The sequence below is a fragment of the Pollachius pollachius genome, assembly GCF_949987615.1.
Source record: "Pollachius pollachius genome assembly, chromosome: 8".
NCBI classification, from domain to species: Eukaryota; Metazoa; Chordata; class Actinopteri; order Gadiformes; family Gadidae; genus Pollachius; species Pollachius pollachius.
In genome coordinates this window covers 25,492,388-25,610,236 of record NC_136941.1, presented here as the reverse complement: position 1 = coordinate 25,610,236, position 117,849 = coordinate 25,492,388, and the positions used below count along the sequence as shown (strand labels likewise).

Below are 117,849 nucleotides of genomic sequence, written 5' to 3'. Positions count from 1 at the left end.
GTTTTATCCTGTGCTCATTGTATTTGTCTCTTTTCTGCAGACAATTTATTAAAGACAAGGGGCTGGGGGGGAAGATATCCGTCCAGCAGGTGAAGAGGAAGTTGGAAAACCTCTCTGCAAAATACAAAGTATGTTTTTGTGCTTCTACACCAAAGATCATGCTAAGTGTGTTAGGACTGCTTAATTTTAGGAAGATATCATGCTTCTTGGTAATGTTTCATAGGACTTGCGCAAGCCCCAGTCGGGGGCTGGCACTTGGGACGGGAAGGCCACAGCGGCGTCATGGAAGCGGTACGGTGAGATGGACGGTATTCTTGGACAGAAACCGTCCATCTCACCCCCGGTAGTGATCTCTTCCTCCGGCCAGGGCGCCGCTGTGGCCATCCCGTCCTCGGTGCCAAGCACCCCAGCAGATGACACCATCACCCCGGCACCAAAGAAAAGGCGCTCGTCAGGTGCAGGTACGGGGTTGAATGAGTTTATGGAGCTGATGGAGAGGAGGGAACGGCAGGACCTGGAGAGAGAGAGAGAGAAAGAGAGAGAGAGAGAGAGAGAGGCTAGAGAGCAGGAGGAGAGGCGATGGCGACAGCTGGTGGAGGGATGAGCAAAGAGACAGAGAGAGACGTGAGGCAGAGGAGAGGAGCAGGCGAGAGAGATGGAGGAAAGGAGGGACAGGGAGGCGAGAGAGAGGGACGAAAGATTCCTCCTCCTAAATGAATAATCTTTATGAGAATTTTTCAGTGTATGTGTTGATATTTTGATGGATTTTTTTAAAAATAATCATTTACTAACTAAGCACTCAGATTACATGCATGGGGCACAGAGATAACATTTGCATGACGAACAAACACAAGTAGGCAAGACCTGTTTAGTCGAAAGCCCACTCACCAGGTCAAGGTACAGGCCATGAGTGAGATGACAGACAAGACGTGAGACAATGTTAGTGATGGTTTTGTTTTTTTTAAACATTTACTTAAACATGGAGCTGACAAGGACATACAAACATCACGAGGACATGCACACAAAATCATTGGTAATAGAGAACACATTTACACATAGACCTATTTATGGAATTTAGCTTCCAATTTATCCAAAGAAAGAAAAGGCCAAGAAGCGCAGCAGCAGCACTAACCTACCAGGCGGCTGGAGACAGCTTCGAGTCACACTTGGGATCCGTGAAGGCCATCCTACAAGTAAAACATACCATGACTGCAGCCCATGTTAAATCTGGATAACAATGCAAGAATAGCGAACCCCCGACCTGAGTAAAGAATATGTTTTTTTGTGCATTAGCAAGTGATGACTTGGTATGCAATGAATAGATTACGCCGTATAGGCTCGCAATCCAGCAAAGCACACCCCAAACACATTAGCCAACTAAACGAAACGACTGGTATGCAATGAATAGAAAAACACACACATAAATATATAAACAAAGTAGACAAGACATATACTGAATTAACAAACTACCAGGTGGCAGGTTTGCAGCCAGCATGTCTATCTTGGTAAAGAAAAAGGCATGAAAAGGTCAAGTTAAAAACTATTGTTATTATTAACTATTATTACAAAGCAAGTTAAAAACTATAATTGAAGCAACAGTAAACACAACATCGACAACATAACTGCTCCAATGGCTAGAACTGATTGAGAACTGATTGAGAACAATTGAAAATAATTAATCACTGGCTTTTTATCTTCCAGATAGTAATGCCCCTGAGTGCTCCCACATGAGGCTCCGCAGCAACGGCAGCAGCCAGGATCCTCCCTGCATCATCCCCTCGCCTTGTCACAATGACCCTCTCACCTGCAGGACCATCATCGCCATTGCCACGCCCATGGTCATCCTCAACAATGTCTGGCTCAACAAGGTCCCCGTTGGCAATGCAGAGATTGTGAAGGATGGCACAACATGTGACAATGTATGGGACAAAAAGTGGGGCTGACCTCCAGTGCCTTAATGAAATTAGACCGCCACCTCGCCTTCATCATACCGAATGCCCTCTCAATAACGTTTCTCGCCCCGTGCGTGCCTTCGATTATATAGTATACAGGGTCTCGAACTGGTTCTCTGTAAGGGGTCATTATGCAAATAGGCCTCGACAAACATGGATACCCACCATCCCCAAGGATGCACCGGCCCTCAGGTCAAGGCCTCAAAGTAGACCGGACTGTTCCTCAGCACCCTAGAATCATGGACAGAACCTGTGTAACCAACAAATTCTTCCATTCTGTCCAGGCCTGCATCTGGACAGAATGGAAGAGCTTGCGGGTGAAATAGCAGGTTCCATCTGCTGCCGGGGGTTTTACACGAATGTGGCAGCCGTCTATGGCCCCCACTGCCATATTGAAAGCTTGCGAACCAGCCGATGCCGCAAAGCCATTAACACCTTCTTCCAGGTCCTGGGGATGTACAACTAACCTCCGGTGAATGCCCACAATATCCATACATATCCGGTGTACCATGTCACAGGCCGTGGACCGTGGGATGTCGAAAGCCCTCAACACCACTGGATAAGTGGTATCATGGGCAAGCCAATAAACAAATACCAATACCTCTATCTCTATTGGCCAACCATGGTCCGAGTCAGACCCCAGCACTGCAATTAGGGCTGTGATGGTCTCCCGAGACAAGCGGAGATCTCGCTTGAGGTCCCCACCATCATAGTAGAGGCGAAGGATTGGCACGTGTACATTAACCTGACAATAAGATGTGGGATTTGCAGCTAGAGCCTGTGGATAGACAGACAGGAGTTGCCAGTACTGACGAGCAGCGGCAATGGAATAGCGGGACCCAAAGGAACATCACACCGAAGCTGCTAGCTGAAATTTCCTTTACCCACCATAGGGCCAGTGATGCTTTCAAAGCACCTAACGTAAGGCCCCACTTTCTACCTCTGCCTCCCACCCCTCTTTTCCAGACCCAAGAGGCTCTCCGTGATGGACTGAAACATTTGAATCTGCCCATGTCTAGTCTGTTACACAAGTGTGTTAATGCTAAAACACCGGCCACGCACCTTCAGGGGGGCCTGCCCGTAATTCCGACACCTCATTGTTCCGACGTCTCAATGGTCCAAAATATTTCCCATTAGATCGACATGCCACTATGCCGATGGTTCAATGTTACGAAAACGGAACCCATTGTTCCGAAGGGCCGTTTGTCCGACTTTTCAAAAAGGAGGCGCATTAGGCCGACGGTTCAATATGCCGAATAGGCCTACATATAAAGAGTTTTATACCCCGCTCGCGCTCTCTCTCTCTCCCTTTCTCTCTCTCTCTCTATATATATAAATATATATATATATATTTATTTAGTAGCTGTGTGTGGGCCTGTATGTGTTGTTTACTGTGTTTGCAGTGGGCTTTTAGCCTAAATAATTTCGCTGGTATTGATTTAGTCAAACTTAGGCCTATACTTCATACCGTCTACTTAGTCTATTGTGTGTGTGTGTGTGTGTGTGTGTGTGTGTGTGTGTGTGTACGTGCCCGTGTTGAGAATTAGACCTCCGCTCTCTGTCCATGGTGCTGAAACACCGTGTCGAAATGAAGTGAAGCGTTTTCACTTTGCTCTCCAATATTCATCGTGAACGTGATATGTAGGCCCAGGGTGTATTTTGGTGCTTAGTGTGAGAGAGAAAGAGAGAGAGAGGGAGAGAGAGAGAGAGAGAGAGAGAGAGAGAGAGAGAGAGGGAGAGAGAGAGTGCGAGGTATAAAACTCTTTATATGTAGGCCTATTCGGCATATTGAACCGCCGGCCTAATGCGCCTCTTGTTTGACTTATCGGACAAACGGCCCTTCGGAACAATGGGTTCCGTTTTCGTAACATTGAACCGTCGGCATAGTGGCATGCATCATTGCATTATCTCGGCCATGGTTGAGAATGAATGGGCATGAAGCACAGGTGCACAGACCGAGGCACACCCTCTGCATCAGCATTTTGTTGCCAATGCAAGAGGCTGGCTTTACGCTGCTCACCAAACCATTTATTGTCCACCATTGTTTCCAAGGCCTCACCTGTTAGTTTCACGGTTTAACCGTCAGTGCGTGGGCACACATGTATGGGTGTTTCAGGACCAGAAAAAGATTTCTCAACTGCAAACACACCATTGGCCCTATTTTAATGGTCTGAATCGAAGTGAGAAGCGCAAAACAGAAGTAGCTTTGTGGGTGGGTCTCTGCCGCTGTTGCTATTATACGGATAAATGGCTCTTGTGCCCGACGCAAATCTAAAAAGGGTTGCCCTGAAGTAGCCTAATTATCCGTAGGTGTGGTTTGGGCGTAACGTGCAATAAGCCAATGAGAGTGCCGTCTCCCATCCCATTTAAGAGCAATGAGCGCATTTGAACCTGACGAGTTGATATTTTGACGCGTTTGCATTCTCCGATGAGACATATGCCTGACCACATTAATTGCAAACTTCAAATGGCTTAGTTTATGGCCAATTAATATGGCCTAATTCACACATGGAATAGCATTTTCTTCTACAACTTCCGAACTTCCGAGTCGTCATGTAAATTTCGTCAAAGAAAACTTAACACACAAATGATAAGCGGACGGTAACGACAGGCCCGCCGCTCCCTATACCCAGAGTACGCAGAGTGCGTAGGGCACCAAGTACCTGGGGGGGGGGCACCAAAATAATGGTTTGTAAAAAAATAAAAATAATTATTACATTATTGAATTAAAAAATATATATAAATTAGTTATGAAGAGGCCCACCGTTGTTTTTTCTTAATTGCATAACCTATCACTCAATTTCGCCCCCCCCCCCCCCCCCCCCCGCTCGCGTAGGGCACCGAAATGGCCAGCAGCGGCCCTGGGTAACGATATTACTTTTTTGGGTAACGAAGTAAAGTAACACATTACATTTAAAATATCGGCAACTACCAGAGATTGGACAAAGTCACTGTTTGGCAAGTCCCAAGTAAGTCCCAAGTCTTAGCAGTCAAGTCCGAGTCGAGTCCCAAGTCAAGACAGGGAAAGCCAAGTCGAGTCCAAGTCAAAGTCACACCAAAGCCAAGTCGAGTCCAAGTCAAAGTCACACCAAAGCCAAGTCGAGTCCAAGTCAAAGTCACACCAAAGCCAAGTCAAAGTCACACCAAAGCCAAGTCGAGTCCAAGTCAAAGTCACACCAAAGCCAAGTCGAGTCCAAGTCAAAGTCACACCAAAGCCAAGTCGAGTCCAAGTCAAAGTCACACCAGAGCCAAGTCGAGTCCAAGTCAAAGTCACACCAAAGCCAAGTCGAGTCCAAGTCAAAGTCACACCAGAGCCAAGTCGAGTCCAAGTCAAAGTCACACCAAAGCCAAGTCGAGTCCAAGTCCAAGTCACACCAAAGCCAAGTCGAGTCCAAGTCAAAGTCACACCAAAGCCAAGTCGAGTCCAAGTCCAAGTCACACCAAAGCCAAGTCGAGTCCAAGTCCAAGTCACACCAAAGCCAAGTCGAGTCCAAGTCAAAGTCACACCAAAGCCAAGTCGAGTCCAAGTCCAAGTCACACCAAAGCCAAGTCGAGTCCAAGTCAAAGTCACACCAGAGCCAAGTCGAGTCCAAGTCCAAGTCACACCAAAGCCAAGTCGAGTCCAAGTCCAAGTCACACCAAAGCCAAGTCGAGTCCAAGTCCAAGTCACACCAAAGCCAAGTCGAGTCCAAGTCAAAGTCACACCAGAGCCAAGTCGAGTCCAAGTCAACGTCACACCAAAGCCAAGTCGAGTCCAAGTCAAAGTCACACCAAAGCCAAGTGGAGTCCAAGTCAAAGTCACACCAAAGCCAAGTGGAGTCCAAGTCAAAGTCACACCAGAGCCAAGTGGAGTCCAAGTCAAAGTCACACCAAAGCCAAGTCGAGTCCAAGTCAAAGTCACACCAAAGCCAAGTGGAGTCCAAGTCAAAGTCACACCAAAGCCAAGTGGAGTCCAAGTCAAAGTCACACCAAAGCCAAGTGGAGTCCAAGTCAAAGTCACACCAAAGCCAAGTGGAGTCCAAGTCAAAGTCACACCAAAGCCAAGTCGAGTCCAAGTCAAAGTCACACCAAAGCCAAGTCGAGTCCAAGTCAAAGTCACACCAAAGCCAAGTCGAGTCCAAGTCCAAGTCCCAAACTTTTTCAAGTCCTGAACATCATGAGTCACCATGTATTTTTACTTAATAATGTCATTATTAGGCTATTGATCATAATTTCAACATGTCACTCTAATGTACAGTCATTTCTTATCATTACAGTTATAATATGTTCATTGTTTCTGTCTTCAAATGTGTTATGATATGCGCATGCGCCGAAATCCTATGTCGTCTCAGAGAAGTGAGAGTGAACGGTGGGTTTGAATTGTATTAGTAGGCTACGGAGGGCACCACTGTGACCCTAAGGTTGGTAAAGCTGTGCCTTGACTAGTGTGGCACATGAGCTATGTATGGATGTCTGAAAGGACTGCTGAGTGGATGTCAGTTACAGTATGCCACAGTTTTCCTTAAGGAAATTTTCATTACCACCTGCCTGTGTCTTCAGTAGTAGAAGCTGAAGTAGTAGTAGTAGTAGTAGCTGTGTAGTAGTAGTAGTAGTAGTAGTAGTAGCAGTAGTAGCTGAAGAAGTAGTAGCTGAAGTAGTACTAGTAATAGATGAAGCAGTAGCTGAAGTAGTAGTAGTAATAGCTGAAGTAGTAGTAGTAGCTGAATTTGTAGTACTAATGGTAGTAGTAGTAATGGTCAAGGGCGTAGGAACCGGGGGGGACGGAGGGGACGTGTCCCCTCCAATATCGGAGACAGGCGCATTTGTCCCACCTAAAAATTATACCGGATCTGTCAGGTTTCCGATATGTGTCCCCCCCAATGTTAAACTCATTCCTACGCCCCTGGTAATGGTAGTTATGGTATTCTCTTTAAGAGAATAGCGTAGCTGATGCGTGATTAAAAGTAGCCCAATAGGGTGTGAAAAAACGCCCAATCTGGCAACACTGCCTGAACGTCCTCAAAATGTAGCCCAATAGGGTGGGAAAAACCGCCCAATCTGGCAACAGAACGTACCGTGCCGAACGTCCTCACGCTCCAGCGTCAACGTAAGCGAAGCCGATATGAAACTTAAACTGTGATTCTGAAGAAAGCGTAAATGATATCGAATTTCCCTTTAGATATTATTGAAGATACGAGTGTGTAGATTTGTTAAATTTTTTGAACAAAGGTTGAAAAATGATTTAGTTACGTCTTAAGTGTCAGAGGCTGGCCAGACGGCCTCAATGGGACCAACTCAAAACGCAGCCAATATGAAACTAAAACTGTGATTCTGAATAAAGTATAAATTATATCGATATTTCGTTTTGATGTTATTGAAGTGTAGATTTGTCTTCGCCTGCTGTTCTTTTTTTTCATCTTCACGGAAGTGAATGCGTCTTGGGCAGGGGTGGACTGGGACAAAAATCTGTCCCAGGACTTTCGGATGGAGAGGCCTTTCTTGAGACCGCGAGAATAGCATGTGTTGAATTTTGCCACTGTGTAAAATAATAGAAAGTACTCCTCAACCGTGGATTTCTGCATTGCAAATACATGTCAATGTTGGAATGTGCGTGTGGTTAGAATTGTGTGAGTATCACATGCAAATATTTTATAAGCAAATAAGCAACCCTCGGTAAAGCAAGGGTGAAAAGGTTCCAGATAGTGCAGATGGCTTTGCACAGGCAAAACATACTGAGCAGAACAGAGAGTTGTCTTTCTTACAGCATGTGAGTCACTTTCTGTTTATACCGTCATTGGTTTCATAGATACACATACCTTTCCAGGGGGGTTGTTGAGGGTGGAAGAAAATACAAATCAATACAATGAAATCCCTCATCTCGGTGTACTGCTAGCTCAGCTTCCCCTTTGCTGGACCCTGAATCTGCCTGTGTTGACGGTAGAGCTACATTTGCATGAAAATGACAAGTAACAAATAATTCTAATTTAGCAGGCCACTACATTAAAGGGAATAGTGGATATTCTCTTAATTTATGTTTTTTTTTAATCATTTAGGAGGAACAGTTACCCTTTAAATACAAAGAAAATAACAAAATGAAAGACAAAGAAATAAAATACATTTAATGTAAGGCTAATATTAATGAGTGTAGGAGTTTAAGCCATTATTATATTGCCAAACATGCCCACTAGTGCACCTGTCATGCTGCTGTGTCCTGCCCTTTCTGTGACTTCAGAGGGAGGTTAACGGGAAGTGAGTGACCCGGGCCGTGTGTCAGGCTGAGCCAATCAGATTTGACAGAACGCGGAGCAGTCTGATTTGGGAGGGCCGTTCGGCCGCTCGCTTTGCCCCGATACACTATGTGTAAAAGTGGTACCACCTCTAAATTGAGGTTATCGTTTCGCACTGTTTGCAAATATCCAGCAGGCCAGCCCAAGTCGCTTTCATATTTTTTTATTTTCTTAAAATAATAATAATAAAAAAAGGACAAATGCAGCCGGCCGGCTCGGCCTGAAACCGTCCGGCCGCTCGGGAAATCTCCCGAACCTCCCGATGGCCAGTCCGCCCCTGGTCTTGGGTGTCTAGACTAGCCCTCCAGGTGGGAAATATGTTAACTATCTAAAACAATAAATGTTTTTGACTTTTTTTTTTGTCTCAGAAGCGGGTGACACAGAAAGACCGGCTGGTTGCAGGGTTCATTGTAGAAGACATGCTTCCCCTGTCGACTATTGAATCGCCCAGATTTAGAAAAATACTAGATAAAATACCCGCGACTCGCAAGCCAACATCCGACAGGAAAACATTTTCCCATTACCTGAACAAGTGTTATACCGACATGGAATCGAAGCTCAAAATAATTGTCCTCCCTGGATCATGTGTCCACCACCGCAGACATTTGGTCCGCCAACAACAAAAGTTACTTAGGAATGACGGTGCACTGGATAGACAGCATTACTTTAAAACTTGAGAAGGCTGCTCTTGCCTGCAAGAGGGTGAGAGGAAGACACACTTACGATGTCATAGCTTGCGAAATAGATCCGGCTCATTCAGCCTTTGGACCACATAAAGTAACAGCATGTGTCACTGCTGCTTAAGTGCATTTCTGTTTTATTTGTATGGGATAAAGTGACCCTTTTATATTTTTCATTGACCACTTAATTTTTGTTCCCATGTTTCCCAAAGCCTTTGTTTTGAAACGTATGTGTTGCTACTGATTGACCTCGCCATAGCGTACTTTATCCTGTTGTTTGTGGATTTTACAGTGAGGCATTTCTTTGTGCAGACAGGGATATTGTTCTTTCATATGGTTTTATATGCTATTTTGTATAGATTTATACAATTAACACAAGTGATGATAGGGCTATGATGTTTGTCCATCTAACTACAGTAAATTAAGAAACGGGAAAGTAAAGTAATAAGTAGTGAAGTTACTGTTCAAATGCAGTAACTAGTAAAGTAATCTTGTAGTGGGTTCAAGAAATATACAGAGGCAGAATTGTCGTCCCTCAGCGGGAGCTCGTTTATTGTCCTTCACGAGTGGAACACAACAACTCGGTTGTGCTCCGGTGCGCTCCCAACCTGCCCATACTCCCCATGCAGGCCAGACGTTACACGTCCCCCCACAATCCCACTCATGAATTTTGAAGCTTTTGTGTGTTTTTAAAAAGGCGGTGTTTTTGACAATGAGCTAGGACCGTGCGAGCGCCACATGTGTGTGTGTGAATGCACACACTGTAACGCAAGTGTTCTTTGTTATTTGGATAACCTTTCTGCTGTTCTGTGTTATGGCGCATAACACGCAACACAATAACGCAAGCTTGCATAAAGCTCCCATTTGGTGAAAAGACTAGGCTGCGTCGGGTTGGTTTAAGAAGGAATTGGGAACCGCGAGGGCGGGGCTCAGACGGACATTCCTGGGCAACAATCCTTTCCTCCTCCTTGTCACGGTTCCCAATTCCTTCTCAACCAACCCGATGCAGACAACCCCGGGCAACAATCCCTTTCTCCACCATTTCGCGGTTCAGTCTGTGCTTAATATTGACATGGAAGTGGAAGAACCAGAGGCGTCTGAGAACCCGACGCAGTCGTTTGAGATTCATAATATCATCCGGAGGCTCAAACAGCTTTTGACCATGATAATATATTATATTATATAGATATCTAATTATTATTAAATATAATATTATTTAGATGTAGAGCTCAAGGACTCCCGCCGGAGCGACCGGCGTGTTCAGTGTTCCACTGTAAACACTAGCGCATGGTACCGTGGCTCAGGGCCACACCCCCACCCTCCATCTGGACCCGCCTCTCTCCTCCTCATTAGCATTTAAAGGGACAGACACAGAAACTGCACTTTTGTGGAGCGCTCATTGTGGGACTGGTTCGTAGTGGCTGTAACTCTGCACCAAGGCATGAACGTCTTCAAGTACTGTATTAGGGCCCCACTAACACTTATATTAAAGCATCCATAAAATAGCATGCCATGGGACCTTTAATGTCTATAGATTGTATCAGTGTGTATATACACATTGTTTTGATTTCTATCATGGAAAAACATGCATGTAAATGGTTTAACTGTTGAATTTAAGAACCCAAAGATGATGACATATCCTACCTCTTTCTTCTGTTCAGGATCAAAGTCACCTGTCACATCAGCAGCACCTGCAACTAACTAGTTCAAGTGAACTAACAAATGCCAAATTGAGGCTGTTCGTGAATAATGTATGTTCCATCCATTTGTTTTATTTCCCTCCTAAAGTAGGTCTAGGCCTAAAACCCAAGAGAATGCTCCATTTGGGAAAACAAATCAACAAACTCCCTGAAGTATTCCATAATAATGTTGAAAATAGTGGCATCATTTTGGCAAAACCTGTAGTTACTAAATTCAACATGATATGCGACTTAAAATAATAATGGCCATAAATGGTCAATGCAAAAACCGTCATACTTGGAGATATATTATTGAAATCTATCGGTCTGTTATGGGATTATTTAAGATTATTTGATGTCATCTTGGATTTCTATAACTGATGATGATGTCATCGGTTATATATGAATCTGTAGATTCACTCATAATATCGGGGAAAGGCTGCTTTGAATATTTAGAATAACATGGATCCATAATTCTTGTTATGAAGTGAAATTAAATGTGAGAGGATCATTATATAATCTGGGTTCAACTCACCACCTCACAATCTGCATCGCCAGTTTCTCTTGTCTCCAAAATGAACACAAGCATGGATCAGAGTTTGTGTGGACGACCACACTTTCTCCCGTCAAGTCCCGTCCCATTTGTTTTTATAAATCACATTTTTTGTGTGAGAAATGGCCTACGCAACGTTTATAAATGAGACCCCTTATGTTTCTGCATGTTGACTACAAGATGCACTGACACAGCAGAGGTTTAAAGGAATGCAGTAATCGTGACTTTTCAGTCACTATATATCGTACATAAAACAAAGTTTATATGTATTCATCTAAGCTTGTAGTAATTACTGCATGCAGCCCTTAACTTGTTGCTGAAAATGAAATGGCCTCTTTAAATTTCAAAATAAACTGACCAATAAAGAACTGAAGAACTACCTATAAAGATAAGATGACAGCGTGGAAAGTAAGATAGATGGCTTAATACTATTCTTTGGTCCGCTTGATGCAAGGCTCATTTCTCACAAGTTTTTCAGTTTAGCTTTGAGAATTATTTTTCAGCATAATATTCTACACAACTACTTACTACAATCCTCATTTATACAAACTCTTTATCTCACCTTTCTCACCTGTGCATTCAAAGCTGCCACCATTGGTTGCAAAACCTGGGCCGACATCCTGTAAGTTCGAATGACAGTCAGTCAAACTTCTAGGTCCAACATTAGAAAATTCATGATTCAGTCTGATAAAATATAGTGATGCCACGGTTTCAGTTTTTTTCTAATTTATTCATATTAACATGGTAGAGCATGTGTTTTTTTTTCAGCCACAGTGCACTGAGTGACCTCTACTTGGTAGCATTTTTTGCAACATTTGGGGGGGGGGGGGGGGGGGGTGTGGGGTTGCCGTTGGTTACGGGTTTCAGTGACCTGGTTTGTAACATTAAAGTTCCTTCAAATACTCATGACTGGACATCGTTATGTCACCGGCGAGGTCATTACAATATAAAGACTTCTCTATCCAGAATGCAACATATTACCGTGTGAATTGACGTGCATAGAGCCCTCCAAATGGGCTTAACCTTACCATTTCGAAAATGTTAGCGTGGATTAATAGTGCGAAAAGAAAGCGGTTGTCGCCGGACAGTTAATACTGATGCAACTGCAAATACAGAAAATGCTGTGTTAGAAATTTTGTCTGACAGGGAGCCTTCTCTTGTCGATCCTCCTGCTCCAAGTTCAGTAGCTCCCACAGAGCCTTCTCCCCCGCTAACGTTAGCTGCTGCTGGCGCAACTGTCACCAGTTACGCCAGGGTAAAGCGATGCACCTGACTGCTGGACAAGGGACCAGTTGGAATATTTTTGCAAGACCAATGAATGGCTCGTTGTTAAAGACAAAAAGCTGGGATGTCGGATATGAAAAGAGGTAAAATCTTTGGGAATACAAGCACTTAAACTCGCGATTGAATGGGGTGGGTGCAGTGTCTCACTTCGGTAGTGACAAGTGCAAACAACAGACTGGCCTGAGAAAACAAATCAAAGAACACAAAGAATCACAAGCCAATGTAAAAGCTGCTGACATACTTGGCTGGGCATACAGTTGTATGCATGACGCAATAAAAATTGTATTCATTCATATTAAACCAAACATAATGATAGCCTGCTAACGCTCATTTCGACACTCTACTTTAGAGCACGTGGATTAGCTAAAACTCTTGCTAGTTAAGTCTATTGCTCTGTTACAATATCCATACTTCCATGAGTACACTTAACCATAGTACACTACCCGCACTCACTAAGTGTGCTAATTTTCAGATGTCAATGTTGATCCAAAGCAACTCCGTGGGGCACTAACCGGAAATTACGATCACGACTGCCGCCGCGGCTCCTTCCCCGCAATAAAATAAATATAGCATAACCTCCGACCGATATTTTTTACCTGAAATTTCTCAACAATGAGATTCCTAACATTTGGAAATCTGCATATGTCCTGCCTCTGTTGAAAGGAGGTGATCCTACAGTGTTAAACAATTACAGGCCAATTTCTAAACTATGTATTTTAGCTAAAGTCCTTGAAAAGTGTGTCAGTGACCAACTTAAAGAATTTCTTGAAATGAGTAATATTTTATCCCAACACCAATCAGGTTTTAGAAAAAGACATAGCACAATTACTGCAGCCTTAAAAGTTGTTAACAATATCATTGAATCACTGGGCTGTAAGAAGTATTGTGCTGCTGTTTTTATTGATCCCTCCAAGGCATTTGATACGGTTGACCATGTCACCTTGGCAGATAGACTACACAAAATTGGTTTATCCAGGCAGGCTGTAAACTGGTTTTCAAATTATTTGTCAGTGCAAACACAATGTGTCCAGTTTGCTGGGTCTTCGTCCTCCTTTCTACCTCTTTCAAATGGGGTGCTCCAGGGTTCCATACTAGGACTATTGTTGTTCTCAATATATATAAACAATCTTTGTGACTAAACATCCTATTCTGCCTGTCATTTCTACACAGATGATACTGCTATTTATTGTTCATCCCCTTCAATGGTAGAAACGTTTTATTTCCTGCAGTCTTCTTTTGATGTTTTACAGTCACAGCTCTCAAAATTGAAATTGGTTTTAAATACAGATAAAACAAAATTAATGCTTTTTTCAAACGGTAAAGAGCTACCAACAAATATGCCAAAGCTTTTAACAACCCACAAGGTCGAATTGTGAGGGTCAATTTGTACAAATACCTGGGTTTTATTATTGAGGATAAATTGTCTTTTAAACTACATATTGAAAAACTTGTCTCCAGATTGAAAATTAAATTAGGTTTCTTTTTTAGAAATAAATCTTGCTTCACAATGCAGGACAGGAAACATTAGTTCACTGCAACCTTTCTACCATTGTTGATTACGGTGACCTGCTATTTATGAACGCACCAGAACAATACCTCAAATTGGATACTGTCTACCACTGTGCTCTGCGATTGTTAACTCGCTGTGGAAATCGTGCCCATCATTGTACCCTATATGCCACTGCAAAATATCCATCGCTCTCTTTACGCAGGATCTGACACTGGTTGTTTTTTATTCATAAGTGGCTCATTGGACTGGTCCCCTCCTATTTGTGTGTATAAATGTCTGCAAACAAAGGTAATTATGGTTTGCGCTCTAGAGATATTACAGATGTTGTTACTCTGGGCTAGAACTGAGTTAGGGAAAAAGGCATTAAATATGCTGCGCCCTCTGCCTGGAACACTGTACAAAAGATCCTGAAGCTGTCACATTAGGAGAATTCAAAGCAATGCTAAAGGACAGGGAAGATAGTACTCTTGGAAAATGTAACTGCTTGTAAATATATATATATATATATATATGTTGTTTTTTTAAATTATTATTATTATTCGAGACTATTCGGGGTTCGAGACTCGGCACCCTTGTCCCACACTGGGTCACGATGCACATACTCAAATTTCAGCCTTCTGGCTAAAAGCGTTTATGAAATATTAAAGAAAAGCGTTTCTCCCTCAATTTCTGAAATTCAAATGGGAGCACTTCAGTTCATTTTCGTCCACTTTTTGTACAAGTGTCTTTTCAGGTGTCGCGTGGCTCCCTGTGACCCTAGAGACCCCAATTTCGGCAGAGGATGTGATGGGGCCCCCATAAAAGAATATGAAGCAATAAACCCCCCAAGTGTTTTAATTTTCTTAACTGGCTGTTTCAGAAACTCAAAGTCAAGAGCCTGTCAGGCCTATATACTCTGACACCCTCTGACAGAAGGGTTGTATTTGTTTATTTTGTTTTACTTAACTATATTTAAGATTCATAATTTCTTTATAGTCATTTCTCAGCACTCACATTCATTGAAACAAAAAATCGATGCACAATGCCTGAACACCCAACCTCATGGGGACTGCAGTACCACTATGATACCACTAGAGGCGCAGAGATATACAGACACAGATTTTTGTCAAGATTTGTCCACATGTGGACTTTTTTAGAAAACTGCATGGGCCATGTTCAAATACTGTTTTGGAGCCATTTTTGGGGACCTAATTTTTTGTCCCCATGGTGACATGAGACCCCATGGGTCTTTGTGCATTCAGGTCAAAGTCCCCACAGGTATAGAGGAACAAGAACACACACACACACACACACACATACACACACACACACACACACACACACACACACACACACACACACACACATGGATCCAGCCTGCGAGGGAATATTTACTGGCCCTTTTAGTGGAAACCTATAGGTAAAAAAAAAAGGTTGGGGGATATTGTAAAACAGTCTATGTTTAACGGATTTCCCTTCTATGGGCATAAACTGTTGGTTTATTTTTATTGATCACCTTAGAGAATTTTATGTTGAAAGGGGTGGGTCTAGGGCAGGCTATATCCTCGCATTTCTCCTTTGTAAAGCGCATTGTATTGCCTTTGGGCCGATATGAAGTTAACTGCGCCTATTCCTTGATTCGTTTTGCCGCGGCACTCCAAACAATCAATTTCGTTCCAATGTTCGTCCAATCCACTCCAATAGTGGTCCTGCATTGAGTTTAAATCCAACTCTAACGAATAAATGGTCCAGTTTTAAGTTTCATAGAATATTTATACATTCCCAGGGCATGTTAAATAAGTGCACGCCCCGCGCTCTTAACACACTTGTAAAATTTATGGAATGGGTTATTTCATACATCATCCCAACCAAAATTTGGAATTAATCATATAAATTACAGATAAATAATACTGAAATGGCTACTTTTTGGTTGAACACATTTGAACGAAATATTTATGATCCCCGAATGCTGACCTGAAGTCGGCGCCACTGATTGATAGACTGTCGGAATGGCGGTACTAAAAGGTGTCGGAATGGCGGCATGTCGGAATGGCAGCATGTAACCATCAGGGGAAGGCATAGGTTAAGAAAGATAAGAAATCAAAGAAAACAATAATAGTAACAATGATGTATTTCCTAATAATTAGAGTAACGTCAAAATTACTTACCAGTTCATTTCTATTTTCAGGGGTTGTTTGCCAGCTTGTTCTGATGTTGCTCGTTACCCTCAGCGGTCTGAACCTGCTCTATCTCTCTGTGCTCCTTATTCTTATTAATTAAAAAAATATTCAATAAAGTTGAATAAAGAATTTCTTCTAACCCTAACCCTTTTTCTTGTTACCCTTTTTACAAAAGTGACGTACTCTTCAATACACATTGATGTTTCATTTAAAAGAAACTGTTGTTGAATTCTGGGTCATTGTCCTTAATAAGAATGTATTATTTAGTTATAATCAGAGGTGGGTAGAGTAGCCAAAAAATGTACTCAAGTAAAAGTACTGTTACTTTAAGACTATAAATACTCAAATAGAAGTAAAAGTATTCATAAAAATAATTACTCAAGAGTAAATATGTAGTCAAAAGACTACTCAAGTACTCAAGAGTACTGAGTTTCTCCAGATTTATTTTTGAAATATACAGAGCAACACAAACGGTACAAAATAGACACGAAAAAGATATAAAACAGCAATGGTCAAATAAAAATGTTTAATTTAAATAAAATTGAAATTTAAATAAAACCATGAATGTCTTAAAAACCAATACATTTATAACACTGTTGCAATTATTTTTCACATAGACATTTTTAAACCAATTCCTAGGTTACAATATGTCACAGGCCCTGACAAAATTATCTGGGTTGTGTTCAGCCCAAAAAATGTAAAACACAAAAACTTGAAATTAAATACACATCAAAACCTAATTGCAAACTCAAATAACGAAACTACAGAGGCTGGAAAAAGAGACCACTCAGACTCTCACACATAGACTCAGGGCATGCAAAGTGAGTACAGGGAGTATAGGAATAGTGTGTCACAGAAGAACAATGTCTGTGATTGTGAGTTTGTGTCAATGTGATTGTGAGTGTGTGATTGTTAGTGTTTGAGTTTGTGTGATTGAGAGATTGTCTGATTGTGAGTGTGTGTGAGTTTGTTTGATTGTTACTGTGTGAGAAGTTGTGATTCTCTCTTATAGTTTCAGAATCAGCGGTTTCTTCCATTTTCTCATCTAGCCCAGATAGTCGCTAAAATCTTCGTGTTCTGCTCCTGTGAACATAGCCCGGCCACGGCCACAACATTAGCGTGGAACAGGAGCCATTAAAAAAGTGCGCGACACTGTTGAGCCACATGACAACACTTGTCATCTGACTCAAGTCGCTGCATTTGATTGGCAGGATCATTTTATCAGGTTTTTATTGGTTAAAATAGTCACGTGATAGAAAAAGTTACTCAAGTATTTGTAACGGAGTAAATGTAGCGCGTTACTACCCACCTCTGGTTATAATATGTCATACTTACCTTTATGTTGATGAGTAACGCCCCAAAAATAACAATGAGGTATTTCTTACTGTAAAACAACATAATTCTTATCTGAAGAGTAACAATGAGGTATTTCTTACTGTAAAATAACATGATTCTTATTTAGAGTGTAAGACAGCGGTTAGTCTTACCGTTAAAGTAATAGTGGTGTATTTCTTGGAGAAATAACATACTTATTTGTGCGTACGATTTCTGTATTTCTAAAGTAAAAACGCTTCCCCACCATCTTCCTCTTTGGTATGACTTACGTATATCTTACGATTGCCTTTCTCGATAGAAGACTAGGCTTTCCTCCTCGAGGCCCGCAGAGTCGGAGCCGGGGGGTGGAGGTCTTCGTAAGAATTGCGGTAGACTTACGTAAGTCTTATTAGTGACTCCTCTCATCGGTGACTCCAAGTCACCTGGAGATGACAGAATTGTTATGAACACATACGTAAGAGTTATCCGGACTGGCGCAACCCACGTCTCCTCCGGGGGCCTCGGGCGCAGAGTCGGAGTCCGAGCCCGAGTTGGAGGTCTCGGTAAGACTTACGTAATTCTTATGGAACACACAACCCGGGCGCCGACATAGGGTTTTATTGACCCCCCTCTTGCAGCTAGGGGGTGCCAAATTCGTGCAAGAGCATGTTTGCCTAACCAGCAACCAGCCTACCAAGTCTATAGTCTGTAGCATTTTGGGAAGGGGGTGTTTTGGGCTTCAAACCATTTTTTGGGTCTACTGAGTGAAAAGTAAAAAGTGTACTTTGGAGGACTTCACTTGAAGCTAGGGAGTCCAAATTTATGTCAGAGGATGCCTTCCTCCCCAGCATCCACCGCATCAAAGCACAAGTCAGCTGTTTGGGATGTTGGTCAAAGGAGAAAAAATCCAATTTACGACCTATTAGGTGGGGGCTGTATGGTGTGCTCAGCTAGGGTGACCACATTTGTGTCAGAGCACAGTTGCCTAACCAGCAACCAGCCTTTGCTTGTATGCTTTGCTCCCCATTTTCTGTCAGAGGATGCTGGGGATACGTAATTCTTACTAACGGCTCACCGGCCGTGTCCTCCCAGGGCTTTGGTGCACCCGAGACCTGCAAGAGTCGGCGGCACGCTAGGTATAAGTTCTTAGTAAGAAGTACGTAAGTCCAACTAGTAAATACGTTTCCTACTAGTAAGTGTGTCTTACTTTGAGTTGAAGTAAGAATTAAGCATGTCCTAGTATGACTTACGTGTTTCTTACTCCGGGAACGGTTCTAAGTAACAATTACGTCTTCTTTAGTAAGATATACGTATGTCTAGGGTTGGTATCGTGATTCTTACTAAAAAATACATAATTATTACGTAAGAAAATAACGCATACGTAAGTCTTATGTCGAGGACGACCTGCAATTCTTATAAATCTCACTTTATACACCTGGTGGACGTTTTTGCCATTACATTTCCGCTTACGTCTTTCTTATGGAACCGTCACCAACCTGCAACCTAAATTCCTAGATGCGTAATTACTATTTAGGACCCGGATTTGAATGGGATTTTCCCATAGGAAATAAGAAATCAGTTATGTTAATGACCCTTTTACCCATCGAAAGGTAAGTTCCCCATTGACGTAATGTTAAATCCAAATAAGAATTTCGTAGGTGTTAGTAAGAATTGCCTCAGTTCCCCTAACCTTAAGCCGTAAACCTTGCCATAACCCTAACCAAAACCTTACCCCGTACGCCTTACCATAACCCTAACCTTAACCCGTAAACCTTACCATAACCCTTACCTTAACCTGTTAACCTTACCATAACCCCTGAACCTTAACCCGTAAACCTTAACCCTAACCTTAACCCGTAAACCTTACCATAACCATAATCCTCACCGAAAGTTAAATCCATAAACCTTACCATAACCATAATCCTAAACCTTAACAAAACCTTAACCCATAAACCCTACCATAACCCCAAACTTAGCCAAAACCTTAACCAGTAAACCTTACCATAGACATAACCCTAATCTTAACCCCTAAACCTGACCATAACCTTAACCAAAAACTTAACCCGTAAAGCTTACCATAACCATAACCCTAACCTTAACCCCTATTCCTTACCATAACCCTGACCCATAAACCTTATCCTAACCATAACCTTAACCCATAAACCTTACCCTAACGGGCATTCACAAACCTGTCCTTAAAACACCCCTAAACGTTTGTTTTCAGAAATGTGAAACTCATCGAGTGGTGAGTGGTGTTTGTTGATTTTCCTCATCAAGTATCGTAGCGTAATACAGTTTCTGTCGTGTTTTATTTGGCATTTTGTAAATGAAACGGAAAATGGACCGGAACCGGAAGGGGAAACGGAAAGGGGGGGTGGTTGTAGTCTTTTCACTCGGTTCTTCGTATCAACAGTAGGGCTCGGAGACAGGACCAATATTCAAAATGTCGGTGTTAACCACTCTATTTCATCCTAGACAAACCAGAAAGGGGGCTCGATGTTCAAAATACCTGAATTGTCCTCTAACCCGTAAACCTTACGATAACCCATTAACCTTAACCCGTAAACCTTACCATAAAACTAACCTTAATCAGTAAACCTTACCCTAACACTATCCTTAAACCGTAAACCTAACCATAACCCGTTAACCCTAACCGTAACCCGTAAACCTTACCATAACCCAAACCCGTAAACCTTACAATAACCCTAACTGGTAAACCTTACCATAACCCTAACATTAACCCGTAAACCTAACCTTAACTTGGTTGATTGGCTACAAGGATGCAATGTGGCTTTGCAGTGAGCACCACATGGAAACAAGACATATGACTATTTCAAATATTATTATTTATTTATTGTTTGTGGGTAACGGTGGCCAATTTAAAAATAAAAAGATGGTTGCATTGGCTACCATTTTAGTATCCATCTGTAACATCTCCTCTGCTGCTTGGGTTTATGTTTAGTTGCCACTATGCAATACAATGGTTAAATAACAGTGTCCTTGCATTTGCACGTAGGTAGGATAATAATTGCCGATTTGTTTGGTGTATTTGACAAACTGAATGAAAATAATTTCATTACAAGTTTAAAACCCACAAGCAATTTGTCGCTGAATGATCAAATGTCATGTGTTTCATGAAAACCTGTATCAAAAATAAAGATGTAACATGAAGTATGATCTGTGAATGGCCGTCTCTGCTCCAAGTGCATAGCGAACCCATTGCATAAGGTGAGTTTAACTTAGTAAACACATTCTGTCATTACTATCTAAGCATCATGATAATAAAATAAAAACTATAATATTTTGTATGTGAGGCTATTGTTTTTTGTACCAGAGAGCATTGAAACTTTAAATAGTTTCCATGCTTCCACTACCACCGGGGATATTTTGGGAAGTGAGTCTCTGACACGTTTATCCTAAGAAATGTGTCACTTAGTTCAATGATTAACAGGCTGAGGTGAATCACCATCAGCGCTTATATGTCCTCTCCCCCTATCAACACCTTTCCCGCTATCCTACACCTCTCCCCCTATATATGGAGCACATGATATGCTCAATATGTCAATTTCCAGAGGCACAAGTATAGGATAATAAAATAGAGTTAAAAGAAAAATGTATTGTAATTGTAATGTTTAAACACAATTAATGATTGTTTGATAAAATTTATAAACTGATTATTTTGCCTTTCAAGAACCCTCCCCATCATTGAACTGCCATTGGCTACACTACTTAAAATTTGATTAAAAGGAGAAACTCTGTTACTATGTTCTAAATATATATAGGCTAGAATTTTTTGAGAGGAAAGTAGGGGTACAAACTCATCCCCACTAGATGAGGTTGAGGTAATTGTCACTGGCAGAAATCTTATTGGATATCAATACAAAATAATCTATTTCCTAGCTTTTTTCATTTGTTTATTCTTTATGCGTCTGATCTAAAGGGAACTTAAAAGTAACAAAGCCTGGTCCTTGAAACTAATTAGAAAAATGGAGGCAATCCACCTTAAAATGTGTGCTGAGGTTGGTGTCAATAGGTCAAGAAATCACAAAATCGATGTAAAATAATGCTATGCTGAGCTCTAATGCTCAAAATTACACCTTAACGACATTTGCTCTTCAACCATGATCGATTAACAAATAGCTTGGTACGCTTATATCAGCGCCCCAAAGGGATCCTGAGAAAATGACATTGATTCATACAATAACTTTGTGTCACATTGAGAGATGTGTGCAAAATAAATCCCCAAATCTTCTAAGAAACCACATGTTCTAATGACACTAAATGTGGTATACATGCTATACGGAGTGCCTGACTCAAACTCTTGTACAGATTCTTCTAAAAAAAAAACGATGAGTTAATATTTAAATGAGCAAACATCTTCGATAAATCACAAGTCTGCTCAAGAAGGGTTCGGGGCCTTGGCATATGTAGGCACATATATGGCACCCCCTTGAGAGGTGTGCTGAATGAAGCGCCACAAATGTCACAGGGTGAATTTTCATATTTTCTCTTTTTTTAAAGGGGGCACAAACTAACATAAACAGCATCTACTCTTAAACCATGACCGGGATTCACTACAAATTGCCACATAGGACTTCAGTGTGGGTGTGGGATTAAAGCAGCTTTAATTATATTATATTACATGACTTGTGATTTACGAACTAAACTGAGTTATTGTTTTAGCTTACCCTTTTTATCTGACTCTTTCCAGTAGGTTTCGTACTGTAATGCATTCACTTGATAAAATTAATTTTGCTTGTTTTACTGAATCAACAACATAATTATCTCAGAACTCTGTGATAAGGCTTTATGGAATCACAATTCTGGGTAACGCTTTATATTAAGGTCCTTGTAATAAGCCTTAGTTAATAGCTAATAAGACCCTTGTTATATGCGTATTAACATTAATTGGTGTTAATAATAACATAGTAACATGTTTATTGTGAGATTATAATACTTTTACGTGCTAACTATTTATTGATTGCTTAATAACATTAATAATATTCTTGAGTTTCTTATAGTTGTTAATAAAGCATTTACCCATTTATTGAGTCTTACTACCGCACATGTTTAGTGAGTGTGATCTGTTTGGTGCCGCATATCAGCTCCTTTAAAGGCTTTTATTTTGAAGGTTGTGAAACCGGAAGTTCGGTTTATGCACGTGGCTGATGACTTGGCGCCTATGCTTGACGAAGTGTTTGACGCACATTTGGAAAACATGTCGGAATCATCAGCACCCAAAACCAACAACTGACGGACAAAAGATAGGCACAAGCAAAGAAAACTTGGATAAGAGGAAGAGGTCCGAACTGGACGATGACTATCTGGTAAATTTAAGAATGTATTGCTATAGCAACGTTAGCTGGTTCTAGCTAGCTAGCTGTTTGCTAGCAAACTTTTTTTGGCTGACATTACTTTCTTTCAGAGGCTTTGGTGTGCTTATGTTGAGCTAACGTTTAGCTTAAGCTATCATAAGGTAACTAAACGTATCTAATTCTAACAGTTGTGTCATGAATCCATGTCTAAACGGCTTAATTGCTTATTGTAACCTGTCTGCTAACTGTCTAAAAAATAAAAAATGGAGATGTCGGACTGGGATTCATCTGAGTCTGTTTTATTGAAATGTTGATGTTTAAGAATATTTTTCATTAAAGTTCTGAAGTTTTTCAAATTATTATTGTTTTTCTTTCAAAAGAGCTGTCTTAAAGTGTGTTTTTGTGCTTCACCGCCATAACATTGTATTAACAGTATGTCGTTTCTCTCTTTTATCAACCCTGACAACATATAGTACTCATTAACTGATAATACGTGTATATTAAAGGACTTAACCTTAATAAGCATTGTTCCTGCTTTAGATCCTGTACCTGCAAAATGCATAATTAACTGTTTAATAAAGGACTTATTGACCTCAATAAGCATTGTTCCAGCTTTAGATCCCGTACCTGCAAAATGCATAATTAGCAGTTTAATAAAGGATTTATTAACCTTCATAAACATTGTTAAACCGTAGTAAAGATTTAACAATGACATAATAGGTAAGTTAGTAAGACTCAATAAATGGGTTTTTAATGTTATAAGAAACTCATAAGACTATTATTAATGCTATTAAACAATCAATAAATAGTTAACAAGTTTCTCATAAGTGCTTATAAAAGTCTCATAATTTCACAATTAACATGATTATTATGTTATTATTAACACTTAGTCTTATTAACAGAAATTAATGTTAGTAAGTGTTTAATATTAGTATTACTAATTAGTATTAGTATTAGTAGTAATAAGGGTCTTATTACCTATTAACTAAGACTTATTACAAGGACCTTAATATAAAGCATTACCCATCTCGGCTCTGTTTTTCTGAATTAATGAGTTACCTCAGAATCCCAAGAGAAGCTCTCATTATCTTAAAGAGCCCACTGTTTCAGATGGAAATAAAACACTGATTTAAAACAATGCGTTTAGGGCTTATAGATTTAAGAAAGGGGGCCATGTTATCCCCATAGTTATGACACACGCCAACTTTATGCTTTTTTACTACCTTCGTTGTTATGAGCATATAATAAACAATGTTGCATGGAAATCCGCCACACATCGTAGCGTTGTACTATATGTGAAGGGGAAGCCTAACCTTCACCCAGACGTGGATATTAAACACATCGCTACTAAGACAGCTTCACCCTCCTGGATCCTGGACAAATGCTGCAATGTCATCAGATCAGAACATCCCATTAGAACATCAGATCAGAACATCAGAACAGAACATCCGAACATCAGATCAGAACATCAGAACAGACTTTCCGTCTGAACAACCACGAAGTCCTGAGGTGCTCCAAGTCGACAATATAATAACAATGCCATCAATATTACTAAAGGACACGAATATCTCCCAATATCACAAACATAAACCAAAATCAAACTGGATTTAACTTAACAGGCGGGACATGTTTGCTTCTATGAAATAGAGCTTCTCTTGGGATTTTGAGGTACCGCGTAAATTCAGAAAAACAGCAAAATATTTTTTTGTAATGAAACTTATCTCAGAACTGAGATAATTTAATTGTTTGTTCAGAAAAACAGCATATAATTTTTTGCCATTGAAACTTCTAAGAATTCTGAAATAATTTACTCTCAGAAATTCAGAAAAACAGCTGCAAATTTAATTTTGCCATTAAAACTGATCTCAAAGTTCAGAGATAATTAGCTGATTAATTCAGAATAACAGCAGAATTTTTATTCCATAAAATCTCAGAATCCTGAGATAATTAGCTAATTAATTCCAAAAAACTGAGCAGAATTGATTTTTATTATATTATTATATTGTTCATATTTATAAGTGAATGCATTAAGCTTCTGTAGTTTCTCAACAAATTAACCTGATAAATACTGGTTTTGGTGGACAAACAATATTTTGGATACACACATTGGACTTCAAGTAATTAATCCAATTCATAAAGTGAACAGTAGTGCAAACTTTTGCAGCAGATAATAAGCATTAGGATTCATTCAGCATTATCTCCTCATGGTAAACAAGGGTTAAACAAATACAGAACAACATATAAATTAATATAGACTGACATAGTTGGTCTTCAGGGTGTTTAGAAATTATTTCCTGATGACTGCTGAGCTGACATATGAGCTGATATGGAGGAAGTTGCAGATCATTATACTTATAATTGATTATTACACTATCACACTATCATATTGCAATAGATTCTTTCTATTTTAATAAAGCTGCATTTACACTCCTTATACCCACATTCACATAAGATCAAACACAACCCATTATTTACAATAAAAGCATTTGCTTACAACCACCAAATAGTACACTAACAACACGTGCGCTGTTTCCAATTATGGATGTGAACAAAAACAGCAATTCCCAAGTTGAAGGGCTAAATTTATAATTTCAGTGACTTACTTTGACTAACTCTCATAAGGTTGGCTTAAAAGACACATCCACAGTGACAGATAAATGACACTAGAACAGCAGTAAGGTTGCAGTTAATATACAGCACAGGGTTAGGGGTTAAATCCTATGTTTTAATGCATTCAGTTGTGGATTAACATTTCAAACTAAGCTAGCACACTACTGGACAAGCATCTGTTTGGTTAACAGACCTATTGGTGCTATCTAGTAAAGCTGCGCAGATGTTTACATTTTGCCTTCTATGAATGTCAATACATAATGCCATTTGGGTTAAAACAGTATCAGTAATGCGTTCAAGCTTCACGTTGTATGGCACAAATTGGAACATTTAATTAAGTGCCAACTACAATCTGTAATTTGGTAACATTACCATCTCCCTCCCAAAGCTCGAAGCCATAACAATGGGTAGACTCTCATAGATGAGAAATATATCAATAAATCCTATATAATGTATTGCAAACTGGTTGTTTTTTATGCTTGTCTTTTTACAACTGAAGAAGCTTCATATGAGTTAAGACTTTAGGAACTTAAGTTAAGAACCGGTAATTAGAGTATAAGAGTAATATAATAAGAGTATTTATCTGAGAAAAAGAACCCTTATGGCATAGCTTGATTCCCTTCAAAATAATTCATTATTATGTTACTCAACTAGCCACAACAAAAATATATAATATTTTTCGATGTTCAGGGTGATTTTTCTATTAAGCCTTTCACATCAAAGATTCATTCAGATAACCTAACTGATTCATTATTATCTGTACTCCTGTAATTTGCTGAATCAGACATGATATATTTTTGGGAGGGTAGTTTATCCTGCTACAGCTGGGTTCCTATAGTATTTTAGATGCTTTTAGGTGCTCTTCTCTCATATTTGCGTTCCCCCAAGATCCCCCCCGCCTGCAGGGTAGTGTCTCAGGCCGCCTCCCCGGCGCAGTGAGTGTAAGGCTACAGTGCAGCATCCGCGCAGCAGTGATCCGATGTGATACATTGGCTGTCCATTGCGGACAGGGCCACGGCAGAGCCACGCCACCGTTGGGACCATCGGTACAGCCACCGCAAGGAGGTCTACAAGAAAATGGCGGCTCCAGTAGCTTTTCTGAACTGTACCAGAGTCTGGCGCAGGTTCTGGTTCTACATTACCACCTATGGCTCCCTGTTTTTCAGAATCAAGTTCTGCACTGTCTTCAATGTGGCTCCTCTCTCTGGTGAAGCCCACTATCTGTTCTTGGGTGGTACATCTCTTTGGCTGGGAAGTATGAGGCATTTCTACACCTGGTGACATCCCTGGGTTACTTGGATTGTCCGGTGTTGCCTCTCTTTGTGGGCATACCCTTAATTCCTCCAACTCCAGCCGTGTCTCACTACAACTACTAGGGATTCCCTCCCTAATCTCTCCTGGCTGGACTTCTCTAGTGCATCCTCCTAATTCGAGACTACCCTCACACCCTACTTTTGGTAAATCTCCCTCTACCGCGTCCATATATTTCTTCTCTTCAGAGTAGGTGTTTCCCTGCCGAGATTGCACATAGGTGTTTTCATCCAACCTTTCTGGTTCTAAATCTATTCCTTTCTCAGAAGCTTCGGACAACCTCTCCACAAACTCTGTTGGTTTTTCTAATATACATGTTTCCTTCTCTTTTTCGTCATTTTCCTGTTTTGCCTCTTCTTCAACTTCTCCCTTGCCGTAATGAGGAATCTCAATGGAGCAGGACATCATGGACGACTGCGGTAAGGCTGAAGGCAGAAGAGTTTTGGAGACAGTGATTGGTTCATTGGCTGCGGTCATTGTGGTAATGGAGTCCATTTCTTCTTCACCCTCATCTGACATCCAGGTGGAAGTGGGACTGCAGGCCTGTGAGTGGAAAGTGCGTTGCTCTGTGATGGTGTCCAGGTCAGAAGGGTTACCAGTTGTGGTGGGAACAGGGCAGCTTTCTGTCTGGATGCCCATCTCTCGCAGGTGGTGCAAGTAGAGGTGGTGGTGGTGCAAGCAAGGGTGGTTAACACTGCTCAATCCGTCCACGGCACGATGGAATGGGGACAGTCGGTCCCCTGTGCACAGCTTCTCATAGGTGGAAGAGTGGGGCATGGTGTGGGCAAGGTTGTGGGGTAAAGTGTGAGGCAGAGTGTGGGAATAGCCTTCAGGAAGGGATGGGGTTAAGGAATGGGGAAAGGTCTGGGAGTAGGAGTTGAGTAATGAGGCCGTCTCCTCTGACAGAAAGGCAGCCTCCAGCAGCAAGTCAGCTCGGCTCGGGATGCTGCTTTCCCCGCAGCACACAAATTCACTGTCCTGAGTGCCCTCCCCGGACATGCAACGAAGCCCTGATCCCTTTCTTCTTCGTTCTGCAAATACTTGTTCGCTCAGCTTGTTGTATGTGGAGCTCCGTTTCAGCGAGTTGGCAGGAGACACATCACATGAACACACTGCCCTTCCTCCAAATGGGGGTCTTGGAATGGCTCCGGGACTCTCCCCTGATACAGAAGCAGGGGCTGAACCACCGACTCTGGCGCGGCATACAGGCACACCCTCCCCCTCCTTGGCCATGCTAGTCTGGGCTATCTCCATGTTGAGCAGCAGGTTCTCCAGCTTGTGGTTCTGGGCATTAATTTCCATGAAGAACTTCTGGACCCCTTCATCCCCACTAAGCCCCCCGGCGTCACTCAGGCTATTGTGAACGGTGTCAACAACATCCTTGAGCTGCTGGATCTCGTGCCGTGCGTCTTTCAGGGCCAACTGGGCCTCCACCCTGTGACACTCTTCCTCGATCCAGTCCTCCTGCATTCTTGAAAGCTGGCCTCTAAGCTCATCGATCTCTGTGTCTCTGAGGGGGAGGGAGTGAGGGAAGGGATGGAGAAGGAGGAAGGTTATTAAAAGCTGTAGATAAGTTTCAAGAGTTGTAAAGAGAGAGCAAAAGAGAGCAACAAACAACCAGAAAACAACAAACCTCTGCTCCCTCCCTCCCAATTTTTGTCTGCCAATGAGATTTGTTGCATTTCACGCACCTGTAATTGACAGGAAAGTTGGATCCCTGAACCAATCAGAGTAGAGATGCCCTGATTGGTAAACCATTTGACGGGATAGGTGTCTAAATGTGTGAATACAGAGTAAGTTGTGCCAGTCTCAAAACTAGCCAGCAAAACATGGGGAGGGGGGAGGGGGGAGGACTAGAGGGGCCGACATAGGTAACCACTAGGAGGGGGAGACACAATTTAACACAGGGAACTGTCATTCATTGAAGTATTTCTTTATGCTCAATAAAATGGCAATTTGTTAATCTCCCAGACCGGAAGTCTCAGAAGCAGAGAGCAGGGCAAACTAACTTGTAAGTAACCATGAACAAGTGACTGACAGAAAACAGAGAAATATCTGATCTGAACAAGGGACAGCCCTCTCTGGCTTCTTTTCCAGCTCCTCAGAAATTAAGAAAACATCTAATTTTGTTGGTTGGCTGAATCGACAAAAACGTTTCATTCTTTTCTTTCTACAATTTGGGGACCCGTGTAGGAGCTTTTGTCACGAGTGATAAGCCCTTTGTATCGGGCCTTGCTAGCGATTTGCTGTCACTATTCTTCTTTGGACGGTAACGCTTTATATTAAGGTCCTTGTAATAAGCCTTAGTTAATAGATAATAAGACCCTATTATATGCTTATTAACATTAATTGGTATTAATAAGACTATAAGTATCTACAAGAAGTGTCCAGATTGAACCGCGACATGGAGGAGAAAGGGAGATTTTGTGGACCAGCAGAGGAGCGCTGGGCGGAGATGTTTGCGCATTTCAGAAGCAGATGGACTCTCTGAAGTCCAGATTGAATCGCGACAAGGAGCTCCCCCTCCTCCGGCGGGGGAGCTCCGGCGGGAGACCTGCAGCTCAGATCCGGGAGTACAATCCCTTTATCCTGCATGTCGCGGTTCAAACTGGACTTCGGAGAATCTCCCTGCTTCTGAAATGCGCAAACATCTCCGCCCCAGCGCTCCTCCGCTGGTCCACAAAATCGTATTTATGCTCTGATAGGAGGAGGGTGTGGAAGTTGGTGGTAATATTCAAATTTAACTGCTGCCTACGTAGGAGTCCGAAACTGACTCGCTCGTTTGGTAACTGTAGGCGGGGTACTTTCAGAAATGCATATATCACTCAAAAAATCATGTGCAGACTTATTTCAAAGTTGGGGGCACCAGAGACTCAGAATAACACCCAAAATCCAAGGAAAATTGTTGTTTTCATTATATGTTCCTTTTAAAGTGTGTTTTTGTGCTTCACCGCAATAACATTGTATTTACAGTATATGTATTTTTTTCACATTTTATCAACCTTGACAACATATAGTTCTCATTAACTGTTAATACGTGTATATTAAAGGACTTATTAAGCTTAATAAGCATTGTTCCCGCTTTAGATCTCGTACCTGCAAAATGCATAATTAACTGTTTAATAAAGGACTTATTAACCTTAATAAGCGTTGCTAACGCTTTAGATCCTGTACCTGCAAATGCATAATTAGCAGTTTAAAAAAGGACCTGTGGAAATTGCATTAAAACTCAGGAGACAGTTTCTCAACAAACATCGAGGGGTGAATTATGTAAGTAACATTCCCTACACACGTCTCCCCAGAATTCACCATATCAGAAGAAAATAAACTGTCACCGAGGTGGTGGGCGTATTAACCGGCCACACTTAGCAGGCACAACGGCTGTGCCATACAGGAGGTCGAGGAGACACAACTGTGGCACGGATGTGGGGAGTCCCAGGTGTCCCAGGGACAAAATCCCCTGGGACCCGCAGCAAGCTCTAAACAAGCTCTGCAGAAGAGGACTATAGTTCTTCCTTTGGTGCCCAGCATCACCCATGGGAGCTTCTCGACCCAGTTGCTGTCTTAGAGGCTGGCATGAATAGCAGCCTTTATCAATCGTTCACAGAGTCAGTTAATCTGCGGGTGATATGCGGTCGTGCGGTGGAGTTTCACTCCGAGGCTCTGTGCGACAGCGTTCCACAGCTCAGACATACTGTGCGGTCAGAGAATATTTCCGAAGAAGTGCCGAAACAGGCAACCCAGGTGCCGATAAATGCTTGTGTCATCTCGACAGATGCCAACAAGTCAGTAGCACAGCCTCGGGCCAAGGGGTGGTCCTGTCAACCATGGTCAACAGGTAGGTAAAACTGCGAGTGCAGGGCAGAGGGCCGACCAGAGAACAACCTGATCCTCAACGCGGCGAAAACAAAGGAGATGATCCTGGACTTCAGGAGGAAGGCGAAGCCCTTCGTCCATCACCCTATCACCATCGACGGCGAGATAGTGGAGGTTGTGCAGAACATCAGGTACCTCAGGGTCAACATCAGCCACGACCTGATTTGGACCGTCAACATCACTGCAACTACCAAGAAAGGACTTCAAAAGGCTTCACTTACTGAGGTGCTTGAAGAGGGCATGTCTCCCACAAAAGCTGCTGGTGAGCTTCTACAGGTCAGCCATTGAGTCAGTTCTCACATACTGCATCAACGTATGGTACTCTGGCTGCACCACAGGCAACAGGAAAGCTCTCCAGCGCATCATTAAGACTGCTGAGAGGATCACCGGCACCCAGCTCGCCAGACTGGAGGACACATACCAGACCCGCTGTATTCGGAGGGTCAAGGGCATCCTTAGAGACAGCACAAACCCTGGACACTGCCTCTTCACCCTCCTGCCCTCAGGAAGACGTTACAGGACACTGAGCGCCCGCACAACAAGACTGTAAAACAGCTTCTACCATAGAGCTGTGACACTACTGAACTCTACTCCCACTCTACTGCCACACTGATACTCCCCATCTCATACACACATGATGCACTTGAGGACATCGACACTTAAGGACTTGGACTTTTGAAAACATTTTATTTATATATATTTTTTATTCATATACTGTATATATATTGCCGTTATTGTTGATATTGTTTTTTATATAACTGCAACTGGAGGACTGCTCCAACAAAATGTTGTTGTCTTGTGCAATGACAATAAAGGTTATTCTATCCAGATCCACGTTTACATGGTCAAACCGGCACCAGGAACAACTCTAACAGGGCTTTAGTGTGGCGGTGTACTTTGACCCTCTAGCACTCAAGGCAGGTGTTAGCCCAGCTCCTGATGTCCTTGTTGAGGTCATGCCAAACAAACTTTGCTGCAACCAGTCTCTGTGACGCTTTCGAACCTGGGTGGGAGAGAACATGGATGGCATCAAAAACCTTGTCCTCTCCATCCCGTGGGAATGCCTGTGGAGATGTCACACAGGAGATTGGTGCCGTCATCGCCAATTCAATTCAATTCAAAGTGTTTATTGTCATATGCACAATAAGAAAAGTGAGGTCGTCGCTGATGTGGACGCCGAGGTTCTTGAAGCTGCTCACCCTCTCTACTTCAAGCTCCCTGATGAACAGTGGCCGATGAGGACTCCTTTTCTTCCTCATGTCCACTATCATCTCCTTGGTCTTGTCCTTGTTGAGGGAGAGGTTATTGTCCTCACACCAGACTGGCCACCTCCCTCCTGTAGGCCGCTTCATCCCCGCCCGTGATGCCTCCTATCACTGCGGTGTCGTCCGCAAACTTCAGGATGGTGTTGTCTACGTGGGAGGCGACCCAGTCATGAGTGAACAGGGTGTAGAGGATGGGGCTGAGCACGCAGCCCTGTGGCGTGCCAATGTTTGTGATAATGCTGGCTTAAGTCCTATTTCCAATACTGACAGACTGGCGCCTGCCAGTCAGAAAGTCCACATCCTGGGTCTGTGGTCTGGTCCGCTGCCATGTGGTTGTAATCCAAGCCAAGATGGACTTCTCCTGCCACAGCCCGTGACAGGCAGTCCGCCACCTGGTTGTCCTTACCGGCAACGTGCTGTAAATCCGTGGTGAACTCTGAAATGTAGGATAGATGACGTTGCTGGCGGGCGGACCAAGGCTCAGCCACCTTGGCCATGGCGAAAGTCAGCTGCTTGTTGTCAACAAAAGCGGTGAATTGCATTCTTCGAGCAGGGAACGAAATTGTCACATGGCGAGACCAAGAAGCTCCCGGTCGAATGTGCTGTACTTCCGCTCGCTGTGGCGCAACTGACAGCTGAAGAAGGGATGTGGCTGCCTGCCTACCAACTGCTCATAGACGGCACCATCAGCATAGTCCGACGCATCTGAGGTGATGGCGATGGAGGCTTGGGGTGAAGGATGTGCCACTGTGGTGGCGTTCGCCAGGGCTGCCTTAGTGGCAACAAAGGCCTTGTCCCTGCTCTCAGTCCAGTCCACAGCGTGCTTGGGCTTACCTTTCAAGGCCTCATGCAACGGCGGCATGAGCTGGGCGGCTCGAGGGATGAAACAGTGGTAAAAATTCACCATGCCGTGCAACACCTGCAGGGACTTGACAGTGAGCGGGCGTGGGAACTGTGCGACCGCCTCCACCTTTAATGGGAGGGGGCTGCACCATCCTTGTGACTCTGTGTCCCAGGAAATTGATGATGACACAATAAAAAAAAGGCAGTTCCTGTAAAACAGAGTCCATGAGGCGTTGAAAAGATTGAGCTGCGTTTTTAAGGCCGAACTGCATTCGCAGGCATTCAAACAGACCAAACGGCGTGAGCACTGCCATTTTGGGAATGTCCAGTGGGTGTAGAAGCACCTGATGATAACTCCGGACGAGGTCCATCTTAAAAAAAATCACCATACAGGCCAGGTGTGCTGAAAAATTTGCCTTTGCAATGGCAAGCTTGGTCGGGTCGAGGCGCCGAGCACGGGCGTAGACGGGTGGACCAGTAGTGGCGAGATGGTGCTCCACACCATGCTTCACGGCAGAAACAGAGAAAGTGGGCCGAGTGAAGGCTGGGAAACTGGCAAATAGACGGTGGAAGTCATCTGAGGCAGAGAGCATGCTAGACATTCGTATGGAGTCAGCCCCGCTGAGCGTGCATGTATAAGAACAAACGTGACGCCGTCAATAGAACGACGGTTCTTTACATCCACCAACATTCCATGTGCACACAAAGAATCGGCACTGAGAAGGGGAATGGAGACCTTTGCTGTAACAAAGTCCCAGCCAAACCAATGCCCTCCGAAACACAACTCAATGTACCTTGTTCCATATGTGCAGATGGGGCTACCATTAGCAGCTTTCATAGGGGGGCCGTGGCTGTCGGTCACCATGTCCAAATGGGATGCAGGCAGGATGCTCCTCAGTCCACAGGAAACTTTGTCCGGAGATGCTGTCGCGGATGAAAAGCAGCCTGCCCACATGACCAACGCTCATGGCCACTACAGAGCGCCGGCCCTGGCGTTCCCAAACCCACCGAAACTGCATGGCAAACAGCATTTAGGAGCCTTTAGTACAAACTTCTCATGGTAAAAACACAGGCCTGAAGACTGCTGGGTGCCAGAAGACTGCTGCCGACGAGAAGTGGTTGCAGCGATTGAAACCTTGGACGATTCCACACAGGAGTGTGGAGTCGTCCAGTGTCACAGGAGCGATGTGCGTGCGAAAAAAGCAGACTTTCACTGCACCCTGCACATTCCACAGTCAACGGCAGGAGGCGTTGGTGTGGGGAGGGGGGGGGAATCCTGCTTGGCCTGTTGCTTTTGTCTCCCCCTACCTGTTACAGTTTTGGACTTTTTTTTTGTGTTCTGTGAATGTAAATTTCAATACCTCCAAAAGTTATTCTGATCTGCGCTTGATCACGTTCTGAGTCGGGACAATATGTCTTAAGGAAGCCATCAATAATCGGAATATAATGGTAGCACAGCCAAGAGGTAGCCATGAGTGGGGTGCTGAGATACAAACAATGAATGCTGTTAAGATGCCATGGTTCATGAGTTTATCTTGGGTCCCTAATATTAGGGGCAAGGCATTGCATATAGCAAGTGGCGGGCGAAAGTAGAGACCTTTCTTTGGGCACATTGACTGAACCTTAGACAGACAGTTTACTTTGTTGCATATGCACTGGAAGGAAAAGATCAAAGGCAAAGGTCAAAGGTTTCTTTCCCCCACCAAGAGACAGACGGTTGTTACAATTCGGACGGAGTTAAACAAATGATACGAGGGACACTAGCATGACAGCCAGCCTTTGGGCTGACTCCTCAGACTGTAAACAAGAGGCGGGGGAGGGGGAGGAGCCTTTCATTCAGCGACTTTGAGTTCTTCTCAAGGTGGCAGAGGAATGACCCCAACATCTCTTGCCCCAGGGACGAGGTCCGGAATGATCAATTCGTCAAGGGTCTTGGAGAAGGCCCAACAAAAAATTAGGCAGCAAGAAAGAGAGCTTGGGCCCGTCAGGCTTACGTTGCCCCCAACGTGGAACGGTAAAATAATTATTTCCGTGCTGAACTGAAGCAAGAGATACTAGACCAGTTGACGCTCCTAGGGAGGACACTTGTAGAGGAGATTTGCAGTCAGCTCCCCAGGCAGCAGGAACTTGCCCCTGCCCCTCAACAAAACTATCAGCCATCCCGCTCAAGACAACAGGCTCTCGAGAGTCCCAAGCCTTTCAATGGCATGGAACTCTGGGGGGAACTCTGTTCCGTTATTTTACCCAAAGCTTTCCAACTTGCTCGGACCCAGGCATCATCCCCTGTTTAACTTTTAGGGCAGCCAACAGGCTCTGGATCCCTTACGTTGGGTATCCAGTCTTAGATTTTACCGTTGGGGGTAAATCTGGTTACCAACAAGGGGGTGGTTGATAGTCAAAGACAGCTGTATGGGCATCAAATACATCCTAATGAATGTGATCACAGATTGCTGGGATTGCACCAGGGCAGTTCAACACCATATCCCCATTGGCACACTACCCCCAATCTGTGAAAGGTATTGGTCAAATAGCAACCGGAACGTAGATTAAAGCGCTGTTCTCGCACAGACATCGATAAGAACAACATATTTCCCGATACGGTGTCCTCAACATACTACACCCGTGATGTAGTGAAAATCCGATTGCATGTTAAATCAAAACCGCATATCCGTTGAATATCAAACCGGCTTCTAACTTTTACCTGCTGAGGCAGTCTGCTCCGGTAGAGCTGGTCTTTATCACGCGCTAACCGGAGCTAATAGAGCCTGTCTCCTCCCGTCCTATTAACTGTATTTATAGGACAGAGACCGATTAAATCTGGATAATTTAGTAAGTTGGGTGTTATAGTTCAAGTTTGAAACTACATGTCTGAGTTGTTTGAATCACAGAAGCTCCGCTAGCTCGATGCCAAAGCATCAATATGACCAAATACAATGGCCAGAGGACCAACATCCTTTCTTAACCGTGCAAACAAAATAATCTTTGAGTTTTACTTGTTCTAGAAATGTTCATTATTTGAGGGTCTTAATGTTTATTTTCTTCTACTTTATCACAGTATTGAAGGGGAGATTTGGAGGTACCTGGTCAGGGCTTGGTCAGCCTACAAATCCCAGCTGTGGAGACTGCGGAGAAACTGCACAGAGCGGACACTAACCCCCTGCACGATGTGACGTGGGAGTGCGTCTTTTCTGTGTCATTATTGGACGTAAAATTTCGGTCCACTGAAGGGGTTGTTTTGTCCGTGGGACCTCTGCGTATGGGCTGTTTATGGTCCAAATGTGGCCGTTTATGGACGTCTTTCATTTTTTCAACAATTTGTCAATCTGGGGTTAATTGATGTTTCAAAGACCTTTGTTGTCTCACCTGTCCTGCAGTCTGTCGATGGTCTCTTTTAGCCTGGCCCGCAGGTGTCGTATACACACCTCCTTCTGTTGCAGGGGGGTCAGGTACTGCTCTGGGGGTGGAGGTCGGAGTCCATGGTTATCCGTGCATGATGTGTACTTCTGGTGACGTCTGGGACACGGTATGAGGATATTTTCAGTAGCAGACATTTATTTTCTCTGACAATCTGTATCTTAATTCAGTTTAGATAACCCATGCTATGCTAACCCTAAATGACTGATTAGTAAATATTTACCAGCTACATTATATGTTCTGATGCATAGTACTGCTTGATAAAAAAAAAGGATTTGCGGAAATATATTAAACCATACAGAACATCTGGAAGAAGAGTTAAGTAGTTGTTGGAGGAAATAGGCACCTGACTTAATCCAAAAGCTATTCTAATCTAATTATATCCATAAAGCTTCTACCCTCGGTCCATTCCTCATGAAATACTAATGGTAATTCTTAAAAAGTACTATTTGACATTATTAAGAACATGGAGGCTATACAACCATATCTAACAATATCTAAGTGATATTATATAATTGTTAAGTCAAAGTGAAAAACTTTAAGTCAATTCATTTTTTTCTTTAACTTGAAGGCCCAAGTTGAAGTGTGGCCCAGATGGGTATCTTACCCCTTGGTAGGGCTGCAGTCACTGCCCTTACATGAGCCACTGCTGCTACTGTGGGTGGCATTGACAAACGGATCTCTATTACTGGCCGGAGCTGTTGGCCGCCTGTTCAAAGGGGAGAGGATAAAAAAGGAATCTGTTGCTAATGGACATCACTACGAGTTAATAACACACTTCTAGACAGTATAACAACAATGAAAGAATTGGATGCAGATCAAACGAATCTAGATAATGTGAACATGCTCCAGCAAAGTATTTGCTATGCCAATTGAACTTAGACTTGAAGAAAAAAATAAGAAAATGTTTGACAGAGGCCACACAACATCACAAGTCAACACCAGAGATTGGATATGTGCCATGCACACTGCCAAATATAGTTGTGTTAGTGATGCCAAGTACAAAACCGACCCCTGGAAAAAAACAGAAGGAAAAAAGCTGTATTCGTCAGAACAATAACAAAATAGTATGAATGAAATCCCTGCGACTGTAAGGTGGGGCGCTGGGACTGAACATGCCATATTTACTAATGTATTAATTTCACCAATGATCTTATCAAGTCCATATATTCCCACAATGACAGAGACGTCCTCTTTGAACATTCCAATGACAGTTGAAGATGTATTTAGCCTGTAGAACACATGCTTTGTTGGCTCATGGTTTAAAAAATAGAAGATGAGGAACGGCGTCAACAAACCGCTTCCGGGGAGTTGATGGAGCTTTTTCCGAATGACTGTGGTGCTCTGGAGACCTGGATGCATAGCCTTTAGACGGCGACTTGGTGGCATCATAGTCTTTGGATGGTGGCTTGCTGGACCCATGACCTTTAGATGGTGACTTGGTGGAGGCATAGCTTTTAGAGGGGGTCTTTGAAGATGCATAGCCTTTTGTTGGCCGCATAGAGACCATGTAACCCGTCTCCATCGGGACGTAGTCTAGCTCAATGAACTTGCAGTAGTCGAACCTGCCCATGCAGAGACAACAGGATGTTACATGGCTGTAGATCGAATGTCATCTTAAACAAGAATGGTTAATATTCCAAAAATAGTAGTGATCAGTGAGGACAAGCATTAACCTAAGGTGGTAGATCCTCGCAGCCAAACACACCAAGGTCAAGAAAGCGAAGCCAACGTAGGACTGGATTTACGTCATCGTTCAAGAAATTATAGAAGTGATAGGCAAACCCTTCCAAATGTGTTTGTATATTAAATACCCGGGATGTGATTATGGAATATGAAGGGTTTGGTTTCCGTTTGTAGTATTGACCAATCCCGTTTGAGCTTGCTTTTGTTGAGTGGGGAGCAACAGTCTCGGAACCCATCCGTCATGCCTGATTTGGCTTTAATTTATATTTTAAGTGTCTGTTTGCAGAGATAAGCCTCAATGTATTCTGGATGGGTAACATAGACAAAAAATATCAAAAACAATGACTGGCAGGGATGAGGCAGTCCTGGCCCGGCTATCTGCTTTCCCCCAGAACCACAGAAATATAGCCTGTTGTCCCAAGTGGTCAATCATGGCAAGACAATAGCCCATGGTTTCCGAGATTGCTAATATTATCTTGCCACGGTTTGCTGTGCATTTCATGTACAATATCGCTCATTATCATGCTCATTATGCTTGCTTAGTACTGTCTAACCCAGAGACAGTACTAAAGAAGTATCACAAAGTGGTCGTGGGTCGTAACCATCCTGATAACCCCTTCTTCCTAGTCGTCTCAGCCCAGAACACGTTCTCTCTAGTTTGTCTGTCCTGGGCGCCACTAGAATCATGACGGTGCCATATGGCAGTCTCCGTGGGATAGGACCTTCTCTCTGGGTAGATATAAAGGGCTCAATATAAATTGACCAGATTAAACACTATTATACACAAACATAACTATGTATATTATATTCCATTCATGGCATGCCTGATACGCTAGATTCCACTTCATTTTACACAGTACACCTTGAACTACAACTAAAAGGTAATAATGTAGTGACATTCAGAGCAGCCTGAGTACAAAACATGACTAATGATACGAAAAATAGACATACTAGGGAGATTCCAGTAAACGGTAAATGGAGCAGTGGAATATAAATGTGACCCCACAAGTTGATCTAAAGCCAGCCTACAGACAGTTCAGTGTGTTTTATCCATAAAACCATAGAATCATATACAAGGTTTCTAAATAAAACCATTGGTGCTTTGATTTTGGTTTTAGAACATCAAACCAAACAGTATGTATGAGCTTCAAGTGGGTTAACATAACCAAGGTCGAAGTTGAATCAGTTTGAACTTGTGGGTAGAGAGTTGGGCTTAGATGCTCATCTACAAGAATACAGTGGAAAGGCTGGCAATGCTCGTCAAGTGTTGGCCGATCAAATCTCAAATCGCATTGCCTTACGCCTTTTAGGCATTGCCCTATCAAACCATGCTCTCATATGCAGACACTACAGCCCGATGTAAAGACAAAGTAAAGGGACATTTCCTTTTGATTAATATAATAATCAAATGCAGGCCCTTAAAGAACTGTCAGTGTGCTGCTGTGCAGGGTTTTTGCAAAAGACAAAAATACTCTCCTACTGGAGTAGGAGAGGGGGGAAACTGATGGCCAACACCACAAATTCAACCAATTTGAAGCTACTTAAAACAACTGCCATGTTATTGACAGAGTAAAAGATAACCAAAAGAGTTAACAGATGTCAATGAGCTTTGTTGTTGATATATTGGGTTGCCTACTTACTCACAGAATAAGTTCCTGATAACCCATAAGCCCCTGAAGTGCTCTCTGACCACTGTCAGTGTTTTGTGTTTTAGCATCTATGGAACTACAGCTAATAGTGGTGTGACTGCAATGCGTCTCACGCAGGTTGAGCGGGCACAGGAGTATCAACTGGCGCTGTGGTCGCTGTCGACTTCTTGACTGACACCGGCACGGACACAGACACCGGCATTTGCTGCCAGCTGCGTTTGCGTTGCATCTTCAGAGGGTGGAATCTGAGAAACATAAATTAAAGAGAGCAGGTTCCCTGAAGACTCGGCCCCCAGAATAGGAATTGCCTGTAGCCACACTATGGTGAAATAACTTCCAAGGAAACTATAGGCATTGATTTTTCAAATCCTGATTTCCATAAATACAACTGTTATTAAATTGTAACTTACAACCAGTAAATATAATATATCTCAACAATTATAACCTTCCTAATTTATCATCACATATAACCTGATTCACAAACCATAAACTAAAAACATAATCTAAATCATAACTCATTCAATGCAAAAATGTATCTGAAAAGTAAATTGCTATAAATGTTGGGTACTAAATTGACAATTTGAACAAAAAAAAGAAAGTTATCCTACATCAGCATTGCGTTAGGAGACCTCTGCGCCATTTAAGGCCAGATGAATCCTTGTAGTAGCCAAAGGGAATGGGCTGTTGTCTATGTAAGGTTGACTCATCGTGCGATGTTACCCCGCTGCTTGGAGAATAGCAAATGACGCATTGAAGCTGGCTAGTGCTACAACACACAGCCAGCCTTTCGTTCATACCTGTCCGGCTGGAACCATCTAACTACTTATTAGACAAGTTAAAAACAAATCACGCCTTTCTTTTGCCCCTACACATGCACATTTGGCCAAGGCAGGCAGAGGGATCATGTGTGGACCTGCGTCCACTAAAAACACGAGGGAACGCCTCGTAGAGATGGGAGCCTGGGAATTACACTCAAAGACAGTGATATCCAGGGTAGTTACAGAGATCTGTAGCCGGAACAAGCAATATAATGGATTATTGTATTCTGAATTGTATATCGCCTTCACTCATCACGTGTCACTGGTCTATTCTGAATATCTTTCAAGTCGTGTGTATGGCTCATACGTCAACCGTTGTCAGACAATATGTAATGCAAGGTGTGGGGGGAGGGTGTAATGTATTTTAAACATATGATTCCTAGTCATTGCTATTATTGTTTAACATCATCATTCATCCCCCCCCCCCCCTACTGAGATAGCCAGTGTGTGGTTAGCGTTCTGGTGTATACTGGCTGCTGTGCATCAACCAGGGGGGTGTGGATAAGGTGTCGTACTCCCCCCCCCCCGCTAAACTAAGACACAAACACACACACACACACACACACGCACACACACACACAGGCAGTGGTTGGGTTGTCCCGAAAAGCATATAAATGTAATTCATTATTATGTTTTATTTTATATAATTATTTCACCTTGACCAGGCTGCAGGGAAGACTTCAACTGGTCCCCTTCAGTATCCCGGTGTCGTGATCACAACCTCTCCTCAATGGCTCACCTGTGTGGGCCTGCAGCAGACCTCCGATTGGCTGGAACAGCAGCAGGGGCAGACGCAGACATGAGGCCCGACGTTTTCCCACGTTCTCTCCTGCTCCTTTGTTTCTCTCCTGACTTCCCTCTCTCCACGGCTTCAGGTCCGGAACGATCGCCAGCCTAACGTACAACAGAATGATGGACATTAAGTGGCTGTCAGCCACACACGAGAGACACAACAGAAAGGTAAAGAAAGAGAGGAAGAAGCAGAAGGCGAAAGAGAAGGCAAAGAAATGTGAACGATGCAAAGGCACCGACACAAGCCACGGCACAAGACTAGTAGAATAGATTTGCCGACCCAGGCCCTGGCACCAAAGGGCGTTAGTTTGCCTATGGATGCCTAAGCATTTGACCACAATGCTCAGTCAAACTGACTCTTCTGGCACAGAGACATAATCCAAATCAACAGAAAGAAGAGCAATAATCAGTGACATGTGTATTAATCACTAATCAAGTTCCAACTGACAACTGGAAGTGCACAGGCAGATTTATGACCATAACGTAGGATTATTTATTATAACACAGTAACAACAGCACGTAGTAGGAATACCAAGAGAGCCCCCTGGTGGCGATTCAACCTTATATACTTTTCAGGAACAGCCAATAGACAACCTCCACCTTACGTTATTAAGTACCAATCACATTGATCTGTGCACAAAATGGATAAAACCTTACTGGTTAATATTCTGTGTTGGTAGGACCACAGTCAGAATTGAACATGCATCTCATCCCTCTGGAATAACTAACAGACATTTCCCAACTGCAGAATATGAAGAATATATTGGTTGAGAATGCAGCTTAATCATTATATTTTCTAGTAACTTGGAAGTTAAAAGGTGCTGTTGGTTGATTCAAGAGTTGTAAAGAGAGACAGCAGAAAAGAGCAAAAGAGACTAAGATTTTTCGAACTAAACAAGCAGAAAAAGTCTCATCCCTCTGTGCTCCCTCACTACGTTTCTCTGCCATTGAGAAGTTTTGCAATTGACCCACCTGGTATTGACAAGCAAATTTGATTATCCGAGCGGGCCTGATTGGTCAGAAATGACAAGTCAGCGGTCTAAAATGTAAATTGGCTCATACAATGGCAGAATTTGTGAGAGTAAAACTCTCAAATCTTACCTATAGCACCTTAAATGTTAAAGTTAAACATTACTTTTAAATATTGATTAGTATTAAGGTAGAAGTAGCTAAACTGTTGCGGCTGAATGTGTGAATGTGTGTGTGTGTGTGTTTATAAAGCTGCGTGCCATTTACCAATGCTTTTTGTTACACAACAGTTTGCGTTATATCTATAAGCTGTACGTGCACTGTGTTAGAGTGGATCAGATAACCCTTCATTCAATCAATCAATCAAGGATTGATTATGGCTCAATCTGTTGTACACCATAAATAGCATCCCTATGATAGCAGGGCCCTGAGCCTCTGATGACATCAAACTTTGAGGTGTGTCCTCGGTTACTTTGGCAATGCATCTTGATTAGTCGCGACACAGCCTCATTGCTCGTGGAGCAACAGGTCATTCCTTAACGCAAAGATATCTGCCAAAAATATGTGAATGATTGACAATCAAGGCTGGTGGTATAAATGTGGTTGTTTGAAGTTTTTTTTTGTGAATGCAACTACTTTTCTAAAAGTAAAGACAGAAAGCAATAAACCAGGAACCAGGTCTCACTCACGGACAGTGAAATAAACGCATACACACTAGCAGCGGTTGTGTATGTGGTGTAGAGTTTGAGTCACTAGAAGCTATGTTGAAATGCTTTAGCACCCTATGCAGTCTACATCCCTCATCCCAAATGACATCAACAATGAGCGCAAGTTATTCAAGCTGTTTCTGTCCTTTTCCAAGCCTGTCACGGGTGCCCGGTATTTTTGAAACAGGGTATATTACTGCTGTCTCGGGCAGCAAGTTCAGTAAAAGTTCTCTCAATAATAATGTTGATGCATGGATGTGTTAGTTGCTCGGATGTGAATTGTAATTAAGTGAAAGTCTTTTTTTTTTTACTTCAGTCTGATCCGCAGGCCTCACGTCAAAGTTCACCACTCGCCCCTGCCTTGCATACAGATTGCTTCAAAGCATAATTCAAACTGTGTAGAGCGCGTTGTTCAGTGAGATACAGTCACCCATAATGCTGCAGCGAATCGAAGAGCAGCTTAACTTAAAGCAAACAAAGAAGGCTTATGGAATAACCCTAACCCCATAACCAAGCAATCCCTCAATAACAGAACTCAGGTCAGGTTTTTAAAAGGAAGAGCTGAATGAATGTGGGTGAAGAGTGGAGAGGAGGAAAGAAAAGGGATGGATGAGGATGAGTGAAGCAGAGAGGCATTTTAGAGGCATAAGAGTTCAAAGTAAAACAGTCTTTGTCCCGCTGGAAAACGACAATGATGCCATTTATTTCCGAGCTGTTGTGCACATCGCTCCAGTTACCGGAGGACCTTGATGTGCGCGTCGAGAGAGCGCACCGGGTGCCTACAATGAGACCAAAACATGCTTCCGCCCCACGGGGATCGATCATCGTCCGGTTCCTGGACTAAGGACGCTGTACTTCAACAGGCATGGAGGCAAAGAGGAGTTGCATTTGAGGGGGTGAAAAATCTTCTTCGACCAGGATTACACCGCAGGCACCCGGCAGAAGTGCAGACAGGTGAGGGAGGTGACCAAGCAACTTACAGAGAAGAAAATAAAGGCCCAATCTCCATCCCCTGCTCAGCTGAGACCTGGAATCAGGAGTAAAGGTGTTCACTACACTCACAGACGCCACGCCTACACTCGAGGACATGGGGATTCACGTCAAGGTAGACAACAGAGGGAAACTGCAGAAGTAGTTGATGCAAGAATGCTGGTCCAGAGCTTCGAGGAGACCAGAGAAGGCACCAACTCCAATGACAGATGCAGACTTACAAGCTTTTGTTCAAGGAAAAGACGAGATGGAAGAACAGACTGACATGGTAAATGAAGGGTGTATAGCAGATGGCTGATGAATCATTTTTATTCATTCATTTTGTTGAAGTAAGTGGGCTACTATGTGTATTAAGCTAGTTTTTGTTATTAACATATAGGATAAGAAAAATGAATGAATAGTTGTGATTGAACTGTGTTTTCATCCCGGAGTGAATTAGTCACTACTCTCCGCCCTTTTGAAGAGGGACAGTTTTATACTTCGGTTAGGTTGTTCGTCTACATAGTCTTATGTAATGTATATTCAAGGGAATCTTTTGGATGCATTGCAAGGGCCAATCAATCTAGATCTGGTAAGAAAAGAAGAGTCCACCCTAATATAACTCATGAATAATTTAAATATAATAACTTACAATGTCCGTGGAAGGAAGGAAGGAAGAAGATATTTAGTCAGCTAAAGAAGCTACAATGCTCGATTGCTCTATTACAAGAAACTCATCTAGTTAAAAAGATAAGAAATTTAAATGAGAATGGGTTGATCAAGTATTCAGGGCATTATGTGGCAAAAAAGGGGAGTTGCAATTTTAATCAACAAAAAAGTTTTTCCCCCGAAAAAAATCATACAAGACAAAAAGGGAAGGTATGTAATGGCGGTGGGTTCTATAGGAGAAACTGAGTTATATATACTACATCTTAATGCCCAAAATGAGGATGATTATGGGTTCTTTAAAGAAATTGCAAATGTTGTAGCCAATATTGCCAAGGGGATGATAATAGTGGGTGGGGACTTTAATACTGTGCAAGATGGGATAAGAGATAGACTACCATTAGAAAAGGCCCCGCAATCTAAGAAATCCAAAACATTGAATAGCATGATTACTGAACTGGGACTAGTTGACACTTGGAGGAGTTATAACCCTAAGAGAAAGGATTTCCGTTTATTTTCGAATGTCCATGGCAGTTATTCTTGAATTGACTTTATTTGTCTCTCACATCAATTCATATATAAAATAGTTGAATGCCATATTGAACCTATCAACAAACTATTTCAAGGAATATTTTGACATAAACGACAATGGGAAGGTAATACCATCAACCCTATGGGATGGTGCTAAATCAGTGATCAGGGGAAACATTATACAAATCTCATCTAGGATAAAAGAGCACGGTTGGAAAAACAGAATTGGAAAACACAATTCAACAATTAGAAACAGATCATAAAAGAACGGGTGATGAGAACACTGAAGGGGAACGGAAGGGGGTTAGAAAGAATTTAGACCAGATTTTGGGGGCTTGTCGCGTTGTCCTTCCTACTACAGTGAGGGTTTCAGTGCGCCCTAACGATGAATCCCCCGCCCCTCCCTTGTCCGTTCAATTTGGGAACATGTGTGGTTTCATTTGCTTGCTTCGTATAATTTAATTTATTAATTAAGGGCGCCAACAGAGGGCGCCCCCGACACATTTGCCGCCCTAGGCGATTGCCCAGGTCCTTTTTTTTCTTCCTCCATGGGCCCCTGACGGCGTCTGGGCCCCGGTGCACTCGATATTTACGCCACTGGTTATGTCTTAAACAGTTGAAGTACCAGGAGTACTGGTAACCCATTGACTCCCATGTTAAAAGTATAATATCTTAAAAAGTATAAAATATTTAAGAAATCTGAAAAGAAGCGCGCGATTCCAAGCTATTCTGAAAAAAATTGAATGGAGTCTCTAGGTAAAAAATTTAGGATGGAGATAGGTCCCAAAGTTTGTAGAGAATAATAAAGAAAGAAAGAAAGAAAGAAAGAAATTTATGAAGAACAATAGTTGAGCGCTGCATGCAGCACTCACCTAATTTGAAAAATAATAAATCACCAGGGACCGATGGACTCCCAGGATACTTCTACAAATGTTTTGTTGAGAAACTCACACCAATGTTAGTTAAAGTGTTTAATTACGCACTCAGGTGATCCACCAAAAACATGGTCGGAGGCCATTATTTCTTTTGTAAATTGTGAGGGATATCGATCAGTCTACTGTGTAATGATCAAAAACTATCGAGCAGTATCCTAGCAAAAAGAATGTGAAAAATTATAGCAAAATTTATAAATCCAGAGCAAACGGGCTTCATCCCCAGTAAACAAGGAGTCAATAATATTAGAAGAACGCTCAAAATCATATCATGTGCCAAAAAAAACACACAACAATTCAATGCTAATTAGTTTTGATGCACAAAAGGCCTTCAACCAGGTTAATTGGTGCTTTCTCTATTAGCCTCTGGCAGCTATGGGCTTTCATTCAGGGTTCATAGATTGGATAAAAGTATTATATATTGAACCAAAATCACAAGTTAGAGTCAATGGATGTTGCTCTGATTTTTTCGGGTTTGAAAGGGGTTAGACAGTGTGATTGCCTTAGCCCCTTGCTATATGCGATAAATATTAAACCGCTTGCAGAAGACAAAATCAATTAATTAAAGGAATAAGAGACGAGGGTGAATTGGAACGAACAATATCCCTTTTCGGGGACGATATTTTAACATGTATAAGTGATCCAATCTCATCAGTCCCAATCTTGATGGAGTGTTTGAAGGAATATGGGGAAATATCAGGACACCAAATTAATGAATTTAAGTCAATTGCCATGATGTTATTAGGGGATCAGCCGCCACAATAAAAGTATGTGGTCAATTTTCGCTGGACGGATCAAGGTTTTAGATATTTAGGAATCATTATTACCCCTAACACACCACAGCTTTTCAAAGCTAACAATGGGAAGTTAATGAAAGAAATCAAAGCAGACCTTACAAGATGGGATGTCCTTCCTCTTTCTTTAGTAGGAAGGATAGAAACTATAAGAATCAATGTATTGCCAAGGTTGCTTTTTCTGTTCCAGTCTCTGCCCTTAGAGGTCCCTATTTCCACATTCAAAACACTAGACAATTGGCTCTCTAAGTTTATCTGGCAAAACAAAAGACCAAGAATGAGACTTCAGAGCCAAACGAAGAAAAGTGCTTTAAACCAGCCTAATATGAAAAAGTACTATTGGGCAGCTCAGCTAGACCACTAGTTGCTTGGATAACTCAGGACAGGGATACAATATGGGTGAGAATGGAACAACACTCATGCCCAGATGTACTTCTGGAATCATTGCCATTTTTAAGTCAAGAGTTCTGAAAAAAGAAAAGAAAAAGAAAATTAGTAATAAATCGATAAAAGTTACTCTGAAAGTGTGGTCAACAATAAGGAAAAAGTTGATTCTTCCTACTTCAATTTCAAGAGCCATGAAGATAGCACTGAATGTAGATGTTGTACCTTCTAGACTAGATGCTGGATTTAAGAAGTAGGCTGAAAAAGGACGATAGATAAACTGTTTGAGCGAGGAGTTCTGAAATCCTTTTACCAACTCCTAAAAACCTTGACCTTCACACATATGACTTCTACAGTTATTTGCAATTAAGAAATGATCTACAGAAGCATAAAGATTGGGAAAATTAAAGGAAAGCCGATCAAAATCTTCGGAAATCTTCTTCATATTGATGAAGGAAGGCCTGACTAAAAAGAAGGTTATATCAAACATTTATAAAATACCTCAAGAGGAGAGAAAACAGTTTGGATATTAAACATAATTGGGAACTACAAATTAATACAATTATTTCCAAAGAAAAATGGGAACAGGCATGTAGAGATGGACATAAATTGACCAATAGTCCAGTGTGGAAAGAGTTTGAATGGAAGTTTAATATTAGATGTTTCAACTCCTCTTATCATTTCAAAATTCAGCAACACTTCCAACATGTGCTGGTGGGGCTGTGGCTTGGTGGGAGACCATACACATATATTTTGGGACTGTCCAAAATGATCGACATATTGGCTTGAAATACAAAAAAGAAATTGATAATAGGGCTACATTCACCCCTTGACCCAACACACTTCATTCCAGGAGTTCTACCGATGACCTGTGGGATAAAAACCTAATTTATTTATTAAAAGTCCTTCTTCTGATACCCAAAAAGATGATCACGGTCTCCTGGCTAAAGCCGCAGCCACCGTCACTGAGCCAATGGAGAGAAGGGTCTGGCGAACACAGAGCTTGTGTGTTGTTGACGGATGTCACAAGCTCTGCTCTTTAAGTCTTAAAGACAAGATGGCGTCGACGGGTGAACTACGGATGGTATTGTGTGTATAAAATGTCATTTTTTAATTAACAATCCGTACACTTACAAAGCTATCAATGCCTCGTTCTATATGTTAAGACCCTTATTATACTACCAAAGAAGTGTCGGTCTACTTCTAGCCTTGTAAGTGGTTTAAAATAGCGTTTTAGTTTTTACCATGAGACATGCCCCTATCGTTCCAGGTTTATAGCACTTTGGTAGAATCAACTCAAAACAGCATATAAAAGAATGCGTCTATATGCCCTTTGATCTCAAGCTCAGCTTCCTTTAAATTCTCCACTGATAAATTTCACCCCGTGAAGCCAGTCTTGAAGCTCTTCATGGCCTTAAGATCTTCAGACTGAGTAAGAGAAGACTTCAACTAGTTCCTCTTGAAACGCAAACACATCAAATGCTTCTTAACTTGAGGTTCATGCGATTGCCCTCATTAGACAGAACCAAGAAGAAACGTACTCCAGGAACTGATGAATTATATCAGACTGCTCTGTGGCTGAGGTAGCGCGGAACACAGTCTTCCAAACCTCTGGGTCCTCCGTAGTTAGGGTGGTCCGTATTCTCTGGCCATTCATCCACTGACCCGATGAGAAAATCAAGCCCCTGTACCCAAGTCTTGTTGCTCATTAACAAATCCATCTTAAGTTCTAGTCAGCAGGGATGGACAGAATGCCTCTTCTGGTGGGTGGTTGGTCTTAAACTTGAAGTTATCAGACTGGATAGAACACTGGACTCTGAAGGCGCTCTTGGCTGGTCTGAGTCCAAGTCTAGGTCTTCAACCTCTTTCAACATCAACCTCTTCCTGTTTGGCTGTTGCCCACCGATTTGGTGACCCAGAATCCTCCTGTTTCAAGTATTTCTCTCAAGTCGGGGTACAGAGACATAGCCACCTAATTTGAGCTGACTGGCGCCAAGCAGTAATCAAAATAGAAATCAAGCAGAACTTTGTTGATTATTGTGGCTTCAAATTGGTCTCTGCTGTCCTCTGCATACTTAAAAGGAGCTAGGCTGGCACATCTGGAAGACAAAGTTGCTCCAAACAGATGTACTGCCATTCTGTATTCTACCAAGTCAAGGCTGATGTCACCGGATGGCCACCAGAGAAACCTGAGAAGGGTGGCATCTTCGTCCTGTACCTTAACCTGGTGGAACGTCGATTCCTCATCGGCCATGATGGCCACCTCTTCTTGCCTGATCCTGGTAATGACGCCGAGCACAGGACACTACGAACCTTCACTAAATTGACTTTTGCAATGATGTCTTCCATGAGCACAGATTTGAACTGAGTATTCTAAATAAACCTCTGCCTTGAGTTGAGAACACGCTGTTCAGCTACTCTTTGGTTGTAAGTCATCTTCATGACTTTGTTCCTTAATGTTAGACTGATATTGTGAAGTCTCTCAAGGAGTCTAGCAGACTGCAAGACCATTTCCATAAACTGTATGTTGTTCAGTCTCTACCTATGACGCAGCATCGAGAGGAATAGGGTTACCTGCCTGCGAGCTGGGGGTTCAAAGGGCTTAGCAGCCGGAAAGGTGCTCTAGATAACACTTGAAGACCCTTAAACTCATCTAGTACCCTGAATTTAGCATATGAGGCTGCTGAAGCGGTTTGTAACTCTAGATCTTCTCTCTGTAACTTCAGCTTGATTTCATGTTCGTATATCACTTGTCACGCAGCTCATGCAGATGAAGACAAATTTGAATGGTCTGAGGTTGACTCTCTAGCCCCTTGTTTTGGATACGTGACAGACACAGCAGTTATGCCATCTGAAGGCTCAACCTCTTCATTGTTCTTCTTAGCCTCAGCAATACGTAGTTGAGCCTCTTTCATCTGTGCTTCAAAATGTTCACCTGAGGCTCAAACCATCTATCCTGATCCCCATCGTTCTCATCATCTAAAGTCTCCGGAAGTAACCCTAAACTGAGATGTTAAGCTCGCCAATCTCTCCAAATAGCTTATGCAACTCCACAACCAACCTTGTCTGAACACTTTGAAGGTTACTGTCATTGTTGTCATCCATTAACTGACGCATCTGGTTCATTTTGCTCATAAGCTGACCTAGCTTAACACAGTTTAACAATCTTTGATCAATAGTCTTTGTAGTGACTTTAATTGGTCTAGCCCCAGCCGCTAAGATGGAATCTGAATTATTCATCTTGACTTTAAGAACATTGCAAAGCAGTCTTTATCATTAAATGTTTTAAATACCTTAGAGCTTTAACATTAGCTCCCTTAGCTTGATAACCGTTAAGTCTCCAACAAGGAAAAGGAAGAACAATTGTGCCTACTTTAAATTTTTAGTCACGGCGAAGTCCTTAATTGCTTTCTTTCCTTCCTGGACTCCAATATTTAATTAATTCTTATTCCAAAAGGAGCGTATTCTTCTTCCTCATATTGAGGCACACTGCCTTTCAATTGGTAGTTTAAACAGGTAGTTCTCACATCTGCCGTACCCAGCAGATGCTCTTCTCTGTCTCCCCCCCTTGGGCAAGACAATCCCTTGTTTTCCCCGGCTCTACACCTGTTGGATTTGCACACCTGCCATCTATCTCCAGTCATCATCCTGCCCTATTTAAATCCCGATTCTTCACCCACTTATCGCCAGACCGCTGTTTCAACCACAATGGTAGATAACCAGTCCCAGCATACTGAATTTTGTATTTTTTTAAATAGATTTTATGTTTCATGTTACTTTCTGCTCTTAATCTCTGTGTTCTCCTTGCCCCAGGTTCACCAACCCCGTTCCTGCCTGCCATCCATCCGGTGTGGTCATCTACCTGCCAGTAGCACTGCCTTCCTGTCTTCCACCCTTGCCTGTCCAACAGGCAAATCCATCCTTGCCTGTTTATTCCTTACCTCTCACATCCTCCCTACAATAAACCTCTGGTTTAATTCAACCTCCTTTGTCTGCATCTTCGCTTGGGTTCCCCGCGTTCGATCATAACACAAGTCATTTTTTTGTATATTGCTATTTTTTCCATAAGACTCCTGTATAAAAGTTATGAATTAAAAAGATTTGCATTCAAAGTTACACAGGTAATAAAATATGTCCACAACAAAATCCTCTTTTAAAAGAGTAAATCCAAAGTTTAAGTCATCTCCTAAATCACGTTACTGCAACTACGATAAGAAAACTGTGTTACGAAACACTGCAGACTAACCGGCAAATGGCTTCATTTGCTTGTCTAGTGTAAACAACATTACAAAAAACAGCTTTTAACCTGTGTCATCCACATAAATATAATTGATACTGAAATAACTAATCATCTAATAACTGTATATTGTAATATACTATTCCTCTCCTTATAATGTGAATGTAAACAACAATTGCATGTATAAATAACAAACATCTACGCAACTTACAAGTTTATAGCTGTTCAAATTATGCTGTATTGCATTGTTCCTTGTAAAGCCTGATAATGGAATGATAAAAGGCTATTTCCAAAGTTGAATGTGTCTGTTTTTCTTTATTTTGCATATTAATGAAACTATCCTAGGCTAGCATATGTTTCTATGTAGTGTCATCCGAATATCCCTGACACAAATAATATTATCTGACTGCATAAAGAAATGCCCTCATTTGCCTGCTTGTAATTCTAAGAAGGCTAGATTTTAGTAGTTTTTTTATGAATTGTGCCTATTTCAAAGTTAATGATAGTTTTGCCATTTGACAGTCATCATTTAGCCTGTCACAGATTATGACTCCAATTCGCTTAACCTACCACTGTACGGAGTGAACCCCATGGCATGTTAACAGTTTCATATCCTTGGCTTTTGGGTTAAGCAGTAAATGGAACAACAAATCATTTCAATCTTGACGGCTGTCTATTTGTTGTCTCCGCTTTCTATAACAAAGAGAAGATTAAAAACATCTCTTTAAACTCTGTGTCATTATCAAGGTGTAACTATGTTTCTCTTTTCATAAGTTGCATTGACAATATTGCCACTGTGTCTGAAATAATTACAAGTGTTCAACAATAAAGTTGATAATTAATAAGGGCATTGAAGGATTGAAGGATAGGCCTACTTGTTAGGTAGGCTATATGTAAGAAATATCTTGCTAAGTCCGGTTAGTTGGGTCAGAAATAGTCCTATATTTCTAAGTCTAAGTCAATATAGCCTAGGCCTACAAATAAAGAAAGAATGAGATAAGGGTTTCAAGATTCGATTCAAAGTTTTTACATGAGTAGTTGTAAAGATCAAAATGATTGACAGATTACATCAAAATAAATGGATCCAAACATCGCACTCCAATGTGAGATATGCAGCAGCAAGCTATCCACATCCTAGGCAGGCTAGATATTTGAATAGCATAAATACCATGTGACTATCAAGGTCTGGACCCGCTGATGGGACACCGTACCACGGAATAAGCCTTGATTATGTTGCCTTAAGCAAATCAGGGTGATATTGCAAGGTCAAACACCCAGGCACCCTGTCACGACTCAGATCAAGCTCTCGTTCAGCCAACAGTATAATTGGTACCCGCTGTCCTGTCATTTTTGGATGATTGTAATGATAGTAGGTCCTCTGATACACATCCGGATCAAAATAAACCAGGTTTCTTCTTGTTATGGTGATGAACATACATCTGCACGCTGAATGACAAGGCAGGCAGTTAACCTGCTGAGCATCGCGGATCCACCATATTAAAGATAAAGACCAGTACGAAAACCAGCATATAAACCGCAGCCTCTTTAGCACCTATTGCTCATTCCTCTGTTAAATGATATATTATATTGTTATATTCCAGTCGTCCCCAGTCCTTCACACGCCCTACACACATCCTTGCAGTTTCAGCTCTTATTATGATGCTGCGGCAAACCACCGCAATGCTCATTTAGGGAAAGATGAGACATGCTTACCTGCAGCTCTTCAGTTGCAGTCTATGTCCAATAATGACATTTTTTATTATTTTTGGTTTATTCGACTTTCATCGGCAAGGACTCCGCAGAGCGGTGATCCTCGCTCGGCGCCCAGAAGGAGGACGGCGATGTGCTACCGGGATACAAGAGCACTGAAGAAGCTGCGTGATGTAAAACAGGATTTAAAGGGACACGCCACTCCACTTAGGAGTGGGATTTGTTGTCTGTGGACGAGGCTGAGGATAATGAATAAGATGATGACGGTGGCGCCCCCAAGGGTTAGCCCTGCAGACATTATGCAGATACATGTCTCCTGAAACAATCCAGCCCCCCCAATAAAAAAACAATGTAATTCGCAGCCCCATTCAATGTTTAGTGAGTTAAAAAGAATTCACCCCTTCAAATGAAAGCTGTATATTTATATTATTAAGGGAAAATTCATGCATCATATTTGTATAACACGGCCTAAAACATGTTAATAGAGATAACACATTAAAAAGGATTGTTGTGGAACTCAATTATACTGTACCGGTATTAGTCCAACATTAAATGTAAAATTAGGAACCAAAGTATATCAGTACATGATTCCTTAACTCTTATTGATATAGTTTTCAATTAGCCTGTTTACTACAACAGCAGAATAGAATTCCTGAAATGTCATGTTTTTTGGTTTTGGTGTGCCACCCCAAGATTAGTGGCCCCATATAGCCACCCCTATGAAACATCTCTGGGGGCATCACTAGCTAACGATCAAGGATGTGTGTCACGCAAATGCTCTCCTCTCTGAACTATTTATGTAAATATATAAGTAGCCAACATTTTCTGATCGTATGATCTTTCAATCATACAGAGACAGCGCCCGCAGAAGAAGTTGCCATGAAGTGTAGAAAACACAAAGAGGAGAGAGTAATAGATCTCTTAATGGAGACAAGATTATACAATATAATTTGGTAATTGTATGATTATAGAATAATGTCAACTAGATTTTGTTCTATATACTCTGGTACGGTAAGTGGTGGTATACAATTGACAGCATGGTGATGAAAGCTCAGAGCCCAGAAGGATTTCAAGACTCATAATTAACAATAAATAAATGGGTAAAATACATGCAAACATGTTGTTGGCCTCGTTGTTGAGCTTGTAGTCAAACGCCCAGCATTGGACCTGCCAGTCTGCAGCCGGCAGAAGCTGAGCCAATCCCAACTGAGGCTCATGATGCCGGACCAGCAATGGAACGCCGATATCCATTAAGTGTTCCTTAACCTTGTTTTGCTTGTGTACCCCTTGAGCCGTTTGGCCATACCAGTAGTACCCCATGACTCATGCGTATTGATCCCATCCAACATTTTATCAACCCTGTCTGTGGTTGACCATTGTCCATGGGTTAAATAAATTGGATTATGTGTAAATTATATATATTATACCAATATTGTACACTCAACGGCGTCCCTGCCGTGGTGCAGGGTCTGGGCGTTCCCGTAGGGACCCACCCCACCGAGCTCTGGACGATCTGGACAACAGCAGACATATTTCCCTCAAGATTACCTCCTAGGCGTAAAGTTCACAGTTTTGACCGATAAAAAAAACCCCTCTGTTATCTGCAGACGGCCATATTAGATGCTGTAGAGCAACGCTGGGCGGCACAGCTGGCTCTCTTCAATTTCAAGATTGAGTACCGCCAAGGTGCGTGTTACAAAAACGCAGACGCATTGTCTCGCTTGCCTGCATTCCCCGCTCCGGACTCCATAGACGCGGTGGCACCGGGAATCTCTGTCCCTAATGAGATCTGAAGTGTTTTGACAACCCACCTTTCCGGGCCGGTTTACATCCAGGCCATAGATGCCTCCCAGTAAGGACTAGGGCTGATCTCCAACTCCTTCATTCAGAGGAGCCGGGGCTAAGCGCCTTTTACTGGAAGAGAGGGCAACCTCCCACAGCATTGGAAAGAGCCAAAGAGTTCCCTGCTGTGGTAGAACTTGCGCGTCAGTGGGATAACATACAGGAACATGGTGGTGGTGCATATGTTTGTTACTTTAAAACATTTTGCAAAAAAGCAGAAACGATTGATGGGGTGCAAAATTCCACCACCCAGACAGCATCCTGTCCAACCCCCGCCTCCAGCAGGCTCCTCACCAGTGCCAGGGTCTCTTCTGCCTGATGCTGCTGCTCTAACCCCTCCACATCGCCGGCGGTCTGGACGTCCGCCAGCGTCTGGGACACGTGGCCCTGCTCCTCCTGCCACAGGCCGTAACGGCACTCCAGCACAGGTCAGCCAGGAGAGCCCATCGGTGATACCATCTTGTGGACCTTGTTCTCCGCCGCCTGATGTTTGGCAAGGGCCAATTGATAAGGCCGCAGGCTGATTGGCCAGGCGGAACAGGTGTCAACGGCAGTGGCGGTTTTAGCAATTTGGGGGCCCAAGCGAAGGTATGTATGGGGCCCACCTCGTCCGATCTTTAAAAGAGAACGGAGAAAAATAATTACTGACTGAATGGTGGATAGGCAGGTAAAGTTAATCTACGCGGAAGTAAAGGTTGGAGATGAGAAAAAATACCTTCCCCTTTAAACCCTGCACACACTTCTTTAATCCAAAATGAAGATGGAAAGCAGAGAACACACAAAGTGTAGCACTACACAGACTAATAGTCAAAATGGAACCCAAAAGAGAATAAGGTTTCAGATAACACCTGTCTTTGCCAAAATGCCAGGAAAATTAGCACTGTTTATTCTTTTTTTTAAGATCAAATTAATATCGATATAACCAGCAAGACAAGTAGTTAGGGTAAAGCCCCACCAACAGTCATAAACTTAGCAAAACATCACAAACAGCCATATACACAAAAAATGCCAAGATGAGAGAAAAGATCAATTGTTCTCCACATCACACGCTTCTGACACAGAGTCGTACTTATGGACGTCTTCTCACAGGTCTTCAGCTAGCTGCTGCTGCTGCTGTAGCTTCATGTTCAACGCTTTAGACGTTGTTGTTCCTGTCTGTATCCCCAACAGTAGCCGTAAAAAGTGTGTCATCTTTGGCAGCGTTGCCAAATACTTGCCTGCGTCTTTTATCTTTTTTATTTTATTTGAGCCGCTTGGGTAACTTTATTTCCTAACCCTTAATTTTATTTTCGCGTGTAGACTCGTATTGCTTTGTCTCTGTTTGTGTATATATCTATCTTTTTTTGAGGATGCTTGGGGACCCCCCTACTATGGGGGCCCCAAGCGGCCCCGGCCTATGCCTCTATTGTAAGACCACCACTGGTCAATGGCGTGCTGAACCAACCTCGTCCGCCTGCAGTCCTCATCCCTGGCAATGAAGATGTCCCCGTAGCCGTCGACCCAACTGCGCATCCGCAGCGCATGGGCAGCCTGGGCCATCTCGGTGGAGGGAAAGGTGGCAGTCGAAGGGCTGCCGGTGATGTGCGGCCTGGTTGGTGGCCAGGGCTGCTGGGGTGCTACCTTGTGAATACTTTGCGGGTTGCCCCATTTCCGTCCCCTGCCCGGACTTGAGTGCCACAGTCCAGCCACCGCTTCCTCCCCCTGAGTCCGGCCTCCTCTCCGGTAACCATCGTAAGATGATCGTTGGTTGGCCCACCATGCCCCAGGGAGGGCGCCGGAGGTGTCCGGGAAGATGCGAGGAAGTGCCAGGGCGATGATCGACCCTGTGTCTTCCAGGGCCCGGCAGGACGGCCCAATCGAGACTGCGGTCAAGATATAGGCCCCTAATGCAGCCCGTAAAATCAACCGGGGCAACCTGACCATGGAGAGGCTGAGTGGTGGTCCTCTCACTGGACCCCTTCAAAGTGGTATTGTTTTCTGTGTTTAGGATGCAGTCAAATCACCAACTCACGCATTGATCCGTATCAGATGACACATTCCTCTTTGCAGAGGTATTTCAAGGAATGACTTTGGCTTTCGTTCCACACTTGGCAGCGGGCTTCAGATCGCCCCAGCGTCACACCAAACGTAGGCAAAGGGACCTCGGATCGCCCCAAATTGGTGCCTTAATAAATTGGGCTCCTTAACCCACTACAATTACCCTTACGCTGCATTTAAATCCGGCCAATTCACTGCAATCACACACACACTTCACATACAGGCATTAGTTCATTGTTTATTTCATACTGCAGTAAAAATGATTATTACTGCATTATAACAAAAACATAAATAAAAGATAAGAAACCCCCCTCCCCTCACACCTTGATATTAAGAAGGAATTATATGGCAGAACTGGGTGATTTAGCCACATGTTACGTACAATATATAATAACTGATATATATATATATATATATATATATATATATATATATATATATATATATTTACACACACACACACACACACACACAAAATAAATGAAATAAGACAATGTTCCACCATTTTCCAGGCTAATAAACATTTTCAAAACTAACTATTGCATAACTTGGCAGGGGACAAAAGCTTATCTTCAACCTGGGGTCCCTAAAACATGGAAATATGTCCAGTACTGTCATGAACTATCATCAATGTTGTAAAGTTCGCTAGCTAGCAAGTTCGCTCACTACCGGTTAGCGCAATCTAGCGATTTTGGTGGTTGTGCTTGTTATAAAGACAATATTTATACTATATTGAAACTCCATAATGATAATGCGATGGTCAGCATCATTTATTTAATGATTATTAACAAAGAAAACACTTACATTTATGGAGTTCGACCCTGTGGTATCTTTCGCCGCCATCATGCCTAGTATTTTTCTTGATTTTCCATTTTCTCGCAACGTATTGCTGGAGCAATCTCACAACCCTCGTTTGCAAGTCTGCCCGTCTAAAATCTTACTTCAAAGGGGTAGTTAGCCCTCCCCTTTACCCCCTACCCCTCAATAAAATGACAATTGGGACACCCCTACTCTGCGCATGAACATGCAAAAGGGTTTGGGTGAAGGGGGGAATTTGGATCGGCCCCAAGTCTTATTTCCTTTTCAAATTTTTCAGACAGCAAAATATATTTGAAACCCACACAAGAAAAATAACCACAGCTGAAACCGGTATTGTGAAATGAATATTATGCACTATTATGCATTACACTACATGTCTTCTGTACTTACTGACCTCAAATTTCAAGTTTAAGTCGTACATTATTCATATTTTCTCAATTATAAGTTGCCGTTCAAATCTGTCAAGGTAATACATTTCATAAATTTTTTGGGGGGAATACCTCTCCCGGCTTACTTTATACCATCGTCCCCATGAGGAATCATTTGATGGCGTCTAATTGCCAATTGGGTTGTCAATAAATAGTTTGAATACTAGCTTCTCCTGATTTAAATAGTTTCTTGTTTCATTTTATTATTATATCGTCACCTTTTCTTTTGTTGATTTTTGCTGTTCCCAGTGCAACATAAAATGTGAGCCCACAAATTCATTCAAGGCACACACAGATATATTGTTCAACTTTGTTTATAGAATGTTTTTCTTTTTCAGAAACATATTGAAAAAGTTGGTCACTTCGTCATTGTTTAAAAAAATAACTGAATAACTCAAAACACATTTAACAATTGTTTTTCAGATGTCAGAACGAATAAATGGAAAAAGTAGGACTGCTGTTCTCAGCAGATGCTGGATCATCATTCTTCTGCCATCTACCTCAGCCACGAGCCTCCTTTTATTAGAAACTGAGCAGTCTTAGGGGAGTAGGCCTGTAAAAGGTATAAATCTTAGTCTGTAAGACTATTCAATCTCAGGGCTCTGGATCTATGAGACAAAATCACTATGCATTGGACCAGTGTTATTGCATATTAAAGTAAAATGCTATTTGTTGGTAAGAAGGAAAAAATCATCTAATTTGAGAGGTCCATGATGCTACTTTTTTTTTTTACTAATAGGTCCAAATAAAAGTGATGCTTTGTATATGTCAAGCTTTGCCAACTGTGGGTCATCCTTGGCCAGTCAAATATATAAAACATATCCTACTTCCTGTAATAGTTCACTTTGCTAGGTTAAAGTGCAGATATGCATTTCCTTATTACAACTTTATTTTCATACTAAAGAATCATACATACTGATCTTGTGTTGGTAGCAAGCTAAACTAAAATGTCCCCCAATTTTTTGATTGCTATTAAATGCCAGAAAATGATGCACACTTTTCATGTTTCACAGTGGTTATGAAAACAATGTGTGCTTTTATGTTATCAGACCATATTTGTGCTGCTGGGTGTTAAAAAGTTATTATAGCCTAATAAAATAGTTTTTACAAAGTTTTGGTTTGGCATGGATATAATGACATACCTAATGTGTATAATAAGGATATTATACGAATCTAGTCAACTTCCTTCAGTCAACTTTTGAAATAACCGAAGGCCCATTGTTGTCTGTGTCTAGGAAAAAGATATACATTACTTCTGGCCAACATCCAAAATGCTTCAAACGTGGAAGGACTACAATGCACAGGTCTCGGTGGATGCGTTGCCTTTTCAGACGACACATCATAATACAGCATAAGATAAATGAGAATGAACAGTTCTGAATCCATTTCAACATTACATACCAAAAAGAATAATTGGAAATACAGGCCCTAATGTACACTGAAAACACAAGCAGGACTCACAACAGGCCATTCAGTCTGCAAAGCTGTGCTGCAATGTTGTTCATTTTTGTATTCTGTTAATGAGACACTATCGTTACCACAGGCTTGCCACACACACACACACACACACACACACACACACACACACACACACACACACACACACACACACACACACACACACACACACACACACACACACACACGCACACACACACAGAGTGCATCAAAAATCAAGCATCCAACACTCATCTCCAACAAAATAATGTCCATGCGTGCAACACAAAGGCAGCAGTCTGGGATAGTCTTTGGGTCAAAACCTAGCATGTGGGTTGACAATGACACCATCTTGTGGAAGGTCCTTGATGGGTAGGTCCCCCATATCTCCAGCGCCCTGGTCAGTGCTCTCACAGCTGCTCTGTGGAGACTCTGGTGGGGGCTGGTAAAGAATGCTGGCCAACAGGAAGAATATGATCCCCATCACCTGGGAGAGGCAGATTCATGCTAAATCAGAATCATCATCATCAGACTAGACGCCCAACTAGAACCAGAAAACGTTGACCACATTACTCCTAGTCTCTCCTGCCTCCAATGGTTTAGTGGCTTCCAATCAATGCCAGGTCAGGTTTCACACTGCTAATACTTACCTATTCATCCTGCAAGGACAAGCACCTTCCTACTTGCGAGACTTTATTACTCCCCTCTGTCTTTCTCAGCCCCTCTGGTCTTCAGGGGTCTTCTACACATTTTAAAACGTCCACCTGTAATCAAGCTGGACTGCTGATCAATTTGAATACAAACATATAACCTTTCTCTGTTCTCTCTCATTGGCCTCCTCAGAGGGTTCCTCAGCTCCCATTACAGATGACCTGTTAGCACTAGGTAGCTAACAGGTACCTGTAATCACTAGCTGACAGTTACCTGTTAGCACTAGGTAGCTGACAGGTACCTGTAATCACTAGGTAGCTGACAGTTACCTGTTAGCACTAGGTAGCTGACAGGTACCTGTAATCACTAGGTAGCTGACAGTTACCATTTAACCAACACTAGGTAGCTGATAGCCAGCACTAGGTAGCTGACAGGTTCCTGTTAGCCAGCACTAGGGAGCTGACAGGTTCCTGTTAGCACTAGGTAGCTGACAGTTACCTGTTAGCACTAGGTAGCTGACAGGTTCCTGTTAGCACTAGGTAGCTGACAGGTTCCTGTTAGCACTAGGTAACTGACAGTTACCTGTTAGCACTAGGTAGCTGACAGGTTCCTGTTAGCCAGCACTAGGGAGCTGACAGGTTCCTGTTAGCACTAGGTAGCTGACAGTTACCTGTTAGCACTAGGTAGCTGACAGTTACCTGTTAGCACTAGGGAGCTGACAGGTTCCTGTTAGCCAGCACTAGGGAGCTGACAGATATCGGTTATTTACTCCTCAAGATTTCTTGTCATCAAATATAGCCTGTAAGGCCATGATTAAGGGCTATATAAATAAAATTGACTTGAATCATCATTATCGTCCTCAACAACCAGATCCAGCATGTCGTAAAATGATGGCCGTTGTCATGACCCAAAACAAGCCTCAACAATGTGTCATTGTTGAGACTCAACGTGAAGTCGACGTGAAGTATGTCAACAACTCATATATATTAATTAATATTATTATATTTTTTGCACAGTTACTGAGGTGTCATATGAAGTTACTAAGGTTCTCCCTTAAGAATAGGACATTCAAATAACCTTCCAATTCTAAATTAAGCTGCATTATGAATGATGAAACAATGCTAGAACGAAACTACGATGCATGCAATGTCAACCATAAAAAGCAGTAGTGAATTTTTCAACGGAATCTACTTCCCAACTACAGAAAGGGGAATTTTTGAAAATTGTAAATCTTTTTCAATATGAGGTGAGTTGGTGGGCGCCAAAGAACTTCAGGTACAGTGGAGAGAAGAGCACAGATGTAAACAATAATGTTAAAATGTTTTCTTTAAACAAACAAAAAAAATTGAATTGCATGATGGATGAATAGCAATTAATTAGGATTTGGTATGGATTATTTCAAGGTCATTTAAAACAGCTGTTTGATAGGTTAAAGGTTTCTGACAAAAGGTTTTTGTTGATGTAAACGTTTGTTTTACCAAGGAAAAAAAAAATCAAAATACTGGCTAGATAAAGAGGCATATCATTGAACCACAAATGTAGAAAGTTGTTAAAACAACAAATCTGTATTCTCCTATATTATGTGGGGCTAGAGGTCATATGGAAACGAGTTTGATCTTTAGAAATCTTCCCCAAGAGCTAGCTGTGGAATACAGTAGTAACCAACTTTATTGTAAAAATAACTGGGGCACTTGAACATTACATTAGTGGTACTTAAGTAGAAGTTTCCGGTGGCTTCTAAATGTGTTGAAGAAGTATTATTAAAAGTATGGAAACATGCTCCGAAATACAGCAAGGAATTAGTCTACTAGGAAATAATTTGAATCGGACAGCCAAAAATGTGTTAAAACACAAATAAATCCATTTGTCGACGATTACCTTATATATGATTCCAGTTACGAGGGTGTATTGGCTCATGGCAGAGTTTTGATAGAGGTAGCAGGAACCCTGCTCACCACACTTATCCTGCCACAGCAGGCAGGATAAGTCGATCACCGATCCAAACGCTATCGGCCCGGGGACACTACCTAAACAAAAGCAACAGTCAAATGTCATGTGGATATATGTTTTTGTGCGGGGTTCTCCCCGAAGAACAAGACTGTTGTGACGTAGGCGTTCAGTTTACGTGAGTGTGTGGGGGCTCTCAGTGAAAACACTGAACAGCTTTGAACATATGGGCGTACTTCAAATGATTCTGAAACAAAAGGTGGTTTGGACTAGTTTCAAGGAAATGAAACTAGTATGAAACACCCGAATTAGCACTACTCAAGAGCACGGGCCACCATGGAACAATCTGCGGGGGAACCCTTGTTTGGTTTGTGCTGTTGCTGAGAAGCCAGAGATGCATGGATGAGTGACAGTGTTTCGTGGAAATAGCCATAGCGTTCAATTAACGCATTTGGATGTATGTGCATGTGCTTATGTGCGTGAGGTCAGGAAAGGGATTTTCTTGGTTAAGCTATAGTGTTTCGATGATACATTTAGATGTGCATGTGTGTTTGTAATTGTTCATCAAGTGTTTTGAAATAACAGATGCCTACCAAGTGTGCGCACCACAATCCACTGGATTCCTAACCCAAAAGACCTCTGGCTGTCCGGCACACACCTGCAAAGGGAAGACGTTCATTTCCAATATGGGTACCGTTTTAGGACATTTAAGGGTTCCTACATACTTTCACACACCGACGGTGGAGTCGACCATGCAGGGCGACAGCCAGTTCGCCGGGAGCAGTTAGGGTTATGTGTCTCGCTCAGGGACACATCAACACTCGGGATCGAACTAGCAACCTTCTGGTTACAAGTAAACCCATTCTTTCTCCTGAACTAAGCCTTGCCCATTTGGCTTTGGGCTATCTTTTGGGTTATCTATGAGTCATGGTGCATGTTTTGCCATAGCCATCCTTACATCCCATTTGTGTCCATAACGTTATTCTGCTGTCATATCGCTGTCAGAAGATGAGCACCATTAGTGCTTGAATGTATATCTAATGTTTTAATTTTCATTTTTTTTGGGACAAATCAAAGCTAGATATTAGGATAATTTGGTGCAATAACAATAGCGTGGCTGTTAAACAAAGCTAAGAATTGAAATGACTTGATTGCAAATTTGGCCGATATAATAAAAAAACATGTCCCAAAAATGGACAGGCATTAATCCATTGTCTAATTAACCCTCACCTCAAGGTGGCAGTAAGCGCTGGAATGCTACAGAGAAAAGTGAAGGAGATAACGATGAAGAAGAGCGAGAGGAAGGCCAGCATGTGGTTACAGGAGCCAGAGCACTTCCCTGCCAGGACCATGCCCACTTCCTCTGTTGTGTTCAGCACACAACTGCATCCAGAGTACACCTAAACACACACACACACACACACACACACACACAAAAGAGAGAAGGCCAAACAGAACGGACAGAGCAATTATTTACCGGGGTTACACAAGAAAGCAATATCTAAGTGACAGTAACAGTATCTAAGTGTTATCAACCACGATTGCAGGTACAATTCATGCGCGGAGCTTGGGGGTGGCTTTCGGGACTGAAGCCCCGAATCTCACGTCAAAAGCCCCGGATCTTTTTTAAGCTTTTGAAGTTATGACAACCCTGACATGTTCCCTCATGTTTTGACTGGTAGTGATTTTCACCTCTTGAAATTGATTTATTTTCATTTTGAAAGAAACAACACATGGAAGCAATGTTAAACGCCATCTCTCGTTCGGTTGTTTAGAACGGTTGCCAGGACAACGTGACGTTTTCTAACCATCCCCGTCTCTCAGCAGTCTTGTTAAAGTAGCCTCGGGGTGTGGAACAAACATTACCATGGACATTAGAAGTTATTTTTCTAAACCAACGTCCAGTGATACCGTAGCATTAGCAGCCCCTGCCAATGACCTGTCAAAGGTTTCAGCTCAGTGAGATTAGCTTGATGCGCGCTGGCCGGGAGCAGTAGTGCTGGTGCTAGCGCTAAAGGACTAGAATGCAGGTAATCGCATTTTAGAAACTCAAATTGTTTTGGGGGAGGACTCCCAGACCCCCCTCTGGGCTAAGCCCCGGATGTACACAAAGTCTGGCTCCGCCTCTGGTACAATTTAATGGTTTACATTTGTGTACCCTTTATCGGTCATTGCCATTGGCAAAATTTGGAGCACCAATATGACGTTGCATGATTGCGAAGTCATATTGGTGCTCCTTGAATAGTGAGTCGGATAGTAAAAAAAAATGTCCTTTGTCCTTTCCTAACCTCCTTTCCATGACCTTGATGGAAAGATGTGAAAAATAATTCATAGGGACCTTGAAAAGACAATCACAGTAGTAAGAATTTGCACCTAACTTAGGCTACGTCCCTATGAGACTGCACCTAAACTAGGCCACATCACCATGAGACTGCACCTTAACTAGGCCACGTCACCATGAGACTGCACCTAAACTAGGCTCGTCACCATGAGACTGCACCTAAACTAGGCTCGTCACTATGAGACTGCAACTACGCTACGTCATGATAAAGCGCCGGATTCTATGGACGGGGTTTGCGGTGTGTGTTCTAACCATAAATACACCATAAATTGTAGATCAGTTGACAAATCATGTTGACCAGTAAGTTACAGATCCTACAGATCAATCATGAGATGCATTTTGGATGCTGAATGAGACTAATTTTGGAAATTAGCAACTCTAAAAGCCACTTTTTATTCCCCACAAAATGTTTGATTCAGTGATTCTGCATGTTTGAATCTACACCTATGTACAGAAAATATTTGACAGATAGATCAGTTGTGGTCCAGTCAATTGATGCACTCTCATCATAAACATTCAAATCCGGGATGATTGCACGTCAGTGAATAGTTACATGTGATTTATAAAGGCTTAGGAAGCCATAGATAGTCTTCAATTTAGATGAACTCACACAAAAAAAACTAATTCTAATGCTTTTTAACTACTTAAACGTGAATTGTAGCATTAAATTAAGCTTTATCAACACATTAGAAATAGTTTGTAAATTATTCACCTTGGAACAATGTAAAGTCATGGCATTCATTGTGACGTGTTTCTGTAACGAGGCAGTGGATGGCGCTGGTTTGTGCAACCTTCACGTTGAGTCTTAAAGGCTCTGAAGTCGACAAATGGTCGTCTGAACGGCGCGTGAGGGCCGTACATGACCACATTTTTGGTTTACGCATGCCAACTACAAAGTGGGCTTTATAAGTGTGTGAGTACCAACAATTACGGCTTTAAACCTGCACAACCTAGTAACAATTACTGGCTAGAGTCTGGAGTAGGAGTCAGAAGGTTAGAATGATTATTCTTTTTTTGTATTGGTAGTCTCTGAAGATCAGGCCTCGATCACGTTGACAGCCTCTACCTAAACCAATCGCCTTGGAAGTCCTGAAGACCAGGGAGTGCAGAAGTCTAATTAAAACGAATGATGGCAGTGACCAATGAAAGTGAAGGAATCTGCATAGCAATTATTTTATTTTTTCTATATCTGAAATAGACTAAATAATGATTTTAGAATATAAACACAAGTCTGCATGGGGCCTGCACTCTGAATGGCTGCAGGTATCAGGAGGGTTGCATCAGTCAAAGCAGAGGAGAAACAAAGCCTTCTGACTTCGATGATAAGCAGGACAGCGTACCTGTCTCCCAGTCGTGGCGTCAGTGTGATGGATGGTGCTGCAGCCTGCGTGGCAGGGAGAGTAATACATGACGCCGTCCTCCCCACACACCGGGTTGTACAGATCCCGGGAACAGCTGCAGCCTGAGTTGCAACCCACTAGCAGGCTGTCGGACCCCAGGTCAGAACTGGGGTACAGAGAGATAACAGGGGACACACACAGGAGTGGGGAGAGAGCGTTAATGAGATAAAAATCATCAACACTCTTACTTTACTTTCATTTGAAACTGGGAAAGCCCTCAACGTTCAAGCTTCTCCAATTTTCTATTTGATGTTTTGATTTTTCTCAGCTTGACTTAAGGCACTATAAGTTTGACAGTGAAACATATGTTGCTCCCTGGATAGGGCTGAACAATTAATCTAACTAACCGACATCGCAATTAAGATAACTAATTTAACTATGTTTTATTCAATGTTCTTAATCGCAAAGGCTGCGATTAAAACAGTCTTTGTTTTAATGTTTCACAATATAACCGGTTGTAATCGGAAACAGGGGGCCACGTGTATAAGACCCTCCGCTCATGTGAGAGCAGTAGATGAAGAAAACAAATTGCCATGCTACGCTTTGAGTTGTGGAAAATAAAACAAATTGACCGCTTTTTGTCAAGGAGACCGAATCCCCACTCGGCAGGGATCGCTGCCCGAAACGATGAAGAGTATATTATGAACGCAGTTTAAAACGGCACCGCGAAACGACTACGGAGATAGCGGAGATCATTGGGACATGAAGCCCCTCAACACGGGGCCCAGGGCCGCGTTTACGGCCCACATTTTACACCTTTACATATTACGTTTATGTTTATTACAATGACTTTGAGTTATCTTCATATTTTTAGAGGGGTAGAGAAACATGTTTTTATTTTACAATTCAATAGTTAAATAAAGATGTTAGAACATCAATTCATGCATTAATTCATCTCAACACATAGGCCTTGCCTACAGGAAAGAGCAATTTATATATTGCTTGCTTCCAACGTTTGTTGGTAATACTTCAGAGTTATGTTTGTGTTAAGTGAATAATACACAAGACAAGGAACTTTAAAAAGAAAAATTGCATGCTAAATTGCAATCGCAATATTGGTTTTAAAAAACCCAATTTGAATATTTCCCCAAATCGTCCCCCTCCCCCTTCAGTGATGTTGCCTCCTGAGTTAATATAAGATTTATCATCAAACAACATTTGTTTTATATCAATCTTATTTTACTTATTAGGTTGTACGACATATGAACCAGCATCCAGTCCCCCCAACATACATGACACCAAGCACATAGGCCTAGAGTCTAACCGTTTGAACCGTTTGGGAGCCTAAAGTTGATCAAAAGCTTGATGTGATGGGTCAGCCCCAGTTTGAGGGCGTGCCAAACAAAATGTTTTACGCCAACTCGCAGCCAGTTCAGGAGAGATGTTTTATGTCGAGAGATTAACTCATGCTCGCATGGAAAATCCCAGAAAGCATATGACCTCTGCTGACTGGATGCATAATGCGTGACATAAACAACTAATATCCCATTGGACAACCATCCTAATTTATGTTTGTACTGCCTAATAGACGATGGGCTAAAGATCAGTTCGCGAAATATGGGGTTGCCCAGGGTGGCTTGACCCCCCTATTTACCAATTAGTTCTCCTGAAAGCTGAAAAGCAAAAAAAAAAAAATCTATATTTTATCATCACTAATGGTCACTTAAATATTATAAAGATCACCATGTCCAGTATTCGGAATTCATTTATTTTTTCACAAATATGTTATTTTTTGCCAAGCGGAGCCAGCCAGTCCTGTGTGCGTATGCAAATTAGCGATGTGCGCCAAACAGAAGAAAGACGTAATGTTGAGAAGTCATACTAAAAACGTCTGGCAAGTGAAAGCTAAACCAGAGTCTATCACTCACACACTTTGGGTCTATTCTAACTTAATTCCAACTTTTTAGATCTTTGCAGTGACTGAATTGTGATGACAGAACTGATTGTTGTGCATAAGATGAGTGTGTGCGACTGTCCTTTGTGGCTATGGCATACTGCATGGTTATGTAGGCCTGGTTGGTTGTGGTCTTGGTGAAGCTGCCTAGCCTTGACTGAGAAGTTGGGGTGATTGCATGCTTACGTGCGAGAGAGAGCGAGAGAGAGAGAGAGAGAGAGAGAGAGAGCGAGAGCGAGAGCGAGAGAGAGAGAGAGAGAGAGAGAGCAGTTGGGGTGTTTGCATTCTTGCTTGCCTGCGAGCGAGCGAGCGAGAGAGAGAGAGAGAACCTGCCCTCGTGAAGTTTGGCTTGTTGTGGGTTGTCTGTCAGCATCCGCAGGCTCTCATCTGCAAGTGCACTGACTGCATGCCAGTCTCCGATAAGAATAAGAATAAATGCCTAAGGCTATACCTTAGGCATTTATTCAATTGATTGCTCTTCTAAATGCGCCAGATTGGTGCCAATTATTTTCTTGTTTGCATTATAATGCACAATTTTGCCTCTCATTGTTATAAAAGAACGTGCATCCAAACAACTTTAGCCAATGCATCCTCCTACGTCAGTGTTGCTTTACGAATACTATAGCATATCGGATTATCAAAAATTGTTTTATAGTGTGTGTGTTGTCCTGCAGGCTATAGACTGATTGTCTTGGCTCGCGTCCACGAAATATTGTAACGTTATAGGCCTACTGCAATTTGAGAAAATTTAGATCGGTGTTGCGCAACATCCAGGGGATGGGGTCCCCCCCGAATATTGACGGGTATTTCGCACACTGCTACAGACCCAGCACAGATCAGAACATCAGGTCAAACGCACAGCACGCCGCTCTGTTCATATGATCACAGACCTATTTGTGAGTGGCTGGTTGCTGGTGTTACTGGTGGGGTACTGGTGTTGGAAGTGGGGGCCGCGGTGGACAGCAGAGCGGTAGGGCTCAGTGACCCCGGCCATGGGCACGTTGGGGCAGTGGATGAGGAAGATGAAGATGGCCAGCAGGCTGACCAGGGCACACAGCATGCAGAAGCGGATGATACCGCGGCAGCGTAGGTTGAGGCGCTTCACGATGTAGCCCCCGAGGAAGGTGCCCCCTCCGCCGGCCGGGACCACCATGATGCCTGCAGAGGAGAACAGAAATACCGTCTGGAGGAGTCAAGGATAGCAAACTGAACATGAATATTAGACAAATAAAGAAGGAATCAAATGTACACATGGTATAAATCGATGAAGTGAAAAGAATACTTCAATTGTTACCTGGCATCAGCTTGTAGTTTTTATTTTCTAGTGTGAGCACGCCAACCGTACTCAAGTACAGCTCAATTCCGTGGCCTGAGCACACTCGGGAGAGTGTGTACTCAGGCCACGGTACAGACGCTTATGAGCCGACACGCGAACACGCACGGCTACGCAACATGAGCTGGATGACGTATAGTCCATGCGACCCTTCTACCCCATTAAACAATAAACATGGCGGCAAGCGGTTCATGAGTGGGTTCACGAGTGCGGTTCACTGGAGAAGGCAGGGCTCTAGACCTCTTTAGAATAATTTGCATACTCCCGAATGTTTTTATTTTTTTATGAAGACACCCGCATGCAAGAATAAGTTCATGTCTGAGTGTAGGCTACAAACGCGACTTACTATTTACAAGTGCAAAAACGCCAACATATTCTTTATTTTGCTGACCACTTGTTTTTTATCCCAACAAAAGCCTCGCAAGGACAGTTCCTCTGCGTCTCTCTCGTAGATCGCACCATCTTTCAACGTCTTTGTTTAATACGACTGCATCACCTTCTCTCACGTGATCAGCAGCTCGCTGATTTCACTTTCTTTCCAGTTAGAACTGCTCATGGTCATATCGCTGCCTTGTCTCTGTGGAGACAGCGCAGCAACCCCTCTACCCAACCCCCCAACAGAATGTAACCCAATAAACCGCCAATGTATGCAGGGTCCGGGAGGGTAAATAGGGGTTCTAGCTCAAGCAGGCAATTTACCTCGGGGAGTGTAAACTCGCGGACCGTGCCGCGAAAGAGGCGGGCATCAAACGGCATATGTGGCAGTGTAAAAACGCTCAATGAGAGGGGGCTGAGTCTGAGTAGAACGGCTCCAAATAAGCAACAAAGTCAGTAAAGTGTCAATTGTTTTGTCGGTGTTGTTCTCCGTTGTAGTTCTACTAAGCAGCGGACGCTTGGTGATGACGTATGCACAAGAAGCAACCGTACTCCGGCCCAGTGTGAGTGCGCCCTAACACTTATCTGTCCTTCTGTCCATTTGTCTTGTCCTTTGGTGTCCCTGTCTGTTTTCTTGTCTTCCTCTCTGTACGTATGTCTCTCTGCCTGTTGGTCTGTATGTCTGTCAGTCTGTCCATCTAGGGTTCCCTCACCGAACCACGTGGCGGCCTCTGAGGCGCTGAGGTTGAACTGGGACTCCAGGAACTTGGGGCCGAAGGTGGACATGCCGGCGATGAGCGTGGCCTCTGTGGCGCCGGCCAGACACAGGAACAGGAAGGGGGGGTTCTTCAAGAGCATCAACACAGACCTGGCAACAGCAGAGAGTAAGAAAGGGTTGCAACCCTAATTACAAAGCTCTACTGTAATATAATAGCCTTTGGCAAGTAGAAGACACACATCCCAGATTTCTCTGTCCAAACTGGCGTGAGTGGTCATAGGAGGGATGTAGACAATCTCTGTCAAAACGAGTTGTTTATGCTTGTTTATCCATTCAGTCTAGACTGCCTACTTTTCCTAGAATCTTAAATGTATACTATTAAAGACTAATCACGACTATTATCCAATGTAAACTGGTACGCCATGTTCACCACGCCTCAGCCCATGCTTGGAGATTGGGTAATGCGTGTGTAGGTGCCTACGAAGCTCTCTGGTGAACGGCCTTGGGGATTTTGTTTAAACAGAAACTTTTTTGAATCTTCTTACATTTGAAATTCAAAACTGTTGAACTGTCTGAATATTTCTCTTCTGCAAACACAAAATTTTTTTTGGTTTTGATTGTATGTTTGACAATTAAATTGTATTTTTTTCTTTGGCAATGAAATGAGAGTGCTCTTCCATATCTAGGGAGCTCTCTCTGTGTTCTTCTTACCGGGGCATGTCCTTGACTGATTTACCAAACTGTGGGTCGGAGGCTGTGGCGTTGCTGCCATCTTTATGCTGGTGAGCTTCAGACACACGCATGGCTGCAAACTTCTGAGAGCCTGCAGGAAGGAGGAAACATTGAATCGTTATTCATTTTTTTCAACTTACATTGTCCAATTTAAATCGTCCTTCTCATATTTCAGCAATAAATAATGTAGACATGTCCCATTTTCTGAAGAAAATGCTTGTCATTGCATGGGCCAGGTGAGTTTGGTTGTATGAGCCATATGCTAATGCTAGCAAGGCTAATAAGCAATCCAAAAATGTAACAAGTTTATTATCTCTTGCATGATTAAGAAACGTTATAACGGTTTCTTAATTAATTCCCTATTTTAACGGTCTGAAATGCAAGTGAGAAGCGCGAAATGCGAGTAGCTTTGTGGGCGGATCTCTGGCGCTGTGTACAGGCGGATAAATGACTCTTGCGCCCCACGCAAATCTAAAATGTATTGGTCTGAAAACTGTAGGTGTTTTTTTTGGCGTAACCCCTTTAACCCATTTGTACCGGCTGCTGTGCGGCGCAACATTGTATCTAGTGGATACAATGTTGCTCCGCGCAGCCGGTACAAATGGGTTAATGGTAAACACGCATTGATGCGCAATCCGGTCTTAAAAGTAAACACGCACAGATGCGTGATCCGGTCTGAATGGGTTAAGAGCCAGCGCATTTGAACTTGACGAGGGGATATTTTGACAGCGCGTTTGTAGTCTCCACTGAGACAGATCTGTGACCACATGAATTTCAAACTTCAAATGGCTCAGTCTATGGACAAATAATAGGCCTAATTCACAAATGGAATACCGTTTCTTCTACAACTTCAGAAACACTGAGTCGTCTCATAACTTTTTGCAAAGATAACATAACAATATATTATATGCGGTCCTGTGGCCGCAACTGTGGGCCTATTTAACGATGATGATGCGGCAATACATTAACAAACATTGTTTCTAACCAGTATTGTATACATTATCGTTATCGACCTGTGTTCGTAATATGCATGTGTCCCCCCGTTAATATACATTGCATGGACTGTATTATGCGTTACGTGTTTAGTTTGCGTGTGTTTAAACAGATGGACGCACACAAGCCCGCGCCAAGCATCACCCGCATTCAATCATTCTTTTAAATACTCACTCGGGGTAAAACTATGTTTCCTTACGATGAAATACTCATCAATCCTAAAAGTTATGGGCTTGTACACAATGTCTGTGTCAAGAAAATATGGGTTTGCTATACAGTGTTTGCCGATGCATTGTTTTAAAAGTAAAACTTCTTACCGCTGTATCAGTGTTCTTTCCCAAATAATTGTAACCGTTTTAATTTACCCTAAAACGAGATTTTGTTTTGGAAGGCTGGGATATAGCCTATTTGCTCGAGTCTATTATTATTATTCTTATTCTTATTACACATGGCACAGCCTACTACAGTGTTCATTCATGCAGCCCCTATGGATTTTTTTTGTTTTTCCCCAATCCTGGTGTGTAAGCTTATGTTGCAGTTCTGACCTACCATGGTACGTCAAAATAGCCTCACCAACTGCGCTATCCGCTAGTGCCCTTAGACCAGGAATTTTTCGGTCAGTGGCGCAAATGCTTTCTCGATCTGTAAATTAGCACCACGTTTCATTTGCGCCGGAACACGCCTCTGCTCTTCGCCGACACGCCTCTCAGGGCACAAGTGTAGTGCCGCAAGTTTACTGTGGGGGAAAATCAGCTTTACACCTGGTGCAAACTAGCAACATTACAAACTAGCAACAATGTGTTGTGTAGAAAGTAAATTGCGCTGGGTGCAAGATAGGGCCCAGTGTGTACCAAATGCAGGGTATTTTGTATTTACATCATTTTTTTTCAAGGTATTCAAAATCATTCAGCAAAATCTATTCAGATCATGTGTGCTTTAGGGAAAAATGTCCAGCCCGTCAAGTAATTAGTTACACGGTTTTCATTTCTACATCAGGTTTGCAGTTCCACATCCATCCGTTTGTGGCTCAATGACATTCACACAGCACTGGAGACCTTCAACAGGGTCAGAGGGATGAGCAACCCTACGGGCCTTTTGCTCTGGCACACCTGTGGTTCATCTGACTGAACACCCTAATCCTGTTGATGGAGAAGCTGCCCTTGTGGGTACTAGCAGCACATTTGTGAATGCTGGAGCTCAACATGTGGGCGTAAGAGTGGATGAAAGATCTACCAAAAAGAGCTACCAAAAAGGGCTACCAAAAAGAGCTGCCAAAAAGGGCTACCAAAAAGGGCTACCAAAAAGGGCTACCAAAAAGGGCTACCAAAAAGAGCTACCAAAAAGAGCTACCAAAACGAGCTACCAAAAAGAGCTACCAAAAAGGGCTACCAAAAAGAGCTACCAAAAAGGGCTACCAAAAAGAGCTACCAAAAAGAGCTACCAAAAAGAGCTACCAAAACGAGCTACCAAAAAGAGCTACCAAAAAGAGCTACCAAGAGGGTGTAAGGGTAAATTACTGCCTGTCTTGCGACGCCTCAGCCCAACACTTGGTACTACCGAAGAGAAGGAGAATTTCTCCCTAGATGGGGAAGAGAGAATGAGCCCCCAATTTTCACCAATGGGAACACATGAGGTTCAGCCAAAGAGGGCGGGGCTAGAGGTAGAACTACTGATTCCGGAAAAACCCTCCCGTGAGTGAAAGAAAAAAAGAAAAACACCTGGGAGGAAACGGAGGAATGGAGGGGGCCCCCTTTATCACTGATAATCAAAAAGAGGGGTTTTAGAGAGTCATACACATGTCATTATATTATCATGTCCCCTATGCAGTTACTCTGCATGCCAAAATGTTACTTTACTATTTTAAATTGTTATACTCTATAACCTAATAACAAAGGAAGAGTGTATTTACTCTCTATAAATATTTATGAATATATTGATTTTACAAAATAGTGTATCTCTTCTTACTATTTTTACATGAATAGTATGGTTAGAGTAGCATAGAGCACCAACTTTTTTACCTAGTCTAACGAGGACACTGCTATTATAGACTATAGGCTATTGTATAAATTGGGAAACAAGCGTACTTGATCTCCCCTATAGAAGATGGAGATGCACTGGAGTAAAGCATGGGAATGTAGACGGGGGAATGTAGACGCGTGAATTAGGCCTGGGCGATATGGCTGAAAGACATATCACAATATAACTTGATCATATTGATCGATATCGATAACTATTGATCATTTGAATGACCAAAAAGGACTAGGAACTACCATACTGGATTTAAGCACTTCTGTGTAATACGTAATATGAACTTCAACTAGTGTTTCCCACACATTGAAGAGACTATGAGGCACCGCCATAGTCTAATTTCGGCCGCCATAGTTTCAATATAAAAAGATAAATAAAATAAAAGACAAACTCAACATATCCGTTACTTTGTTTGGGTTAAACCCAGCAGTCTGTATTAAGGGCGTGTGTGTAAGAGTGTGTGTGTGTATTGGGGAGGGGGGGAGAGTGAGAGAATATTTGGTATGCACAGAATCTATGAATTTGATAGTATTAATAATAATAATAATAATAATAATAATAATAATAATAATAATAATAAAAAACTAGTAGTATGAAGGCTCAGCACTGTGTTTTAGTCAATTTTGTTTTCAACTTTTCTTAAATGCTTTCTGAAAACTCCTCAACCCCATTTAGTATGACCCTTAACATTGTGTCATCAACATTCATATCAGTACCAGCAGTTTGTAAGTAATTTGTCTGTAATTTATGTGTCAAATTTTGGTTCTCAAAATTCACAAGATTGATGCATTTCAATGAAATCGATTCAAATTACTCCAATGTCGATAAAACAATGAAAAACACTCAAATATTGTAAATAAGTATGGAACCGTGTTTGTGTAACAAACTCAGGTGCTAGATTCGGTGACGCAGTCTCTTATCGATATATATTGAACATGTTTTATATTGATATTGAAAAGTCTATCAGGATACAATAATTTATCGTTCCATTGGCTAGGCCTAGCGTGAATGTAGAAGGGGGAATGTAGACGGTGAATGTAGAAGGTGAATGAAGACAGTGAATGCAGACAGTGAATGTAGACGCTGAATGTAGACGCTGAATGTACAGCACAGTGGTGACGTCAGGAGATCAAAAACAAGGACCAAGTTGGCAGAAGATGACCTTTTGATTTTCTATTTTCTTCTTCATGCAAGACTTCTGTAAGGTAATCTCTGAACACATTCTAACAGGCACGCCTCGATTTACCTCCGTTATCCAAGAATGTAAACATCGCTACGGGACAGAATATCTTAATTGAGAACATTCAAAACAAAAAAACAAATAAATTGGATACACCAAAAAGCACACACTTAACAAACTACTGATGGCGGAGGGCAACAACCGTACAGTTGACTAGCTCGCTCTAGAAGTTTGGTCGTGGTTGGAGGAGAGAAGTGGCCTAGAGACCAAGATCGGACCAGAAGAGGCCCGGCCTCTCCTTTGTAGACCAGAACCATAAGGTATCATGATAGACTTTTGATCAATATCAATATAAAACATGTTCAATATACGGTCACACCCCTAACTGCAGGAGAGCGAAGAGGGCTCCCACTGTCAGCAGACAGTGCCACCATAGGAGGGGCTGGTAATTAGATATAGCCCGTCCCCTTAATCCAGTCACTAGGAATAGGAACAAGTATTACCTGGTGATTGTGGATAGACAGCTTTTTTTTTTCACTATGGCGCCCAAGGCCGCCTTAATGCACGGGCTTACCTGGGCTGAAGTCCCAGGGCCTACGACGATCAGGGGGCCTATCATGAGCTGCAGTAAATGTTTTTTTTTTTCTTTATACTGGCTCATGATAGGCCCCCCGATCGGCGTAGGCCCAAGACAATGTGATTTTTTGTGAACCCCCCAAATTATTTACACATCTTCATTGTAAGTTCCCGCAGGGGTCCTACGAAACCTCTTAGCCCCAGGGCCCAATGGCAGGTTAGTGCAGGCCTGATGGCGGCACTGTCTGCTCAGTTTGTGATTATTCTTGGACTTTCATTGTTTTTTTTGCATGAAGCTATTTTTACTAATATAACCTTCAACAAAGTTTTGCATTTATAGACAATGTGTTTGTCGTGACTGCAGGCCTAGCCTGTCTGTAAACTGGTGGTAGCGTAGCGATGTTAGGAGCTTTGGTTCTTTGGGATTTGGTTCATAAATATGTTGAGTGAAATATGTGGGCTAATGAGAAAGACATTTTTTAACTATTGAGATTAACTACAGTTTCCATAATTGCCAAGTAACAAAACTCAAACCTCTTCTGAATGTGTGTGCGCGTGTACGCGGGATTCCTTTTTGATGACGACATACACAGTCCCCCCACTAAAAAAATCCCCACCACACCACCCTCTGTGATGCCAGTACTGTTGAGCTAGGAACAGGGGCCATCTACAGTTTAGGACAACTTCTAAAGTAACTGTGTAGTGTAGGCGATAGCTCCCAGTGAGAGAGAGGTCAGGAGGAAGGACATGTGTACTGATGGAAGGCAATTTACCTATTGCCTCTGAAACCTTCTCTTAGCTACTATACATTGATTGTAAACCCCCATATTTAGCATCAAAATTGTGCAGAGAAACTGGATTATCTGTTTATTTCGGTTTAATGACAACAAACAAAACTTTCAGGACAAAAACAAAATAAGGTAAACTTTTTTTGGGGGGATTTCTACATATTGAGGTTTATGGATTAATGTGGATATTTTGTTCAAAAGTAAGCCAGAGCACTATGCCAAACAAAGAATAAAGACTTGGTTCTTCGTTCTTGTTTTCCCTATTGTTGTTTTCCCTATTTTTTAGGGATGTCCCGATGCCACTTTTTCACTTCGATACTAATACAGATACCGCAGCTTTGGCTAGCTGCTGATACCGATATCAGTCCAATACTTTGATTTTACTCTTGAGCAAATAATAATAATAAAAATATATATGCAAGCACTTTTCTCATGATTGCGAATAAGGCAAAAGACATTAAAACATCTCACTAAAGAAAAGTTGAATGGCTAAAATCCAATAAAAAGATTTGAACAGAGTTCAAAAGTAAGTAAACAATGTAAACATGCACACATTTAAAATAATGTAATGGTTGGAAACAGAGTTAAACAAATAGTTCAAGTTTGAATACATTTGAGATCATATATAGAATAGCTGAGCTGTTACAGCTGATAGTTTGAAATGGTTGAATCAAGTGTGTGCACTTGTGCATGCGTGTGTGTCATCACTTGTAGTAAACAGGAAGTGTTATCAGCGTTATTCTTTCACATCGAGATAAGCTCACAAAATGATAAGGCTTGTACGGTTGGACTCCTTGGAGTCTCTTTCATATGGCATATTGTTTATGTAGATATCATGTTGTGTAAAATATCGTTCAAGTTAGCCTTTAGCTTCTACCATAAGTACATCGAATATGTAATCCACTTGTGGTGATTGTCTCATCCCACAATGCAATACTTCTTCCTGCCAGTCTGCTCTCTCTGTAAAGGGGGCCAAACTTTGGAACTCTCTAGCCACTGAGTTAAAATTAGAGACCAATACTAAAGCTTTTAACAAAAGACTCAAACAGTAGCTAAAATCTAATCAACAGTGCACACATGAATAGTTTGCTCTCTTGCCTTTTTATGTTCCTATTGAAAATTGCTTGTATTTCTTTGACTTCTTTATATTTGTATTGCTTTGTTATTTTGACTGCGCTATATTTTAATTGCCCTATCTTTTCAAAAGCTGCCTATGGACAAGTGTTGCGAATTGGCACTTGTGCTAAAACACTTAAACAATGCATCTGGTCTGTCCAATGTAATTGCTATGTCCATATCAAATAAACACTGCATAAATAAATAAGTAAGAAGCAGCAAGCCTCTAGCCATATAAATGGGGGTCGCCACATCCAAACATTAAATATATCATAATTATATTTCCAATCGTTTAAACATTTTGATAGATTGGACGTCCGCGATGTCCCAAACGGTTCGCTTTTGTGATCCCCGAGCTTGTGCTTGGCTATCACAACAGCTGTGATCTGCTCTTGCCCAAGCTGGAACGTTTGCAGTGACCGCGTGATCGCGCTCGGCAAAAGCCGAGGTGAGAGTTATGCAACAGCCAGGTTTCTTCTTTACGGTTGAATTAATGCCAAACTGCTGACATGACTGTTCAACAGGTAGCTCTCATGCGCTAGCTCGCATGTGCCTAATTGGCGACTATTGTCGTCATGTGAAACGCTGCGCCGATCGAATCATATTTACTTCTCCCCTCCGATGTCCGATCCAGCGTAATAGGCCGATGTCGGACCGATACCGATGTCGTGGATTGGATCGGGACATCCCTGCTATTTTTATATCAAGACAGGGGACCCAAATTTTGGGTGATTAGGATTGACTGTTTTGGATGTATGCCTATTTCCTGTATAAGTGGTGTTTGCAAACATTACGATGGAGTGCCTGAAGGTCATACCTTTTCGGGTTTCCGAAATTAATAAAAAGAAGTACGGTTTTGAAATGTACGTATTGAGAAGAACAAGAAGGAACTTGCATATTGTGTTGTGGTTCTATTTTCAGCACGACAGTTACCTGGTAGTTGTCGAGGATAGCCCAGGATAGGGAGGGCAATGATCAGAGCTGCCGCTCCTCCAGCCAGGAACCCGATCCACCAGGCCCCCACCCACAGAGAGTTCTCTGGAGTTAGCTCTGTACTGTACACACAGAAACACACACACACACACACACACACACACAGAGTGAGGGATTTATCTGACTTTTTCCCCTATATGGATAGTAGTGCAAAGAGGAGTGGAAAATAAGTTGAGACAACGGTTATGACATCCAGCAAATCCTGTGCATCCATCCTTGTGAATGCTAAAATGTGCATGAGCTACTACCAGTGCTTCAATGGTAAAAGCATGCTTCCTAATCGGAAAAGCTTATTGAGAGCAAATTTATTTCAGAAAAATCTTGTTTTCAAATTGGACAAACGATTTGGGAATGAACAACGTAATAAAGAATCATGTTGTTGTGAACTCTAGTCATGATCTGCTTGCATGGATATGCATTGCATGCAGTTATTGTATATAGTGTGTAGCCTATTGGAGAATTGGAGACGTATAAGTTCAGAGAAATTCATCTGGTTGGTTGATTTGGCCCGTCTATCACCAACATAGGTGGTGATAGACAGATGGTTTATCCAATCAGCTAACCAGTATTTTCGCCCCTTCCCAAAAGTTCTGAAATGGAAAGTTCCCAGATGGATATGCTGAGCAAATGCGAATCAATCCATCTGGCGGAGTAAGGTTATAATGTTGCAGCCATAATCTTCGAAAAACGGCCTGCAATGTAATACATACTCTAAGACCTCTGGAAGGGATGGTTTCTGCCAGTGAAGGGCTCAGATTATATTTTAACTTCATGGAAAGGATATAACATATAAATTTGGGCTGGGCAACGATTAAACGTTTTAATCGCGACTAATCGCATCGTATTGGTGAGTTAACTCGCGATTAAACACACTTTTAAAATTTCCATTTTAAATCCACTCCAGTTTAAGTTAAATTAGATTATCAAATGGAATGACACATTATCATTCATACCAAATGTACTTAATAAGCAAAAACTAGACCAAGTGGTCAGATTTGGGAATTGTAAACAGGCGGTTAATTAGTCGAATTGTAAACCAACAGTAACTACAAGTGGAGTTCAATTCAAGAAGGAGAACTTGCGTTAATTTGTATTAATCGCGTTAAAATAAGTTTGCATTAAAGCGTAATTAACGAGTTAACTTGCCCAGCCCTAATAGAAATATATAATTTTCTTCTTTACCTTTTGCCTGAACCACTTTGTTTTGGTGTCCAACAAAGTCTCGCTCAAAGTGAAGCCTCGCGATAGTTCAGTTGTTGCAGTAGGAGAATGGTTGAGATGGGAGCGAGAGTTGGGGAGAGAAAAGTTTGTCGGGTTGGACTACAGACTGTGTTGCCGAATCTTTAAGATTTTGGTGAAGGCCATTTTACTACAACAACGTAACAAGATCTTAGAGCGAAGCTTCTCCTTTTGCGAGACAAGCTGATCAAGTGATGGTCAATTAAAAAGCTTTAGTATATACACAACTATTCTATGAAATGCTTACGTCAGGTGGGTCTCAGTGTACATTTTGAGAAAGTAGCCACCCAGCAGATAACCTGCGGCTGGTCCCACAATGGCTGCTGTGTAGAAGATCCCTGGGGAGGGAAGGACCAAAGAAAGGAAAACAGAGGCGTGTCAGAAGAGTAACATTTTCGATTTCCTACTTCCTGGTCTCTTGGATCAAAGTGAGTCCATTGTTCTTGGCAGCGGTGGAATAGCATTAAATACAGGTTTTTACATGAGACAAAGTGTGTTAACGAGCAATTGTATTCGGGGAACTGGGAGAGCCAGTAGTAGCAGTTATTTAGCATGACCAGTTAGAATCAACCCATGCACTAGGAACCCAAAGACTTTCATATTTGTGGTGTGTTGACAATACAATTAATGTGAGGGGACTAAGGAGCTCACAGGACCAAGATTACGATTCAAGCAGTAAATTAGCCATTCATATTTCTGATGAGAGCAATGCAAAGGGCCTGTGTGTATTTATTGGGAAGTAATGGGTGAGTATATTCATTACTGATCACGTGTCATATGTAAGGTGCGAGTCTCACCTATATAGACAGGAGCGTAGCTTGACTTGACATTCTCATCCAGGTATGTGACCCCTAATGTGTAGAGTGGCGTGGCCCCCATACCGTGGAGAAACTGGCCCAACATAAATACAAAACGATAGTTGGAGAGCCCAGTGCTCTCCTTGCTGTGGCACGGCCTGGTGCGGTTGGCGGAGCACATTCCCGTGTGCTCGGGCAAGCTGACCTGGTAGGGGGGTGTGGTGAAGTGGGGTAAGGCAAACACGAGCGACCCCAGACCCATCATCAGCACCCCCCAGCCCAGCCAGCGAGGCTTGTGGCCGGTCCCACCGAAGTAGCTGACGAACGCAAGGCACACGCATGCGGCGATGTCGTAGGAGCTCGCAATCAGGCCGGCCTGGTAGCTGCGCAGGTCGAAGCGCCGCTCGAGGGATGTGACCACGGTGTTGATGAAGCCGTTGATGATCATGCCCTGGAGGAATGAAGCGGTGCACAGGAAGAACAGCAACCACCGGGGGGTGTTGAAGACCTGAAGGGTCCTGTGCGTCAGGGCCCCCCAGCCACACTGCGGATCCAAGTCCTCTGAAGGGAATTTGGAGCCGACGGGGGTCTCCCCGCTGACGGCGCCGTCCACAGTTTGGATCTCCCGCCGGAGGGTGCTTGCGCCAGTGAGAATTTTTGGCCGAATGCCGCCATGACCCCGTCCGGGACTTCCAGGGCCTGACTCTACGGGGCTCACAGTCTGAGATTCCAAAGGGCTTGGGGTGTTGTCCACTGAGCCCTGGGGGCGATCCTGCAGGTCCAAGAGCTCCTGCCTGGAGCTAAAGGATGCATCAGCATTTAGCAAAACTGGCATTGCCCCGCTGAGGGTCACTGTTGGGAAGAGAGACGGGTGTTGGGAGCTAGGGTGGCACAAGCCTAACTGAGGATACAATAGAGAAGATAGTGAAAGATGAATCAGAAGATTGGCTCAAATCAGAGATAGTAAATTGTTAGCTCATTTGGGGCTTTTCTATTATATCCTGAGTTGTTCTTTGGTCTCCATGAGTTCAGCGTCAAATGCTGTTTGCTGGATGTTTTTTCTACTCACTAAACATGAGAAAGGGTTGACGGCTTCATGTTGAGGTTGCTGCTGGTTAACAATGCCCTATGGTGAAAAAAGACAGACAGGGAAACAAATGAAGGACGAATACAGAGGTTTGTTTCAGATTATCACAATGAACATTTTCATGGGTCAAGTATTTTTTTACTTTCAAGGAAAGCTAAACTCATTGTAACAAAGGTTTTTTCTTTGATTCTTAATCAGGTTTATTAAGTATCTTGACACTTTATACGTGCATACTCAAGCCAACCATTTATTCTGATGCTGAGATGGGATTACGGGATATATTTTATAACTACTAAAATCTCACAAAAAAATAGAAAACGGCAAATAAAATAAAAAGTGCTATCCAAACCATTAACATAATGTATTGGTATTTATTTTATATTTTTCATGTTTTAACCAATTATACTGTATTTTATTGTATTCTGTTTTCAATGTGGTTTTATATCGATATAAGAAAGAATCTTTATAAAGACAAGAAAATAAAGGGTGCATGGTCTAATTACAATATTAGAACATTATAGTGATGCATTTATATTTACATAATTATATTATATGTACACGTATATGTACATATTAACGTGTAATCAGACAATAAGCCACTCCTAGCCAAGTTGTGGGCCAGCAACAAAGACATTTGTTGAACAACCAAGTCGATATGCAGAATATTGAACCCTGGTACACAATACTCCATACAGACAAGAAGGCACGACTACTTATCCAGGCAAGCAGAGCATCGATTGAATGGAGCTTAAAATGTTTCTCTAGACAGCTGAGCCTGATTCGGAGACCAACCTTCTTGAATAGTGGAATCAGCATAAGGTGAACTTCCCGTTAGTAGCTATGCTAGCGAAAAGGTACTTGTGAATTGGTTCCTGCCACTAGTTCCCCATCCAAGCAGGAATGGGGAACTAGTGACCTCTTACATGTAATAGGTCATGTCTCAAGACAGAAAGAGTTGATCAACTTGTCATTGAAGCTCTTACCCTGAGAAACAACTGTTGAAACCGTAAGAAACTCTGTATATGAATTTAGTTTTGAAACTTTTGGTGCTTAATGGTTGATTTTGAATCAGAGTGTAATGTTTATTATTATTTTATTTTTTTTGTAACAGTTTAACTTTATATTTATTTTGTTTAATATCCCAATCTTATTTTTCTTTTACTTATTTGTGACAGTTCTGTTCAACGACCCTTTCAAATAAAATGGGAAAAGAGAATGTGCCTTTCATTTGTATTTAGTTCACAGGATTGTCATAAAGTAAAATTTTCTCATAGATTAAAAAAACCTTGTTTATATAATCACTAGTCATTGGAAAGGCATTTGTATGCATTATCCTTGGACCTAGAGTTCTCCCATTCTCTCTAATTGAAAGGTCTGTATTTGCATTGCCACTGTAGCCATCAAGTACAACACTTTGGCAAAGCCAATCTTCTATTTTCTTTGTTGTGTAGATTCCTTTAACTAACCTGCAGGAACCTTGGGGGACGAGGGAGTGTGAGCGAGAGAGAGAGATTAATTCATGAATCCAAGGCGGTGTTTTAGCGGGTGGACCTCATGTTAAGCCACCAGCCCAGACGTCAATGTGACGGTTAAACACGGACCAGTCCAGAGAGAAGCGAGTTCGAGGGGACAGCTACCATCCGGTGGTCCATACTAATGAACGAAGTCCTCCGCCCTGCTCCAGATATAATAATATTAAGTAAACCATATAAAAAGAATAACACAAGTATCAACAGTGAATAACCTTCCCCTCCCCCTCCCACGGTTGACAAGTGGAAGGGGCCCTTAGTGCTGCCAAATGCAGAGAGAGACAGCCAGACAGACACACATTTTTGATGAATTTCTGTCTTCTACCTTTTCAACTCCTCCCACCTTCATTCAACTGCCTTTCCAAAACTGAAAGGCAGTTGGTCTTGGCCGCCTTCTATGTCATGATAATACCTTCTGTCATCTTATCAGAAACAGCCTCCTCTGTTGCAGAACAGAAGCACATACTTTTATCTGAACTCAAATGTACTCAGCAGTAAGCAGTTGGAACGTGGGACAAAATGTATCTGTCCGAAACACAACTCCAGCCCAACAAGGTAGTTAGAACTTCACAATACCATTTATATTATTATGAAGGCAGCAGTTGTGTTCAATGTTACACATGTACATAAACATGTTTAATGGTATATTCATTGTTTCATCAGTACTGTACAAACTTGATGAAAAGAGATTAGCTTATTCAATCTAAAAGTGTGGATGTGAATACTGGTGAATACCAAATATTTGATAAACCATTGTAATGTAGTGGACATTATGGAAACAATTCCCCATACTGTGTGTTACATTTATTTCCCTTGATATACATTCCCTTATTATCCTTGTTTTGCTTATCATCAGTCGTGCGTTCTGCACGACATGTTATTGTGTTCCAATATAAGGGACGCTGTCTCTTTAAGGAAGCGGACCTGTTTTGGTTGTGATGACAACGGCGCGGTTTGTTTTTTCCGGTTTGGTGAGCAACAATAAATGACACGCCGTTGCGTTGTCAACGTGAGAAATCTCTTCTTTCATCAAATCACGATTTCCACACTGGTGACCCCGACGTTTGTCTGCTGGACGCATTCCAGTGACACACCGAACAACTATGTCGACGAATGCTGTTTCATTGAAACTCCCGGAGTTCTGGGAGTCGTCGGCTTCTGCTTGGTTCGCGCAGACTGAGGCACAATTCGCGTTGCGTGAAATTACCGCGGACACCACCAAATACTACTATGTAGTGTCGGCCCTCGGCAGTTCAACAGCAACAAGAGTGGTTAGTCTCCTGAAACATCCCCCTGCAGAGAATAAGTATACAGCACTCAAGGCTCACCTGCTGAAGACTTTTGAACTTTCTGATGCTGAGAGGGCTAGCCGGCTATTTTCTCTGCAAGGCTTGGGCGACAGCAAACCGTCTGAACTTATGGACAGGATGTTGGATCTGCTTGGAGAGCACAGGCCTGATTTCCTCTTCGTCCAGCTCTTCCTGCGTCAACTCCCGTCTCAGGTACGGGCTGCTTTGGCCAACACTGCCATCACTGATTGCCGCGCGCTGGCAGAGGAGGCTGACAGGTTTTTTCTGGCTGTTCAACACCCTGGCATGACTGCTGCTGCGCTCCATCCTGCGTACGCCATTGCAACCAACTCGGCCCAAGTCCCTCACACCGCCGCCCCGCTCCCTTGTGACTCAGCGCTCACTGCAGTGGCTACAGTTTCGCACCGGCAACGTTCTGACACAAGCCTGTGTTTTTACCACGCTAAATTCGGCTCCAGGGCCAAGAAATGCCTACCACCTTGCAGCTTCAGGGGGACGGGAAACGCCAGGGCCGGCGCTCAGTAGTGGCTTTGAGTGTCGGCCGCACTGGCAGGCTGCTGTTCATCCAGGACACCATCTCCGGGCGCCGTTTCCTGTGTGACACCGGCGCACAGAGGAGCATTCTGCCTGCATTACCACTGGACATCCTGGCGGATGGATTTGGCCCCCCCCTGGAGGCTGCTAATGGTAGCCCCATACGCACTTATGGCACTCGACACGTTGCACTATGTTTTGGCGGTCAGCGGTTTAGCTGGGACTCTATCACAGCCAAAGTGGCTGTCCCCCTCCTGGGTGCGGACTTTCTATGCGCTTATGGGCTGCTGGTGGATGTCAAAAACCGTCGTTTGATTGACGCCACCACGTTTTCTTCATACACCTGCGCTCTCAGTGGTTTGGACTCCATCAGACTGTCTAGCGTGCTCTCGCAGGCCGACGAGTTTCATCGCCTGCTCGCAGAGTTTCCAGTGCTCACACAGCCCACCTTTTCTTCATCTAAGGCCAAGCATGGAGTGGAGCACCACATCGCCACCAATGGCCCGCCTGTCTACGCCCGGGCACGACGACTAGACCCAGCCAAGCTGGCCATTGCCAGGGCTGAGTTTGACAGCATGGAACGCCTTGGCATCATCCGCCGCTCCAGCAGCCCGTGGGCTTCGCCTCTCCACATGGTTCCAAAGCCCGCCGGCGGGTGGCGCCCCTGCGGCGATTACCGCAGGCTTAACGACGCTACAACGCCAGATCGCTATCCAGTGCCTCATATCCAGGATTTTTCAGCACACCTGGCTGGCAAAGTTCTTTTTTCGAAGGTGGACCTCGTCCGTGGATACCACCAGGTTCCTGTCCAACAGCTCGATGTGCCCAAAACAGCAGTGATCACCCCTTTTGGACTGTTTGAGTTCTTGAGGATGCCTTTCGGCCTGAAAAACGCCGCCCAGTCATTCCAGCGCCTCATGGACTCTGTACTACGTGATCTGCCTTTCCTGTTTGTGTACCTGGACGACATCCTCGTGGCCAGTACCTCCAAAACCGAACACCTGGCCCACCTGCGGATCCTCTTCGAGCGTCTCAGCCAGCACGGACTTATCATCAACCCAGCTAAGTGCCAGTTTGGGTTGACCACCATCGACTTCCTGGGACATCGAGTCACCAAGGGCGGGGCCGTGCCACTCCCATCTAAGGTTGACGCAATCTCGAACTTCCCACGGCCCGTCACAGTGAGGTCCCTGCAGGAGTTCCTGGGAATGGTGAACTTTTACCACCGCTTCATTCCCAGAGCTGCTGCAATCATGTGCCCCCTGCATGAGGCCTTGAGGGGGAAAATACCAAAACATCTGGTGGATTGGTCCTCGGAGAGAGACAAAGCGTTCATGGATGCAAAGGCCGCGTTGGCCAAAGCGACGATGCTGGCACACCCATCACCTGATGCGCCCATTGCCATCACAACAGACGCTTCGGACTATGCAGTGGGCGGTGTGCACGAGCAGTGGGTGGATGGTGCCTGGCAACCGCTTGCTTTCTTTAGCCGCCAGCTACGCCCGCCTGAACGCAAGTACAGCACGTTTGACCGGGAGCTGCTTGCACTTCACCTTGCCATCCGACATTTCCGTTCACTGCTAGAGGGTCGACAGTTTACAGCTTTTTTTGACCACAAACCCCTAACGTTCGCCATGGCTAAGGTGTCTGAGCCGTGGTCTGCCCGCCAACAGCGACAACTCTCTTACACCTCAGAGTTCACCACAGACGTTCAACACGTTGCAGGCAAAGCCAACCTTGTCGCAGACTGCCTCTCTCGCACCGTTGTGGGGGCCGTCCACCTGGGGCTTGACTACGCCCACATGGCAGCCGATCAGGCCACGGACCTGGATGTACAGGCACTCAAGACTGCTGCCACTGGACTGCAGTTGTCGGAGATCGCTTTTGGCAATGGCGGCACCATGCTGCTTTGTGACGTCTCCACTGGAGAGCCACGGCCCGTCGTTCCCTCGGCATGGAGACGACGTGTTTTTGACGCTGTGCACAGCCTTTCCCACCCGGGTAGGAAACCATCTCAGAGGTTGGTGGCGGCCAAGTTTGTCTGGCATGGCCTCAAGAAGGATGTGCGTGACTGGGCAGACTCTTGTGTGGAGTGTCAGCGATCAAAAATTCACCGCCACACCAAGGCTCCGCTGGCGCATTTCCCGGTGCCGGAGCGAAGATTCGACCACGTCAACGTGGATCTCGTGGGTCCTCTTCCTTCCTCCCTGGGTTTCACTTACCTCCTCACCATGGTGGATAGGACCACTCGATGGCCGGAGGCTGTCCCATTGACATCAGGGACGACTGCTGAGATGGCGCGGGCGTTCATCGGTACCTGGGTTGCCCGGTTTGGCACCCCATCTGACTTGTCTTCGGACCGGGGCTCACAGTTTACCTCTGAGCTCTGGAACGCCATTGCGGACAGCCTGGGTGTGAAACTTCACCGCACCACTGCATATCACCCCCAGGCTAACGGACTTTGCGAGCGTTTTCATCGTGCTATGAAGGCCTCTCTTCGAGCCAGCCTCAAGGACAGTGGCTGGGTTGACAGGCTCCCTTGGGTCATGCTGGGCCTGAGGACTGCCCCTAAGGAGGACCTACAGTCCTCATCAGCGGAGCTGGTGTATGGCCAGCCATTGCGGGTTCCAGGGGATTTCGTTCCTGACTCTACAATTCCCTGGTCCTCAGCCCATCAGCGGACAGTGCTTCAGGATAGGGCTAGGCTTTTCGCGCCTGTGCCTACTTCACGCCACAGCCTCCCACAATCCTACACGCCCCCACGTCTTTCGTCAGCGGAGTACGTCTTCATCCGTCATGACGCACACCGGGGGCCGCTGCAGCCTCCTTACGACGGCCCGTTCCGTGTTTTGGAGACGGGGGTAAAGCACTTTGTGGTGGACATTGGCGGTAGGGCAGAGCGCATTTCTGTGGACCGCCTTAAGCCAGCTCATCTGGATGTGGACAAGCCTGTTGGGCTTGCCCAGCCTCCAAAGCGTGGGCGCCCTCCGGTGCGGCCCAAGTCCCTGAGGGTGGAGCCTAGGTTTTCCTCACACCGCCATTCTCCCTCCCGCCCCAATGCCTCAGAGGCGCCGCCGCCATGCGCAGGGGCCTCGACCCACGCCCAAGTGCAGAGGAGTCGTTGTGGCCGAATTGTTCGCCCTCCTCCTCGCTGACTTTGGATTGTTTTTGTTATGGTGAATTCTTGGGGGACGTATGTAGTGGACATTATGGAAACAATTCCCCATACTGTGTGTTACATTTATTTCCCTTGATATACATTCCCTTATTATCCTTGTTTTGCTTATCATCAGTCGTGCGTTCTGCACGACATGTTATTGTGTTCCAATATAAGGGACGCTGTCTCTTTAAGGAAGCGGACCTGTTTTGGTTGTGATGACAACGGCGCGGTTTGTTTTTTCCGGTTTGGTGAGAAACAATAAATGACACGCCGTTGCGTTGTCAACGTGAGAAATCTCTTCTTTCATCAAATCACGATTTCCACAGTAACATCTATAAATATACTGTATTCATATGCAATATCCTATACAAATCAAAATAAATCAACATACAAAACATTTCTTATCCCAAAAGTCGTGAACAGGATACATTTGAATAATGACATAAAGTGGTGCAGAGACTAAGTTTACATTTGAGGAAGTGACTTCATGTGAACCTCACATGAAGTCACATCAGTTGCATGCCTAACTCACATGTGAAGCTTTTGCAAGTTAAGAAAAGTAAAAAAAAAACAATAGTTAAAGCATTTAGTTAGATTAATGAAGCAGACCGGGCGCACCAGTAGTGTGATTTTGGACGAATAATTTACCACACCTCCTATCCCCAAAGTTTATGACTTTGGAGGAAGGGTTTAACTTTAAAAAAAAAAGTAACAAATAAATAAAACTTACCCAATTGATTGAGTTAAGTTTAACACACCTGTGCCCTGTACTACGAACCTTGATTAGTTGGTTAGCGATGTATGTTGCGAGGTATGTTAGCTGTGACACGAAAGTCGGTCCAAAGTACCCTCTTTTAGCTTCGCTGTATAACCATGGTGACTTATGCTGTCAACCAAACATGGTCGGGAGCAGGTTTTCAGTAAATCATTCATTCTGTCCAGCCTTTATATGCCCCGGATTACACATATGTTGTTTGTGGATTCAAATGATAATTTTTCATGTTAAGAGTTTGACCGTTTATTGTTCAATTGTTCAGTTAAAGGCTGTAGAGAAAACACAATGAGAAAGACTACATGTCTCGTATGTGACGTCACGCTCCCTGCGACTGGCGTGGACAAGACCGACAATCTCCCCATCGGCATAACTGAAACCCTCCACATGCCCCGACTTATAATGGTTTTCGCCTCTTTCGATGCTTTTATCCTCCCCTTGGAAAAAACCTAACATTATCAAACTTCTTCACGAAAATGTTTAGTTTTCATTGCATGAAACTTTTTCGGCAGCGACGGATCCGTCATCCTATCAGATCGCGTATGCAAATTTAAGCACTGTGACACTACTCGGGCTCTGACGACCCTGGAAAGCTCCCCCATCCGTCAGCCACGCCTTCCCACGTCCGTTGACGGACGGTGCAGTGGCCACGAGGCGTTACTAATCCACTGCGCCAACGCCGCTACCTCTCAGCGATTGAAAACACATGCTATACATTTCTTACATAGGTTGTATTTAAAGTGAATTCCATAAATTATAGAATAATTAAGGATGGACGTTGCTTATTCATTTTGAAATCTTCATCGCTCTATGGGGATTAATGGCGAACAATTCTGCATTTGGCAAAGTTATTTTATAGACAATATGCAGAATCTTTTCACTTATACGAATTTACACTATCGGCTGTTTTTTTGCCAGGACGCCTCCCAAGCCTTATTATGTGCAACTGTGTAGCCCCTAGCTGTTATCTGAGTTTTGAGCTCCTCATAGCAGCTCATTATGACTATCTGTTCCTCTTGAGGGAAATAGACTGCTCTTGAACTATCTAGTTTGTAACGGTGAGTAAAATGACGCGATAAACGCCCCTTTTATGTGAACGCACATTGAACCTAAAGCGGAAAACCTGGCTCGACTAATCGAATCCTAAGTGAGCATCGGTAGTACCATTTAACTCTGATCACGACTTGCGTCTCTGTCGATACAGGCTTTCCCAAGAAAGCCTGGGTATGTTCAGCGAGGGACATAGCGCCAATCCGACATTGACGTCTAATTGTGGTAGTGGCGGCACTTCCATTGTTCTCAAACGTCCCACCACTCCGACAATTTCTGTTTCCATGGTCGGAGTGGCCGTACTTTACTTTTTTCGAAACGTCCCGCCATTCCGACATGAGGTCATAAATATAAATTGCATTACTATTATCATGGTACTTTAATTAATTAATATGATTATTTCTTAGTTGCATGCGTTCACCAATGACATTCTTCATTGGTGATTGGGACAGCAACGTGGTCTTATTATAGCCCGATCATTAACTAAAAAACACACAGAAAGATTAAAGCATCCGGCATGTGATAGGGCATACGCAACAGGGATAATCGCACAGTGGAATGCTGCGCGATTTCATCTGCACAGTGGAAAGCGCTCGTCCACTGGGCGGACGAGCGCCGGGCGGAGATGTTCGCTCATTTCAGAAGCAGGGAGATTACAAGACAAAAATAAATGTATAATTTGCCGTGTGCTGCCTGGCACTAATGCTCCCGTTGAACTGATCTTTATTCCATCATGAACAATACTTGAACTGACGAGATCAACCGCACCGTTCCCACCTTAAAGGCGTTGCTTATCACACGGGCCAATTTTGATGACACGTGTCCGCAATTCCACAGCGGCAGGCTGACAGCAAACAAATCGATTTTGGAGCAAATTCAATCCTACAAATATGTGTAGGCTAATTTGAAGGGCGTTTGTCTCTGTGTTGAGGTCATGTTTTCGGTCTTACACACACACACACACACACACACACACACACACACACACACACACACACACACACACACGCACACGCACACGACCCGCGAGGGAATATTTACTGGCCCTTTTAGTGGAAACCCATAGGTAAATAAAAGGTCGGGGGATATTGTATAACAGTCTTATGTTTAACGGATTTCCCCTTTATGGGCAAAAACTGTTGGTTTATTTTTATTGATCCCCTTGTGGGACTGGGGCGGGCTATACTCGCCTTTCTCCTTTGTAAAGGGCATTGTGTTGCCTTTGGGCCGATATGAAGTTAACGGTGCCTATTCCTTGATTCGTTCTGCCGCGGCACTCCAAACAATTAATTCCGTTCCAATGTTCGTCCAATCCACTCCAATAGTGGTCCTGCATTGAGTTTAAATCCAACTCTAACGAATAAATGGTCCAGTTTTAAGTTTCATAGAATATTTATACCCAGGGCTATAAATAAGTGCACACCCTGCGCTCGTAACACTTGTAGAATGCAGTCGTCAATTGATGGAATGGGTTATTTCATACATCATCCCAACCAAAATTTGGAATTAATCAAATTAATTACAGATAAATAATACTGAAATGGCTACTTTTTGGTTGAACACATTTGAACAAAATATTTATGATCCCCCAATGTAGACCTGATGTCGGCGCCACTGATTGATAGACTGTCGGAATGGTGGTAGTAAAAGGTGTCGGAATGGCAGCATGTAACCGTTCAGCGAGGTTCGTAGTATACCTCACAAATCTCAAGAAGCACAGAGCGCCAAGCTGAACTTTCTTGCATTATGTAATTAATTACATGACTAATTAATTAAGCAATAATAATTATTATTCACTAATTAGTAAGCAATTCATAAACGGCTATCAATTAATTAATAAGACAATGAGTTGATCGTTCATGAGATCATTTATAAGGCTATATAAAATAATGATTTAGAATCTATTTACATGCATTTTAAACACTTAATAATGATGTACTTCTTGATTAGTTTGGGTAAAGTGAAGGCATTCGCTAAGTATGAGCTCATCTAAAGTTAGGACTATTTAAGCTTTTATAAATAAAAAATATATAAATGCTATATAAACTACTAATAACCACTTTATCAATGCCTCAAATCTGCAGTTATTAAGTGCTCCCAACAAAGGATAAACAACTTTATAGAACCCATTACTTACTATGCAAATAGTTGCTTTCCATCTTCATAGTTCAAAAAAACAGACTTTGGAAGTTGTGTCTTTCGAAAACCAATTCTACAAACTGCTGTGTGAACAATAAGGGAGTCAAGTGTATATGAACAGGTTCTCAATGCCCCCATCTGAAAATGTGTTGTCTTTTAAACGTTTAGAGATTAGAGGGAGAGGTTATAAGGGTAGAGAGGGAAGAGTGACCATCATGAGGTAATAAGGGAGGGATTGGCTTTGCTCAAGGTGAACCAGGGCACTCTGTTATAACAATGCAGACCGTTATGCTTATGAATTCAAGCACAGTTTATTGTTTCTGTCCCCAGAATGTCGGATATTGTTTATGAATTAAAAATAAATAAATAAATATATTTCACTCCTATCAAGATCATGCATTGAGCTTTTCATTTATTTTATTTGTTGTCAAAGTGGAAACACGCAGCTGGATATGCTACGGTTGGCTGATTCTCACAGAAGGCCTGTTTGAGTTGGGCCAGGTTGCCTTTCCTGCCAAATGGCAAACAAAGGCTTTTTTGAAGTATTTTTGGAATGGAACACTACAGGATATTCAGACTGTTTAGATCCCCGACAACAAACTGTACCCCTGAAGTCATCTTTGCACACAATCCTTTTTTTAAGGAACTGGTTTGTCTACACGCTACGCGCGGTCTTTACTGGAATAGAAATGCAGCAACTCTGTGGTTAGGTTTTGAAATATGTTGTTCAACACATTGAAAACCACTGTGGAAATACTGATGTAATGCAGTAACACAGACATATTGTTTGATATTGGCAAAGCTATAAAAGCTTAAAAGGCTTTTAATGGAAGTGTATGTTAGGAACCACTGGTCTACAACATACACCTGACCTCACAGAATGGCGGAAGCACAAGACTATACCCAAACCTATGTGACCCCTGCTTATTTTGTAACCCTGACATAGAAGGGATGGAGTTGTTTAAGATATACTCATGTTCACATAAATGTGAAGTGGGAAATAAAGATTGCTTTGATGAAGAACTACATGTCCCTACGGTGTCCTTGCCTTGAAGAGCGCTATAATATGTTTGTTTGTTCACATTATGTAATGTCATTCTAACGAAAGACACAAGTAAGATAACATTACCTTGCTAAAGTACCATTAAATGAGTGAACTTCACACTCAAATTCAATAATGGGCGAGACAATGTTCAAAAAGTTGAATATTGTTGTAACTTTATAACATAATCGTTCACACAACAGTGTTTCCCACAGAAGCAGATTCTACTTGTGTCGGTAGCTGCAGGGGGCAACGATACGCTGACCTAAAGATCATTGGTATGAGTCCCACGCTTCTAGCGGTGTTTACCTGCTGAGGTGATGGGCTTCCAAGCTTTGTCATTGGGCAGTATCACTTCTATATATTTCTACTCAATATACAAATTACAAAGTACCCTTCCCTAAACAACAGCACAACTGAAATTCAGTTAAGCTGGGGACGCCTCTCGTTTCAAAATTCTTTCAATGGATTCAAATCGCTTTATAGAAGTGTATCCCGCTAGCTGTACAATGGTAAAAAGCAGTTAAAAAAGTATTTGGCCAACGGAGCTACAAGAAAAAGAATGCCCTAAATCCTTGAGATTTAGACTGCGTATGCTTTTAAAGATTTTGGGGTATTTAAAACATCCCTAACACCTATTTCTGAACTCCCTATTGATTCTATTAAGGAATTTGACCAGACGTCTTCTACGAGCGGAAAGGCCAACAACAATTCTTCCTTCAGCGCATGATCATGGTGTGAGTATGCACGGAGAGGAGGGGTGGAGCGGCCGTACACAGCTGACCCAATGTGTTGGTGAGGGAGCAAGAATCAATGTGCTGCAGGCAGCTCTACAATGAAAAATGATTTTACCCCTTTTAATTGAATTTGTTACAAATTCAATAAATATATTGAAACTTGAATTATGCTTATGGCTGGCATGAGGCAATTGTCATACTAGTGAATTGTAGTAAGCTAGGTAGTTATTGAAATATCCTATAAATAAATTTGTTCTCCACTGAATTACTGTTTCCTCAGAAGTTAGTAGGTAAAAGATATGAGTCCATTAAAATGTGTCCTCACAAAATATAACAGACAATGGCCTTGAATAAATTCCTCTGGGTTTGAACATTGTTGGAAACAATTGGGATGATGTAAGTACACAACTCAAATATAATTATATAACATGCGCCTTGTCATTTTCAGATATTTAACTGTGGAAATGTAAGTATCACTTCTTTATCCCCATTATAAGTGTTCAGTAAATGTCTATTGATCCTCTACAGATAAACAAGAGAGGTTATTGAGTGACTATGTCATGGCCACAGTTGTGGTGCTGTGTGTTCTCCCCTTGTGTCGGCCACACCCCGTCTATCTCTGTGCTTTGCCTGCCACTCTCAACTGCTCACACCTGGCCTGTATCAGCTCATCAACTCCCCTTCAAATGCACCTGGTTTCCCTGCAGTCTTCGCCAGATCGTACTTCGATGTACCGTGGTAGTTACGCGTACCTGGCTCCAGTATATACACTTTCTAGTTGTTTCTCCTGCTGAAATCTCGTGCCTCACCTTTGTTCTCTTTTGCCTATAGTTTTTTGGATCTACACCTCCAGCCTGCCTGCTTCACTCCCTCCAGCCTGGTGTGCCCCACTCTCCAACCTACCCCCTGCCTCACTCCTGCTTATTCCAAATAATCCTGTTCACCTTCACTCCAACTCCTGTCCTGTCTGTGTTCTGCTCTTGGGTCCAGCAGCTATCGCTCCCCTAACAGACTATTGCATATATATATATATATATCAATCTATATTTTTAAAGAAAGGTCCATGCTATCAAATTTAATTTAAAACTTGTTAATCGTTATTGTTTTTGTTATTGACAAAAAATGCCAGGTAAATAAGGTAAAAAAACAAACAAATATATACAAGGGTTGTAACGGTTCCCGTCAAAGAACCATACCATTCTGTTTTACATGGTTTGGTTTGCAAAAGTAGACAGTTCGGGACTGATTCCAAATATCATTTTCGCACATTTTGAGATCAAAACCATATCATATCATCGTCTTATAACAGTTAAGCGCAGTGGACTGGGACAACTTCGCCCTGGAAGCCTTCTTGCGGGCACTCGCACCAGGGCATTTAAGCCAGAATGTGGGCCTCACTACACCGCGGACATTAAATTAGGTATCACAGAAGTCCAAGCAGGCAAAGGTGATTTTCGAGCCTTGGCCCGTGGCTGCCCAGCACCTGCAGCTTTGATGGCGAGTCTTGCCGCGGCCCTGTGGACATGGGGTCCAACATCACCCTTGTCCGTCCTGGGATCCTGCGTGGATTCAAGGTTGTTGTCTCGTCAGCCTGAACCCCCTTCTGCTGTCAAGATGAAGACTTGGACCAGTGATCGAGCTAGAACGTGGGGCCCGAAACCAGTCCCTATTCACCTGTGTGACAGGGAGATGGTGCATGAGTTCTGGTGAGCCGATACACAGGACTCATCACCAGCCTGGACCTGCTGCCCTGCTGGGGAGCCAAGTTCCTGTACAGGGCCATGTAGAGCCGCGCGGTCAATTGATTTTTAATCGTTATTCAAATGTATTGTTAAGGACGGTTCTTTAAAATGAAAATCGATTATTTATCAAGTGCAGTGATTTTAATCGGGTATTTACGGTAGCGCAACCACTTCCCTAACCCTTCTTTGAGGTCCTGTAGTTCGTAGTAAAGACTACGAGACCTAAAGACTGTAGCAACCAAATGCAGCAGCACAACACATTTATCCCAGCATCTTAAACTGAGGCATGCAGCAGAGGGAGATGTATGTTATTTTTTGCTTTGGTTAATCATTGTTATTCTTCAAACAAAATCCAAAAATCGATAATCGGCTTTGGTTTGAAAGAATCAGAGATTTTATTTTTAAGGCCAAATTGCCCAGCCCTTCAGCCATGCGGTCAACCCAAAAAAGTGCCAGCTGAGAGAGAGAGAGAGAGAGAGAGAGAGAGAGAGAGAGAGAGAGAGAGAGAGAGAGAGAGAGAGAGAGAGAGAGAGAGAGAGAGAGCATTCCTTGGGCATGTGGTTAGTGAACAGGGTGTTGCCCCCCACTTAGCAAAAGTAGCTTCCTTCCGAGACTGGCTGCCCCCAACCAATATCAACGAGCTGCAGGGCTCCCTGGGCCTGGCCTCCTATTACCGCCGGTTTGTGAAATGACTTTTTCACCATAGCCAGCCCGTTTCACGGCCTCATAGACAAGATGCACTCCTTTTGCTAGGATGACTTTTACCAGACTCCGGGGTTCCCTTATCAAAGTCCCTGTGCTGAGCTATCCTGATGCCAAGCAATCGTTCATTGTGGACACTGACGCCAGCAATGTGAGGGCTGGAGATGTCTTGTCCCAGAGGAAAGCGGATGGAGAACAAGCTGTGGCCTACTCCAGCCGGCTATTGAAAAGGACTGAAAGGAACTTCCTACTTCAATGAGGGGTGGATGCCATTATCATTCAAGAAGCTGCAACAACATCAGGGGGCGGATGCAGTTTTGGAGCGAGGTAGGGGCTGGCTGGAGGAACGACCGCTGTGGGTGGGGTTGTCGGAATTTGGGTATCTTCTCCAGCTGCTGGTAGTAATGCGCGATATAAACGATATACAATACAAACGATAAAAAATGGCCTACGATAGAGATTTTAATTCTATCGCTCTATCGCGATAATGCGTGTTGATGACGCAAAATACAATGTTTCATTTTTGTTTTGGTACGGTTCCATTTCACATTGCAATTTTCGCAACAGTGCCAGAATTTGTCAACAAACCCGCATGTGTGCAAAGAACGTTAAATCATTGGACAAAAAGGTCCGGGGGGGGGAAGCACCGGTGAAAGTAAACAATCATGGATATCCAGCGTGATATACATTGATCTGCGGACTGGTCCAACTCCTTCTCCCTCATCCTGACTCGGAATGTGTTAAATGCATCAGCATTTTTAAGTTATGTTTTCCAGCATACTTTTTACTTGCTTTTGTCGGACCGTCGGGTGGTGGCTCAACATGGAGCAAAGAGGAGACGGAATGTCTTTTGGATATCGGACCCAAATATCCAATAGACGTTCCGTCTCCTCTTTGCTCCATGTTGAGCAACGTCTCCGAGACCACCTCTCTCCGGCTGGGTCAACCTCCTTTTGATGGTTAAAAATATCACGTAATCTACAAAAATCGAAACAATCAATGATCGATCATCAATTAATCATGCCCATTCCTAATTGTCAGTACAGTGTCTGTTCCTTATCTAGAAAGACACCCGTTTTTCCTGTTCTCTGCATCTTGGGTGGCATTTAAGAACCATGGACTTAAACTAAGTGTAGTGCCTTTTAGAACGGTTTGCACTTAAGGAAAGAAACCCAATACTTGACGCTTTTTCTTTGTTAAAGTCTCTGCAGCTTATGTACTTGAATTTTATTTATCTGCAACATTATGTTGTATGATTACAGTGTTCCACAATAAATGTTCTCAAAACGACATACTATATTTCTCTTTTTTTAAAATACATTTAGCAGTTTGGCTTTCCTTAGGGTCTATGTAACCTGCTCTGAAACGGTTATTTTATGATTTTATATCTTGATGTATATCGTTATCGCTGTAATGTATATCGCAATGTGGATTTTAGGCCATATCGCCCATCCCTAGCTGCTGGTCCCTCGCATGCTCAGTCCGTCATGCTGGTCTACGGTATGGCAGGCACAGAGCACTTCAAGACCCTTCAACTTCTCCACGGAACTGACAAACATTAAAAAAAATTCACCCAAAGAGAAGGGAGTCATTTTTTACAGCGATTGTTTCATTTTAAAATGTGAAACATACGTACAACCCAAAAAGTGGTTGGTGTTTCTGTTTGTGGAGTAAAATTGTGGAACAGGTTGAAGGAAGAGCTCAAGCTAGGGTGACCAGGTGTCCCGCTTTGTCCAGGACAGTCACGCATCTCCATTACGTTTTTACACGTCCCTCAAATTGAGAAGATGTCCCGCATTGTTATTGACAGTCAGAGTCAATTCTTTTGAAATGCGTGTTATATAATCTGGGAATCAAAGTACAGTATCTCACAAAAGTGAGTACACTCCTCACATTTTTGTAAATATTTTATTAAATCTATTCATTGGACAACACTGAAGAAATTACACTTTGATACAATGTAAAGTAGTCAGTGTACAGCTTGTATAACTGTAGTAAATGTTATACAAGCATATACACATGTATAAATGTATTGTCCCCTTAAAATAACTCAACACACAGCCATTAATGTCTAAACCGCTGGCACCAAAAGTGAGTACACCCCTAAGTGAAAATGTCCAAATTGGGCCCAAAGTGTTAATATTTAATGTGGCCACCATTATTTTCCAGCACTGCCTTAACCCTCTTGGGCGTGGATTTCACCAGAGCTTCTCAGGTTGCCACTGGAATCCTCATCCACTTGTCCTTGAGGACATCACCGAGCTGATGGATGTTAGAGACGTTGCGCTCCTCCACCTTCCATTTTAGGATGCTCAATAGGGTTTAGGTCTGGAGACATGCTCAGCCAGTCAATCACCTTTACCCTCAGCTTCTTTAGCAAGGCAGTGGTCGTCTTGGGGGTGTGTTTGGGGACGTTATCATGCTACTTTCCTGAAGACCATACTGAAGAGTTACTTGCAGCAGGCCTCCATGAGGCTCTTGATTCCTGCGGGCTTTCAGAGCAGAAGCTAGTTGCAATCAATACAGACAATGAAGCCAACATCAAGAAGGCCATCGAACTGCACAAATGGACAAGACTCCAGTGCTTTGGTCACAGGCTTCACCTAGCAAAACTTATAATTAATAGTGAACTATAATTGATAGCTGTAAAATTATATTAATAAGGAGCTTTGTTATCTCTTCATTATCATTGTTCTTATCATCATCATCAACTATATCAATGCCTGAAGGGAAATTATTTTCAACTTGCTTCATGTGGGTTTATTGGAGTCATTTGGTTTGGGGCTATAGTTAAATCAATTAATAAGCATTAGGATAAGTGAACTAATATGATTGTTTGTCGTTTTTACAGAGAGAGGTGTGAAAGATGACCGCTTAGGTGTCTGCAAACAAATTGTGTCAGCTTTCTCATGCTCCTGGAAGAAAGGAGGGACCTGGCAATTGTTTAGAACGATCTGGGTCTTCCAAAGCATGTGCTCATGACTGGGACGCCTACCAGGTGCGGATCACGTCAAATCATGATTGAAAGAGTGCTTGAGCAAGAGAGGGCAATTAGTCCGTTTCTAAAGGCTGACAAGAGATCAAGGCACTTGGTCCTTAGCTGGCAAGATGTGGACGTCCAGAGGCTGTCAACAAGGTGTTGAGCCCTCTCGAGGACTTTGAGATGCATTGTCAGGAGAGCAATATGTCAGTGTCTCCTACCTCAAGTCAGTGCTCAGTCTCTTCAACACGTCATCCATTCTTGCTGAGGAAGAGAGTTATACTTAGCTGACGAAGGATGTGAAGAGAAAATTTTTAGCCTACTCAAAGGGGACATTATGAAAACAACACTTTTCCGGTGATTTGTGGTGTTGGTTTTGGTCTCTGGTGCTCCCACACGCATACAAACTTTGAAAAAAGTCTGTACATGAGTTTTTGAGTGAGATATTTCTGAAAGTAACCCACCTACAGTTACCAAAGTTTCAGCGCCCCTCCTACGTAGGAAGGGGGCACAGTTGAATATTACCTCTCACTTCCCCACTCCCTTCCGATCATAGCATAGCTAAGATTTTGTGGACCAGCGGACGAGCAGCTCCGGCGGGGGGAACTCGGCGGCGGCTCAGCTCCGGAAGGACAATCCCTTTCTCTGCCGGACTGCCGCCGAGCTACCCCCGCCGGACTTTTCAGCTGGCGGAGCAGCCGGAAAGCTTCGGCGGCAGTTCAGCTCCAAGAGTACACTGCCGGAGCTGCCTGACTGCCGCCGAAGCTTCGGTGGCGGCCGAACGTCTTCGACGGCGGCAGTCCGGCAGCTCAGCCCCCGGAGTACAATCCCTTTCTCCTCCATGTCGTGCTTCATGGACTTCAGAGAGTCAAGGTCAAAGTTAATTTCCCCCAATTCTTTTCAACCATGTCCGAGATATCCCCCACTAGAGTCTTTACTTGTTGTGGAAGTGCCAGAGACGTCAGACGCAGTCTCTATGATTCATAATATCATCCGAGGCGCACGTAGCTTTTGGCCCTGATATTAGATATAATATTATATAAATACCCATATATAATATTATTATATTACATTATATTATATAGATATAGAGCTCCAGGAGTCCGCAAACTGCAACAATCCCTTCTCCTCCATGCTGTGGTTCAGTCTGACAGCTCATTGGTCAATGGGCAGCAGCTAATTTGCATTAAAGCTACAGACACCAGAAACAGCGCATTCTGAAGGGACTGAAACAGAGAGGAATAGCGGTAGGCAAGATTTTTTTTCCTAAAAGCTATATCCAGCAAACAGCTTCAAAAACATGTTTACTGGAACTCAAATACTATGTTTACTTGTTGTGAAAACGCCATAATATGTCTCCTTTAAATGAGAAATATTCCCATCAGGTCACAGATGACCTGCTTGACATTGTGTCTATACTTGATCCACGGTTTAGAACCAAGTATATGGATGAAGAAAAGGTGGAACAGTTTAGCTCCATAGCAGTCGAAGAGATAGTGTCACCAATAAGGGCTCAACAGGACACTCTCTCAGGGGCTGCTGGTAGTGCAGCAGAAGCAGAGCCTGTTCCTCCTCCCGAGGAAACAAATTTCCCTTGCATTGCCAAGCTAGCTCGGCAGTATTTCTGCATCCCTGCCACCAGTGCTCCAACTGAGAGAGCGTCCAGCACTGGTGGCAACATTGTCCCTTGCCACAAGGCTGCACTCAAACCAGATGCTGTAAATGTTGAAATGTGTGATTGTTTCTATTATACAGGATAATCATTAGGGTGGAGCTTATTTATGAACTCTTGAAATATGATCTTCTTACCCTCTCATTTTGTTCCTATATATAAAAAAATAAATCTGGCAAAATATGAGCACAATTGAACAATATTTAGAGGTAGCTCAATGACCGTGAAGTTTCTCATACCCAAAAGCTGCAGCCGCCTTTTTTTTTTTTTTTCTCGTTTCTTTACTCCACCACAGAGATGTTTGTCCAATCCTTGGAGAAGCTCTATCAGTGAGTATGGTTGTTCATAACTTGTTCTAAGTTGTTTATAATGTTTTGTGCATTAAAATAGGGTTCAAAGCATTTATGTTCAGTAGTGAAAAACGAACTAACTATGCTAATTGCTAATCGGGAAGCTAACTGTTTAGCTATGATTATAAAGGCTAAGTTAGCACATTGTGAAGCCTAACTTATGTTAGATAGTGAATTATTTGGTGGGTTTGTTGCCATTGCTGCATTTAAATACCTAATTTACTATACTTACCTGTAATTTAATACTACTGAAATATGTTGTATGGTTACCTTGGATACCTACCTTAACTACAAACCTGTAAACAGAGTTAGTACCTTTTGTTGATAATGTGTAAAGAAGAAAATATTAGAAAGAGAAATACAAACCATGTTGTTGTATATTGTATTTGACTGTAACATATTGTTTAGTTGCAGTTTTACAAAAAAAGATTTCAGTAGACATACTCAACCTTGAGTCAAGTCAACTAAGTCTTTCTGTTAGCTTTCTGTCTCACAATACAATACAAGTGACGTATCTGCCAGGACAGTATACAATTAATTTTTTAAGCGCTGCAAGGACCTGTATAGATGGGACAAAATAATAACTAAATTTTAACAGTATTAAAATTCATTATTCCAAGTGGTCTAACCAATGCCATTTATAAATATCTCTTTCAGATTCATTCATCATTGAAAATGTCAACTGTGGCAAAACCAACAAGATCTCAGACCGAACTGTATCTCCTTGGTGACTCTGTGACCGAGTTAAATGGCAGCAAGTTGCCGTCATTGCGTATGGCTCTGGGATTCTTCCTACATCACCATCTCGAACTAAAGGAGACTATAAGACAATCATCAGCTGTTACCATCATGGAAATAGCAAAGTTTTGGCGCAAAGCTAGAATCCCAATGAGAGATCATCAAAACTGCCAAACTAAGCTTGAGTTGACTTTTGAAGAGTGGCGACTTCTGAAAAAGAACAAAGCGCGAACGTCACCAACTCAACTCGCGAGAGAGTCAGCTTTTGTTTCCAGGCTCGAAGATCTTTTTGATGTCGCTCATGCTGATGCTCTGACCAAGACGTCAGTATTACAAGATGACAAGGATTTCTTGTTAGCCCAGCGAGAGAAAGGAAGAAGGGGGTCGATGGCTGGATTAGATAAAAAGCTTGCTGCAAATGCTTGCCAGGCGTCATCAAATGGAACAAATAAAACAGTCAGCAGCATCTACCGCTGAGCTGAATTAATCTGATTCTGAAACCAGCTTAGCAGAATATGGTGAAGAGATGGACATCACAATGCATACACCAAAAAGAAAGAGGGGGCGAAAAACTGTCATTACTCGCAGCTGCTCTAGATTGCACAAAAGTGTCAGACCGCAAGGCTGCTTTTATCATAGCACAAACTGCCAAAAGCTTGGGGCAGAACATTGATGAACTTGCTCTAAACAGAGACTCAATTCGCCGAAACAGAGTACAACACAGAGGCCAGAGAGCTGCAAACATAAAGGCCAAGTTTCAGGGTAACGTTCCCCTTGTTGTTCATTGGGATGGCAAACTGATTCCGGATCTAATTGGAAAAAAGAAGGTTGATCGTCTGCCAGTATTGGTTTCAGGGAAAGGAATTTCTCAGCTACTTACAGTTGCCAAGCTTCCATCCGGAACAGGCGAGGCTCAGGCTGCTGCTGTCTTCGGAGCCATTCAAGACTGGGGCTTAGCAGACAGCATCCGAGCTATGTGCTTTGACACCACCAGCTCAAACACTGGTCGGATTGCTGGTGCCTGTGTCCTTCTAGAGCAGAAGCTTAAGAAAGAGCTCTTGTCACTGGCTTGTAGGCACCACATTATGGAACTGATAATTGGTGCAGTGTTCCAAGTATGTATGGGAGCCACATTTTCTCCTGGGGTTCCACTATTCAAACGGTTCCAGGAATACTGTGAATTTATCGACACAGCAAAGTATGAACCGGGGATTGCAGCCGATGATGTGGCAGGTCTTGTGGAAGACATTAAGCAAAGCACCATTGATTACCCCAACAAGCATCTTGAACAGAGTCTACCAAGAGATGACTATAAAGAATTCTTGGAACTCGTGGTTGTGTTTCTCGGTGCTGCTCCTGCACGAGGAGTGCGATTCATGTCACCTGGTGCAATGCACCACGCCCGTTGGATGTCCAAAGTTCTATACAGTCTCAAGATCTGGATGTTCAAGGCTCAGTTCAAACTGACTCCCGCAGAAGAGAGAGCGTTACGTGATGTGTGTGTGTTCGCAGAACGTGTCTACCTGAAAGCTTGGATCTCTGCTCCTCAGGCATCAGGTGCTCCTTCCAATGACCTGCTGCTACTTAAGTCACTGCTTGAATACTCATCAATCCATTCAGCCATTTCAAAGTCAACATCACGCAAGTTTTCCAAACACTTATGGTACTTGTCACAGGAACTTGTTGGCTTGGCTTTCTTCGACAGTCGGGTCAGTTCGTCAACCAAGAGACGGATGGTTAGTGCCATGCAGAATGAAGAAAACCAAGAGCACGATCATTCCAAGCCAATCACTGTTCATCTGGATTCATTCAATGACAAGAACTTAGAAGACTTTGTCACAGCAAAGTCAATGAAACTGATCAGAATCATGGAACTTCCAGATGGATTTCTCGCGGTTGATCCGGACTTGTGGCAGGACAGAGATGATTACAAGCAGGCTACAGAAGCAGTCAAGTCTCTTAATGTTGTCAATGACCAAGCTGAACGTGGAGTGGCACTCATTCAGGAGTACAGTGGATTACTAACCTGTGATGAAACGCAGCTGCAATTCCTGCTGCAAGTTGTTGAGGACCATCGCAGATTGTATCCTGATAGCAGGAAACAGACTCTGTCCGGGCTGCCACGAAAACAATAAATCTAGAGTTTGCTGGACACTGATATTAGTTGTCAGAAACTGAACAAGAATTCACTATTACTTTGTTCAAAATAAATAGTGTTGTTTAAAATAAATTTAAAAGTTGTGTAATTCGTTGCATTTTTATAAATTTCGTAATATTTGAGGCACTTGAGCTACCCCTAAACATAAGAATTTATCGTTCAAACTTTGCAGTGTGAGTGTTTTTTGACACAGAGTGTTTTTTTATTATGCCGCACAGATTAGGGGGGTAAGACTTAAAAAAAAAAAAGGAAAAAAAAATGTATTAGTTTAAGCTCCACCCTAATAATCATGTGAACCAAGTTGCATTTTATATTTCCTTTATATGTTCAATACTGGTTTTGAATAAATACTTTTGAGGGAAGTTATAACTAATGCAAGTTGCATAATTTTGTTTTACTATTTTATTTGTTTGAATGTGCATAGACCTCAAAGTAATGCAAGTTTTCTTTTTAGATTTACTTGAATACTGTGTAATGTACTTGGGCTTGAACTTCAAGCAAAAGTATAATTATTGCAATTGCTCTACTTTTTGTATTGGTTTTATAAAAGATGTTTGTGAAATTTGCAAAGTAAAAGTTCTGTATTTGACTGCAATTGTCTTGGCATTCTGATTCCTCACTTCATTAGATTCATGAGTGGCTTTTCTTTGTAAACAGCATCATTTTCTGGGGCCAAACCTTTATTACTACTAGTGTGGAATTATTAGGGGTTAGCTCGTATTTGTACCGAACCGTCACGGTACAGGCACTTCGGTGCGGTAACAGAGGTTGACCGTGGTGCGTAAATGTGGCGTACATAGCGTTAATAAGGCGAATGCAAAGGCTTGTTTTGCGATGCAGAATTTAAACTTGAAGTCGGAGTTCCCCCCGGACCGTTTAGCCAAAGTAAACTACTCCGACTCCGTAATCCGACTCCGTAACTACAGAGGCCCCTCGAGCATTCCCAGTTTTCCGTCGGGATGTCGGATACGCAATGCAATTCGCTGCCCGATCGATCTTATATGTTGACTACAAACCATGTACGGAGGGTTGTAAATAAACTTCCAAAGCTTTTCAAATCTTATTTGGTGTTTTATTGGTCCTTAATGTGCAAAGTAAACAATGTACAAAGTAAATAAGGTGCAAAGTCAAACCGGAGAAGTGATTCCGGAAATGATTTTGTTAGAGGACCAATCACAGCCCTTGCCGTCTCCGTTGCATCGACGGATAGTTAGAAAATATTGGATGCGCACATAAGCTACGTAGAGGGTCTCCGACAGGCTCTCCGGCTATGGAGAGGGCTCTCCGTGTCTACGTACAGCACTTTAACATGCACACGCATTTGAAAAGGCACCATCCAGGTGTTACTATCACCGTTGCTGTAAAAAAAACGAGCTGTACAAACCAAGCTCACGACAATATTTCAACAACCTCTGTCTGGGAATTCAGAAATGCAAATGCCATAACCAAGTTTATTGGTGTTTTCATTGCTGCTGATCTACGGCCATTCTCCGTTGTTGACAGACAAGCAGTTTTTTTAAATTTTCCCCTTAACGATTAACGGTACCTTCCTATACTGTACCGTGACTTCAAAACCGAGGTACGAACAGAACTGTGACTTTTGTGTACCGTTACACCCTTACTAGCTGCCCATCGAAGTGGTGGTGTGAAAAGGTAGCCCCTCCTTTTCACGTACATCTGACACTACCCGCAACACGTATTCTTGCCCTTGTGGGGGCTTGGGTAAAGGGGGGTGTCATAAATATTTGACTTGTTAAGCCCTTTGAGACTGTAATGGTGATTAAGGGCTATACAAATAAAATTGAATTGAATTGAATTGAACGTAACTGATCAACACGCACACACGCATTCACACATCTGGTAATGTTAAGTATGACGCGCAGTGCCGGCAACCGCGTCTCGTCATGAGAAATAGCGACCATAGCGATCACAAACGACAAAAAAAAAAAACGTTACTTACATGTAAACATCCTGGAAATCGGTTAGGTACCAGCCGATCTGCTCCATAACCCATTCTCTGCCGTTAATCCATACATTTTGCATGACACTGACAGCCTCACTCACTTCCTGGGTCCCCAAACATTTTGAACCCCAGGCAACAAGAGCACCTGGAAATGCAACACTTCATTGCCTGATTGGGATGCAGGAATATGACTGTTTGTAAGGGGGGGGGGAACGTTATTTGCACTATGTTTAATTATTACGGTATTTTGCAACAGTGAAGTTCATAATCAACATTTGAACTGTTAAGATGTGTAATGAAGTGTACGGTCGAATATCATTTCATTGTTAAATATAAATGTATTATGGTACATGCGTCTTTGAACCCCTATAGTAGTTGGTATCTACAGTGTTGGGAAAGTTCACTTTCTACGTGAAGTAGTTCAAAGTTCAGTTCCAAATTTTAAAATAAACTAGTTCAGTTCAACGTTCATAATTCAAAATTTTGAACTAAGTTCACAGTTCCAAAAAAGGAACTAGTTCATAGTTCTTTTTTTCTGTCAAACAACACGGCGATCTGCGCGCGCATCCTCCGTGTTGATGAACAAATAACCCCCATACTGAACGAAGTTTAACCGAGTGAGCGTGTCGTTCACAGACACCAGAATGAACAAGTTCACGGTAACGTTCATCAGGCAGTAATACGTTCAGTTCACGTTCGCCCAAAATATGAATGAGTTCATGAGCTATCATTCAATGACCACGTTCAGGCACAACACTGGGTATCTACCAATTGAGTTAATTGGTTGGCTTGATTTAAGCCCGATATTTTCTGCTTTAGAAAAGGGTTGGGGGAGGCAGAGTGAGACGGCTTGCTGTGAGGCTGGTACATGCACCGTGATTCTCTTGTTATTTGAACTTTGCTAGTGCGCAACCCTCTGGTTGATTTTTGGTTTGTTTATGAAAGTTTTTTTGTTTGGCTTTGCCATTTCACTTTTTCAAGCACGGTAAATAAATCACTATTTTTCCACTTAAACCTATGCTGCTGGCTGAAATTTTGTGGCCTACTAAAGGACTTCATTGCGTCCTAACCGCTACATCCCGAAGTGGGAGTGAGTCGGGAGGCTCATTTTCACAGGTGGAGAGAGTTCCTAGTGAACGTATTTTTTCAACAGCAGGGGACATAGTTAACGCCCAAAGATCCCAACTGCTACATGAAAATGTTGATATGCTGATATTCCCGAAAAAAAACATGTCCATCTCTTAGGCTGGGCATGTACCTAAGACCTTAGCTCTGTGACAAGCTATCATACTTGGAGATATTTGTTCAGTCTCTGTGTAGATGTTGTTTGCACTTTGAATACTGGGACTTTTGGACTTCTTTATTCATTTATTCATGGTTTTAAGTTTGCACTTAATGCTTGGAGATAATTGTTCAGTCTCTATGTATTAGATGTTGTTTACACTTAACAAAAATGAATAGACTAAGACAAATGGCATTGTTATGCATATTTTGTGTCTGTTAATGAACTACAACATTTTTGTGAATGGTCATACCCCTAGGAATTATTTTACAATATTCATCATGATGGTAAAATAATCCATCCTAAATCAATCTACAGCAGTTATTCCTCTCCCAACTAGTAGATCATGTTGTGAACACCTGATTATGCATGAAAAAATACCGTCATATACCTTGAAAGGGTATACCTTGAAACGGTCCAATTGCTGGACAAAAACAAAAGTTTTAAACTGCAAAGCCAAGAAATACATGTTCATGAATACTTGGATGCAAACAAAGGATCACAGATTACTTCCAAGGGTAAGCTTGATCTGGAAATGCTGCCTTAACAGATTAGGAAGAAAATGACACTGGACTAGCTGATTAAATCAGGAACACCAGTCAATACAGGAGCTATTTTGACTGTATGCCACTGTATGAACGCAGCCACATTATTGTTTGTTGGTCATTATTGCTATGTTTTATGATACAGAAACAAGGTTGTGTTCCATATTGCGGTGTTCATCAATGTTTGCATAATGCCCTATCAGTGTTGCTGGACCAAAATAAAACCATTAAATGTCAAGCAAATACGTTGTGTGATACTTGGAATGACATTGACTATCACATCCGAAAATTAATACACAATACCCAACTTTGGTATTGAACTCAAACTCATAAGAGTCCTTCTTGATGTTGATATAAGCATTGAAGTCCACACCCTTTACAGAAGTCAAAGGCTCCTGGGTGCTTTAATCTTTATTGTACAGACTTCCCTTTACGTCAGATTGAAGACATTTTTCCATAGATGATACTGTATGTGCTAAAGGATTTTGTTTAAGTTTAACAACCTAGGATCCTCAGGGAATTAAGTGTTTTGAAACCAGATTCCAGATGGCCGATAATCCATCCAAAGGAAGTCATAGGTTCTTCAGGAAGATTTGTTCAGTATCAGGATATGCATGTGTGAACAAAGTTTCATGAATGTAAGTCAAAGGGGTCATGAGATATGCTTGTTCAAAGTTTGCATTTTTGGACTATTGCTATAGCGCCACCTTTGGGCCATATTTCTTCTCTGTTAATACTAGCATCTACAGCTGTAGAAAGTTCCATAAAAAGTGTGCAAGCGGTTTAGGCCGTGTAAATCAAACGTGGCGAAATAATAATAAAACTAACGATTACAATAGTTTACCTCGCACTTTGTGCTTGGCCCTCTAATTATGACTAAGGAATCTTAATTACAACTAGAAAATGCATTTCCTGCAGAAAATGCGGTGAGGGCTGTAGTACAAAGTGAGGTTGAATATATTTAATAAAAACCACATAGATCAAGACATAAAGAAACGTTAAATGGCTTCAATCAAGTGAAGCGATTTGAACAAAGGTTCAACAGTCTAAATGGAGTAAGCAATGTAAACATGCACACCATTTAAGAAAAAGTAAATGGTTGGAAGCAAATGTGACCAGTGACCACTGAATGAAAAGCGCAAAGCATTGCTAAAAATGCAGAAATGAAAAATGCATTGAACTGAAGAATCTGAAACGTCTGATTATTGCCCTGCACTGTGTGTGTGTTTTATAAACTTTGATGTTTGATAAACTTTGTATGTTTATACTTGAAAACAAAAAATATATTAATATACATCTAAGACGTAATAACCATGAGGCCCTTGCAACAAGATGGTGCCAATTCTTACCAGATTTCTGTTTTTGTAGTCGGCTAGGATAATGGGTTTGAAAACCGCTTCTATGTATTAAAAGGGTGTGAAGTAAATATTACACATTATACCTTATATCACTTTATATAAATTAAAATATATACATATATACACACACACACACACACACATATATATATATATATATACATATACATATACATACACACACACACACACACACACACACACACACACACACACACACACACACACACTTAATCTATTTGCTAGACCACAAACAAACAGCACCGGTACAGGGAGGGAGTCTTGACATCCGGCGTCATCCAACAGCCCATTGTGTAAGTTACCTAGGTAGTTAAGCATTCGCCTATTCTGTTGGTATACATACATACATACACACACACACACACACACACACACACACATACATATATATATATATATATTTGTATAATTAATAAATGAATGGGGTTACACAACAAATTTAATTAGTGTTTATTCGATTTTTTTTTAATAGTCCAAAAGTGTCGACTGGGTAGGCTTGCAGGGCGAATTTGAATTCGCCCCGCAGAACGTTAGATACGTTATTGCGGGAGCCAATCACGAGGCCCCCCCCGGCTCGCTATTGGCTGGTTTAACACACAGGGAAGCGACGGCAAGCAGCAAGTTGCCTATAGAGTCAGTTGAAGTAGGCCCGTTAATCACGCGGCTTGCGCTGAAGAAAATGACAGCAGCTTCCCCACACCAACGTGCAATCTACGATTGCGCTTGGTCTGGCGACAGCCAGGCTAACGACGAGCATCCCTGAGCCATGGACCACCTCAATGAGCTGCATGGTTCACAACATGGGGAGGATCATCTTGTTCCAAAGCATCAAAGAAGCGAAAGCGCCAAACTAGGAACCTCTTCCGTGTAACATGAACACACTCTACTGTCTGATACCAAGTGTCTTTTTCCGACATCATCACACGTCGAGCTTCACATGTTTCGTAAAATTAAGGCGTGCTGTATAGCCTACTTCGAAAACACATGACAATGGAATCAGACCACCAGTGGATTACAGATATGGAGCCTACCTTAACAAATAATAACGACACCACGCTGACCGCCTCTTTTGATCCATTGAAACCCTATTATCCTGCGGAAACATTTGCGTTCGTAGTATAAACGATGGTCACTCGAGGGAGAGATTGTTATCATCGACAGTCACAATGTAGGCAGAAGGCATGTCATGGATTGTGCACCATTGCATCTGAACATGTGCGTCAGGCACACAGCTGAGGCTGAGCGCGGAGAGAGCATCCCTGTCATATCATCACCGCGGACTGTGGAATAAAGAGCTTACCTTACGGTCACACAGGTACATGATGTGGACGCCGTGTCGTGCATTTAAATGCATTGAGATTAATCCACGACGCGGCATCGCCAGCGCCGACAAGTTCCGCCAAATGGAGTTCGGCACGTTGACAGCAGGAGGCGTAAAAGCCCTTCTGATTCAGCATGACGGCAGCTTGTCCAATGGCATCAAGCCCCTACGGTGCCATCACCTCTAGGCCATTGGTTGTAATGAAGGCACATGTGTTGATCTGGTCAGCGTTGCTAACCAGCTAATTGGCCGGGATTTCTGACTATTATGAACTCATCCCTAGATTAGTGTAACATTTCTATTTCGCGTATGATGGGAAGGCTAAACCCTTTACATTTCAGTTAGTGGACGTTTTTGATCCCGAAAACGTAGATAATCTCTCTAGTCACATTCATTTAAAAGGCCTTATTTCCTTTGAAAACGTGGAAGTAGGCTACCTTGCCGAACAGCTAAGTAGTAAGATAGCCTATATGTATATTAAAAGTGTCAAACTAAGGAAAAGTGTGGCATTAATTGTATGAAAATATTATTAACTATAGAGCTTTGAGTATAGTTATGAAATTAGATTAAACAATACAACAGAGTAACTTAAATAATTAACATGATGATGAATTAAAGATGACAAAGGCCTCAATATTATATTATATGATTAGATCATATTTTACGTGGTCAATTAGGTAACTAGAACAAATGTCTCTGAATCAATGCCCAGCTGTGCCTTCATCTCTTACGATTCTACAATTCCTAGAACTTGATAACGTATTTATATCATTAAACTTCATTTGCGGCAATATCCAGAGCAATGTCAAATGGTAACACGACCTCTTGGAGATTCTGCAAACAATGGATGTGGTGGGAACCGGTAACCTGCAGCAAGTGATCATTTCAAGTGACCTCCTCAACAAACCTTTCGTGTCAACAGGCTGGGAGCAAGTTGTGCCGTTTCAGTAAACAGAGGAGTTTTATAATCTTGTTACAATCAAAATTCAAAGACGTTTACACAATGCATCATTTTTCTCTTGGGCCTTTCTCAGCTTTTGATTTGTCAGGTAGGCTATTCTGACAATGATTAGGCTTCTCGCTCTCTCTTTTCTTACGAATAGAACCATTACTTATTGTGTGTGTGTGTGTGTGTGTGTGTGTGTGTGTGTGTGTGTGTGTGTGTGTGTGGGTGGAACTTTGTGGAGGGAATGGGGCCATTGGAATCTTCCAACCTATTGGCTCCAAAATGTAAACATGTGTTATGATATGCAGTACCACCATGTCTTAACATTAACAATAAGTGTCCCTATAGGTAACCTATTGAGTGATCGACAACAGATGAACAACTTTTAACGTTAATAACAGAGGCTAGCTATACATCATCATGTGTGATCATTGGGTTGAATGAATAATACATTGATCTCCACTTCATGGCTGGAGCTTGGATGTGAGTCTTTATTCAGGTGGATCGTTGATTTTAACCCAGATTCACAGCAGAAATGTTGGTCGTTTCACAATAACAGCTTTAAAATTCTGAGATGCCTCATTTTTTTTGGCCTGTTCTTTTCTATAGGCCTGTGTCCGTCCACGTTACGTAACTGTCTGCAAAAACAAACAAGATGGCGGACGTATTCTAAGTAAAAGACGCAATAGTTTGATATAGATTCTGTATTAGAATGGGTTTAGAAACATTCTTTGAGAGAAATTTGTACATTGGTTTGTTTGTGTCAATACACATTGAGTGTCTATTTCCAAAGGCAACGATAAAACAATTTACGGCTTAGCTATCACATGTAAGGTTGTTATGGCAAATTGTGCACTATGCATTGTTGTAAAAACCGGCTAATTCCTTAATCTTTGAAGTAGTAAATGACTGAAGTGCACTATTAAAGTGATAAATCGTAATCTGACTTTGTTTAAATTAACCTTTACTTAGAACTCGTACTGTAAGCAACGTTACGTCGACGCAAACGCTTCGATGCAGTCGTGTCCTGTTATGGTTCTGCGTCGGGTTTGAGTGAGCAGACCAATCACTTGCTGCTGCCGGGATGCAAGGTAATGATTTTTTGGAGGCGCACGTCAGACCCTTGCGCTGTAAACCCCCCTGCATTGCCTTGTTGTGGAACCAGAACTGAGCCTTTAACTTTTCCATGTCATCATCTATTCTGTCCACTAGAGGGCATTCTTGCCCACATTAAAGTAAACCCTAAACCTTCCCTACTAAGTACTTCCCTACTGCTGCTGGGACGGTGGTCCCTCGGCAGCGAGGCTCCGGCGGGAGACAATCGCGGTCAACAATAGAGTACTAAAGTGTGACGTCACGTTTCCATAGCAACCGATGTTCGGTTCTACACAAACCAAATGAACAAGGGGAAATCCTATGCCACACTAGCGTTTTATAGAAAATGAACGATTTCTTTGCGTAATATTAAGAATAGATTGTCTTCATATGAAAAAAAACAGCTTAAGTAACGTTGTCGAACTTTTACTTTTAATACCCCAGGGGAATACATGAAAGCCTCGACATGTTTCGATTGGTAGTGATTTTCACCTCTTGAAATTGATTTATTTTCATTTTGAAAGAAACAACACATGGCAGCAGTGGAAAACGCCATCTCTCGTTCGATTGTTTAGAACTGAAAATCCGGTTGCCAGGACAACGTGACGTTTTCACTTCAGTACTCTATTGCGGGCAACAATCCCTTTCTCCTCCATGTCGCCGTTCAGTCTACTTCAGATTGATGTGGATGTGGAAGAACAAGAGACGTCGAAGAACCCGACGCAATCGTTTGAGATTCATAATATTGTCTGAAGGCGCACACAGCTTTTGGCCGTGATAATATTTATTATATGATATAGATATCTATGTATAATATGATATTATTTAGATATAGAGCTCCAGGACTCCCGCCGGAGCACCCGGAGTGCTCTAGAATATTTACAGAACACGGCTAAAGGCTGTGTGTGCCTCACCATTGCGGTACATCCACTGTAAACAGAGCGCATGGTACCGTGGCTGCAAGCTGCTCAGGGCCACACCCCCACCCTCCTCCTTGACCCTCCTCTCTCCTCCTCATTTGCATTAAAGCTACAGACACCTAGACGGCGCGTTTGGGGAAAGCTCAATGTGCGACTGGCTCGTAGTGGCTGTAATTCTGCACCACGGCTGAATTTCGGGAAAGTCTTCAAATGCTGTGTTAGGGGCCCACTAATATCTTTATTAAAGCAGGCATAAAGTAGCATTCCATGGGACATCCGTTACGTCAGTTTGATTTTCGTACTTGAACTCAAAACTAACAATTTTTTATTATTAATCTGTTAATTACAGTTACTCAAAAGATTACCACAACTTGCAGATCTGTTTGCTATCGTAAAGGTATAAAAGTATATAGTTACTTAGCGCAAAGTAAGGCTAGCCATGATCTAACTAGTAACTTAAGATGGTAGTTTATTTTAAGGTACAGTTATGATAATGGGAATTCGTAATTAGGCGAGTGCTGCATGCAGCGCTGACGGACTGCCGCCGAAGCTGCCGCTGAAAATTCGGCGGCAGTCCGGCAGCTCAGCTCCGGGAGTAAAATCCCTTTCTCCTCCATGTCTCCTCCTCCGGACTGCCGCCGAAGCTTCGGCATCAGGCCGGCGGCTCCGGCGGGGGGAAGTCGGCGGCAGAACAGCAGCACTCGTCCGCTGGTCCACTAAATCTTAGCTATGCTCTGATTGGAGGGAGGTGGGGAAGTGGGAGGTGATATTCAAATGTGGCGCAGAAACTGATGCCCTCGTTTGGTTACTGTAGGCGGGGTACTTTCAGAAATGCATTTCTCAGTCAAAAAATCTTGTACAGACTTTTTTCAAAGTTTTTATGCGTGTGGGAGCACCAGAGACCCAAAACAAGACCAAATCCCAGGAGAGGTGCTGTACCATTTGGTAAAAATTCCACAAATTTCTTTCAAAATTAAACACAGCACTCAAATCCATGTTCTGTCTTCTCAAAACTGATTCTTACCACCAAAACGATAAACACAGCCATCATATGAATATCTTTTAGAAAGCATCATTTAAACACTTACTGTTTACATTTGTTTTGGCTTTATGAGGCAATGTTACATATTAAAATGTATAAAATTGTTTAGAAATAGCTTCCTTTTTTAAAGTTTAATAGGTTGCAATTGTATGGTACAAACAGTATATAGACTGTTGCCAAATTGTAATAGAATACTGTGAATATATAATATAAATATTGCATTGACATAATCGTATCAGAATAGGATACAATGCATATTTGTCTATCCAATGAGCTCAAATGGGCCAAACTCACAATCCCAGCTTCCAAGAGTCATACTGTAAACATACAGTTGATACTGCATCATTGTTGGAGCTCTGAGAATACTCAAAACTCACAGTACAGTAATTGCTGAACTGGCTACCTGCCCAAACCAAACCTACTGTCTGCTCGGCTGTCTTCCCTCACCACCACTGGCGGATTTAGGAAATTGGGGCCAAAGGTGAAGATATGTATGGGGCCCACCTCATCCAATCTTTAAAAGAGAACGGGAAAAAAAAACCTGCATACACTTCTTTACTTCAAAATGAAGTTGGAAAGCAGAGAACAAACAGTTTGTGTAGCACTATACAAACTAATAGTCACGATGGAACCCTAAAGAGTATAAGGTTTCAGATAACACCTGTCTTTGCTAAAATGCCAGGAAAAACAGTAGTTTATTCTTTTTTTGTAAGATCAAATCAATATCAATAAAACCAGCAAGACAAGTAGTTAGGGTAAACCCCAACAAACAGTCCTATACATATACTTATATATACATATAAGTATATATAAATATGTATACATATGCAAATATTGTCAAGATGAATAATTGACTTTGTATGTGTGAGCGAGGTTGCAATTGGCATTGCACTTGAGATTGACATTTCAATCATTCTACAAAAAAACCCACGTACAAGATACAGGATATTGTAAGTGAATTGACATTACAGTTGAGATTGAACATTTCAAACATTCTTAAAACAAACTTATGTACGAGGGACAGAGAGAGTATGAGAGAGAGAGAGTCTATGAGAGAGAAAAGATGGATTGTTCTCCATATTTCACACTTCTGACACAGAGCCCTACTTATTTACGTCTTCTCACAGGCCTTCCCCTAGCACCACTTCACAGCTAGCTGCTGCTGCTGTAGCGGCGTGTTCAACGCTTTGTTCCTGTCTGTATCCCCAACAGTAGCCGTGAAAAAGTGTGTAATCTTTGGCAGCGTGGCCAAATACTTACTGGCGTCTTTTTGCTTTTTTCTTTTATTTGAGCCTCTTTGGGTAACTTTATTTCCTAACCCTTTTCCTAACGCCATAATTTTATTTCCACGTTTAGGCTCGTCTTGCTTCGTCTCTGTTTGTGTGCTAAAAAAAAAAAAATGGCCACCTACCTATGCCTCTATGTTAAGACCGCCACTGCTCGCCAAACTGCCAGCCCAAACTGACCTCACTATATCAACCATCTCTCCCCAGTAAGACCACACGTCCCAGCAAAGATCACTTCAGCAGTTTAGGTAACTCCAGGATGGGCCTTTATTGATCAAACATTAGCATTAGGTATCACATAGGTGTGTATGTGTTCACAGACATTTGTGCAAGAGTAATATCACACACGCAAAGTTAGCTTTTTAATCACACGACCCTCCTGCTTTCACACAACAAACCTGAACATACAATCTAGATATTCCTATCATCTTTAACAACTGACAAATGTATACATGTTCACTTACCTGGACATTTGGCAATGCTTTGAGGAAATGTGTTTGATAAGATAAATCCCCACAATCATTGATTCTTGCTTGGCTAGCCGCCCCTCGATCCATGGCTGTCCAACTGTCTTTGTACGAGCACTGGATTTGACAGATTTAAAGAGGCTGTCTGAAGGCCAAGCGGGACTATGAGCTTCGTCTAATCATCACTTCCCAGGGTTTTTCACCATCATCCTTCCTCTTCTTTACTTATTTTGTTGTATTTTTGTCTGTCACTCCTTGTTCATGTCAGTTTGGTTGTGATCAATGCACAGCTACAGCTGGTTGAAGGGGACCAAATCCATTTAACAGTTGATTTGGTTCCATTTTACCAGCTTTAGCAAAGCATTTTTGGCTGGGATGCTTGGACTAGGAAGCAAGGAACGGCGAGAGGCAGAGGTTGTCCAAAAGATCTCTGCCTGAACACCTGAAAGATACAGAAGGAAAAGGAAGCAAAGATTTAGGAAAACTGGGATCACAAACACAGGTTATGTGCATACTTATATACATATAGAGAGAAATGAATGGCAAAATCCCACAGGTGCAGAGAAAACACACACACACACACACACACACACACACACACACACACACACACACACACACACACACACACACACACACACACACCACAAACACAGGTTGTCATTGATTATTGGGCATCATGTTGAGAAGTTGCCCTTGTATTGGGCAACCTTGTACCTTTTTGCATAGAAACAAAATATAGATATATCCTTTATTCGACTCATTGCAATTTATATCTCCTTTACAAGAGAGACCTGGCCAAGATGGACAGCAGTCAGTTACAACATGAAACACAAGACAAAATACATGTTCAATACTAAGTGCAATTGTGGAAATAAAGAGAGAGAGAGAGAAATGGATATCAAGGAGTGCAAATATATGTATGAACAAAGAAAGAAAGAATGGAAGGAAAACAAGAGCAACAGAAGGATAGCGAGAGAGCAAACAATCCTCAACCATAAGTTAATTGTGTGCATTGAATGACTTCAGACAAACTAAGGCATACACTTAATTAATGAACTTGTTGCCAACACTGCTTATGAGGCCAGCTTGAAAGGACAACAGGGACAATTAACTCTGTTTGACCTTGAGCACTTCAATGCTCTATCTCTCTCTCTCTCTCTCTCTCTCTTTCTCTCTCTCTCTCTCTCTCTCTCTGTCTCTCTCTCTCATTCTCTCTCTCTCTGAAAAGGGTTAGAGTTACTCTCTCAATCTCTCTCTGTCTATATATATATATATATATAATTTTTTTTTTTTTAAGCTAGTACCATCACTGTGTATGATCGTTATAATGATAGATGTTGTATATGAAAAGTTCCAAAC

At 42.5% G+C, this 117,849-nt stretch overlaps 1 protein-coding gene across 4 annotated transcripts; it reads right to left on the bottom strand.

Annotated features, from left to right (window-relative positions):
- Positions 1–58,337: 58,337 nt before the first annotated feature.
- Positions 58,338–110,834, bottom strand: slco4a1 (solute carrier organic anion transporter family, member 4A1). 4 transcript variants are annotated; one of them, XR_013812049.1, is made up of 14 exons: positions 92,119–92,251; positions 81,609–81,665; positions 80,540–81,391; positions 79,990–80,080; positions 78,444–78,565; positions 70,809–70,920; positions 70,093–70,247; positions 68,562–68,829; positions 65,718–65,883; positions 63,267–63,436; positions 62,630–62,694; positions 61,968–62,116; positions 59,576–59,925; positions 59,531–59,545 (listed from the first exon to the last, which is right to left on the bottom strand). XR_013812049.1 is itself a non-coding variant. In XM_079741716.1 (13 exons), exons 2-13 carry the CDS (start codon positions 81,613–81,615, stop codon positions 59,755–59,757), a joined length of 2,328 nt encoding a protein of 775 aa, XP_079597842.1. In that variant the 5' UTR covers positions 81,616–81,665; positions 110,711–110,834; the 3' UTR covers positions 58,338–59,754. The 4 variants fall into 4 exon arrangements, 3 of the variants coding, with proteins under 3 accessions (XP_079597842.1, XP_079597841.1, XP_079597843.1); XM_079741716.1 differs by lacking the exon at positions 92,119–92,251 and adding an exon at positions 110,711–110,834 and having other exon boundaries at positions 58,338–59,925; XM_079741715.1 differs by having other exon boundaries at positions 58,338–59,925.
- Positions 110,835–117,849: the final 7,015 nt, after the last annotated feature.

Excerpts from the sequence above, each read along its gene's own strand:
- slco4a1 (XM_079741716.1), bottom strand. Across the intron at positions 78,566-79,989 it reads TACACTGAGACCCACCTGAC|TACAGAGCTAACTCCAGAGA; the intron begins GTAAGCATTTCA and ends CTGTGTGTACAG. Across the intron at positions 68,830-70,092 it reads AGAGGCCGCCACGTGGTTCG|GCATCATGGTGGTCCCGGCC; the intron begins GTGAGGGAACCC and ends TCTCCTCTGCAG.